This window comes from Bombyx mori, chromosome 11 (assembly GCF_030269925.1).
Source record: "Bombyx mori chromosome 11, ASM3026992v2".
Classification (NCBI taxonomy): domain Eukaryota; kingdom Metazoa; phylum Arthropoda; class Insecta; order Lepidoptera; family Bombycidae; genus Bombyx; species Bombyx mori.
In genome coordinates this window covers 14,728,613-14,872,791 of record NC_085117.1, presented here as the reverse complement: position 1 = coordinate 14,872,791, position 144,179 = coordinate 14,728,613, and the positions used below count along the sequence as shown (strand labels likewise).

The window sequence follows — 144,179 nt, the reverse complement described above, 5'->3', positions numbered from 1 at the left end:
TGACCAAAATATTAGTGGACTGTAACTTAAGTATTTACTGCCCACGACAGCAGACGATCATTTCGCCCACCTGATAATAATAACACTATGGAGAATGAGCGTCGCCAGTGCCATTACCATTAATAATAAAACATCCCGTTAATTTTTGATAATTTATATTAAAATAAAACTTACATCTTGAAAATACGGCTAATTTAACTAGATTTATGAGACTTTTTAATTGTAGCGTTGAATAGAAGAGTGTGGTTTATTAAAACTAATTTAAAGTTAATACAAATGAAACACATTAGAGGCCAAAAGTATAATGGACAAGTCCTAACACTAATTTTTTCCAGGAAACTATCAGCTAAATCAGGGGCTCCCAAACTTATTTTGTCTACTGCCCACTTTGAGAATAAATTATTTTTTAGCGCCCCCATTTTTTCACCTATTAAAAAACCACTTTTTTATATTATCTTTGTAGGCAGACGAGCATACGGCCCACCAGATGGTAAATGGTCACCGTCGCTCATAGGCGTCAGCAATGCCAGGAGCAGAGCCAAGCCGCTGTCTACCATAGCGAGAGCTCAGTCGGTGTCTAAGAGTCCTCCTAGATTCTGCTAAATAGAGAATCGTTTAAAGATAGAAATTAAGTGCGGTGTACTTATCGATTGAAAAAATGATTTTTAAACATATAAGTCATGTAATGATAATATTACCATTTTACATAAATTTCTATTGATTGACGATTTTATTTGTGTTTAATTTTGGTATACATTAACATTGTTTAAAATCAGGAGGTCCTTGCACCTATTCGTATCGTGTTAAGCGATGTGCCACTATGAGGATGTCGGAATCGGCTGTACTGATTCTAAGGAAATACGTCACAATAGCCGTTCTACAATGGGCTTGATACAGAGGTCTCAAGGTGAGTGGCGGAATTCATGCTGTAATGTCAACGAGCTTCAGTTCCAAATTCAACAAGATCCGTCTCCAGAGCAATAGCTAATACGTTACAGAGATAATACGTAAAAACAGTTAATAAGTGTAATAAAAATCAAACCCGCAAAATTATAATTTGCGTAATCACTGGTGGTAGGACCTCTTGTGAGTCCGCACGGGTAGGTACCACCACCCTGCCTATTTCAGCCGTGAAGCAGTAATGCGTTTCGGTTTGAAGGGTGGGGCAATCAACTATACTGAGATTTTCGAACTCATATCTCAAGGTGGGTGGCGGCATTTACGTTATAGATGTCTATGGGCTCCGGTAACCACTTAACACCAGGTCACAGCCCACCTCGTGAGCTCGTTTACCCATCTATGCAATAAAAAATTTAAAAATAGAAGTTAAATTTTCGCCCTACTAAACTACTTTCCCCGGAGTAGTCGCGCGTCCCCATCAGGGTGTACGACAACCAGACGACAACCCTTTCAAGTGTGAGTTAGAAGGATCACAAGCTTGTGAAATATTTCGCAAGTTCCCAGAGATTGCAACAACACGTGTAAGTACCTCGGCAATGCTAACCCTAAGAATCAGCCGTTGTTGGTTGAAACGCAATAACACACGGTGTAGTTGTTACATACGCAATCGAAGCACAAACAATATCACGTAATTCTCTTAACACATTTTAGTACTTTGTTAGTAGTACTCGCTAGTTAATTCTTGAGCGTCGGATTACTGAACTACGCTACTTATTAGTTCACAGCATTTTGTACGTACGTATAAAGAAAGTATTTGTTGAAACACTGTTTAATATTTACTAGAGGTCCCGCGGTAGTCGAAATTCGACTATAATTAATTGGAATTGTAAGTTTGTACACTATTATGATTGTATTTTATACTTCTATAATCACAAATTTCGCCAAGACTACAGTATAAAAAATAATAACAAAGACAAACAATATTTAATCTCTTCTCAATTTGACAACAAACGTCAAGAACAAAAGTTTGACAATAAAAAATAGTATGCATGTGTGTGTGCGTCAAATACATGGTATTTTTATTTATTTTTATTTATTTATTTATTTATGTACACACAGAAAACAAGACACAGTACAGGGTAATAGGAAAATTATGTATGGTATGTGTGTGTGTAATGTTTTCTTTATTGATTTAATGTATTTTTATGCATTATTTAAAAAAAATATTAGCATTGTGCACTTCTTCTCTAATTCTCTATAAGTGTGGAAAATTTCGTACTCCTCCGTCCGCGCAATTTTCGTAAAAAGGGATACAAAGTTTTTACTTCACGTATTAATATATAGATACGTTATCTTCTAGGGAAACTGAATGTATTAATGAATATTACTGTTTGATTTAATGTTTGTCTTAGCTTTTCAAAATTAATATATTTGGATTGTGGAGTGAATAAAATTTTAAATCAGATGACGCACGACTCACGGTTATGTGTAGGTGACAGCCGACTGTCTTGTTTTGCATTGAAAGTTCAATAAATCCTAACGGACTAAAATGACAAGTACTTCTGAACGAATGAACTTCATAGAATTTTTATTTTTTTTATTGCATAGATGAGTGGACGAGCTCACAGCCCACCTGGTGTTAAGTGGTTACGGGAGCCCATAGACATATATAACGTAAATGCCGCCACCCACCTTGAGATATGAGCTCTAAGATCTCAGTATAGTTACAACGGCTGCCCCCACCCTTCAAACCGAAAGGCTTTACTGCTTCAACAATGAAATAAGCAAAGTTGTGGTACCAACCCGTGCGGACTCACAAGAGGTCCTACCACCAGTAAATTTAACTCTGATCGCACATACAATACTGGTATTACGACTGAGAATTTCATATTGTACACTAAAGAAATATATTAAAAATATTATAAAATACAAAATAAAATAAAATCAAGAAACCAAAATTGAAAATGGAAGTCGAGGGCAGAACTTGTTAACCTTTCACGCGACACAAAACATTCATTATTCATAAGATAATTGATATACACAGGCGAACCCTTCCTTCAAAACAAAATTAACATCTCGGGATTGTACCTAGAAAGTCAAAAACACAGGTGCAAGTTTTAGGAACGTTGACCGTGTATAAATCTAAAAATTTTGTAATAAATTTTAATCTACTTAAAGTAACATCTGGAGTCTATAAATGAATAGTAATTGGGAGTATGCCACGTGTACTCCAATCCTTCAAATCAAATCTTTACAAACCATAATTTGAATTTAATGTTTGTTTTTAAGTCTATTTACGCTACAAAACATCTCCATTTTGATCTTGTTACATTATTATATCAGAGTTTTAGTGAACGAGGTAGGCAGCGGCTTGGCTCTGCACCTGGCTTTGCTGACGTCCATTAGCGACTGTAACCACTCACCATCAGGTGTGCCGTATGCTTGTCTACCTATAAAGGCAAAAAAAACATTAATTAGCCCAGCGTTACTTCTCAATATATATATTTTTAAATATATCTTTCAATTTAACAGTAGCGCAACTCTTTAAATAATATCACTTTATCTCTATAAAGTTTTATTCGCTGAAAGTAATATTTATTAGTCCATTAGTATAGTATAATAATTTTCCTTATAAATAAATTCATTATCTACAATAGACAGCGTAACTAGTGGCTTATTTAACTTATAATATTAAAATATATTTGAATTAAATACATTTTAATACTATTAAAGTTTAAGTGCAAAATTATAAGTCATCTACAAGTCGAAAACAAGTTTAATGACAATAAAAAAATCTAAAAACAGCGACCAGACAAAATATAAATATACAAATAAGGTTCTATTAAATAAATATACAAATAAGGTTCTATTAAATAGATTTACAACTATACTACGAGTATGTGGATTATCAGTTTTCCTAGAACACTCTACGAAGAAAAACGAATTCCAATGTACTTTATAAATAAATCATACTTTCTAATAGTATATTCTGTAGGAGTTTGTGAGTGAATCTAACAGAAGGCTTTAAATATTCAAAGGGTGGAAAGGGCAGCGTGGAGTATATTTCCCTTGGGTTGTCTGTTAACCCCTCAGCATTCAAGTTTTAGAAATGTTCGTATTTGTTATGACTACACCTTAGTTCATAAATATGGATGTCAATTTTTGTATTGCCTTGGTAGACAAGCAAGCATACGACCCAACTGATGCTGAGTGAATTGCATGTGGACGTCAACATTGCCAGAGACACAGCCAAGCCGTTTTTTCTTGCTTAGACGGGTGAAAGAGTTTAAGGCCCACCTGGTGTTAAGTGCTTACCGGAGCCGATAAACATTGACAACGTAAATGCCGTCACCCACCTTGAGACATAAATTCTGAGTTTCAGTTGTTTAGTACAACGGTCGCCCGCCCTTCAAACCGAAACGTAATAATGCTTCGCGGCAGAAATAGGCGGATACGTACTCATGTGGACTCACAAGCGGCAACGACAAGCTATAGCGTTCAGGTAATATGGTAGAGGGAAGTTTATTCCAAAACCAGATGGTGCGTGGTAAATAATACCTGCAGAGGCACTGTGGATGAACGCTGTGAGGGCGATGCGAATGGTAAATAGAAGATGGGACTATCACAGTTCCTCAGAACACTGTCCATACAACATACGGCTAAACCCCTCCATAATCCTTAAATGATCCGCAAGACTATAATGCTAAGTCTTCAAAAAGATAATTAACACTACAACATTTCTCGTTTTACAAACCAAACCATAAAATAGACGAAACTCATTAACCGCCTTAATTTAGAGACCCTGTTCTTTTTATTACTCCTATTTAACGAATATAATGAATAAGAATCAATTTTCTACGTCTAATATTATTTACATTCATAAATTAAGTGTAATTTAGTGCAATAGTTACAGCGGAAGTGACGCCCAGACTCGTGTGCTGTGTACAAAACAAACACCAGTTATACCTGACACATATCTATTTTTAGCGTTCCTATGATAACTACATTGTACATACTTGTAAATTCTATGCAACGCTCAAGGAGCTTGAATGAATACAGACCCGGTCCAGTGCGTGAGGAATGCGAGCGATACACTATTTTGGAAATGACGTATGTTTGGCTATTTCCATTATTCCATTTATATAATAAATGTACAAACAACTGTGAAATTGTGTCCTGAAAAGTATTAAATATTATTTAAACAAATTTAATTGACCTAAACGAACACTGCGATATAGATTGCTTTTGATCTAAGCAGTCGGGCCGTTCTACAAGCTATGATGCATCATTTTTTTTTTTTTTTTGGTCAGGAGGAAATCGCCGGACTTCCGCCCTTCTCTGGGGATACTGGGCGGGGTATGTCAGAGTCGAACTGACTAAAACCTCCTGTCGCTCAACAACCAACGTCCAAACCTCGCATGAGACAGAACTCATGACAAGGCAAAGGGGGGAAAGTGAAGCGTTTAGTGCGGAGCACATCTCTCCCATCACCCTCCCCCTCGGGACGCCGAACTGGCGGTCGTCGGCGCCACGACCACCAGCCCTTTCGGTCGGCAGACTGTCCGAAGCCCGCCTAGATGGCGCCGCGCCGGTTAGAGTGGGTTACCCTACGGAATACCCCGCTGGGCCAGAACCAGCGTGGGTCGAGGATAGCCGGCCTTCCATCACCCGGATGCTCTTGCGTAAAATGCGTGCAGAGCAGCTTGCACGTCGTCTTCTTAGACCCCCCTCGCCGGTCCCCAGACCGACATGTGAGGGGGACCCGAAACACTTAGAGGGCCAGATGATGCATCATACCGCTTTACTATTAATGCAATTATTATTCCGTTTAAAATAGGATAACATTAAATTGAACTGTAATATCTATATATTAATACGTGAAGCAAAAACTTTGTATCCCTTTTTACGAAATTTTCTACATTTAGAGAGAATATAGAGAAGAAGTGTGTGCACTTCTTCTCTATATTCTCTCTGCTAATTTTTTTTTTTAAATAATGCATTAAAGATACATTAAATCAATAAAGAAAACATTACATACACTACATACCATGTATTTGAGGCACACACGCATGCATACTATTTATTGTCAAACTTTTGTTCTTGACGTCTGTGGTCAGATTGAGAATTGATTACCTATTGCTTGTCTTTATTAATATTTTTTTATAGTGTAGCCTTGCCGAAATTTGTGATTATAAATATATGTGAGTATAAAATACAATCATAATAGTGTACAAACTTACAATTCCAATTAATTATAGTCGAATTTCGACTACTGCGGAACCACTAGTTATTATTATTTTTCGTGATCTGTGGGTCGTTAAAACGATTATTTGCATTATATTAGGATGCAATGTAAAGAGCTATGCCGTCGTTTAGTTTCGATTCCAATCGCCACTAAGGTGTTTAACGAAGCGGAACCTATGACTGCTTTGCAATAGAACAGACAGAAACCTGTACTTTTTCGTACCTTGAAAACGTGTAAACATTGAAAAAACTTTATTAGTCTCATTTAGCCAATTTAACGACCGAAACGAAAATCATTTCTGACACTGATTTCTGAATACTAGTGGCCCGCAGTAGTCGAAATTCGACTATAATTAAATGAAATTATAAGTTTAAACATTATTATGGTTCTATTGTCAAACACTATTATAATTTGATAATATAATCACAGTATTCGCCAAAACTGCACTATAGATCGATAATATTAAAGACAAACAATATTAATCTATTTTCAATTTGACCACAGACTTTAAACAATAACAAAAATTTCCCAATTGACAGTAAACAAAGAGTATATTCTTATATATGTCTTGTGTCAAATACATGGTAGTGTGTGTAATGTTTTCTTAATTGATTTAAAGTATTTTCGATGCATTATTTAAAAAAAATATTAGCATTATGCACTCCTTCTATAAGTGTGGAAAATTTTATACTCCTCCGTCCGCGCAATTTTCATAAACAGGGGTACAAAGTTTTTGCTTCACGTATTATTTCTGAATATTACGGTTGATGTTAATGACGTGAGTCTGAACACATGAACTGTCACGTTGTCACCGTAACATACTGCGATTCGTTCAATAAAAGTCACATCAATACGCAATACGTTTCATAGACTGTCGTGTGTGTATCATGAAAGTTACAGCTGCGCATGTGCGACTCGTAGTCGTAAAACCGCACTTGAGCGATCGGGGATTTCGCGCTCCACTTACTCAATTTTACTACGCGACTGTACAGCCAAGTATTCGCGTAGGTATATAAATACGGACGCGCTCGGTGAAAAACAAGTCTCGTAATGAAAAACATCGCCGAATGATCGTTCCGAACAAGTGTCCAAACTACGTAACTCGTGACCGAAGTAAACAATATCAGTGACAATTAATAGACTAAAATTCGATTACACTTATTTTTTTGTTATGAAAACGCTTTCCCGTCTTCCTTTAGCAGAAGTGATTTATTCAAATGAAAGAAACAAAACAGTTTCAACAAATAACAATACACGCAGATAACAACCGCTCAATATCAGATGGAATGTGAGCTTGTTCACAGTTATATCGTAGTTGTGTACTCGTATCGAATGATTTCGCTCATAACCTAATCAAACCAAAGAAATAACAAACAACCTTCACAATCTTAAAATACCACCGTATAAAGAAATTAAATTCAATTGCCAAATATAAGCAAACGCGTAATTAGTACTACACACATACATAGCTCTGCCTATTTCTGCCGCAAATCAGTCATGCCTCGACTTTGATAATAAAATTGAGACTACGACCTCAAATCTCTAGGTGCGGCATGCATTCTGATCCCTATGGATTCCAGTAATCACTGAACGCCAAGCGAACAGTAAGCTCGTCTGCCCACATAAAGACATAAAAAAACCCATTATGAATAACGGAATCTGTTGACAAACTTTTGATGAGTCATCAACACTATATGGTCAGTACGTGGGCAACAACAGTTATCTAGTAGTACACAGCCCACCTAGATTTAAGCAAACAGCAAACGAATACCCTAATGTACGTGTATTTCACATATATAATAGTAGACTCATAATTAAAGACAGTAAACAAAAAAAAAAAAATATTTTTCAACATCATCATTCTCCTGCCCTTCTCCCAGTCACCTGGGGTTGGCGCAACATGTTTTCTCCTTCCATACTCCTCTATCATATTATATTATTTCTTCGTTAACTCAACTCTTACAAATATCGTTTTTCCAGCAATCCATCCATTTCTTATTAAATTTACCTCTTCCTCTAAAGGTATTCCACTTCCAATAAAATATTTATATCGTTTAAAAAAAAAGACGCGATTTAAGGCTGGTCTGGTATGCTGATCTGGTATGCTGGTCTGGTATGCTGATCTGGTATGCTGGTCTGGTATGCTGGATATTAAACCAAAGTATTAGAATTTAAATATTTAATTTTCAAGTTTACAGAACGTATAGAAGTTTTTTAATAATTAATTTAAATGATTCCGTTATATAGATAGATGTAGGTCAAGCTGTAATATACATAACGCGCTATTCAACATTAAAACCGAATAGATACTAACAAAGCATAGAAGGCAATCTTATTTTGCAAATAACATGTTAAATTTCAACAATTTCAAACAAGCAGTCGTGGCCGAGCGGTTAAGGCGTCTGACTAGAAATCAGATTCCCTCTGGGAGCGTAGGTTCGAATCCTACCGACTGCGAATTTTTTTTATAGGTTATAAATTATTTTTCAATCGTATACAAAAATATGATAATAAATTCATGTATTCTTCCATTTTTGTAAACAACTATTAATTTATTCATTTATTATCTATTAAGAGATTGAACAACTGTTCCTATTAATTTTAAAATTATCTCATCTTGATAATAAACATCCAAATATGATATCGAACTTGTTTTCTTCTCATTATAATAATAAATATTTATTACACATCGTCCGTGTTATATCTACCGAATTCTTATTGGAGTCCTACCACATCTATGGGGACGCTGTTGGTAGCAACGCGTTGTCTATTTTTTACAATAAAGATGTCACTGTATCTATTGGTTTCCTTTATCTATTATTATTATTATTAAGCTCTATTATTATTAAGTAACAGAAATATTCGACACGAGCTTCTACCATCATTAAGGATGCGCTATGAAAACAATACGCAATCAGCGTTTTTAAAACATCGCTGCTCTAAAAAATAATCGCTACTGTTATGTTATACCTATAAATTAAATGAATTTTATGCGGAGCAAAACATGTTTTTCATACGCGTAGCTTATCAGAGTTGCGGTTTTACGCGGCTTGTTCGTCAGCGAGTATATAAATAAAACACACTAAACAACAGAATGAAACAACAAACTTACCAAACATTGATCGGGAGACGCCGTAGTCTCATTATGGGCAGTGCACGTGCTTCGCCGTCAGCGCTGCGGGTCTTAACCAAGCTAGGGTTACGTACATAGATAATTTACCAAAGACTGCAAATTAAATTATATTTGGGATCGCGGTGTACAATGAAATAAGCGAATTTGTTAAATGTTATTTAATCGTCAGCTCACAAAATTTTACGTTTTTTCTTATTATTTCGTGTTTTATTTCTTACCTAAGCTGATAACCTTGAGAGACTATTTCAGCGTAACCTTAACTAGTAGGTGGGCTCACTGGGCTCAATCCTGACGACGTTGCTAACACGAACCCTAGCAAGAGCCGTGCTTCGCAGAATCTACCGCCGAATCGGAAACGCGACCCACTGAGAAGATCCGGCGAGAAACTCAGTGGGATTTCGTCTTATTAAGTCTGCCTTATACTTCATGCACCATCTGTCATCTGTCAGGTCAGTGCGGCCAATGGTTACACCTAATTATTCCCACATATATAAATCCTGCCTAAACAGGAACCTACTATAAAGTATTATTTCGTTTCAGTTTGATGGATAGAATATACCGTTATACTGTTTCAGTAAGTCTTGACTTCACTCTCAAGTTGAATGCCACTCATGCCACCCAGCTTTCAACCGACTTCTACAAACTTTGGTAACGTCTTAACACCAGGGGAACCGTGAACTCATTTAATCCTATGCATTATTATTATTTTTATGAAAAGCACCCTCGCATCACATAAAAATTGTATAGAATCAAGAATTTCGTGCAATCATTAGGTTCACATGAATTAAAAGGACTAAGTATAATGAGCAGGATAATTCGGACTCAAAGTAATTGCGACTTAGATTTGACTGTCTACGATAGTCTTACAGTAAGCTCATCCCTCCGACTTTTGTTTTAATGAAGGAATTGTTGGATGCCCTCAGGCCTTTCCAGCTTCACCAAGATGGGTGGGGTCTCTCCACCAACCCACGTAAATATAAAACAGAGGATTCCATTATATTCTTTCAAAAATTACAGATCATATTGAAGTTTTATCTAAAATTTAGTTATTTATAACACTAAATCATCATTAATACTTAGATCGAGATTTCATTCTGATATAAACAGCAAAACCATTAGATAAAGACACGTTTTGCGATAGAAACGAAACAGCATATCGTATTAGATTCGGCCAACTGGCACCCCTGTACCGAACATTTCGTCATGGGATTACGAGTCCATACCAGGGATTTAAGGTTTCATTACTTTGTTGTCGTTGCTCCCTCGTCTCGCAGATCCCCTAACTACGAGTTTTCGATCCAAGGATTCGATTCGACTGGATATTTTTTATAGTTACGATTTCATATTAAGCTGCAAACTATCATGTTAACGTTAATTATTATGTAAATATTAACTATATTCTTGTTTCAGATTAGTATTTTTTTTTTAGTGTGGTTATAATTTTAGTCATAGTTACAATAATTTCATTACTTAACTTCTCAACAATCCAATATACTTAGGTTACGTCCGTAGAATCCACACGTATGCTCCCAAAAAGTGCATTTATAAATTTTCGTAATAAATACTGTAATACTAGTGGTAAAAATCAAAGTCCCCTCAGCCACCTCAAACTACAGAGTCAAATTCGAGAGTTAGGGGGGTGTAGTGGAGCGAGACCTCTAATGTACAAATATTGCGGACGGAATGAATATATTCGGCCCTAACGCACCCTTCCGAGGACCGACAAGTGCAAGCGGACAATTTGATTAAGTCGCTGATATGAATTTATGAACGCCTTATAGAGACTGGGCGGTTGTGTATCAGTCGTATATTACGACTATACTATATAGATACATTGAATGATATTTTGAGGATAACAAATTAGTTTGATTAAGAAATACCTTCAACACATATTGTATAAACATATTTTATATACCTATTACTGTTTAGTTTCATCAAATAACTATGTTAGGGATTAGATCCGTAAAGTTTAGATATGTATGTATTTATTAAGATTTTATAGAGCCAAATTGAATCATTTTGTTTTTTGAGTAGCGTAATTTAAATCACTGTGTATTTTCCATAAGATACCAGGTAAACCATGTGAAACGGAGGTTACACTACCCATCTACAGCAAGAAAAGAAACGTCTTCCAATCATCAGATATGTACTTTTAAATGTGTCACGCACAACGTCAAAGATACATAAATTCAATACCAATTTTATTAATGTTTGGTGTAAAATAAAGCCAGTTGGTGCCATTCTAACATAACCGGCCCTCAGGTCCCAAGTGTCCCGCTAATACTCCATATGGCACAGCAGACTGCACAATATATGTATGAACTACCATTTTTCGTTGGCCCTACCTATTGTTAGCCATATTTGAAATTTGTAGCCAGCGAAGAGCTCAAAGTAGCCCGGTGTAATATTCACAGGACTGAAGGGCGGAAAAACTGATGCGACGACATATGCATGCATTAGGGATGATGAGACAATCCGCTGTTTGTAGTCCAAACTCTTAATTTGCGCAACTGGTCACGGCAAATGATTCGAACAATACATAAAATAGAAGTCATGTTTTTTAAGCCTTTATTGTATGATTCTAATAAAACCAATATAATATCGAAATATTTTAGTTAAATACTTATAGTTCACTACACGAGATAACATTTTAGTTATGAGCACAGTCTAAATAGTTATAGACAATTTTCTTAGGATCGATTATTATTTAATTAGAGTCGAGCATATTACGAAATATCGAGACGTTAGGCTGAGTTGAATATTAAATTATGAATTATAATTAGGTTCTAAAGGTATTCCGAGCCAGGTTTGTTGAATTTTCGAACCGCTTGTCTCAGAGTCACATGATCTTGCTTATTACAGTTGCTCACCGCCTAGAGTCAGGTCCCAGATACGAGAAATTACCGTTCGTCCCTGCTAAGTTAAATTAATTTACCTACACTTCCGGCCAAAAGTTTCGACGAGTAAATAAATAAATAAACAATTTTAAAATCTTAAAAATATGTCAAAATTACTGATAAAAGAGAAATCCACTATAATAATTTAAGTTGTCTAAATGTCATTATTGTGTTTATTTTGAAATTGTCACATTAAACGTGTGCTGTTACAACACATCAGTGAGTACTGCGCAAGGATCACATGATAAAGTTATTGTAATATTTTTATTACCTCCTCATTAATAATTATTTATTTTACTTTTATTGCGCGTTGACCAAAGTTCAAGACCATTTTAGCTTCTTATATAGTCTGAACTCAGTATTGGTACAATAAAATCAAAAAGGTCTTAAGTACATCACAACAATATTGTTCATAAAGCATTAATTTCCTATAAAACAATTTTTTTATAAGAATTCCTTCACGTATTTTTAGAAGGCTTTATTTTTCTCAAAAGGAACACTTCAATTAAGCATCCAATAATAATGCTCGTATTTAATTTAATGTAAATAATCATGGATTCTCGCAACTGGCTGCGGCCGTGTCTTGTTCGCATTATATTTTCTCACAATCTGATTGTATGATACGATGACAGCGTATCGCATGGCACTCGTAACTTCTAAGAACGCCGTCATTAAGGCGCCAGTCAGGTGACACCTCATCAACATATCGTTCTCGGAGGCGGCTAATTTCACCGATTGCACTTAAACGAATGATTATGTAAGTTAATATAACCGGTTTTCTTCACATTACTACCAGACTTGTTTAAGTTTATGAAAATGTTATACGGAAATTCATTTGTAGGTACTTAGTTGGCTGAGACGTTGGTTAACAGATTTTATTTTGAAACATTACTTACTTGGATTTTGTACTGGTAAACACTAGTTTGGATTACTGAAGATCGTAGTTTTAACTACAAAGACTCGCCCACATTTAAAACTGGCTTAAATATTTGTTTCGCGATAGGAATGTAAATTAAAAATGAAAATCTTCGTACGATCTAGAACATTCTAAAAAAACTGGTACTGAATATCGACAGTCACACTATGGTATACATGTGGGTTCCGAAAACTACTTAACACCAAGTTAGGCCAAACGCCTAACACTTCAGCACAATAAGAAAAAAATTAGTTTTATAAGTGTACTAGCGGACCCGGCAGACTTCGGAGTGCCTCAATCGATAAATATAAAGTCCTAAATTTTTGTCTATACTAATATTATAAAGAGGAAAGATTTGTTTGTTTGTTTGTTTCGAATAGGCTCCGAAACTACTGGACCGATTTAAAAAATTCTTTTTCCATTAGAAGCCGACATTGTCCCTGATGAACATAGGCTATTTTTTTTATTTATTTTTTTGGTTTCATGTGTGTTTTAATGTTTCCGAAGCGAAGCGAGGGCGGGTCGCTAGTATAAAATAAACTTAAAACAAACAATAGGGAATCCGTCCGACAGGGGACACATCAAAGGAAAAACAAAACTGTTATTTTTATTTAATTCCGAGCATTTTCAAGTTTATTAAAAGGTTTACCTTTTAAACCTTCTCTGGACTTCCACAAATAATTCAAGACCAAAACTAGCCAAATCGATCCAGCCGTTCTCGAGTTTTAGCGAGACTAACGAACAGCAGTTCATTTTTATTTAAATAGATGTATTACAAAATTTAGTGGCAAACAACGAACCTATTTTTAAAGTTGTAGTTGCAAGTAATAGAGCGGTAATCATTTCCGTTCAAAATATGTGAATGAGTGTCGAACATGAATTCCATTGTTAGATTCTAGTTTCCTGAATGGAACGCGGGAATGTATGTCGACTGTTTGTTGTTCCCACGAGCGGCCCACGCGTTTAGCACCTTATTCCTCCAGTTCAAACACAGCCTTGTAAGGAACTACGTACTTTAATTAACTTTGTCATTCATGAATTCCGCCATTTTAGCTGTAAGGGTGTTTGTAGTGATAAGTTATTTGGACAAAATTCCGTAAACATTTGTTACAATGCCATTGGTGATTCTCTATACATTAATAAATTCATATTAAAAATATTTACTACTATAACATAAATATAACATTAGTACCTATTATTCGTAAAAATAATTTTAAATACTCACTATTTATACAAAATTATAATTTGCGTAATTACTGGTGGTAGGACCTCTTGTGAGTCCGCGCGGGTTGGTACCACCACCCTGCCTATTTCTGCCGTGAAACAGTAATGCGTTTCGGTTTAAAGGGTGGGGCAGCCGTTGTAACTTACTTGAGACCTTAGAACTTATATCTCAAGGTGGGTGGCGCATTTATGTTGTGGATGTCTATGGGCTCCAGTAACCACTTAACACCAGGTGGGCTGTGAGCTCGTCCAACCATCTAAGCAATAAAAAGAAAAAAACTATCAAAAACTCGCTTTTATTTCTAATGCATTCACTTTTTTTTTTTCGTGCTTCAGTCAACGAAATGAATATTGTAGTATTTCTGTTTATAGCTAACGTTTAGTTTGTATTTTTGGCTATAATGAGAAACAAATGGTTTTCGAAATCATCGTCACAATGTCTGTCATTTGTTTCGCTTTTAAGTAAACGCTAATCGCTCTCTAACTGTGGAATAAAAAAACAGTTAATAGAGTATACTTATTTAATATAATATGCCACTAATACATAGCATACAATCATAAAATAGCAGTAGTATAGTAAACGTACTCACTGGTGGTAGAACCACTTCTGAGTCCGCGCGGGTGGGTACCACCACCCTGTCTATTTCTGCCGTGAAGCAGTAATGCGTTTCGGTTTGAAGGGTGGGGCTGCCGTTGTAACTATACTTGAGACCTTAGAACTTATATCTCAAGGTGGGTGGCGCATTTACGTTGTAGATATCTATGGGCTCCACTTAACACCAGGTGGGTTGTGAGCTCGTTCACTCATCTAAGCAATAAAAAAATAATAAATTACGTACAATAGTTGCTTTTATCGTTTACTGGGGATAGGGCATCTTGTAAGCCCACAAAGATAGGTACCACCCTATCTATTTCTATAGCGAAGCAGAAATGCGTTTCATTTTGAAAGGTGCAGTAGTCGTCGTACTATAGAATTAAAAATTAGAAGTTATACCTTTTTTGGAGAAGGAACGGTTACTGGTGGCCCGGAGACTTTTTAGTTTCACCAAGACAGGAAGAAGAGTAACGGCTCAGCCTTGAGGGTTGGGAATTGCTAACGGCTGCCCGAGCGCCTCCGAAGTAGACCAAACAGCTCAAGGGCAGCTGCTTCGCGAATACTTCCACTACCGGATCGGAATCGCCCTTATCCTGCCCATAGTGCTAGAGCTCCAAGCGTCTAATAATAGTGTTAGTGAATCGGATGAATCCGTAAAAATATGTCTAGGGCGTTAGGCTAAGGTCACCATGGTCAGAACTGCAACCAGACGCGCAGCTCACCCCAAGGACGTCTGGGCGCCAGAACCTCTCGTCAGAAGCGTCTCGAAGGCTCTGAACTTTGACCGTGTTGGTACGGCGGCCCGTCAGGCAGCCCAGGCGGTGCCGTCAGTGTTTCGGAATACCTCGCTAGGCCTGAGCCTGCCAGGCAGGAACGCGATACACCGTCAACCGGTCGCTCTTACGATGAAAACATAAAACCTTACATTCAACTGTTTCTTTTGTTTCTGAAATGCAAAATATTTAAAGGCAACTTTTATATTGGCAAAACGAACTCAAAACGTCGCGAGTTAATTCATAGATTAAATAAACAAACATTAAAACCGCATTTTTATGAGGTAAATGGACACAGCGTGATTGCGACAGCCGCTACCGCTGACGCGTTGATGGCCCCACCACCTTGCGTACTAATTTATGCACATAATGTTCCTCTTGAAATGTTTTATAGTAGGAAAAATAGAGCGGCGACTTCATTACACTTTGAAATGACAAGTCGAATCGTAAAATGAAACGTATCGCGTTGGATATTCTAGATTTTGTTCGCGTTACTTTGATGTTGAAATTGTAATTTGAATTTAATTTTTTTTTAAAGTAAATTTAAAGATTATAATTAAGAATTTCTTAGATGCAGGCTTCCTCTCCTTCTTTCCATATTTAATTTTACATTAGAAATTTGGTGCCATATAATTAATAATCTAATTGTGTTTGTTTCTTCTTTCATGTCTTTGTGCAAAGCAATTGTTTATGAGCAGAATAACATATCTTTTAATACCGGAACAATGACGTGTTTCATCCTTACAAACCTTATATTTGCAATTCAGCAGTTTTTCCTCATTGTGCAAGATTTCAGTGAACACCTTGCTTAATTACATATTCTAATTTGCGTAAATTTTCTTTTTTTTATAATAAAATTAAATTATTTTTTTATAATAAAATAAAATAATTAAAAACATAAACACAGTAATCAGTAGTAGTAATCAATAGTAAGAAGTAAACACTTCGTTAATAAATTTAGACACATAGGATTTTCTTCGTTTTTCCTGAGCTGTAGACATATTTAAAACTATCACGGTTTAATCTCGCTTTTTTATTGTCATATTTTATTTCGGACGTTCCAAGTACTTAACAGTTTTCTTGGTCCCGGGCGACTAAACACATTGTGACATTTGACTATTGCCCTAACTGCCGTATATACTTTTCGATGAATTTATTTCTAGAGTTTGACATTTCATACGTATACTTGGATTTAAATATGATAATTAAATAAATTAGGTGGAATTGAACACAATTAAAATTATACGTGAATATTGATTGTCGCATTATTAGGAAGCACAGTGACGCCGCGTGTGGCCTGCAGTTCACTAACGAGGCCACGTGACCGGCACACGGCTACCGCATCGTCATGTACATATATTATATATTAAGTATTCCAGAGTTCACAATAATTAGTAAAATACTCGTGATTGAACAATGTGTACTTCACTAATATATTCCGTAATAATTTTTTTGTCTTTTATTGCTTAATTGGATGGACGAGCTCACGGCCTACCTGTTATGTAGTTGCCGCTGCCTAATGACATCAGTAACGTAAATGTCACCGCCCAACATGTGACATGTGTTCTAAGTCTCAATTTTATAGTGCAACGGCTGCTCCAACTTTCAAACCGAAACGCATTAATGCTTCACAGAAATAGACACGGTGGTGGTACCTACCGGTTCGGACTCACAACAAGACCAGTAATACTACCTACTACGAATTTTATTTAACCAAAACTATAAAAGTAGTAAGTAAAGCCATTTGCTGCTAATAAACTTTCAGTAGAGGTAAACAAAATTAAAGAACAAAATCAAAATAAAGCTACTTTTCTATATATTTTTTTGCTGGCCTTTATTTGGATGGTCAATATAAGATATGAAGTATATAAATAATATATTGGTTATGTTTGCAAAAATAAATAAAAGAAAAAGTGTTAGTTAATTTTCATTGAACTCGTCGTAGGCCCTGTGGCGCAACGGATAACGCGTCTGACTACGGATCAGAAGATTCCAGGTTCGAATCCTGGCAGGGTCGCTTAGAGATAGCTTTTTCTTTTTTTAGTAAATTATCAATTTATATCGCAATATTATCCACGTATTATGTGTAGGCATTCAATATAGCATAACTGGTCCGATTTTCTTCTGCGGTAATTTTTAGAGCTAGTAGTAGAATTTAATTTAATATTCAACAATAATTGTGTAACACGAAAATTTGCCCGGAGTCGAAAAAAATCATTAAACGTTCTCAAGAAATAACAATCTTCGCATCTAGATTATCTCTGTGGTTTTTTGGAATTTCAATTCACCTAAAGGGCCCAGACAATGTTTTATTTTAGTTAGAGAACTAAAATAAAACATTGTCTGGGCCCTTAATAAGGCAGAGGCCTTATTAGGCATTACCTTTAGGCTATTAGGTTATTCCCTTATTTGAAACATCGTTCTAAAAAAAGTTCTAACATAGCTTATGGCCCTATAGATAACAAAATAGACATGCTTTAACAAAAACCGACTTCAAATAGAAAAAAAAAGATATTCCAAAACAAATTAATATACACTAAAAACAATACTCATCGAAATCGGTTGGCGCGATATTGAGGTATTGAGTTATTCATCTATTTATCGCATCTATCAGCTTTCAAATAAAAAAAGAATCATCAAAATCGATTCACCCAGTCAGAAGTTATGAGGTAACAAACGTAAAAAACAGTCGAATTGAGAACCTCCTCCTTTTTTGAAGCCGGTTAAAAATACAGAGTATTCGGCTCCGGAAATAATGATAATATTAACAAAATAAATTACAAAAGAAAAACAAAACTATATCTTATTGGTGTCCATGAATATTACACGATACCTAAAAATGAAGCTGTTTGACAAATTCTCATGTTAACACATCCCGAATTTATCGCGTAAAATATTTAGGTTACAAAAAACCACTCAAAGCAAAAAGTGGTAAAGTGTGATAAAACTCTGTTATAGAGTCGACGATGATTTTACAGCGACATTTCTTATCGTTACCACTTCCAAGTGTCAAAATATTTCTAGTGTTCTCTACAGCAATAGTTTTTCAGTGAAAACATTAAAATGCTTTATGATCAAAATAAATACAGTTTAATTTGAAATAGAAATGTTCAGGTAGAGGTGTGAACAGACTAAATATCTTGCTCGGAACTCGGATCCAATGCTGCTAGTATTTAAAAATGATTCTGAAATAGAATCTAATGATTTGAACTAATGATTATTTGTATTTACAAATACTCACAGTAATTATCTGTAATAAAAAAAAGCAATTAATTGTTTCTCAAGAAAATAGCTTCAGTTATTTTTTTTTAGATAAATTACTTTTAGGTGTGATAACTGTTTGAAAATTTAGCTTTTTTTTTCGCAATACATGACAGAATTTTCAGAAGAAGACGAAAGCTAGAATTCCATTCTAAATTCACATTTATTATTAATATTGACAGTAAAATCGGCAGGGCACTGAGCACGTCTCTCATTAAAAGACTTAACGTTTAGTACTTGCGAGTTTTTTTTATGTATTAATGTAAATTTCGACAGAGCAGACAACACCATCATCCGTTATCGGGACCAGAGCTATTTCGGTGCAAGCCTTATCAATAAGGGTCAAGAGTATATTTTCCGTCAGATAACGAACCCACGATAAGCCAGAACGATACAGCATCCCGTCGCTTATTTATTACGAGTACAAAAAAAATATGGAAGACAGTTTTTGTTTGACAACATGATAAGTAGGCATTCGATATTCACGATCGGTTATTCGATGTTCAGGATAAGTTTTTGTTCGCAGTTTGCGTTATGTTGCGTTATGTTCGAATCTAAATATTTTGTAAGCTCTCAGTCCGTCCGTGTGATGGCTACAGCAAACATCCTGTCAGCCAACAAATATTGGGACGCTCTGTCACTTGTCAGTGTGTCCACAGCGGACGTGGCAGACCCGTGCTAAGTAACCCACTATCTCTTAATCCAACATAAAAACCATGTCGGACAACATGCATTTGTTTCAGTTGTTTAAAACATAACGTCATTACTGAAATTATTGGGTAAAATTGCTGACATATACAACTTAAAAGACACGAAATGCCCACTTATGAATTTCAGTATCAGAATTAGACGTAGACGGTACAAAAAAGTTTGCGGTGCTTTAACAACGTTGGAATGTTATAGATATAATACAAATGGTTTAAGTTAAGGAAACTATAACCAGTTAAGATAGGTAGCTAGACAGTAAGATGACTAGACGACCTTGGATGACAAAATAATTTCAGATTACCGTCATATTCAAAAATATCACGAATAATGTATTAGGCAGCGGCTTTTGTGGTAGGCAGCGGCTTGGCTCTGCCCTTGGCATAGCTGTCGTCCATGAACGATAGTAACCATTCATCTAGTGAGCCATATACTCGTCTGCGTACAAGGGCAAGAAAAAGAAAAGAATAGAACAGAAAGAAAAAAAAAGTCAATAATGTTAGCTCCGGTATGCTTACGTTTACGTAAGCACTCAATATACGTCTTATTTTTTTCACCCATTAGGCAACCAAAATTACTTTAACACATTAAACACCAGATTAGAAACCATGTTTGGCGCGGCGGAAACCCTGTGACCGCCAATAAGTCGACGGACACTGTGTGTCTGCCATTTGTCATGTCTTAGTAAATAATGAGTAGTCACTATTACCTAAGTCGCCTATTATTTTTTAAATTATTTCATGACAATATTTGCAAAAAAGCTCCTCAACGTTTTTTGAACGATTCTTGATGTATTAGGGCGGCCCTAGTTGAAAGTATGTCGTGAACACATTATGGCCGTCATGGCGTTCAACGTGTTAAAATTTGTGAGAGTAGGAATCCGTCTATACCTCTCGGTTTATACCTATGTATCAAAAAAGACTAACAAAGATATGTACATTGAACTCTGCTGGAAAGTGCAAATCATTCGATTACCGTTCATTAGCGTTTCACATCATGCTTATGTCCGTGTCAAATCTTTGAATTAACAAAAAAGGACACAAAAAACGTTTTCTTTTTGTAGCAGTTGTTCATCTCATCTTATAACGCTGTATTTGTTTTGAAAATAGTACGTACATTGGTATAGTTACGTTATTACAAAATATTCTCAATGACACAGACATATCGCAACGACACATTTATGTACATGTTGCGTTGGTTTTTATTATTTTTATTTTCAACATACATATTTCGTTTCTCATTGGTTTTTGATAAAATTCATTGAACAGCACTCAGCCGTAGTACTCTATCTGCATAGCAGGTATTCATCTCATCTAATAAAGTTGTATCTGTTTCGTTTATCTTTTTTATTGCATAGATGGGTGGACGAGTTCACAGCCCGCTTGGTGCTAAGTGGTTACACGAGCTCATAGAGATCTACAACGTAAATGCCGTCACCCACCTTGAGATATGCGTTCTAAGTTCTCAGTATAGTTAGAACGGCTGCCCCACCCTTCAAGCCGAAACGCATTACTGCTTCACGACAGAAATAGGCAGGGCGGTGGTACCTACCCGTGCGGACTCACAAGAGGTCCTACCACCAGTAGTAAATTGTAGAATTAAGTGAACAGCACTTAGCCGAAGTACTCTCTCTATCTGCATTATTTCTACGAAAACCATTATTCAATGAAATCTCGTTCTAATTCGCTCTGCCCGATGTTATTTTAAAGGAGAGAAAAGCGGGGTTGATCATAACCGTCTATAATAATATTTATTGTCTGTACAACTTTGGAAATATATAAATCACTTAAATATTCATTGTTATATATTGTAAAACAACTAATTTATTACCAATAGACCATTCTATAAAGACAATTTTTATAAGGACAATGCTTTGTTGAACAAAACGGTAGCAGTTTTAAAATGTTTACCGTAACTTCTTAAAGCACCGACTACAATTTAACCCCTCACGGAACTAAAAGCTACAGTGTTTTATGGTGTAAACACAACTCCCATGTCCATTTCGCGACACGTGGCCCGTACACGCTAGCTGATATGTAGCCACGTGCCGTTTGGGGTGGTTCAGGGAAATAGCTTTTATGATATATGTGATATCGATAAATGTACTCATGTTTTATGCAAAGTCAAACGTTCGATCCGGATTTTAAATGTCTAAACACACAAGACAATATAATTCTGAATATAAAATGTTTTTTTTTGTTTTTCCGTTACGTCATTTTACTTTTTGTCACGATTGGCCTACTTTAAAATGGAATATAATTTATTTGTTCAACAGAAATCTACAGTTACACAATTTTAAAATTGTCAGACATTGCTTCGAAATTCCAAAAGAGAGTCATTTTCGGATTAGACTTTGTAATCACATCCGGCTTTGGAATGAGCTCTCCTCCACGGTGTTTCCCGAGCGCTATGACATATCCTTCTTCAAACGAGGCTTGTGGAGAGTACTTAACCTTAGATAGCGGCTTGGCTCTGCCCCTGGCATTGCTGAAGCTCATGGGCGATGGTAACCACTCACCATCAGGAGGGCCGTATGCTCGTCTGCCCACAAGAGCAATAAAAAAAATACATTGGTTAACTAGAATACGGAATACGGAATGGAGTAATTAAAATTTTAGACTCTTAATCTAAATGTCTATGTTATGTATATGCACTGGGAACTGTGAAAAAATACAGAAATAGTATCTACGACCTGATTACAAAAGAACGGAAATTTTTCTGAGTTTCCGGCTCGGCACGCGTACTCATTTCCGGCACTATACGCAATCTTGGGGTGCCCTGCACTGTGGGAAGGTCTTATTGATTTTTTCATGACTACCAATATCTCACGAAACATTCAAATATGGAATGTTCTTAGTACACATAAAGAATCACAACGAAATATCTAAGTTGTATCTGTCTATGGCAGAAACTAGTTTTACTCGTGTCAGTCACACCCACAGAGCAGTCAAGCAAAAATCGATATTTTTTACCTTACCCAACGAAAAAACCGGCTACAGCCAACTATCGCCAACACTACAAATATGTATAAAATTTATAATAAACACATTAGCACTTCATTCACCTTGTTTTTAGTCCGATGGAAGAAAACTCATATCGGGGTTTAACTCACCTACATACTATTTTTAAACAGTGCCTTGTTATGTGCAATAAATAGATGAACAAAAAAAAGCAATAAATTACCTCTGAGAGGTCGTGAACACGAAATGAAAATCAAGCGCGTGCTTTCCTTGCTTACCAAAACAGACCATTAATGATGTTTCTTTTCCCTACCTATTTGCTGGTAGCCTAAGAGGTTACTCCAGTTACGACCGGATGGGTAGACGAGCTCACGGGCTCAACCTGAGAAAATTTGCTAACACTAGCCCTAGCATAAATAGTGCTTCGCAGAATCTACCACCGGACCGGAATCGCTACCCACTCAGAAGATCCGGCGAGAAACTCAGTGGCCTAACGCTGTAATATTAAGATCATAATCATGAAAAATTAAAAAAGTAAAATTAACCGTACAAAACGTACCTTTTCTAGAAAACATGATACAGTCACAAACCTAAACTGAATTTGCAACTCTTCCTGGTTCACCGCATGTACAAGTCAGCTCATATTTTATAGATAATCATTAGTTCGTGCCGTGAAAGGCGTTGTGTTAGTCTCAATTCAACCCTTATTTGGTAGGTTTTCAATGCGGAACATTTCTCGACCCCGGCGTCGCGAAGTCAATGGCGCTTGCGATGAGCAGGGCGGAGTACTGTACCCCCACGGGATAGAATATAAACATGCCAGTAATGCGTTTTACTAAAGAACAAATGTTATAAAATGTGTTTTACACACGCTACTGTTTTCTTTTCGAAATTATACATATGTATATATTATTTATATAGTATTATTTCCAAACAGGCATCGTTGTTACATTTAAGCTAATAAAGTATTTAAATAGTTACATGCTTTCTTAATGTAAGCATTTATAATTTACCTTCAAGAAGTAAGTAAGGTAGTAAGTATGTAAGGCGAGGCGCTTACGACATTTTCGTTCTAAGCTTCACGCACGCCTACAGTTCCCCGGATCGTGCTCGGAATACACATAACATCCCTATTGTGCTAAAGAAATACGTTTATAGCAGCAGACATGTAAAATTCAAACTCACAATTGAATATAGTTGTCCGTATCGCCATTTTGACTTCTTCAAGTATCAGTTTATTTTATCAATCTGTTTCAAATACAGACAAATAGGAATAAGTAAAAAAACAAGTAAGAGCGCTGCCTTATTAATTCCATCTAACTTTTGTAATTCAAACACTAAAACACGACAACATTCTACATACAATCTTCGGTCAATCGGTCACGCAAAACCGGGGACTTATAAAAAGTAAAAGTGATGATTACAACCCGCTAAATACTATTGTTTATAAAACAAAAACTATTTAAATATATGTGTTGAAGTTAATCTATTTTAATACACATAATGTTACCTTCGTTCACGAACAATCAATAATAACCTAACACAATTAGACGAATTGATCCAATTTACGAGCGTTGTTAATTGTATAAATCATACGGGCGAGCCCATACAAGGCGGCCAACTGTCCACCCGCTGAATCAATTTAATAAAAAGGTTTCCCCCGCCAACTGCTAGACAATATTCATGCACTAAGTAATTACTGTTATTTTATGGTTGTAGATATTATAAGGCCATTTAATTTTGTTTTACTACTTTTCATTGTGAGAGTGTGCAATCTTGAATGAATGTAAAAACACGCATTGTAAAGCAAAAAAACACCTTTTACATTACAGCTTAGGCTAACAACGTTTGAATATTACGTATGTAGTTTCAATATTATGTATTCTATGTATTAATACGTGAAGCAAAAACTTTATATCCCTTTTTACGAAAATTGCGCGGACGGAGGAGTAAGAAATTTTCCATACTTATAGAGAAAATAGAGAAGAAGTGCACAACGCTAATATTTTTTTAAAATAATGCATAAAAGATACATTAAATCAATAAAGAAAAACTTACACACACTACATACCATTTATTTGACGCACACACTCATGCATACTATTTATTGTCAAACTTTTGTTCTTGGCGTCTGTTGTCAAATTGAGAATAGATTAAATATTGTTTGCCTTTGTTAATATTTTTTATAGTGTAGTCTTAGCGAAATTTGTGATTATAGAAGTATAAAATACAATCATAATAGTGTACAAACTTACAATTCCAATTAATTATAGTCGAATTTCGACTACTGCGGGACCTCTAGTAATACCAAATGTGTGAACACAATTATGTCAGGCGCTTTTTTTTTAAACTACAGAAAATACACAAAACACATATTTATGTTTTACATTCTACATACTTTAATTGATAGGGTATGATATTATTTAACAGCCATCGTTTATGAGATCGTTTCTCTTATGAAAAGCAACATACACGAATTACACATTGTCTACAACATCATAATGAAATGAATCTATCCAAACAAGGGTAAAAATGTATATTTGCTTACGTATCCAGGGTGTGGAGCGGGGGCCCTTATTGAGTTACGTGACATGTACCCACCAATTTGTACGACAGTCTTCGAAGCCCTTCCATCAACGAAATTACATTAGTACAACTAATTAAACAGAGTTTTATTGAAAAGCTTGACTGGTGTGTTTGAATCTTGCTTACGGAGGGTACGTTTAATCATTTTAGTATCGATATTTTTTGGTACTGTATATAAATAAAATAAGCGCGTCTGTAATAGTCTGCATACTTACTTCATTTCTATCATTTTCATACATCCAATCACTTTCATCCTTTTGTATTCTAATACTGTTTCTAATCAAAATATAAATTTCCTTTTTTTTTTTATTAAAATAAATTATTTTTAAGCTTTTATTGTTATCTAGTTATGTCGTATTCTTTTCCAATTTTAAAACCTAATTTACAAGTGAAATTAAATTATCTGTAAATCATATCATTTTAATATAGCTTCTTAGTGTTCTTAGAAGAAACGGTTAAAAAAAAAATTGAAAACGAAACGTTTTTTTTTTTTTAAAACGAACGAAAATATTTTTTAAACTCTATCGAACACATTTATTTTGAAAAGTCAGTAGTACAAACTGGATAATGTAAATAATTGAATCAAACGATCGATCCCACATCATAACACTCTCCATCATTCCCACTAAAAGCATCTTTCATCGAGGTAACGCTATAAACAAGATTATCGAAAACTTTTTAACGCATAGAGTGTATTCTCTTTATAACATTACATTAAAGCGAATTCGACCGGTTGTGAAAATACACAACGCACGTGCGTGCGTTCGACCCGTGTGGCGCAAGTGGAAACTTAATTCATTTTGCTTTTTTTAATTAACAACATGTGCTCGAACCGCCGCTGCTTTTCATTTTGGTAACGAAACGAAAGGAGTGTGTGTAGTTATTCTTAGTTTGAAATCCGTCTCGTAACTATGTGTGTCACTTCCAAATTTGAATATTTGATTTATTAAATTTCATTATTTAAATATTTACTAAATTCAAATACATCTCGTTGCGTATTTTTATACACCTTAATATTAATTACGTTCTTAGAATGAATATTAATAACAAAAAAATATGTACGATAGATAATTGTTGTAATCGTAGTCTAATTAATAAAAGACAGAAATTCCTATAGCAGATCGAAAACACGAATTTGTCGTTTCGTGACATTAAATTATTCGAATTAAATAAAAGCGAACCTTGAGGATATAACATTAACATAACAAAGCTTAATAATACTGAGAATATATAATAAATATACGGCAATAAATTAAAAAGTTGTCTTTTTGACAGAAGTAAATTAATTAGATAAATATTTACATACAAATAAAATTCTTATTGGTGGCTGCGAAAACCGTAAAGCATTCAAAGCGCCGGAAGTAAAAGTAATTTTAATTAAACGTATAATCACGTGGGAGCTTAATAATAATAAAAAAAAAAACATTTATTAAATTAGTCTTGTACCACGCGTCTAAACAAACAGCGAGGGCGGGCGGCGCCGAGACGCCGTCGAGATTATGATCGTTTGTAGATCGTGATTAATGCGAACTAGCGCCTTGCGCATGCGCACGTTGTGTTCACTATCGATACTAAATTCGATAGCAAAATCTAAAGACTAGCGCATACAATAAGCTTAAAACAACAATGGATCGTTTTCAGATCAGATTTGAAATCATGACGCCTTTTACATTAAAATAGCTTTTTGAACGTAACAAAAATATTTTATTATTCCATCTATAAATATGTATGAAGTAGTTCTTAGTTGTATACTAATAACAAAACACAAGAATGTACAGCATATCACATATTCAATTTATCAAGCGTTCAAGACTTCAAATCGAACGCAAAACAAAAACAACAATACAACTTGTTGCAACAAGTGTTTAATTTCCACACATCGTGGAACAGACACTTAGATATGCGTGATTCATCTGTAATTGCCTCTAGTAAAGAGCAACAAATCTGTACACGTTGTTCAGATCGCGAGCTTATAAATCAGTGTGGAGGCGCAGGCGTCCGATTTGGCTGGCGTCTGAATGGCACACGTCGAAATGACTCACTTGTTGAGACATTTACTGCTAGCAATGAAATGAAATTAAGCAAAACTTAACCGGCTTTTGATACTTTAAAAATCATACAGTACATAACAATAATAGGACATTAAGAAAGACGCTGCTTCGAGACATTGTTATTCTTAAAGTTATAATAACTTTAAAAATACACATTGATCTCGACAGCGAAATTATTTTTATTATACCACAAATAGGTACGTAAAGTATCGTATAAAATAATAATAATAATAAATATTTACTAACAGTCACGCCACGTTAACTGGTCCCGTGGTAAGTTCGTAAAGAACTTGTGTTACGGGTACCATAAACGGAAATAAATGTAAGATTTTTATTATACACATACATATATTTAATATACATCCATAACCCTGGAAAAGACATTTCATATTTATTATACAAATATCCTCCCTTGGCGGGATTCGAACCCGCGACCCCCTTGTGTAGTGACTATGTCACTTACCACTACACCAGACGGCCGTTAATTAATGAAATTAAACTTAAAAAAATCGTGTCTGCGGTACGTACATTTTCAGCTGCAAGTGGAACACAGCTGTCCAGACGAGTAGACAACAGTTGTCTTCATGTGAACAGACAGTTTTTCCTTGAATTGAATATAAACAGTAATTAATAGCACTATGCTTGTTACGAAAGCATATAAGATTTCTTGCACGACCATCTGTACGACGTAAATCAACATTAGGAAAATATGTGAATACTTTCCGTTTCTTACTGTACACAGCGTATGTCATTGAATGTTTAACATTTGATATTTATTCCAACGCCTCGACAGTGGAGTGCTGCTAAATTTGTATATTTTACTATTGTGAAAAACAAAACATCATTACACGGTTGTAAGTGTACAATACATTTCAATTTTTAATAAAAAATATGTATTTCAACAACTAATTTCAATGTGGTTTTCTTTAATGTAGACGATGCTATCTATGATAATGATGTTCCGTGGATCCTTATAACTGTAAAAATTAACTTACGTAAAATAAATTATTACAGTTTTCAATGCGAACAAATGAATCAAACTGTCACTTAGATGTATCAAACTTTTATCTTTTTTTTTGTGAAGAAAACTCGTTAAAATCACACAGGAGATATTTACGACCGTCGAAATCGTTATTCTGTCAGGAACGTATAATTTTATCTAACTATAATTGTTTTCAGAATAAACGAATTTTGTTAAAATAATATTAATAATTAATTTAAAACAATATTTAAAAAATATTTCAATGAAAATCAAATTTAAAATCTGATGACAATCATAACGCATATTTAATTAGAAAAACAGAAACAATAACTAATAATTAAAACCTATTTGTCTCGTGACCATGCTTTATGGAATTAATTTTTATTAAAATAAATAGTATACGTCTACCAAAATTAAATATAGTTAAATACGTAATTCGCATCACGAAAAAACATCTCTGCCGATAATACGTACATATGTAAATGCTCAGAAGTTCAAAACTTAAGTAATTTACATAAAGACAAGTTTCACATTAATATTATTATAATTAATGAATTCACATTTCATCTTTGAAGTTAACAGCGCGGTGAAAAGTCACTATTATTAGGTCGTAGAGGCAATAAAAAGGATTGTGTTAAATCGTATATCATGAAGAACTATTATCTGGCATCCGAAAAATAACAGCCGCGATCTTTTGAGATTTATTGATGTGCATGCGGTACTTTAACAAGACTATAAATAAAGTAGTGATAAAACAAAGTGATTGCATCTAAAAGAGACGAGACACACTCAAATCTATTACGTTAATTAATTACAATCGCCTTCTTTGTAATCCTAAGCACTGTCCACGAGGCAATATGGACATAAAATATAGTTCAAAACAAAAAAAGTGATCAGCTCACTACATACGAATTAGATTTAATTTTTTTTTTTGTTAACATTTTCATTAGTAACCTAGGTACTTATCAAAAAGTATTATAATATTGAAATTCCATTCGTCAAAGTCCTCATAGAATCAAATCAACTGTTTTACCAATTACATATCTGGACAAATAAATGTACAGACACGAATAACACTTCAATTTTAATAATTTGTGCCCATATAATTATAATAATTATGCGGCTACGTATGTTCATATGTAATTTTATTTTTTATTTTCTTTATAAATGTATTTAAACCCATCGAGCAACATCGAGCATCGAACATCTTATTCAACACTCAAAAACGGCTTCCAAAAATATGAAAATGCATACAAATGTAAGCTTTAAAATAAACTTTTTTATTAAAGTTAATTCCGCGTTTTTATTTTTTTTGCGAAATGTTGAATTTAATATCAAATTCAGAGTTTTAATACGATCAATTTCGTTACAATTTAAGTTAAATAAAAAAATGTATAATATTAAAATACAAATCAATTAGTCAATGCCTAATCATGAAATGTGACACAGATGCGTTTGGTTAGACCTTAATGAAGTTAAATTTCGAAATAAATTACGTATTATGTAATAGTATAAACAAAGATTAAGTTTCAATTCCAAGCTCTTAAAAATCTTAATAGGATTAAACAGAGCGCTTTATTGAGACTTTCATAAATATATTTAATAAGCTTAATGCTAGATTGTTAGTCTATCAGTGCAGCGCAATTTTAATTATTTTATAGCTCCATAATTTTCGTATGCAGCTTGTGCGACCACTTAAATGGCAGTATCAACAAATGACTATAGCACTGTTAAATTTATTATTTTAAACATACGAAATACGAGGGGAGCGTTTTTAATTTTAATACTTAGGATTCATCTTGACAATGATCTTCACCGGATGCTCTTCATGCACGTAACCGCATTAAACTAACAAATGGCGTGATTTTTAAAAGGAAAACCGTCCAGATGAGCAGTGTATCTTGTGACATGAACGAAAATAATTTGACGCAGCCGTTCGTCGGTCGACATACGGCGACACGTGGCTACGATATATTACACGCGAGCCGCGCACTAAAAATATTGTGTTGGCAAATTAATGGGCATTCCCGACTGTAGGTGGTGGGATGAAAGGAAGTGCCTTTTATATCTGAAACGTTGGTTTTGTATGAAAATGCGCAGCAGCCGGTCACACCTGTCCGCACGCATTGAAGCAGCGACGACGCTGGGACACATCGCTACCCGCACCACTAGGGTTGCTAACGAATACTTTAAATTTTTTTTTTGTATACAATTCTATGATTTTATATCAAAAATAATAAACGAGTACTGATTTAGGCTCTAGGTAGCGCCTGCACGCAACTGCATGGTTGGAAATCAAACAGAATACAAAAAAGTAGAAAATTATGGAGTGCATTATACTTACTTAGTTCGATGTTGATTACATATTTTTTTTACATTAACACATAGCAATTAACATTTCAAGCCAATAAATATAGAAAACTTATAAAAAGAAAGTGCAAAACAGAATATTTGTCTTTAATTTTTTAATTCTATTTTTTTTATGAACAGTTACAAGATATTCCAATAGAACAAACATTATGTTAATTATAATCAACAAAATGAACAACCGTATAACCCTACGTCTAACGGATGCGACAAAGACGTCGTCCGTCCAGCTATGCGTCAGTTTCATAATAATTGAGTAGATTAATAACCGCGCAGGGTGTTCATATTTCGCAGCGCGGCCGGCTGTTCATCTCCTTCTGTCCACTGGCGACACCTACGCACTAATCCTTAAATACTATCACCAATCTTTCCATTAAACTAATTCATCCACGCACGTAAAACGTACTTCACCTGTTGTAACTAGTCTGGCCATAAATACTGTTACGTAAAGACTTCTTTCTCCTGTTCTGTTTTTTGGAGTTTACTCCTTTAGAATCGATTTACATATATAGGCCCGGGGTATGAAAATTATGGGGACCAAAATCGTACTAGCATGTCACACGAAATGCGTTATGCGCCTGATTGGCTCCTGATTGCGTGATGCGTGCGCGCGCCAATCAGGAGCCAACGCGCGGCCGCGTTATCGCAGGTGACGCCGGGCTGCTGCGCCGGCAGTCCGCCACAAAGCCTCGTACTGATCGCGCGTTTCTCTCATTATTGTATTTTCATATATTTGTTAGTCGTTTGTTTTGTGTCTCGTTAATTTGTTAATAATCTGTAGTGTATCGTGTTGTCGTAATATAGAACTATTTCTCGTATTGTTTCGTTTAATTTTTTATATCCAGTAAACTCCAGTCGTGCGTCGGAGCGGACACACACACTTTTTTTTTTTTCATCTTTTTAATTATTTTGAATTTGGAACACGTATATTATTTTAAAAAGTTCTTTCGATTTTGCTCCATTCCATATACAATATGGAACGGGGTGTTAAAGAAAATAGGATTGCGGTGATCGCCTTGCACAAAGTGGATATGGACCCGTCAGTCATATTCCAGACACTTCAGAAGCTTAGTATCAGCCGTATGTTCGTAAATCGTACTATTAACAGATACAACACTTCATCTGTCGAAGACCAGAAAAGATCGGGGCGGTCACGTGCTGTTAGAACTACAAAGACTGTTAATGCTGTTAGAGCCAGGATTCGCCAAAACCCCATTAGGAAGCAAACAATCTTATCGCGAGAAATGAAGATTCCAGCTAGGAATCTGTCGCATATTATAAAACAAGACCTCAAGCTCGGTGCTTATTGTCGATATACAGGACATGCCCTAAATCTATCTTTACAATTAAAGAGAGTGAATCGATTAAAACGCCTTCTGTCGCGATACGTAGGTGAAAGGCACAGAAATATCCTCTTTACCGATGAAAAATTTTTCACAATTGAAGAACACTACAATAAGCAAAATCATAGTGTGAAACCTCTCAGCAATACACTTTTTAAAAATATAACATGGACTTTCCAGCAGGCCTCTGCACCTGGTCACAAGGCACGAACTACCCAAGCCTGGCTTGAAACCAATTTTCCGGACTTTATAGGAGCCGAAGACTGGCCCTCATTTAGCCCAGACCTCAATCCTTTAGACTCAAAAAAGTCCGAAAGCTCGTAGTCTACGCATCTAATACAACTAAAGATCCCGCAGTAGTCGAAATTCGACTACATATAATTAATTGGAATTGTAAGTTTGTACACTATTAGGATTGTATTTTATACTTCTATAATCACTATTTTCGCCAAGACTACACTATAAAAAATATTAACAAAGACAAACAATATTTCTTTTTATTGCTTAAATGGGTGGACGAGCTCACAACCCACCTGGTGTTAAGTGGTTACTGGAGCCCATAAACATCTACAACGTAAATGCGCCACCCACCTTGAGATATAAGTTGTAAGGTCTCAGTATAGTTACAACGGCTGCCCCACCCTTCAAACCGAAACGCATTACTGCTTCACGGCAGAAATAGGCAGGGCGGTGGTACCTACCCGCGCAGACTCACAATAGGTCCTACCACCAGTAATTACGCAAATTATAATTTTGTGGGTTTCACTTTTATTACACGATGTTATTCCTTCACCGTGGAAGTCAATCGTGAACATTTGTTGAGTACGTATTTCATTAGAAAAATTGGTACCCGCCTGCGGGATTCGAACACCGGTGCATTGCTTCAACACGAATTCACCGGACGTCTTATCTTTTAGGCCACGACGATTTCGATTTAATCTATTCTCAATTTGACCACAGACGTCAAGAACAAAAGTTTGACAATAAATAGTATGCATGCGTGTGTGTGTCAAATACATGGTATGTAGTGTGTGTGATGTTTTATTTATTGATTTAATGTATCTTTTATGCATTATTTAAAAAAAATTAGCATTGTGCACTTCTTCTCTATATTCTCTATAAGTGAGGAAAATTTCATACTCCTCCGTCGGCGCAATTTTCGTAAAAAGGGATATAAAGTTTTTGCTTCACGTATTAATGTATAGATAACAAATAATACTGATGTTTTTTTTTGAAGGTTGGATTTTGGCTCAATATATAATACTTAATATATATATATATTTATTTACATGTAAACATTATATTATAAGTTTAATATAATACAAGCGAGATTTGTATTTAAATCATCTATTAGGTACGCATTACCGTCATAAAGGAGACTAGGAAAGAATGCCTTGAATTCGCCTATTATATTTACCTTTATGTTTTGTAGGGAACAAATACTTCAATGATATATTAATACTTAAAATACAGTTTTTTTTTGCATCTAATTGTACACTATCTTCTGATTTAATAAAAGCCTTTCGATTTATCTAAGAAGATGAAAGTAGATACTGAGCGTAAGTACAGTTCATAATGCATTGGTGAAAAACAGTTTTCATTTTGTTTTCAAAATGAATTCAGTTTTATAAAATTTAAAAGCAAAACTTTATGGCCTTAGATCGTCAGTACTTCCTGTATCATATAACGTAAGTACCTGGGAGCGAGTGTTGTACTTGACGCGCGACAAAAGCACAAGATATTCGTCTCCGTTTAAGTGGTACGTCAGAAATAAGCGGCGTCCTGAAAGAGGGTCGACAGCGTCGCGAACACAGTCGACGTCAAGGTATAAATACGCAGCACGTGCGCGAGCGCAGCTGCCCAACACGTGGCCGCCTCTTTACGTGCTCCACGTAAAAATAGATCATTGTCTTGCCGCGGACACGCCCACAGAACAGATAAAACACCACATCAGACGTTATATTGACAGTAAAATCGCTTGTTTATTTGCTGAGCTGCGGCACCGCAACATGTGCCAGAACAAATGTTCGGTACGATGGATTTGTTGTTTGTTTTTGATTCTTTTTTTTTGTCTACAATTAAGCCAAATGAGCTCATTATACTTCGAACATAAAAGGAGGTACATCGCGAATTACTTATACTAGTAACTATACGCTTACGACCATAGACTGAATTAGAGACAAATTAAACAACTTTTAAGTAAATGTTACTCGGATTGTGAGATTTTTCCTCTATTTTCGTACTCATATTACTAGATAACTTACGGTAGGTAGCGGCTTGGCTCTGCCCCTGGCATTGCTGAAGTCCATGGACGACCTTTGACCATCAGATGGGCCGTATGCTCGTCTGCTTACAACGGCAATTAAAATATCATCGGTATAATAAGTAACCATTCTTTTGTGATTGGATTTATTGTTTTACGGCTGACTAAGAAGCATAATTGACACGATTCGCAAGATCGAAATTAGTGGTAGAAGGGTTCAATTATAAAGAAGTGTGACGATACTACCAATACGAACGAAATTTATGAAACTAGAAACCGTAACCCGAAAAAGCCAATATTTTAAAATATCCGGCTATACTTACCATGTAATAAATACCCTTTGACTCTATACGTAACACATTTTATTTTATCTGTAATGTTTAAATATACTACTAATCAATTCCCCTCGCCAGAAAAGAAGCAATCGCTGTCACTTCCGCTGCGAAGCTGTTCCGGGTCCGATAAGTTCCTTCCTCCCTCGTCCTTATCTGTAACTGGCTGACCAAACAGATTGCACATGTATCCAGTAGCTTCGTTTGTGAACACGATGACATGCAATGACTAGGTAGTGCAGTAGCTAACACTCGCGACTGTTAGGCCGAGGGTCGTGGGCTCAATTCCTAAACCGTTAAACCGGCCAACATTCGAATGATGAATAGTTTTCTTCGCTCTTTTTGTCTGGAAGATTAATATCTATATATGTATATATTTAAACGTATAAAATGATGTACATCAGTTTTTGCTTCCCGCAGTACAACAAATCGTAGGTTAAGGTAAAACCATGTATGAATAGTCCCCTGTTATTATTATTATTATGAGGTTCGATATTGGAAAATTATTATTGCCATTGAAGGCAGACAAGCAGACATTCCTAGTTGACGTACAATCATTGCTCAGTCGTCAGCAATAGACACGTGTACGGTCAGAACTGTAATATTAAAAAAATATCAAACCTCATTAGTTTTTTTTTTAATTTATTTATTTATTGCTTAGTAAGAAATTAGTAAGAAAGACCCATTACAAGGCTCAAACAAAACCATGAAAAGGAGTTCATTACAGAGCCGAGTGACCATATGCAATATTAGCGTCTATAACCGATAAGTATATTTTGTCGCGGTAGTAGTGGTCATTTAGTTATTTAGATAACTATTCAAAAAAGTTGTTTAGAGTATCCCTGACCCTGACAAACTTCGGTCAGCCTTCCATAGCCATGAAAACGGGAATCATTTAAGACTGTAGATAAATTACAAACTGTACAGCACTATGAGACTTTTTACTGGTGGTAGGGCCTCTTGTGAGTCCACGCGGGTAGGTACCACCACCCTGCCTATTTCTGTCGTGAAGCAGTAACGCGTTTCGGTTTGAAGGGTGGGGCAGCTGTTGTAACTATACTGAGACCTTAGAACTCATATCTCAAGGTGGGTGGTGGCATTTACGTTGTGGATGTCTATGGGCTCCGGTAACCACTTAACACCAGGTGGGCTGTAAGCTCGTCCAACCATCTATGCAATAAAATAAAATAAAAATAAAACTGCAATGTAACTTTTACAACAATATCAACGCTCTATGGCAAGCTACTCAAACTTAAATAACAACCCGTATTTCAATACTTTGAACCCTTCAGAGCCATTTACAATTAATTTCAAAAATACTTCACATACCCAAGTCTCTACGCTCCCCTGTTCCTCCTAAATTATAGTCAGTGCAATTATTTAGCATAGCTCACCCAAAGCCACCCTTCGCCCCCTTTACGATCGATACCGTCGGCCATTTTGAATTTTCCGACCAATGCTCGTAGTCAGGGAAAGCCGTTTCTATGGCAACAAATCGTCTGTGTGAAGGGGAAAGTGGCGCAGGGAAACCTTTATGTTTTCGAATGTACTGTGGTATGTATAGGCTATATGTAACTATAAGAAAAGTATATATATGTACTTCTGATTCTGGTTAGTAGCAGCTACTCCTCACAATCGGCTCCATCAGGAACCTGTCACCGTCGCCGCACAAGAATTATCCTTACGGATTCACCAGATCCACTAGCATTGTTGCTAGACGCTTGCAACTCCAACACTAGAAACTTTGGCGAGTTCGACATGAAAGCCTAGCCCATAACATTAGCCTGCAAAATTTCGCTGGATTTTCTCGGACATGTGTTAGAAAATCATAAGCCTCCTGGCCTAAGCCCGTAATCGCCTACCTATCCCAGTGAAACTGGAAAAGCATACGGGCAAACAGTAAACTGTCCTGCCAACAAAAAAGTTGTGGCTAATTTGAGTTATAGCTAGGTGAGCCTGCAGTTCTTACTACAACCTACGTACATACATTTGCCCGTATAATATTGTTTGCACTAGGCATCAGTTTGGCTTCGGCCCTGGCATTACTGATTTACATATACAATAACAAGTCATCATAATATTGACTGAAGGACTATCTGCCTACATTGGCAATAAAAATAATATTTCAGGCAGGAATTCTATGTACCTATAGTTATATCTTTTATTAATAAAAATAGACATCATCCAACTGTCAATGAAAGTATTGTCAAAATGGGTTCAATCATTTCATATAACAAACATACGGACATATGAGTTTAAAAAGCCTTTATTTCAATATCAAAAACTCTTCAAAATTTATTAACTTGAATTTTAATATTGTGAATACATTAAATACGACCGCTAGGGCTAAACAGAGATAAATTTGTGAAATACACCAATCAGTTAAAACTACACGCGCTATGTATGTTGATTGTATTATGTCAGAAACTTTGAAGCTTTAACGAATTTGCAATCAGATAAATGATGAGCTAAATGATGAGCATAAAAATACACCACTGGGCTTTTCCCTCTGTCGAATTCTGCTACAATAAATGCATACAACCGCCGTTTCATTTTTGTCAATTACAATTCACAACACCGGGTACAAAATTCTCAGGTGCTGACACACTTCAAAAGAAATTAAATCCAAACAGCTCTTTACAACCGCCCGATGTTGCAGTAACAACTGTTATCAGTACACAATACGTTTTAGTACAAAATAATTGTTATATTACGCACTTGACAAAAGCGTTCGACTTCCTTTCTTTTCATGTTGGTAAATTTAAAAACCGCGTCGAGATCTCTTTCAACATTGTTTATGAACTTGTTTGTAGCTAGAACTCTCGAATGGATGGACACCTGCGACCTACCTGTCGGAACGATATCTACTTGAGCAGTGTCTACACATAAGTCAACTGAATATTTTAAATTAAACAATCCACATTTATGATCTTAGTCGATATCTTCATGTAATTCAAGTTTAAAAATTGTTATAATTAAATCAATTTAAAACGATTCTTCTAAGTTATGTGCAAAAAAAAAAAAACCCGATATTTCCTCTAGTTATTTAATTTCGTGTTTATTATTTTCATTTTATTATTTCCGATTATTTTGGAATACATTACAGTTTTCGAGGTTACGGACGATTGATTAAGTCATAAAAATAGTTTAAATTATGTTTACGACTCGCAAAGACCGAGAATTCGTCGAAAAAATATCGATAAGTAAACATGGTTCGTATTATTTTGATCCGCATCATTTATAATTTTGAACAATTTTGATCTTCTGACAACAAATTGAGACAACAAACAGAGAAAAAAAAACAATCCATTGATCTTGAACAACTATTAATAAAAAAGCCAAACCATTTTGAACACGCATCGTGTTCTCAGATGTGTAGGAGCGTCTCAAAAGGTGGACTTTCGACTTTACAGTTTCCTGCGTTTGTTAACGAACAATAGGCCATAAGCTGCGCAGACACAGCCTGCCGCTGACAACGTTAGGATGCGCCATTCAAACCAGCAACGAGCACACGATCAGTCACGCACTTAATAACTTAAGTTTTGAAAATAAGATTTTTTTTATTTATTGCTTAGATGGGTGGACGAGCTCACAACCCACCTAGTGTAAAGTGGTCACTGGAGCCCATAGACATCTACAACGTAAATGCGCCACCCACCTTGTGATATAAGTTCTAAGATCTCAGTATTGTTACAACGGCTAATTTCTAATCTAATTGCATAAAACTGTGTTTTAAGGTTTTTCCTTCATAATATTTTATTTTGAAATACGTACATACAAACACGGAAATATTACCCGATATACGTATCATGGATGTCTCTCATGTGAGAGTGGACTCGAAAGGCTTTGAGAGTGTTCTAATACCATTGTTATAAGAATTGTCATTGTACATAAAGTCAAATGTAGTCCTGGGGCTCAGTGATAGCGGCATGTGTCCTCATCCTTAGCGATATACTAACTTTTCTCTTTTGTGATATGACCGAGACAATGCTTACTTACGAATAAACTGCTTGAAAATCTGCAAGAAAGAATATTTGTCGGTCTGTAAGTACGTTCTCTTTGCGTTCACGATTCGTTAATTTGTAAATTTGTTTATAATTAAGAAAGATTTCTAACATAATGTTTATATGCACACAGAACGCGCGAATCGTTTTCCAAACCCATGTCTATATAACATACTTAGCGAAAGTCACAGTGAAACCCGATAGGAGTTTTCTTGTTCGTTTTTATTTATTTATTTATTGCTTAGACGGGTAGACGAGCTCACAGCCCACCTGGTGTGAATTGGTTACTGGAGCCCATAGACATCTATGACGTAAATGCGCCACCCACCTTGAGATATAAGTTCTAAGGTCTCAGTATAGTTACAACGGCTGCCCCACCCTTCAAACCGAAACGCGTTACTGTTTCACGGCAGAAATAGGCAGGGTGCCATGGTTCCATGGTTCCATGTATTAAATCGTTTTTAAGTCACAAATCGAAATTAATCTGCTTATCCAAACTTTGTATAATATGGTATATATAACGTCCACGTGTGCTGCTCATAACACAGCACATATTTACAGACGGCCAGTCGATTGTGACGTAACACCTCGATTCAGAACACGGCTAAAAATTATGAAAACACGTAAAATTTAGACGCATATGATTTTCTTGTAAAAACTATTCAACTCTCTCAAATGAATTGACCATACTTAATAGTTACTTTTTTACAAGTCTTCACTATGTTCTACCACATAAATACCATACACATACAAAAATATGAGAATAACAAAAATACGATTTTTACTGGTGGTAGGACCTCTTGTGAGTCCGCGCGGGTAGGTACCAACACCCTGCCTGTTTCTGCCGTGAAGCAGTAATGCGTTTCGGTTTGAAGGGTGGGGCAGCCGTTGTAACTATACTCAACTATACTGAGACCTTAGAACTTATATCTCAAGGTGGGTGGCGCATTTGCGTGGTAGATGTCTATAGGCTCCAGTAACCACTTAACACCAGGTGGACGGTGAGCTCGTCCACCCATCTAAGCAACAAAAGAACATAAAAATAAAAATACGAGCGAGACATATTTTAGTTAACTGAAACCGTTATTCCGATAGAATTCGATCTATAATGGGAATTGCCTTATGCTTATAGAGCGAAGGTCTAATTTCGTATCTATGGACATATGCAGCCCCTAACATCAGATAGACTGGGAACTTTTCTCCGAGCTCACTCACATTGATTCTATCTACAAAATCCTTATTTGAGAACATTTTAATACAAAATTTCTTGCATTCATTTTTTATCCTAATAAAATCATTGACGCATATCTTATTTGTGTCCCGTGTACTTTCTACAATGGCTGCACCGTTTTATGCGGCATTCGGCTATATTTTATAATGGGCTTGTTGTAAATTTTTTTTTTACAGACGAACTAACCCCTATCTTAGTTGGTTACTGGAGCCCAAAGACAGCAAGCACAATGCGAAATCTCAAGTTATGATGGATTTCAATTGACATCTAATGGGATGAGTTTTAGTGCTTTCAGACGCAGAGTAGCGTACGCTTCTATCGATGGTGGCAAATCTCTTGTAATTAATAATAATAACTAATAAACTGGGAACAAATCACGCCCGGTCATCTGGCCGCAAATTAGAATTTCCTGTGTTATGGGTATTAGAGACTGACATACATACTTATATACGTTTAAATAAATACATATATCCATAATAAACACCCAGAGAGAGCAAACAAGCCTGTGGGAATCGAACCCACCACCCTCGGCCCAACAGTCGGAGACGCTAACTATTGCACTACCGAGTCAGTCAATCAGTAATTCAACAGACACTGATAATTTAAGACTAGCTATTTGACTAAAGAAGACAAATGCGAACGATATGCTAGACCTACACCGTATCGTGTCAAAGCTCACAAATCACGGTGATAAATATAAAAAAACTCAAAGAAAAACTCTCTTTAGTTAAGAAAAAGAAAAAGCCTTTGATCTTTACCCACCATAGGCTTGTCGTTGAAATTATGGAAGCTCGTTCGGAGGCTTGTTCGTAAACTTCAAAGAACTCAAGCAATTACATAAACGTTTTTGACGTAGCAGTGTATGCAAATTCAGTACGGCAACAAGTTTCTATTCGTTCGCACACGTGCATTGTACCTACGATGCGACGAGAGAGCATTGACTCCGATTTGCAGGTGTCGAGTACGCGACATGATCGCAGTGGCACCAGTCGAGACAGAAACAGAAGAGTAACTGTCGACACACCGAGAGTTTTGTCGAAACACCCCTTTTATGCCTACACAATTAGTGCTTAAACTAAATTGAACTTCAACTACTGTAGTATGTGTGACATAATGTTACCAGGCGCTCCTAACAGATGATCGCCTTGATTGTCTTTTTTTATTTTTATTGCTTAGATATGTGGACGAGCTGGTGTTAAGTGGTTACTGGAGCCCATAGAGATATGAGTTCTAAGGTCTCAGTATAGTTACAATGTCTGTCTTTCAGATCAGATGAGACTACGAATTCAGGATCCAAATGAACCGCTGCCTCTGCTGAGAGTTGTCCAAATTATTATTTTCTTTCGTTTCTAGGCAAACGAGCGTACAGTCCACCTGAAGGCGAGTGGTTACGACCACTCACGTCAACAATGCAGCCAAGTCATGGCCCACCGCAAGGAGCGTAAACCCCGTTTGAAGTAGTGCTCAGGAAACACTGTTGGGAATTAAATCCAGAGCCAGACGGTACGTGACTAAAAATTATCTCTGGAAACGCACCGTAAAATATGCCATAGATACCATAAAATTTTTTGCTCACGCAACGAACTCAACACATTACTAACCAAAAATTCATACATTTCAAATTACAACTTCTTTACGATAACAACAATCTACTGTGAGTAAACTGCGCTTTTCGCTAGCGTGACCAACTATGACGTCAGCGCACTAAGCACTGACTTGACATGGAGTGCGGCGCCTGCGCATCCATTTAACAAAAGAGACAGCATGAATTGCCGCAATGCGGTCGCTTGTGTTATTCAATACAAAGAAAATAACTATTCCAAGTTTCACGTTTTGTTCCGAGCTGTAACCCGAGACGGACTGCGCTAAGCAAGTAATACGTATCTACGTAAATTTTAAGTACCTTATAAAAGCACGGATTTATGACAGTCTCCGTAATGTTGTATTAAAATGGGATTCATAAAGATACGAGCTAAGCGTTGTAATGTAAAGTATCAATTTTATCATGCAGCTGTACAAAAAGCTGGCTTCGTGAAATTCCTTTTTCGATACTTGACATTCGTGATCTCCTTTTTAGACCCAATATGAGAGAGCTACGTAAGTTTTTTTTTTTATACCTGACTACGCAAGGAAGCTTGTCTTTGCCTTACACTGAGGAACTCAGTACTAAAAGAAATCACTGTCGGACATCAGTCATTCCTCACTCCATATTTGGTTTGCAAACGTGAATTTTTATGAGCCTTACAAAACGGGCAACAATCACACAGGTGTAGTGAAATACGTAAGCTACAATAATTTAGCGTATCGTAATGGAAAACATACCAAAACAGGCGGTAAAGTTAATCAAGATGATCCTGATTGTTTAACGTGAATCCAAAATAATCCTAGCTTAATTTTAAAGCAATCATAGTGTTATTCTTTTTAATACGATTTCTATCGCCAAAAAAGGCAGGTGAGTTTAACTTATTACCAATCTAAAGGTATGGGATTACTGTGGCTCATGGACATCAGCAAAGCCAGGACTATGCCACTGTCCACTGCTGACGATTTTTCTGGATTTTTTTTCCGTATCTATGAAATACTTTTTTATATTTCCAATGTTAAAAAATCTTCTCTCTTGCCCATTGTTCAATTGAATTGATAAATTCAAACAAAGCTATGTAGATATTTCAATTACAACCTCTTTTCCGTTAAACAACATTTGTACTCCGACAAACTTTCTTACCGTATTTAATTTGACAAACAGAACTAATGGATATCGCAAAACGTCGGGGAAGTAGACGGTCAGAGTTTATCAGTAGCCGTCGGCGCCGTCTTATCAACCTGCCGGACAAATAACTGCCCTTCTTAGCCAGAACTACTTAATGCGTAGTTATAAAGAATGATTTATAATGTGACCTATTTATAAACAAAAATATCTTTACAAATAATTACTCGCTTTAAAATGCTATGTGATTTTTTTCAGCTCGTGGTCCTACTTAATTTTAATATCATTTAGGTATTAACAATTATTGTAAACTAAGTGTCTAAACAGAATAAACTTACAAGAAAGTTATTAAACGACAACACTCATGATCAACGTTGGAATAAACATTGTAGAATAGTGTTGCATAGTGTTGCAATAGCGTTAAAATAACACTTTTTAATTAAGAAATTAATAAATTTAATAAATAGGTTTCTTGGAAAATATAATGTTATTATTCTTAAAAGCAGACGAAAGCTCTTGTATAATTTTGCGATTAATTTTATTTTAACAGCCGGCTTCATGGTCTAGGTGGCTTTGTAAATATGTCTTATTTTCAAATTGAAATATTCTCTGAAATTAAGCACACTCTTAGCCACGAAAATCCTTTCGATCCGCAATAACGGAATTGATATAATAGACAGAATAGACGGATTAAGCATATTATTGTTTTGGCTTCGTTAAATCACGAGAATCCAGATTTAGCTAAATAAAAAAGTTATATTTGATGATTATCCATTGACTTGATATATATTTATCATTAGAACAGAGTTCTTCATGAATAATTTAAGCTGACCCCACTCTACAAACCCCTAATAAAAATATGATTCTTCCCTTTTTTTATTTTTCATTTCTGCAGCTTCCCGAAAATATACTAAGTAATATAATTTATACATTTTTTAAGAATTGCAGTATGGTTTTATGTCATTAAAATTATTGAGTAACATTCAAAAATAGCAGTGATATTCGTTCAACAAACATAATTTTCTTTATACCCTGTATGTGTGTATTCAAAACATTGCTTGACAAAACTCTTGTTTCAAAATAAACGAGGCTTAAATTGAACAAAAACTATTTGGTGGGGACTCGAATCCTGTTGGAATTCATATTAGTCTAATTTATAGTCATAAATGTTTCCGTAAAATTATTTCGGTGTTCAATGACCAAACAAAATTTTAACGTAGAAACAAAAACAAAACGAGAGGGTTCCTTATCTTTTAATATCTTAAATAACGTCTGTTATATCTTAAATTATCATAATAATTCTGCATTTTCTTAGAAAACAATATGTTTTTTATACGGCCAAAATAAAAACATTACGAATGAAAATAATTTTAAGTTCCGAATAAAATTATTTATTTTATAGAAGTGAAGTGAAGGTTATACTATACATATTTTTTAATACAAACTTATTCATTTTGTCATCAGCGTAACAGTGTTTTCAACCTTTAATAAATAATATAATCTTAATCGCTTTAAAGTAGTAAAAACTCCTTTGTTGATGCTTTTTAGATCACACGGATCGCTAAAATCCATCGTATTAACAAATCTCAGGAAACTATTTCATGTTTGAAACAGTTTAAAACAAAAAAAAAGAAGCCCAAAACGTTTCTTCAATTCAAAAAGCACCTGAGAATGAAGGCGGGTCCACCTGACTAATATTACGATTAATACAAATCAACGTGAAACGTGTACAAATCATCATTTCATCATTCATTGCCGTTCTAAAATCGAACATTTACACAAGATGACATATGAAACAAGCCATGGTCTGATGTGTGTTTGTTAGCATAGGATTTAAAATGTATTTATGGACAAGTAATTCGTTTAGTCCAGAGGTTGCGCCCATGTTTTTTTTGGTCGGTAGGCCACACAGGTGCACTCGGCTCCTAATTTACTATTCCTGATACCGACACTACGGGACAGGGACGCGTTGAATAGTCTATTGTTGTTCAGATTTAGCGTCAGAATTACAAATGGGCTATATAAATCGGACATCAATCAATTAAAGTAGAATTGATATAAATACAAACTACGTAAAATTAACATAAAATCACATTTATTTTGCATAAAAATAAATGCAATTCGAGCACATAATTTACATGGTATATAATTAAGATGGTTTTCACTGAATGTTAGGGCTGAGACATAGAAAAGTTCATTATTAACATGCCACCTGTGCCGTCTCTAAATATTATTTCAAATCTTTAATTCATTTTTAATTGATAGATAAGAGCCATTGAATTTTATGAGGATCGACCCGATTATGGCTTGAACAGCAGGAATTAATTAATTGATAAATAACACCATTTGTATTCAATTGACTTAAATCACGAACTTTAATAATTAAAACGTTCATAAATACTTTTTAAATGAAACTCAATTCTTTCTGACTAGAGTTATGAATGCGTAACGTCTTTTTTCTCCATTTATCTATACATGTAAATAAAATTGGAGTGTCTGTTTGTAATATTGAAATAACCGCTTCTTAGTACATGCATATGAAAATATATATGGCACATACACCAAAATATATTTTTTTACAATTTTTGTCTATCTGTCTGTCTGTCTGTCTGTTTGTTCCGGCTAATCTCTGGAACGGCTGGACCGATTCTGATGAAACTTTCACTGATAGGTAGCTGATGATATAAGGAGTAACTTAGGCTACTTTTTTTAGACTAGCTTCGCCCCGCCTCGTCACCCACGGTACAACAATAACCGACGACAGTAAGATCGCGGGACTCATTTATCAATAATAAAATTTAATGTTTCCGAAGCGAAGCGAGGGCGTGTCGCTAGTATAAAATAATTTTCTACGCGGAAACACATAATACTACGAATCAGGACTGAGTCTTTATTATTATTGCATAGATGGATGAATGAGTTCACGGCTCACCCAGTGTTTAGTGGTTATCGAAGCCCAGACATCACAACGCGAACGCTGCTACACATCTTTACATTTATGAGCTCGAACTCTCAATTGCGTCATAACGGTTTCCCTACCTTTCAATCCAGAACACATGACTGTTTCGCGGGAAAAATAGGCAGGAAGATGGTTCCTACACGTGTGGTTTACAGTACGCTCTACCACCAATACCGTTCATTATTTTAATGAATTAAATTCACTTAACAACAATCGTACTGAACTTTTTTTGCAAGTTTGTTTTCAATTATCTTTACTTAGATTTTCTTGCAAAATGAACATAATATTCAAAAGAATGGAATATCGAATGGAAATGTTTAAATGCTGAAATTCAACAAAGGCAAAAAAAATCTTCTTTTTATAGACGACGAATGAGAATACAGTAATAGTCTAAATATTTTTATTATAGTGTTTTGTCAACTCACATTAAAGAAACACAAATAATAATAAAACAGTGTCTTCTATGTTTTAATTTGCGTAATTACCGGTGATAGGACCTCTTGTGAGTCCGCACGGGTAGGTAACACCACCCTGCCTCTTTCTGCCGAGAGGCAGTAATGCGTTTCGGTTTGAAGGGCCCACCCTTCAGCCACCACCCAGCAGCCGCTGTAACTGTACTGAGACTTTAGAACTCATATTTCAAGGTGGGTGGCGTTTTACGTTGTAGATGTTTATGGGCTCCGGTAACCACTTAACACCAGGTGGGCCGTGAGATCGTCCATACACCTATTCAAGAAAATAAAAAAAAACACGGAAAATATTCACTACAAATACTTCGCTGTTTCTGGTTGATAATTAATTTGATAATTATGCACATTCTTGTACAGCCTATAAAAATTTAACACTATTTTCCTCTATAGATTTATAGAATGTATCGGCAGTCTATAAAATTTATAGTATAATCAAAATGTAAATGCCACGTAACGGGCGGAAGTGTTTATTTGAGGCCTTGAAATTGTCGGCTGGCGATAAACCAGCGAGGCGCCATTTTGAATTCGTTTTGTCGCCGATGCAATGCCGTTTGTCAATGGGAGGTCTGCATCCGGCGCCGGCCATTTGCATCGAACGAGACCCGAATCGATTATTATTTAAAAATGACAATTTATTTCAATAGTTTCATTTCTGGTCACGTTGCATAAAGAAAGCCACAGTGAGCGCGTCGTTCAACCATACACTTATCTTCGTTAACTGTTCTCGAATTAATTTTAATATTCATTGTCTTTTGAAACTTAGTCCGCATATTATCATTATAAATTAATTCTATCGTGTTTTTTTCCCCACTAATTTATACAGTTTACCGTTGGACAACCAACAAACTACCATTGTTGAATACGTGAATATTCAACGTTTTTTTTATTTATATTTTACTTCTTCATAAATTATGAAATCAAAACGTAAGGACTGACTGTGGGCTTTTCTTTCCCTACCTATGCTGATAGCCTCGAGATGGTATTTCAGCTTTACCCTAGCGTGTAGGTGAATTCTCGGGGCTCAAAACGTAAGGGTTGCTAACACTGACCCTGCAGTGCTTTGCAGAATCTACCACCGGATCGGAAACGCGACCCACTGAGAAGATCCGGCGAGAAACTCAGTCGGCTGTGTCTATGGTTTAATTTACTCGTTGAGCCCTTCGTCGCAAGCTACGGGTTCGGCGAGGACGGTGCCCGGTACTTGAGGTACCTAAAAGCACCGTGAATGGATCGGGAGGAAAAGTGGTCTGTGAGTGCTCTTATCATTTGTCTGATTGAATTAAAGTATTATTATTTATTTTGCCTGCCTGTCACTGCTAGCATTCAATACTACGGGGAGCTCACGGGACCCAGCCTTAGTGGATTTGCTAAAATCTACGTACCAAGAGCAATGCTTCTCTGAATCTACCCTCGTATCGGAATCGCGACCCACTGAAAAGATCCGGCGATATAGCTTGAATCTATCACAAATATCAATAATGCTAAGCCATTAATTATATTATTTCCAACATTTCGAGTACCTACTTTATAGTTTTCTTAGTCAGCGAGCGACTGAGTAAAAAAGATTTCATTGTTATTAATGTAATATCAATATTAATTATTAATTAACTAGCTGACCCGGCAGACTTCGTAGTGCCTCAGTCGATAAATAAAAGACCTAAGCTTTTGTGTAAAATAAACTTAAAACAAACAAAAGTAATCCGTCCGACGGGGAGGGGACATCAAAGGAAGAACAAAATTTTCATATTTATCTACCTTTTAAACCTTCTCTGGACTCTCCACAAATAATTCAAGACCAAAATTAGCTGATTCGGTCCAGCCGTCCTCGAGTTTTAGCGAGACTAACGAACAACATTTCATTTTTCTATACTATATATTATATATAATAAAGATTATAAAGAGGAAAGATTTGTTTGTTTGTTTGTTTCGAATAGGCTCCGAAACTACTGGACCGATTTGAAAACTTCTTTTTCCATTAGAAGCCGACATTGTCCCTTATGAACATAGGCTACTTTTTTTAATTTTTTTTTAATTTTTTTTTTTTGGTTTCATGTGTGTTTTAATGTTTCCAAAGCGAAACGAGGGCGGGTCGCTAGTATATACATATATAGATTTCGAATCGCGAAAACCGATGAAAATACTAAATGACAAAAACAGAGGCTAACAAACAATCAAACCGATCCGAATATGTACATCTGATTTCCATTTATAATCTGCAAACGTTCTTAAAGCAATTTTATTTGCGTACATTAATTAGAAACTCTATACATGAGTAGAACAAGTGCAGATTCAACGACAGGTGGCCGTGCACGTGCCCTATCGAATAAAACGCAATGAATGTCAAATGTCGTCTTCTTAACTGAACTGAAACCACCCCCACGTCATAAACAACTTTATCAAAAAAACCTTAAAACATATTTACGTATTACCGAAGCGGGGACTTACGCCTTTTATTCTTTCGAAAATTCAAAGATACTTTCTGATTCCATATCATTAAGATATTATTGCGCGAACCGTAGACTGAGCTGTGTATACGATTTTGATATTTACGTGAACCGCATACAGTCTACGTTAGTTCGTTTCAATTGAAATCTCTTATGAAGGGTAATTCGCCACCCTCTATGACCGTCTGACTTTTCATTATCGAGATGTTTTATTAAAGTGGGGTTTCATGTTCATTTATAAGGGGAGATATAGGGCTATCGACTTACATGGTTTCTTCAGCGGACCATATTTTTAACTGCTTTTGAATGACACTCTAACTAATTCATACCTGGGCTTCATAAACATTACTAAGTTAAGGTTTGGCGGGTCATGACCTCGTCGGCTCATCTACAGCAATAAAAAAATGATACTTTAGAAATCTATGGTTTTCATAAAATAAGCACAGCAGAGCTTGACCGGATTTCACTAGTAATAAATACAAAATAAAATTAAATTGTATTTTAACGTAATTTAATTTTTTTACATAAAGGTGCACTGGACTGACAGGGACCTAATATTTTTTTATGGACAACCCTATTACTCCTCAAACGCTGTATTGTATTTTGTGTGCGCCCGTCGTCGGTGGTGGAGAGAGTCTATACAAGGCTTTAGGGTTGTAAAGGCATTATTGCATACCGTTACATGTTCGGAGCATTTAACTGCTATAATGTAAATTAAGATCGACAGCTACGTCCTTACGAAGGATAAATTAGAGTCGAAAAAAGCGTACAAGAATTCCGAAAAACAATATTTATTCATTTGAACATTAAAACCGTAAATATTGTTGACTTGTGTAAATATTGTACACATAATTATGTAAAAATTTTACGTTTACATTAATTGCTCTTTGAGTACCGGTTTTTGTTTTAACAATGAATAAAAGAAACCATAATATCAGAAATAAATTCGTATTCATGCAATATAAAAACGCAGTGATACATTATTTATCTTATACATTTAAACGAGCAATTCTTGTATATTAATATATATATATATATAATCAGAATCTCGGAAACGGCTCCAACGATTTTCATAAAATTTAGTATACAGGGGATTTCGGGGGCGATAAATCGATCTAGCTACGATTTATTTTCAGAAAATATTGTTTTATTCGTGTTTTCAATAATCAACTCTTCCCGACATCTATTGGCGAATAATAATACTATTTTTGCAACTAACCGCTTTAATTAAAGACAACAAGATGGCGTTATCAAAAAAAAAACGAGCAAAGCTCGGTCATCGTCTATATTATTAATTCAACAATCAAACAATTCAACAATAATTATAATTCATATAGGACGTCTATCAACAACAGGGAAGTTAAATAAACATTGGCTCTGTCATACGTTTTCCTCGAAACTTCACTTGTCAAAACATCGGTCACAAAGACAATGCACGCCACGCGCCGTAACCAAACATTACTGTTGACGTTCTAGAACACAAACGCGACTCTGACTAACCCATGACAACACATACAGACTATGAGCTGAAGCCGTTCCTAGTCTAAGCATCTACATATATAAGCACTTCTTCTAAGCTTCTTCGAAAAAGTGACGCGACACGATTACAATCTTATCTTAGGACGCGATAAAAATCTTATCGTGACCACCTCTTAATATATATTATGTACATATACTCTCAATGTATATATACCCAGGCGAGGAAGCAACGCAAAGCGGCCGTCGTCCAAGACATTTGCTATTGGATCCTTCTTTTTTTTCCCCTGCCTATGCTGATAGCCTTAACAGGCTATTTCAGCTTCTCCTTGATATGTAGGTGAGCTCACGGAGCTCAAACCGAGAGTGTTGCTCACACTGGCCCTAGCAAGAGCAGTGCTTCGCAGAATCTACCACTGGATCGGAAACGCGACCCACTGAGAATATCCGGCGAGAAACCCAGTGGGCTGTGTCTATCCTATATGGGTTAATTTACTCGTCGGCCCTTCGTCGCAAGCGCCGGGTTCGGCGAGGACGGTGACCGGTGCTTGAGGTACCTAAAAGCACTGTTAATTGATCGGGAGGATCCGTAATGGCGTCTTTTGGGCGACGTCGACCGGATCCTTCTGATCCACTATCTGTGCTTTTAAGCTCACCATGGACCGATCGCCGTTCTCGTCGAACTCGTCAAATGCGACGTGAAGAACACACCCACTGAATTTCCCGCCGGATCTTCTCAGTGGGTCGCACTGCTCTGCTCTTGCTAGGGCTAATTCTCTCAATTAGAGCCCCGTGAGGTCACCTACCCGTCCTCGCGAAGTTGGAATAGCCTCTTAGGCTATCAAAGATTACGTAGGACAAACATTTTTTTTCTAAAGTAGCATGAGTTTACCACTTTACTGGTGCTAATACTAAGACATCGTGTCTAAAGGGTCGGTGACAGCATTCACAGTGTGAGCTGCGAGAACCATTTAAAACAGGTGGGCTGAATTCATTGGACCGGCTATGCAATAAAATTCAGATAGAAACAAATTTTGCCAATGAGAAAACATATTGAATGCGTCACATGCAAAAACCCATATGTGCTCTATTTATGCTCTCTGACTACCCTCAAGATTAAAAAATTCAACTCAGTACTAACAAAACTTAATAATTGCACAAAATAAACACTGAGTGATCTAATATGGTGTTCTTTTCTTCTTTAGTATAGTGAATTGTGACCGCACGACCATCATCGTCATAAGGTATCCGTTATTCCAATGCACTATTTTTTAAATATTATGTCTCAAAACAGACGACACAGACTATGAAATCATTTAAAAAATAATTACTATTGCAACAGTAATGTAAAAATAATGACAATGATTAAATCGACAACGTTTATTTATTGCCTGTGCATTCTTAAGCCGATTATGACGTATGTCATTTTATAGTTGTTATTGGTATTTCGGGGAAAAAGATGGAACAAAAGAACGACAACAACAAGAAACAAAAGATGGCGCCCGAGGAATTTTAATAATGTGATGTTTTTATACAATTAATTATTAATCAAAACTTAACGAGACCGATCTTCACTAATCTTTGATAATACATACAAATAATGTCATCCCGATCTAAAATCAATAATAAAATCATTTTATATTATAGTACATCCTAACTTCCACGAGCTGCTAGGCCCGATATGTACACGAAACCCAATAAATAATTTATCGGAAAGGTTTATAGAGTCCACAGAACTTTTAATTGGAGTACGCTTCGTTTGGTGTGAAGCCAAACCTTTGATTTATAGTTTCGTAATAAAATAACGACATTAACATGCAAACCGTGTCTTGTTTGCGTGTTTTAAACTCCTTACTCAAGCAATTAAAAAAACACTCTGAATTATTTTCTTTTTCTGACACCTACTTAATTAAAACGACAAAATGTATCACCAGAGATATAAGATTTAATGTACACGCAACTTTTTCAGATTAAAATACACATTTAAAATTGGATATACCTACATACATGTAATCCTACATTTTTAATGCAAGCAAATTTGGTTCAGCGTCCTTGTTCTATTGAATTAACAGATTTACGTACAGTGTGGAACAATAAAATGAAAATATGTAGTTAGTATTCCAATATCCAACACTATTATATAAGCTCTGAAAAATAATATATCTAAGATCTAGAAAAAAGTGACTTAAAAAAAACATTGGGTTTCCCGCCACAAATTACACGCTATATGTACATAGATTCTCATTAACGAAAACTAAATTGATAGTATTTAGTATTTATGAATCGATAAACACAAAACAATTATTTAAATATAATCAGTACGCTTTTGTCATTGACAGCAATAAATTTAAAATATTTCATACAGAATACACATAACCAATTCATAATATATTCTATTTCCAAAATAACGAGTATAAACCTAAAATATTTCATCTTAAGAACACCTTTTAACACGTATTTTATCATCATGATAAAATTGCGTGCAAGACGTTCGTATAAAGCGAAATATTTTTTATTTGTATTTTTTTCTTTCCTGCGAACGATCGAACCGGCACACGTGCACATCATCCGCTGAGATCGTGACCTGAAACTAAGCGAGCCTTATACCTGTAATGTAAAATAAATAAATTACGTATCCGCCTAACGCATACCAAGCTTAACAATTTTACCAGACGATGACTGTTTTTTTTTTTGATAACGCCATCTTGTTGTCTTTAAAGCGGTCAGTTGCCCTCAATTAAAAAAAATTATTATTATTCGCCAATAGATGTCGGGAAGAGTTGATTATTGAAAACACGAATAAAACAACATTTTCTGAAAATAAATCGTAGCTAGATCGATTTATCGCCCCCGAAATCCCCTGTATACTAAATTTTATGAAAATCGTTGGAGCCGTTTCCGAGATTCAGATTATATACGTATATATTAATATACAAGAATTGCTCGTTAAAAGGTATTAAAGGTATAAGATAAGCTATTTTGTTTCTTGAGATATTAAAAATAATGTTCAAGTCTAAGATTCGTGACCGATACTTAAGAAAACTGTTCAAAAATGTCGATTACGTTTACCGATCGCAATATCGATATCACCGAAATAACAGTTCAATTGAAGGGCAGTCAAAGACATATTGTTTTGCAAAGAAATAAAAATACACAAATTTATTTATGAAACGTCGTACAAACATTATCAGTGACGGTGAGTAAGCGCTGCTTCGTAAAGGCAGGTACTAATTTTTCGACCCGAACCAATCCCACGATGAAAGATCCCAATATTTAGTACTAATATCTGCCAACATTATAAATTCACGTTACTTGTAATAATTACGATACATATTAAAAGGCTGTACCAATATTATTACATACTGTAAAAAAATTATCACAAACCAACCGCATGTACATGGGTGTGCGACAGATATTATGCGATTGGGTGATCAGCTTATAATGTTCATGTGGATGACGGGATCTAGGTTGAGATGTCTGCTCGGTAATTCCTCAACAGCAGGTAGAGTTTTGAGCTCGTCTGCCAAACGGCATTAATAAAATAAAAGATACAAAACATAATGCAGGGACAACACATAGCACAATTATGGCCTTGCAAACCATTATGCACGCAGCGATTCTACTTGTTTTTTTTTTTAAAATAGATTGATCATCGGAGTAACGGACCACTTGGTGTTAAGATAAATCGATTCCCTCGCCCACCTTCGTACATGATGTACAAATCACAATAAAATCTATCCTTAATTCCGTTCAGAAAACGCTCTGGCGGTACCTAAATAAATACATAATTATATATTTATATGACCAAAGGTACAGAAAAGGTACAGTTACAGTTACAGAAAAACAATACAATTTTCCATTAGGCTTAAGGACTCTAGAAGATGTACAGCCTATTCGCCAATTCTCAAGAAGACAGCAGGGTGCCTCACCTTTGGACTGACAGGCGCTCACTGGGCAGACAGAAAAAAATAATTGCGTATTCGCTCAGCTATCAAAAAGCAGAACGGATAGGGAGATTTGTCTACTGCCGCCCTACCGAGGAACTCTACCGAGATTACTGAACCGAGGCCTTAGTCAGGACATTGTATATCTCCGACGACCTTTCAAAATCAGTCGGAAATAATTACGTTGGAAGCACGTTGCATTGCATTCACTTTATGATTTGGCCCTTTTTTCACGTAACAATTTAACACAAAGTGAGCGGTGAGCTCGATGTCTGTAACTAGGAAGAATTTGAGAGAGAGATCCTTATCAAATCTCTAGTGAGATTAGATGTGTCTTAATACGTGTAATTCCGAATAATTTAAGTAAATACATTTAATATAACTGTATTTTAACTAAATTAATTTTGATTTTATTATTAATAAAACTTTTGTTATTAATGAACTAACATTGAAGCTTTATTATCTATTAAGGTAAATTAAAGTTATTTTTATTGTCTATTTAAATATCTCATTGCATGTTATGTGGACTGCAATGGACATCTATTGACAAAAAATAGCCGTTGCTCATTCGTTGAAAGCCTGTGCTACAAGTTTCACTACCCAACAACAGATGGCAGAAAACAGCTACTAAAATATTTCTTATATGGCAACATTCCTCTATAAAACTCGACGCCATGATGCAAAATCCTCTCATTTGATTGGTCCGTGAAAACGAAGCTCAATGGCGTGCTCTGAATCCGCCATTTTACCGGCAACTGCTTGTGCCGGTTCACCCGTGAAAATTAAATACTGCATCGAGCCGCATTGCGGCCATCAATTGCTAATATTTAAAGGTAATCTTTTAATTCTCTCGTTTTGCTAGACTATGATGCATTTCAATTTGTATTTGCACTAGGTATCTCCACGATAAATTATATATTAATCGTGGTCGTTTTTTCGGTGCTATAACAGAAAGCTCACCCATTCGAAAGCACAAAATCCTTTCTGCTTTCGTCAGTTACGAGCCCTACATTTTAATTCCACACCTCTGTTTCAGTTGCTTAATTATTTGAAAAGATAAATTAACTAACCTAACCCGATTTATTTTCAGGGATAGGTTAAAATAAGATCACGATGTATCTCTACAATTTAACACTGCAAGGTTCATCTGCCATAACACATGCCGTACATGGAAATTTCTCTGGAACTAAGCAACAGGAGATTATTATATCACGTGGCAAAACACTTGAATTGTTACGGCCAGATCCGAACACGGGAAAGGTCCACACATTAATGAAAATTGAAATATTTGGTGTAGTTCGGTCTATTATGGCTTTTCGTCTAACCGGAGGAACAAAAGGTAAGTAAACTTTGGCCATGTGACCATGTGGTCCATTGAACTGTGTAGCTTATCTCTTTTAAATTATCTTAATCCCAGAATTTCCTCTCAAATCCAATATTTTTACATTATATAAGATCGAAAATAACACTGCATCATCTTGCTCCATGTTTTTTATAACACAAAGAACATGGGATAACTAGATGCACAAAATATGGCCAAAGCGTCGCTCCTTGCATTTTCTCAATGTTGGGATGTACCGCAATGGAACAAACTAATCCTAACAGATAATGTGAACTTTTATGACTCTTGACTTTGTAGCATGCTTAACATGATAGATTATTGCACACATTATAAACGCAAAAATAACCTAAATCTCCAAAGTTATACCTAACCCTGAACTTACGAACAATAGAACACAACATTAAAATATAGAATTTTCTGCAGATTACATTGTGGTTGGTTCTGATTCTGGACGTATCATCATTTTGGAGTACATCCCAACTAAGAACATTTTGGAGAAAGTCCATCAAGAAACATTTGGTAAATCTGGCTGTAGGAGAATAGTTCCTGGTCAATATCTATCAATTGATCCTAAAGGAAGAGCTGTTATGATTGGTATGGACTTTTTCATAATACCTACCTCTTGAATCAATTTTAGTTTTGGGTTCCAAAAGAGTAGTTTTGGAATGCTGCAACTAAAAATTACAATTAACCTTTAGCACTGCTACAAAGCCATAAGACTTTCTTCTCGTCTCGAAAATCTGCCAGAGTTGCTGATATTCAGTGGTACAAAACGTGGAGTATTAAATTCTAATGCCCGTATCTTTAGACGTTTCGTCAAATAGTCCTCTTAACTCATCCGATGATGCTCGAGCATTCCTCCCAAACTTACTCGAGTTTGGTATTTTTAGTCGACCATTACAATATTCATCAACTGTCCTCGAGTGAGGTAATAATGATTAAAATTTGATCAAGCTTGACTTTATTTATTAGGTAGTAAGCAAAATATGACTCTTATGTAGGTAAATAAGGAGTTTCAAATATCTAACCACTAGTCTAAACAAGAGTCTAACCTCGAACTATTTACTTTATTAATAAAAATTATCAAAATATGTGCGAATCATGCACAGATCCAGGCCATTGCACAACAATATCATATATTTCCATTTGCGGTCCACATACTATTTGGAAATTGATAGAAAACCAGTCTTGAGGAACGTTCATGGTACGTCGCGACGTACCTTGACTTGACAGTTCGCTTACTTCACTCCGATTAGGAAAATTTTCCAAGGACGTTTGAGTGGAGTTTATTTTTACGACTAAGCATACCAAAACGCGCGTTGGAGGTTGAGTCGAGTCAAGCTCGTGTAAACGACTAAAGATACGGGTGTAAGATTTGTTTTCTCTGATTTTGGTTTATTGAAGGGAAACTAGTATAAGTTTACTTAAGCACTGTTTGTGCATACAATTTCAATTGGACCTTTTGTAATTTAATTTGTTTGTACCTTTTAATGTATACTGTAAATTTTTATTGGCATTTATGGTGATGTGAACCAATAAACTGGAAAATATAATTATTAAGATAAGTAATAATGGGACTCTAGTTATGCCACACATGTGATGCATTGATTTGAGACCAAAAATCGCACATGTCTTTTTTTAAGGTGATTATCTCACTCTAAAATCGAAAAACAGGTTTACTGTTTTGAAAACATCAGTAAAAAGATATAAATATCTTAATTCCAATGATGCTTGGTCAATCACTAACTTTTGGTTATCTCTGAAATACTGTCATTTACAATACCATACAATAAAAAAAAAAAAACAATTTTCACTGTCTGATCTTATAAAACTGCTTTTTGTACTTTGAATGGTACAATATTAAATTCATTACATTCCAATTTATTTGCTCAAATGAAATTTACAAAATCAGTACTCAAAGTTTATTTAAATTTTAGGTGCAATTGAAAAACAGAAATTGGTATACATTTTGAATAGAGATGCAGAAGCTCGACTAACAATATCTTCACCACTTGAAGCTCACAAGTCAAACACACTAGTTTATCACATGGTTGGTGTTGATGTTGGATTTGAAAATCCCATGTTTGCATGTTTGGAAATTGATTATGAAGAAGCTGATTCAGATCCTACCGGTTAGTAGTAATTTGTTAATTGAATGTCTTGTCATGTTTTGCTTAGAATTTCATATACTTTTTGTGATAATTTAAACATACTATCTAATTACAAAACATACTATGATTATTCTGAGGTCCGTGTTTCTGATTGACAGTGACGTCAAATCCTCTCTGTATGATTTTTAAATTAACACACAAATAAGTCTTATCTTTACTTTTGAAAATCAATCATGACTATCTTCCACAGGCGAAGCTGCACAAAAAACTCAACAGACTTTAACATTTTACGAATTAGATCTTGGTTTGAATCATGTTGTTAGAAAGTACTCTGAACCTTTAGAAGAGCATGCAAACTTTCTCATAACTGTGCCTGGAGGAAATGATGGTCCTTCTGGTGTCCTTATATGCTCTGAAAATTATCTCACATACAAAAATTTGGGTGATCAACATGATATTAGGTGTCCTATACCTCGCAGAAGAAATGATTTAGATGATCCAGAAAGAGGAATGATCTTTGTTTGTTCTGCCACGCATAAAACTAAGTCCATGTTTTTCTTTTTGGCACAAACTGAACAGGGTGATATTTTCAAAATAACTATAGAAACTGATGAAGATATGGTCACTGAAATAAAGCTGAAATACTTTGACACTGTACCAGTGGCAACATCAATGTGTGTTCTTAAAACTGGATTTTTGTTTGTGGCTTGTGAATTTGGCAACCAGTGAGTATACTTTTGTAAATATATTTGCGTTGCATAAGTGCTAGTGAGTATAAACTCATTTTGTACTCTTAAGAATTACTTCATGCTATAGAAATTTATCCTTGAACCAAGGTCCTCCCTTGTTATGGGGTGAGTGCACACTGATATAGGATGTACATACTAAGTTTATGATGTGTGCTGTACATCTATTTAGGAATGATAAATTACTAAAATACACATAAATTTCAGCTACTTATATCAGATAGCACATTTGGGTGATGAAGATGATGAACCAGAATTTAGCTCTGCTATGCCTCTAGAAGAGGGCGACACATTCTTTTTTGCACCAAGACCTTTGAGGAATTTAGTACTGGTAGATGAAATGGATTCTTTGTCACCAATATTAGGTAAGTAGTAGCAATTGAACGCATCACTGGTGCGCCTTATCTTACTGACCGTTCGGGCCACGAGGGTCACCCGTGAGCCGCGGGAGGCTTTCCTACAAGCCACTCATTGCAGCTATCAAACAAAACTCTTATTAAGCCGAACCCAAACGCTTTGGTTTTCAAATCAATAGAAATTTGCAGTTTAAAGTCCTATGTTCCGTGCAAATTATTGCATTATATAAATTTTATAATGAAAATCTCAAGTTGATAAAAGTTAGATTCTCTAATTTTGCCTTGGCTCAAATAGTATAGTAAGCTAGGCCCACCAGTGGGCCGCATGGCGTTCAATGTTTTAATGAGGAGTCCTCAAAATAAAAAATAGTATATATATATAATTGATTAATAAAAATTCCAGCTTGCCATGTGGCAGATTTAGCTGGGGAAGATACTCCGCAAGTTTACTTGGCATGTGGGAGAGGCCCACGATCCTCCCTTAGAGCACTAAGACATGGTCTTGAAGTTGCTGAAATGGCTGTATCAGAGCTTCCAGGATCACCGAATGCTGTTTGGACAGTTCGACGAAATAAAGATGGTGAGTATTAATTTACTCTGTTTCATTATTTCAGGGAGCTCTAAAATTAAATAATTAAACTGTCGAGATTGAAGTACAGGAGCATAATGATTATAATTTTGGTCCGTGTTACTGATAAACTGTGACGCCACTCTACTACTACCACTTATGAATGCTCCCTTTTATCAACAAGTTACTAATAAAACCCTGGTTGTTTGTCAAACATAAACACCAGTGGTTTTTCTTTTCAGAATCTACTAACGGCAGGTGAACAGACATGGTTCAGCATGACGAACAGGTAGGCAGAGCAAGTTATCTACACTGAAGATCAACATCGCCATCAACAAAATTTTCTTAGTTACTTATTGAACATAATAATAGCTTTCAATTTTCTTTGGTTACAGAGGAATACGATTCTTACATCATTGTGTCATTCGTTAATGCCACACTTGTTCTTTCCATCGGTGAGACTGTTGAAGAAGTCACTGACTCAGGATTTTTGGGAACTACACCTACACTTAGTTGTCATGCAATGGGTAATGACGCTCTAGTACAAGTATATCCTGATGGTATAAGACATATTCGTGCTGACAAACGTGTAAATGAATGGAAGGCTCCTGGAAAAAAATCTATAGTCAGATGTGCAGTCAATCAAAGACAAGTCGTCATTGCCCTAACTGGAGGGGAGTTGGTATATTTCGAAATGGACCCTGTAAGTAAATACAAAACATCGAAAAACCCTTTTTCGACGTATTTGCGTGGCGTTGCCTTCGGGTGAAGCCGCGTGAGAGTGATGCGTAGCTGTCTTTCATACAGTGATGAGCACACAACGTCGTAAAACATGTTACCTTCCCCTTGTGGTAGAGGGTGGCGCTCGGCATATTCCATAGCCAAGCTGGAGTCATTTTGACTATGAACGCGGCAAAACCATGCTGTGGACATTCTTAAAAGTACTAATCTTAAATGTTTGTTAGTAAAACACATATTTCAAATAAAATTTGTTTTTCAGACTGGACAGCTCAATGAATACACAGAAAGAAAGAAATTATCTTCAGATGTTTGTTGTATGGCATTAGGTTCAGTTGCAGCAGGGGAACAGAGAGCATGGTTTTTAGCAGTTGGTCTCAATGATAACACTGTCAGAATTATCTCTTTGGACCCAGCAGTAAGTATTTCTGGTGACCATAATAACCACATACAATAGCAATAATTGGAATGATGACACCAGGACACCACTGATTTTTGTGATTACAACATCCCAAAAAAGCGTTATTCTCAAATTACTGAATGTTTAAAAAATTATACAGTTAACTCTTAAGCATAAAAAATTCAAAAAATATAGATTTTTTTTTCTTTCAGGACTGTCTTTCACCACGTTCTATGCAAGCTCTTCCTGCTGGTGCAGAATCATTATGCATTATTGAGCAACCATTTGAATCTGGTGCAAAATCTGCCCTGCATTTAAACATTGGCTTAAGCAACGGGGTGCTGTTAAGAACTACCTTAGATTCTGTAAGCGGTGATCTTGCAGACACTAGAACTAGGTAATTAATTAATCAAATCACTATTACTAACTTCTTTTATTGTAAAAGCCAATGATGTTAACAATTGTAATCGCTCCGTGTTTCATCTGAAAATTTTGATGAGTAATTAACCAGATCTGAGAGCCCTTACTACTATGAAAACATAATTTTGAAAATGATCATATTTTAAGTTGGTTTTTTTTTTTGCAGATACTTGGGGTCAAGACCTGTGAAGTTATTTAAAGTAAGGGTACAAGCTGCTGAAGCAGTACTAGCTGTGTCGTCTAGAACATGGCTAGGATATCACTATCAAAATCGTTTTCACCTTACACCTCTATCTTATGAATGTTTGGAATATGCAGCAGGATTTAGTTCAGGTAAGAAATAAAAATTACTGTTTAAAATATCGACGTGTTTGCCTGGCCTTACCTTTGCAGGTGAAGCCAAGCAAGAGTGGTGTGTAGCTGTCTCATACAGTGATGAGCCCACAACGTCGTAGAGCATGTCGCCTTCCCCTTGTGGTAGAGGGTGGCACTCGGCATATTCCATAGCCAAGCTGGAGTCACTTCGACTGTGAAGGCGGCAAAACCATGCCGTGGACATATAAATATTAAATAAGTAAATATTATATTTTAATAAATAAAATTTAAATTAAAAACAAACTGCATTTGTGTTTCAGAACAATGTACTGAAGGCATTGTAGCCATATCTTCCAACACTCTGAGAATTTTGGCTTTAGAAAAATTGGGAGCTGTATTCAATCAAACATTTGTCCCTTTAGAATACACACCAAGAAAGTTTATAATAAATTCTGACAACAATCACATTATAGTTTTAGAAACTGATCACAATGCCTACACAGAGGAAATGAAAAAACACAGAAGGTATTTTTTTCTTGACAGATTTTAATTTTAATTTACACTTGACAATTTAAATGATGAAACAAAGACACACAAACCTGAAATTAATGTGGAAATCTCCTGCAGTACTGAATTAACTATTAATTATAAAAAATAAATAAGACTTTATTTGGTTATATATTATAATACATTTAATATATTGTAGAATTCAAATGGCCCAAGAAATGCGTGAAGCTGCTGCTGGAGGTGCTCCTGAAGAACAGCAACTAGCAAATGAAATGGCAGATGCTTTTCTATCTGATACTTTGCCTGAATACATTTTTTCTTCACCTAAAGCTGGAGCAGGTAACTTTCTTTTGTTTCTCTGATATATTATGGTTAAATTTACACTACACAATAAACAAACCAGAAAATAATTATCTTGCTAAATTATGCATTAAAAATTTGGCCCTTGCAAGTTTTTTATACAAAGAACCATGCATGCTTTCATATATAGCCACATTCTCTGGGCAAGAGTAGTCTACATAAAAGTAGTCTGTCTCTAATCGGATGTGGCTACATAAAATTCCCTACATTAATCCCAAATGATCTAACATTAATCATTTGATTCAAGTATGGGAAACATTAAGAAAATAATAATTGATCATTGTTAAAATGATTAAAAGGTTAACCACAAAATAGTAAAAAAAAACATTATTTCAGGCATGTGGGCATCTCTAATTCGTGTTGTTGACATGGGTATTGGTGGGGGTCAACCCAATACATTATTTAGACTTCCACTGGAGCAAAACGAAGCAGCTGTTTCTTTGTGCATAGTAAGATGGGCTGCACATGCTGAACATGCACAACCACATCTTGTGGTTGGTGTTGCAAAGGATTTGATACTGTCTCCTCGTTCTTGCACTGAAGGCAGTCTACATGTTTATAAGGTAACTTAAAAACGAATAATGAAATTTACACAATACAAAAGATTTTCCAATGATGTAAAATTATATCGCTCCGTGTTTCATCTGAAGATTTTTGACGAACACTTAACCAGATCTGAGGTTATAGAAAAAAATTAAAAGCTAGCTATCATATATTACAAAATGTAAACCTTTGAATTCTGTTTTTCAGATATATGGCAACACTGGAAAATTAGAACTTGTTCACAAAACTCCAGTAGATGAATATCCTGGTGCTATAGCAGCATTTAATGGTAGACTACTAGCTGGTGTTGGACGCATGTTAAGATTATATGATATTGGACGACGAAAACTCCTACGTAAATGTGAAAATAGACATATTCCAAATTTAATAGCAGATATAAAAACGATTGGACAGAGAATTTTTGTTTCTGATGTCCAAGAATCTGTATTTTGTGTCAAGCATAAGAAAAGAGAGAATCAATTAATTATTTTTGCTGATGATACCAATCCTAGATGGATAACAAATAGCTGTATTCTTGATTATGACACTATAGCAGTATCTGACAAATTTGGTAATGTGGCTATAATGCGGTTACCACAATCTGTAAGTGATGATGTTGATGAAGATCCTACTGGAAACAAAGCACTTTGGGACAGAGGTTAGTTCTGTGAATTAATATGCAGACTATTTAACTTTTTTTAATGCCAAAGCTAACATTTAATGTAAAAACTACACCTATTTACTCATTGATGCTAGGAAAATCCACCATTTATCTTGAAGTTGTGGATGTCTCGATCAATGGTTTTCTTACCAGAATACATCATTCCTATAATATGCAAGATAGTATTCTTATTCTACCTTACTTCCATTTAATGGAAGTAAGGTAGAATAAGAAGTATTCTGAAGTAAATTCTGGCCATAAAATATATTCTAATTTCAAATGATGATACAGAAATATTCACATGCTAGACTAATGAATTTTTATGATTCTACTTAAAATCTGAGTACATTTTAAAGTTCTTTATTCATAAATAAAATTAATTTAGAAGTAATGTTTAGATAAACTTTATTGGTTTCAGGTTTACTTAATGGTGCTTCACAAAAGGGAGATGTTGTGGTCAATTTTCATGTTGGTGAAACTGTAACCTCTCTACAGAGAGCAACATTAATTCCTGGTGGTTCTGAAGCACTACTATATGCAACAATTAGTGGGTCTCTTGGCGTTCTACTACCGTTTACATCAAGAGAAGATCATGACTTCTTTCAACATCTAGAGATGCATATGAGAAGTGAAAATTCACCATTATGTGGGCGTGACCATTTATCTTTTAGAAGTTATTACTACCCAGTAAAGGTATGTACTCACTTGTTGCATTATTGGAAAATATTGACGTTTTTATAAATTTAGTAAATTTTAAATTACATTCCGACAGTCAGTCAGCAGATGTCTTCATTCTGAAGACATTTGTGTTACACTGTTGGTATAGCAAGGCTGACGAGTTATGCACGACGTGCGATCTGCCGTTATGGTGACGCCGCCTTGCGATCGGATGCTGCATTCTTGAGAGTCGGGTTCGCTGTTATCAGCTTATCTGTAGTTTTTAGAATGAACAGTTCAACTTTATCTAATACTAGCGACCCGCCCTCGCTTCGCTTCGGAAACATTAAAACACACATGAAACCAAAAAAATAAAAAAAATAAAAATTAAAAAAGTAGCCTATGTTCATCAGGGACAATGTCGGCTTCTAATGGAAAAAGATTTTTTCAAATCGGTCCAGTAGTTTCGGAGCCTATTCGAAACAAACAAACAAACAAATCTTTCCTCTTTATAATATTAGTATAGATTCAGATTAGAAAGGAAAACAAACCCACGCATAAGATATTTCGCATAACAGGTGGTAGGACCTCTTGTGAGTCCGCACGGGTAGGTACCACCACCTTGCCTTATTCCTGCCGTGAAGCAGTAATGCGTTTCGGTTTGAAGGGTGGGGCAGCCGTTGCAACTATACTGAGACCTTAGAACTCATAAATCAGTGGGTGGCGGCATTCACGTTGTAATGTCTGGGCTCCAGTAACCACTTAATACTACGTGGGCTGTGAGCTCGACCACCCATCTAAGCACAATTTTTTATTCTTGCCCTGGAAAGGAATAAGCTCAAAAATAAACTGTTTCAACACTTTATTACTGCATTCATTTACTTACAGTCCAATTTCTGATATGCCAATTAAAAATCGCGATATTTGTTTTGTTGCAGAATGTGATTGACGGAGATCTATGTGAACAGTTTAACTCCCTAGACCCTGGAAAACAAAAAGCCATCGCAGGTGATTTGGAACGTACTCCCGCTGAAGTATCAAAAAAACTTGAAGACATTCGAACTAGATATGCGTTCTAATTAATTATAAATTAGTTAATAAGTTTTTCTATTAATATAAAAATAAAATATTGCGATAAGGTTCAACACAAGCATTTCATTACTAAAACCTTTTTTGTCCAGAAAGTATCGACTTTTATGGTCTGGTGTAAACCAAAACGGAAAAAATATATTTTTTTTTAATTTAAATGATTTAATCATCAATGTTGTTACAATGTTGATTTCTTCAATTTAAGAGTTCACTATGTTAAGTAGGAATTATCGAAGCCCATAGATATCAACATAAAATCTCGCTACCCAACCTTGAAGTCTCCGTTTTGTAATACAACTGCTGCACCACGGCAGAGATACGCATAGTGATAGTGTAATACCTATCCTTGTGAGAGCTCCCAATATCATCGGTAATTAGGTCGCAAATTAGGTAGGTGGTGCCTACCTACCTATGATTTTTGCGAGTGTCTATATTCATTACCGACCTACGCGATGTTTTTGATATCTTTATGGAAGTCATTCGCCCGCATCCTACATCATCTACTTCGATCAAAATGAATGCAGCAAGAGACGTCACGACGACTTATTTACTAAGCGTTAGGTACGTACTCGAAAACTAGATATTAGGTAGCAGCGGCCTGGCTCTGCCCTTGGCATTGCTGAGGTCCATGGGCGACGGTAACCACTCACCATCAGGTGGGCCGTATGCTCGTCTGCCTACAAGGACAATAAAAAAAAGGTCTGGCCAGATATTGATAAAATTTAAACGGTACGAGAACGAGATTCACTATCTTAAAAAAAAGAATTTTCAAAATCTGTTCATCTAGAAATAAGTTCTGAGGTAGGTACCTTAGATTGGGGGGAATCGGGACCCTTTCCAAATCCAACACCTCAATGGTTTTCTTAGGGTAATAGGTACCAATAAAATTGAGATTAAAATGGTTCCGGAGGCTTAAAATTTTATATACATTAACTTATACATAGTTCATTACAAAATATACAAAAAACTAGGTTGACCTGATTCACCTTGGCTATGGGGTGAATCTGAAATTTTTGTACATCGATTGATCATACTTTAATTGGGATCGATTTAAAGATTAATCTTCAACGGAAAGAATCACCATACCATGCAAAAGCAACAGTCCATGATAGCTGGAATAACGATGAGAGTTGTTCGTTTTTAGAAAACGTATGTAGATAACCGAGTGGCACCTGTTCTTTGTATTATTATATCCGGTTCTTTGTATTGCTGAAGTCCATGGGCGATGGTAACCACTCACCATCAGGTGGGCCGTATGATCATCTGCCTACAAGGGCAATAAAAAAAAGTACTATTCGAGTAGTTCTTCTATCCGATGATTTGCAAGCAAAGTAAATTGTCCGTTCGTAACAAGGTGACAATACAAAATTATACACTTGCATAAGTGCGGTAATGATTTAAGCAAGCTTAGTGTTCGCTCACGGGACCCGCACTGATTTGGAACCCTCTGTCATTCAATCCCGTTTTTGCAGGATAGCCGTCGGAGCACCGCGGTTCGTGATGAACGTGGATCTTCATGACGATCTGGAGTCAAACTCCATCACTAAGTCTTCAGTCGGCATCAGTGCCCCATTTCGAGAAAAAGGCGACATGAAAACCCTCTTGTCGTGGCCGCCGGAAACTACATACCCGATTCTGCGGACCGAATGGAAAACCGTCGCCGTCGCCCAAATCACGTCATTTCGGATCCTCCCGATCTACTAACGATGCTTTTAGGCTAATTACAAACACCGGTCATCGTTCTCGTCGAACCCACACGCGACTAAGGGTTTGGCGAATAAATTAACCCACAGAACCCACTGAGTTTCTCGCCGGATCTTTTCAGTGGGTCGCGTTTTCGATCCAGTGGTAGATTCTGCGAAGCACTGCTCTTGTTAGTATTAGCACATGTCCTCAGGTTAGAACCTCGTGAGCTCATCTACTCATTCGGTTTGGCTGGCATAGCCCTCTAAGGTTACTAGCTAAGGTAGGAAAAAAAATAGTGGTACTAGTTGCTATTAATCTTCTCTACTATTCTGAACGTTTCGTGGCCGAATAAAAATGGGGTAGACAGTTCATGTAGTAGAAGGGACATATTTACCTAGATCGAAATATTTTGAATTCTAATACCAGATAACATGAGAAAACGCGAAATGAGAGTGAATGAGACCATATTACTCTGGATTTCCACTGTGAACGGCCATACTGAAAACTGTCGAATTAGAGAAGCAATAGCGTTGTAAGTTATTTACATATAAGTACTTTCAAATAAAAAATGTAGAAATTATGGAAATTATATTTCATATCTTTATATCAATCTATGTCAGCTTAGTGTAAAATTCTCTCCACGTCATTAAACATAGTCTAGTCTAATCATGACTCCTGATTGATATGATTGATAAATACAATCAAATTTTTATATACATTGCAATTAATTTATTTCAACTTAAATGTCCCCAAAACATGAACTGAATGTTACATGTATCAACGATTTCAAAAAAGTAATAAGATTGTAATTTCGTTTAATTTAGCCCTCAATAATTCCCTTGTGTCCGTGCTATACATTCTAAGACTATCCCTCTACAACAGAATGACAATCGAACCAAGAAATAATACAGCATCTTAGATTTAGCTTCATGAAGGATATCCGTTTTTAACATTAGGGGCTTTTAGAAACTAGATCAATTAAGGTAATGATTAAAGCATGGTATGATAACCATTACAAACCCTTTCCTCGACTTCGTGATGTGAATATGAAGCAACTTTCCATTAAGTTCAAATGGAGACTGCGTGGACTGAGTAATCCATTTGAGAGTAATACTGTTACGGTACCTACATAATAATTAGATAATAGATTTTCTCTTTCTACATTTACATAAATAAATCTACACGTAGACTTGTCGGTCTAAAAATTTAAAAGAGGCCAATTCTCATTCAAAACACAACCAGTGTTTGTAAAATGTGTTTAATCCATTAATTTGTTAGTATAAACATAACAAATTAGTATTGATTGTACTGGAATCTATATATTAATACGCGAAGCAAAAACTTTGTATCCCTTTTTACGAAATTTGCGCGGACGGAGGAGTATGAAATTTTCCACACTTATAGAGAATATAGAGAAGAAGTGCACAATGCTAATATTTTTTTAAAATAATGCATAAAAGATACATTAAATCAATAAAGAAAACATTACACACACTACATACCATGTATTTGACGCACACACGCATGCATACTATTTATTGTCAAACTTTTGTTCTTGACGTCTGTGGTCAAATTGAAAATAGATTAAATATTGTTTGTCTTTGTTAATATTTTTTATAGTGTAGCCTTGGCGAAATTTGTGATTATAGAAGTATAAAATACAATCATAATAGTGTACAAACTTACAATTCCAATTAATTATAGTCGAATTTCGACTACTGCGGGACTAATTAAAATACATATATCGTAATGCAATGGGCAAGCCTAAGATGTTCAAGTGGATTGTTTCGGTTGTATAATAAAATCGATAGTTTGGTTTTATGATTGAACATAGCAATTTAATCAGGCGGCGGCTCAAATATGGCCTCTGACATCGTTGATCACATTTTCGACTACACCATCAGGTGTGACAAATAATCATCTGCTTTCGAAGGCAACCAAAAAAGTGACAAACCATGGCTACAAGATCTTGCATCGAGACTCTGGTCAATTGTGGAGGTTCCAACATACTTAAACAATCTAACTTGTGTTACGATGAGCTAGTGGATAAGCAATTATTGAGTAGGTATTAGCAGTAGATAATCATGCACACGATTACAATTTTGAATGAAATTATTTCCAGTTAAAAAAAACTACTGGTCGGAATTGTTTGACATAAAAACAGTTTTAGAAGAAAGAAAATACAGAAAAAGACTAATTTTATTTTAACGGTGATACATAAACTATTTTCTCCAAATAGGCTTAATTTAAAGAAATAATCAAAATAATTTTCCGTTATTACATGTTAATTGATGTAGAAACATAGTTTATATATAGAAAAATCGATGCTATGAACTGATACACCATTTTTTCCCTACCTAAGCTGATGGTCTTGAGAGACAATTTCAGAGCTGATACTCCATTCGTAAAGACCATAATTCCGTAACGTATTATTTTCGTATAATTCTTATCTGTTGGTTGATAACAGTTCGGTAGCTTTTGTCTATATGGCGTTCAGAGAGATAACCGTGATTGAGAATTATGATATTTAGTGATAAAATGTACTTACCTATTATTTAATTCACTAACTAACGTCCTTAATTTTATATAATTACTTATAAGCTCCCTTGATGGTACCAACAGCATTAACTTGCAGGGTATTAATGGTATCACGTGAGAATTTTGACGTTACCCAGTGCCCTAAAATGCAAATAGTCACAAAATAAAAAATACACGCTTCGTTGTAAAAGAAGCAGAGACGCAGTACGGTCTTTTGTTTGTCGGTAACACGTTGTCTTCACCATTTTGCAAGCCAAACCAAACTTCATTGTGAATATAGCTAAAAAATCAATAACTTCTCTAATTTATGTAACCGTTGATTACCTACAAAAACTTCAAAGAATGTGGGATATCTGAAATAACAGTAATTTCGATCACTCCTTACGACGCCTCTGCTTTCTTGCAAACATGTGAAACAAACGTTACTATGACTACAGTATCGACCGGCGGCTTTTCCGGCGCTTTCCCCTGAAATATTCGCGTGACGTTGACTGAAACGGACCACCGAAGAAGTCTAGACCACTGTTGCAATTGTTGGACTATTCGCCTCTGAGTTACGTTGCGCGTCAAAGTGTGTGATTACACGACTTACTGATATGCTTGAATTCCGTTAGTTTGAATACATAATCGATTGTTATTGTGGTAATAGAGTCGCGGAGGTGATGGTCCAGCAATCGTGGACAATGAGTGCACATGCGAAGCGAACCGAAACGGGTAGCCGGTAGCGCGCAAACGTCCATTTTTAAAAGCACTACGAAGTACTCATTAGCCGGTGCACCGTGACTGAACTGCGCTTGGAAGAAACGCAATGTGTGTGCAATACGAGACGTTAGAAAGTGTAATGTATAGTGCTGTGCGATGCTGTCAGTAAGCAAACCGACGTCGTTAGTCGAACAGAAGAAGCAACAGTGGGCGCGGGAAAAAGGTGTGTACCTTCTGCGTGTTGCGTGTAGTCCGTGATCGTGTTAGTAGCAGGGTTCTAGGGACGCAAACTGACGGACAATAACTTGGCTTCAAATATTTTGTCCAAAAACCCTTTTTTGTTTCGTCGAGAAATAAATCACACTTCTGCACATCTCGCATACTTCCAAGGACATTGAAAATTTTAAATTAGAAAAACGGTATGTACGATTTTAGCTGCTTTTTTTTTAAAATAGTGTTATTAATTTTTTAATGAGACAAATGTGAAACAAACAAATAAAAAACGAACGATCGACAACCAACCGCCTTCGACTATGATTTTATAATGTATGTATACTTAGAGTACCAAATATCAAAATAAAATAAATGTGTGTTATAATAAAATAAAAGTGTAAAAACCAAAACAAAGTTAATTAGATGAACGTGATGAATTTCGTGAAAAATTACGTTTAAGATTCCATTACAGAAATAGATAAAAGTCAAACTAATAAAAGCGTATTAATATACTGATTACAACCGGTAATTGAATCCACATTCAGTTGTACAGTGTTAGGGTCACTAACCACTAATCCAATGAAGCGTTCAACGATCTGATTCCAATAATATTTGTCTCAATCCCACTTTCGGAGATAAGTTCGTTAAATAGCTTAGTGTCATGCAAGTGGAACCAACACGGTCTCTAATGCGTGAGTAATCATTAAAACTAGTACGAATTTGGTTACATTTATGTACCATCAGCACGCCATGTAATTAAAAAACGCGGTCAGTAAGTATGGGTCACCTTAATCTTAAAGGCCTTAATGTTTTCTATTCTAAATGGTTTAAAGTAAAAAAAAATATTAACTAATTAATGCTCGTCATCTACGACTGTACTCAGAAGTGACCGAAAAAGGGTTGCGTTCCAAAATGTAATAATAGCTTTTAATAGCGTTCATTTAATTCATAATACAAAATTAGATAGTGTAGGGACTAAACTACTAAAGTCGCAACAAGAATATGCTAGTAGCCCAAAAAACATTTATGCTTATTTGTCCTTTTAATAAGTTCATTTTCCGTGAACCGTAATATAACCCTGGCAGCCTAGCCGGCCCACGTTACGTCGAGGTCGTAGGTTCCGCACATCAGTTGTTTTTTAATTATGTTACATTTAAATAAACATTCCTAAGTAAAATAGTTTATTTTTCATTATGTCTTTTTTTTCTGGTATCGTGTTGAGAATGACTGACACCAACATTCTGTTGTCGTTTTCGATGCCAACCAAACCTATGTATGCGCATTAAAATATTTTATATTAGTCTATTGTATCCATAACATACGAAAATTCGAAAAAAAGTTTCTCTGTTCATCAAAAATGCCGAAAACGCGTGTGACGTACTCTTGCCCGGTGTAAGCCTTTTCTTTCCATTGGGTTTTCACGAAATATAAACGTACCTAGCGTATTTTCTTTTCGCTTACCTATTACTAGTGCAATATCGGAGGGCTATGCTAGCGATTCCGAACGCATAGGCGAGCTCACGAGGCTCAGCCTAGGAGACTCTGCTAGCATCTGCCCTGACAACGGCAAATGTGAATAACCTAGTAAATTAATTTTATTTTTACTTTAACTTAACGCAGTACCTTATATTTCTTTCGGTTTCAGTAACTGTCCCCTCCCTTTATTCGTCTACAATAAAAAAACGTAATATATATTTTAGTACTTGGTTTTCAGGGCCAAAATTTATCAATAAACACTTATTCCATAGTACGTTCTTGTTTTAAATATAAATTTTTCAATCTCCAAATTCAAGTTCACCTAGCATGAAATACAACTCAAAGCGGGTATTTTCTAATTCGAAGAAACACACAAACTTGACTTGGACTCATTATGACTAATGTCTTAATGAGCTATTATTTCAGAAATCGATATCCACAATTAACTGTCAAACGTTCGACAATCAAACTGTCCGCTTAAAATGAACTCTCCTACGTTTTATTTAAAATCGGTTAATAAATGAATTATACATAACAATGGTATAAGTACTTAATGATAAAATGTTTTAAGTAGGGACACAATTTCACTTTCTTGATTTATTCGTAATTTAATTTAAAAAATCTTCACATACCTTTAAACGTAATTACCAACCGCTCGCAATTGTGAAAACTAATTAAAACTTATACTTTCACTGCTTACTGGACATTAGAACAGAACAGGGATTAAGAGATTTTTCGATCATGAACCGTGACATCGATAGCCAGAGAATATTAAGCCACGGAAATATACACAAAACTGTCTTATGTTTTGCATTCCGGTGAACCGACGCTAATAAGAAGATACGGGAATGCAACCCTAACCACCACAAGCTACCACTTGCCCACCATCCATTCGTACCTAAAAATCATAATAATACCATATTAATTAACTTAACCCTCCCGTTACTTCCTATCCTGATTTGCAAATGCAATTCGCGAGGAGGGCTGACATTAGCCTGCAAAGCCTGCAAATTACAACATTGATACTTATCTTATTATTCTTGAACATCACCAGAGCGGCCGCAGTCATTCTGTTATCTTTCCGGACTGCGTGTTGATTTTCGACACGAGTCTCTCGTAGAATACTTAAGCTAAGTAATATCCATTCTTGTAGAGAAGAAGAAAAAATTGCAATACAGAAAAGAAGAATATTATTATATAAAATGCTGTAGAAATCTATCTAGCACTAATTTTTTTTTAGTTTTGTAGATTTCTATGTAATTGACGCGATTAAAAAAAACAGTCCCGTCACAATTCAAAGACAAATGAAATCTAACAAATCAACCGTTACAGTTTCCTCTTTCACTTTTATCGATAATAAACAAAAGAACAATAAATAATTGTTAGTTAGAAGCCTTACAAAGCCTTTCGGAACTAACAAATGTAAATGTCTATGAATGGTCAAAAAACTCTCAAGGGCGTGAAAAGAATATAACGACCCTTGTCCTTAATGGATTTCCAAATAACATTCATGGGTATGACCGGCAGACAGGCATATGTTGTCATGACGACATTACATTAACGCTCCGAACTTTTATTGGAATTCCAATTTGTTTATTGATTGCCTATACAAAACAGGTAGCACGAATATTTTTAGTAGTACGCCAAGTGCTAAATCTTTTATCAAATTTTCACAATATTCATGGTATAATATCAACTTTATGATATTTGAGGACGCAGCGACTGTAAGCTGTAACTATTAACTACTTTTATATATTATATTCACTATGTCAACCGATTTTTCTTATTTATTACATAGCTCCTAAAAGCAAGGCAAGAAAGTACCTAAAATGAATTTAAATCTTGAGGGATCTGTGATTATGGTCGAATTTCACGTGTATGTATGTGATTGAATTATTACCAACAGATAAGTACATGAAACTTGAGTAGGTATTTAAGTTCTAAAATACCTTCGTGATTCAGATTTTACTTCGCTTACTTCTCGAAGTATAAGAGAGCTATCTACATTTGTACATTATATGCAGTTTTTGCGGTACGCAGCGGCTTGGCACTGCCCCTGGCATTGCTGAAGTCCATGGGCGACGGTAACCACTCACCATCAGGTGGGCCGTATACTCGTCTGCCTAAAAGGGCAATTTGTTTTTTTTTATTGGTATGCTTTAGATTAGAGGAACTTAACAAGAGTCCGTCCGACAGTTAATCGGCAGATACGGGTAAGTAAGACTTGGCCTCCTCTAGCTTCTATAACAGACGGTGACAATACATCTTAGTAACCCGCTCGAGTGCAAACGTACAGCCATTTATTCTGCCGCGAAGCAGTTGCACGTTCCGATTCGAAAATTAGTTTTTTTATCCCTACCTATGCTGATAGCCTTGAGAGGCTATATCAGCTTCTCCTTGGCGTGTAGGCGAGCTCACGGGGCTCAAACCGGGTGTGTTGCTAACACTGGCCCTAGCAAGAGCAGAGCTGCGCACAATCTACCACCGGATCGGAACCGCGAGAATTAGGATTATCGTAGCAGCTATGACTTCAATTTCATGTCTCAAAATGGGCGATCACGCGTTTATATATCTGCAGGGTCTTGTTATTGTCTGTCTATATCTTCTATATATCAATTCTCATTCTCGAATCCATGTCTGTTGATAATTAAACCCCATAATTACAGGTTACGTTACGCATTAAATAGGTAAGTTATCGCAACATTAAATAATACAGCTACTACGTTCACTCGTTATTTTAGAGCTGTGTGATTGCGCGCACGAGAGCGTAACCAAACTAACCACTGCTGCTGCTTACTTTACGCGATGATATTTCTAATTCATAATTAAACTAGATGTGCCCGGTGGAAATTTGTTATAAAAATAAATGTAAAACATACAATTTTTTTTTATTGCTTAGATCTATGGGTGGACGAGCTCACAGCCCACCTGGTGCTAAGCGGCTACGGGAGCCCACAGACATCTACAACGTAAATGCGCCACCCACCTTGAGATATAAGTTCTAAGGTCTCAAGTATAGTTACAACGGCTGCCCCACTTTTCAATCCGAAACGCACTACTGCTTCACGGCTGAAATAGGCGGGGTAGTGGTACCTACCCGCGCGGACTCACAAGAGGTCCTGCCACCAGTAAAAGTTACTAGTTGAACATTAACTTTTTTTTCCTACCTAAGCTGATGGTCTAGAGAGACCATGTCAACGTTACCGGGCTAGTAGGTGAGCTCACGTGGCTCAAACCTGACGATGTTGCTATCACGAACGCTAGCAAGAGCCGTGCTTCACAGAATTTACCACCGGATCGGAAACGCGACCCACTGAGAGGAGGGTTTTTCCGGCAAGAAACTCAGTGGGCAAACATTATCATCTGCGTTTTGTCAGAATGAAATAGTCTGTATTGATCTAAAAAAAAATTACCAACGTATGATTGATAAGCTGTCAAGGCTTTAATAAACAAGAATTCCAGATGACCGCGACTGTTCTGCCAAGAGAAACCGACTATGATGATGATGATTGATAAGTGTCGCAATTAGCTTGTAATATATGCGAGTTATCCCTTTGTGCAGTTTTCATTTTGTTTCGGTTCGAGAAAAGGTAGTCGACAACAGAAGTTATCTCCCTTCAAACATACCATCTGAATCGGTTGTCATGTCATTTTGGACCTAAGCTTGAACAAACAAACAGAGAGATAAAATAAAAAAATGCGTGTTCGATTTAGCAAATATTCTTGGGACATTAAAAAAAAATAAAAATAAAAAAAATCAAGACGGACACTTCCATTGAAGTTATTTGTTTAGAATTGTTTTCAACTGTGTAACAACCGGACAATCTCTTTATTTGAAACATATCCGTTACAGTCCGAGTTGCATTTTTATTTCGCAATAACTTAAATTACTTTTATTTATTTATATTATATTAAGTATACAAACATGTCAACTCTTCAGGTTTCTGACACTTAAAAGGAAAAAAAAGAAACCCTTTGTCACTTTGTTATCGGTTTGTGTCTGTCTGTCCGAATTATAATTTGCACTAAATTATAATTACTGGTGGTAGGGGGTCTTGTGAGCCCGCACGGCTACATACCACCAACTGCCTTTTCTGCCGCGATATAAAACATGTTATAAGGCAGATCTCGGCACACTAGGCTCCGGTAACCACTTAACACCAGGTCCCGTTTAAGTATTAAAAAAGACTTCCGACCGTTTTTTCTCAACGACGGGTACAGGAATTTGTACTAAATACTGGTTTATGGCGAAAAAAAGGCAGACTTATAAATTTTCTCACTCAACTCAATAAAGATGAATAAAATCATGATATTCGGCAAGAAGCATGTCAGGAGGACATATATTTAACTCAGATATACATATGTACACATATCATTAAACTAGGAGGCCGCCCCGCACTCGTTTTTTTATCATGTGAAAACCCCTACCTATGTTGAGAGGTGCAGGCGTCTAATAATTGTGTGAGTGTATTAGTAGCACCTACTAGTAACTTGCACAGACAGTGAATCTTGTGGATAAGGACGTGACCCGGGTCAAGGGTTTAGTTGGCGGCGGGCACGATAAGAAAGTTATCGTGTCGCGTCATTCTAGTAGCTTTCCGATTCTGATTTCGTACACAAATGAGTACAAACTCTTTTTTTGGGTCTCATTTGTGGATGAAACCAGGATTATAAAATTTTACTAATGTAGGGTGCATTCTATTTATATTGTGTATAACATTTAGATAGACAGACAAGCTGACTGCAAACTATTTGGGGTATAGACACTACAAACTACTACTTTCCGATCTACGGATCGGTTTTAAGTTCACCAAGCACCGGTAACAGTTAGACAAACAACCTAGCTTATAGACACAACCCTCCGAGTTTCTCGCTGGATCTTCTCAGCGGGGCGCGATTCCGATCCGAAGGTAGATTCAACTAGGTACTGCTCCTGCTAGCATTGTTAGTAAATTCTCTCAGGTTGAACTCATGAGCTCACCTACTCGTCCCGTGTAGCTGAAGAAGCCCTTTAGGCTACCAGCAATGAAGTAAAAACATAAAAAAACTTATTTATTGAATACTTAAAACTTATTACGCAAATTTTATACAGTACTCTGAGTTAAAACATCAGTATCCTTAATCAGGTTTGAGCCCCGTGAGCTCACCTGGTCGAGGCTACGCTGAAATGGTCACTCAAGACCATCAGATAAGTTAGAAAAAAAATGTCCTTAAAGAACTTACATTATTCAACCTTGCTCCACAGTCCACATGACATATATTAGACTAGCCGTACACGCCCGCTTCGCTGCGCATTTAAAATTAACATTATTATTTATTGTCATTATTATTAGGGAGTCCAACACCCATATAAATATTAGCCTATCCATTAAGTACGTGTATTTTCTACATGGATACCAAGTTTCAAGTCAATCGGATGTATGATTCAGTAGTTGTAACGGAACATCCGTAAAAACCACTGTAGATTTATATATGTATAAGTATATAGATGAGACCAGCGCCGCGACCCAAATGACCCGAAGGGTACCATTACAAGCTGGTAGTTTCTAGATAGACTAGAATAATGATGAAACAAAAAATGTTTCCCTTTCAATGCTGAAAAGTTGTAGTATTTCACTCTGCTAGAAATTCAATATAGTCATGTTCAACGGCCTAATAGTTCAGTCATTGTCAACAATGACAACCAAGTACACAACTTCTAGCAAACAATATAAACGATAAAACGCCGAATTGCGACACATTCAGTTATTTTAAAATTTTGCTTACTTCCCTACCTACTTGTTATAATACATACTTCTTACTGAAATGACAATAAAGTACCTACCTACTATCCCAACATAAACTGAAACACACTCCTCTATAGATATATAACTTCACTGGCTTTATCATCTATTTGCGTTATCAGAAACCATTTCAATACACCCTGTAGAGGGCTCAAGATGGATTAGTAAAGAAACTTAAAGTACGTTCAGAGTATTTACTAGATGCTAACAATGGGCTTTCAGTTAACAGTGTCCCCAAATATGTTTGTTTATTAGTAGATGACGGTTGAAAAGTCCCGATACCAAATCATGTCAGTAGGAAATCGCCGGACTTCCGCCCTCCACTGGGAATAGAGGGCGGAGCATGTCAGAGTCGAACTGACTAAAGCCCCCTGTCGCTCAACAACCAACGTCCAAACCTCGCATGAGACAGCCCATCTAGATGGCGCCGGTTAGAGTGAGCTATCCTACGGAATACCCCGCTGGACCAGAACCAGCGTGGGTCGAGGATAGCCGGCCTTCCATCACCCGGATGCTCTTGCGTAAAACGCGTGCAGAGCAACCAAATCATGCTCAGGATAAAAATGAGATGAAAAGTGTAATTCAGAAATTAAATGCACTAAGGACGTAAGTACTCTTTATCTGTGTTAGAGAAATACTAAAACTAATATGACGTGGCCGAAATCGTGCATACCAACGTGAACCCGAACGGCTTGTTTAATGCCTTGTGCACGTGAAGTTCTGACAATTTTTGCTTGTTGGATACGAACAAGAATAACATAAAAGACTATTTTTATTCTGAACAGGGCAAAAAACAACGTAAAAAAGAATTCATAAAGAGTAAAAGCACATAATATAGTTGTTTTATTAGCACCGCTTCGCAATATTATAAAAACAAAAAAGGAATTTATTCTGAGTAACATAAAAATAAAACAGTAAAATACACAATGACGTGTATCGCGTTCTTAAAACATTTCCCCGCAAGAATTATTGATATAACTTAAAAAAAAGCCCTTGCCTACAAAGGAAGCATATGATTTTATTGTACGGGACATATTGATTAAGATCAATCTGTCTACGACCGTTGTTATGGAAGGTACTTGTCGTCTAACGTCGTCCTATATTCCAAATCAATTCTTTTCTGAGATAGCAAAATTATTTTGTGTATTTTGTTTTTATTTCAGAGGAAATGTCACATCTTTACCTGCCCTGGGGCTCAGGTGAAAGATATACGAATCGATTGCAAGTCCGTAATCAATTCGCAAGCACATTAGAATTACACAAACAATCTTCATACGAATATCCTGAACCAGTTCAACGACAAAGAAGTCCAAGTCTACCTCCAATACATCACATCGACGATGAGAAAAAATTGAAAGATGAAAAAAAAATAAACATTCTTAATCGCAACATTCCGAGTGCTAAGAGATTTTCGTTTTATGACGAAGATGGCGAAGGAGATACTTCAGGATATGGGAGCGAAACTATAAACCACATGAATAGGAATAATAACGATGCGGTACATGATATAAACCGAAATCCTGTTGTAGCCTGGCAACAAACGACTAACGACGACAGGTAGGTATCCTAGTAACTGTTAACAATATGAAACTTTTGGCTATATACTATGTATTCACATTTGTTTTATTAACTACCTTCATAACTTAGTAAATAGACGATTAATTTCCACCCTCCTCCGTGATTTTATAATTTCAATACGGCTTAGATAGATTAAGTACTAAAATTATTTTAATAAATCGAAGTAACGAACTGGGGCCCAAACATTAATACTTTGTGTAGTAAGTGTTATAATATCCCGAAATAAGCTGCAATAAAAACATTCAATTTTAGGAAGAAAACATCAAATACCGGACCAGGTACAAATGAGACACCGTGGTCAGCTCGTAGTCCGAGGACTGCAGAAGAAGGCCGTCTGCGATGGGGAGACCGCGGTGTCGCCACAGGACGACTTTGGGAACCAACTGCACCAAACGCTCGGTTACCACAAGTTAGAACGGCTAAGATTTTCTGACATTCTTTGTTATTTCTATATGCAATTTATTTAAAGACACCTATTTTGTATAAAGAGCCTTATCATAAGATTTAAAAAGAAAAGCAACATGCGAAGAATATTATTTTGCATTTTAATTTAACTATATTTTTTACATTTGAAACAATACATAGCTAACAGGTTAGTTCATAAATTTTTTTATTCACGCAGATGCCCAATCAAAAGAAAGGAACTCCATCATGGGTCGAACGAGGTTTGAACATGATTGAAAATTCGTCTGAAGTACTTATTATAGATCAAAGAAGTTCAAGTAATAGCACAGGACTTGACTGTGATAGATCATCATGTCATGGCAGCGATGAGGGAAGGTAGATATTTTTTCAATAGGTAACAAAGCACAGCGTTCGTATTTTGTGTGTATGTTCTATCTACATATGTATATATAATATAATATATCGTTAATTTCAGAACTTTTTTGAGAGGACAAAACGTTCCTTTAGAACCTGAAGTTAAAGCTCAGCGTGAAAGCAAACGCATCAAAGCTTTAGAACTACAAACAGCTATTTTGAACCAGTTAGAAGAAAGAGAAAAATGTCGCCAAGAAGAAAAAGAGAGGAAACTTAAAGAAGAAAAATTAGAGGAGTTGCGAATGCTCAGGCAGCAAGAACAAGATCGAAATAGACTAGAGGAAGAAAAAAGGAGACACGAAGAAAAACAATTAATGGAGCAAAAAAAGCTTGAAGCTTTAAAGAAAGCTCTCGATGACGCCGAAAAGAAGGCTAAGCAAGAAAAAGAAAAAAGGTTTACTAATATAAGGAAAATGTTTAGTATAAATGCCGATAGTGAAAAAAAAGATAACTGTATAGAGGCAACAACTGCTGAAACACCATCTCAATGTACAGCTGAGCCAATAAGCCCTTCTAGAACTAATAGAACATACGACGCGCAATCAACCAAAAGCCCAAAAAGAGATTGTGCTTCTCATCAAGCCTCGGGATTCAACTCTCCAAGGTCGGCTGCTCCAGGAAACTTCAACTTATTCATACATAATATGCCTCCTCCTCTAGCTTTATCCGAAAATCAATTCAATATAGTGCCGATAGCCATTAATAGCTGTTCGGACCTAATTGGAACACAAACAAATGGTATACAATTAGCTGTTTTAGTGCCACACAACTTAGCTCAAAATATTTACGGTATGCCAATAACAAATATAAATGATTTATCTGAGGCTCATAAAGTCTTAACACCAAATAAATATCGCTTAATCAAAAAAGATGCATGCACCCAAACCGAAGCGAGTGTATTTCGATGTACATCAGAGACGATGGTGACACTGGATGATCTTGAAAGAAATATAGATAAAGACTATGCTAACATTGACGAAAACGCACCACAAGACAGTCACCAAAGTACATTGAAAAAAGATCGAAGATTTCGTTCAGAAGAAAGATACAAAAAAGAATTAGATAGTCGCCCAAAGTGGGGCGTGAATAGGCCCGCGGCTCAGTACAAAAAACAAAGCGAAAAGGATCCATTTTACAGCCAAAAGAGAAAGGTTCGCCAGAAATACAGGCCTCAACTACGGCAATATTTATCACAATCCAGTGAAGATAGCCGTTCACCGAGTCCCCCAAACAGATCTGATAAAAACTTAATAAATAGTAACAAGCGATTCTCTTTAAGTCAATCATATTGGAGAAACAAGAGAACACAAGAATCAACAAAAAGCAACACGATGGAGTCAATGAGCAATTTGCAATTAGAATACAATCAAATAGATCAAATAACTGCAAATGAATTATCTGAGAGTAAAAAATCTCCTAAAATATCACCAACAAAAAGATTAACTTTATCACAAAAATTTATAAATGACAAGTATGGTAATAGAAAATTGTGGGTTGAGGATATTGACGATAGAAATGCGAAGTCTAACCTATTTAATACCGAAAACAGAAAAAGAATTATAGACCAAATAAATAATGCAAAACGACATTTCTTAGAAAGGAACGAAGAACAAGAAAACTATGTCGTAAATGCAAAATTTTAAATCATCGACTAAGTATAAAATAGCATAATTTAATACTAGTGGTGTAGTTTAAAATTAACTTATTGAGTTATCCATGCATTCCATGCAATCATAAATATATATCTTTATTTATATCGCTATCGATTCAACCGTTTCTAAGAAACAAACTGGAATGTTGGATCAATAATGAAATATTAGCGTTTGGAGTGATTGTTTTCTTTCCTAATATTAAAAACAAAAACTTGTTTTAAAAGTAAGTTTAAGATAATTACGAGTATACATGATGTCAAAATTAATAGACGATTTGTTTGATAAGAAGAAGGATGAAGCACCGATGCTGGACTTGTCGAAAACTGTCATAAATACAGCTGAAGAATACAGAGCCGTTCTTGATAAAGTTCCGGATTTCAAAACTAGACCAGAAAAGGTATTCTATATTGATATATTATCCACTAACAATTAGGCTTAGTAAAACATTTTATATAAGTAATTTGATAAAGTGTGTTGTGAAATAAATAGGTAAAAGCTGAGGACATAAAAATTAAAGATAAAGTTGAGGATCAAAAAACGAAAACGCCAAGAAAAGAAATAAGGGCGTACGAAAAATTAGGAACAAGAGGTTATGAAGAAAAACATTTCACATTTATGGATCCCATACCGGTAGAAATGAAGGGATTGAAATTTGAGGAGCTGTGTGCTGTGCCAATTGAATGGAGAATGTTAACCTCTACAAGACCTAAATCTAAATTAGATGAAGAGTATTTTAATAGGTGGGTTTTTGTTCACTAGATGGATGGACGAGTGCAAAGCCGACGTGCTGCTTAGCAGTTAACAAAGCCCTTAGACATCACAACCTGAATGTCTCCCAACTGCCATCAGCCACGAGGTCGAAATCTGAACTTAATTGAAGACATGAGTGGATGGGACATGATACAATTTGTTAATTTTCAGAAAACGGGCAACAAACTTTTGTTACTTGTACTTTTTCTTCGTACAAAACTCCCTTATCACATGCAATTTCTAAAAATAGCCTTTAAACCCAGAGTTTTGAGGTCTAATACAGTTTATAGGCACATAACACCTTCAATCACTGTAAAAACTCAAAAATCTTAAAAATTGTTCTTAACCCTTCATACACTCGTGTGTTCAATTATATTACAGATTTCCAACCCTTCAAAGAGAAGGCATGGCTACTTTATGGCAGACATTAATGATAGACATGGCCCCAAATCATGCGGGCGTACAAATCGCCCTACCACCAGTAATTCTCGATTTTTATCAAGTAAATGTTATTATTCCTAACATCCTGGAAGTCGTTCGTGAGCATGTAATTCCGCTATTTCGTTTATTAGTATTGTCATTACATTTCATATACATGTAATGTTACATAGGTAAATGTACCTAACTGCCTATATACTGTTGTTTAATAAAAATTTGAAAATAATTCTATTATTTTAGACTGATTGAATTAGGCAAGTCTGAATTAAGGACAAAAACAAGAGATAAAAGAGAGTATGCTAAAAACACTATGATCAGAAAAACAAAAAATCGTTCTGGAGTGACTGAAACCAGAATCCCGTCCTGTCCTGAATGTGGTGAAGAGTATTGCAACGGTGAGGCTTTCTTCACTAGCTGTCAACATCAAGTTTGTTGTCAAATATGTTGTAATATCAAACTTGTGCGATCATCCTTTTTATTTTATTAGTTTTATTTGTATGACAACACTTTTCTTAATAATTAGTTAATAGCTTAAAATTAGCCGTTATTTAACAAATAGATGGACGAACCGACGAACTAGTGATGGATTTAGGCTTGATGCCGCCCTAGGCCCTGTTTATCACGCCGCCCTTTATATTAGAATGCATTTCATTAATACATATTAATTCAATATTTTTACTTTTTATATAAAAAAAATTTATAAAAATTCATTTTCACGCATTTTCAAAGGAGACTGACTGTCTTTACTTTTTCCGTCTATAAAATTTTGGCACCCCTCAAAATATGCCGCCCTAGGCCCAGGCCTCACGGGCCTAGACGTAAATCCATAACTAGGCTCACCTAAATAAGTCGTTACCGGATCCTATATACACAACGTGAATTTCAATTTTAGAAACTAATATATTGCCCTATTTCTGCCGGAAATAAGTAGTGACGATCCATTAACGGTGCTTTTAAGCACCGGCCACCGCCCTTACCGAACCCGTCGCTTGCGACGAAGGGCTCGGCTATTAAATTAATCCATAGACACAGCCCACTGAGTTTCTCGCCGGATTTTCTCAGTGGGTCACGTTTCCGATCCTGTGGTAGATTCTGCGAAGCACTCCTATTGCTAAGGCCAATGTTAGCAACACCTCTGATTTGAGCCCCAGCTCACCTACACGCTAGGGTAGCACTGATATAGCTTCTCAACGCTCAAGGCTTCTTTACTGGTGGTAGGACCTCTTGTGAGTCCGCGCGGGTAGGTACCACCACCCTGCCTATTTCTGCCGTGAAGCAGTAATCTTTGTTTCGGTCTGAAAGGTAGGGCAGTCGTTGAAATCTTAGAACTTATATATTATATAGGTGACGCATTTACGTTGTAGATGTCTATGGGCTCCAGTAACCACTTAACACCAGGTGGGCTGTGAGCTCGTCCACCCATCTAAGCAATAAAAAAAAAACAAATGGATAGGTAGGAAAAAATGGTAATGTTTTCTAATTTAAATTGTGGAACAACCGTTATACAATATAATTGCGACTTCGTCTAGCGTCCCAACCACTTGCTCGCATTGATATTGTAGAAATCATATTACTAATCCTTTTAATACCCGATTTTTGATATATGTATATATTTTTTTAGGGAAAATGTGCGCTATAACCAACTACGATATGTTTGCACGTTTAAAAGTGGAAGTTGAAACGAAAACATCAAGAGTACAGGTCGCACCAACACAGGGCGCGGGTAAGCTGCGCCGGTTACGACGCCGCGCGAAACGTAAGCCTCGAAGCAAAAGTGCCGCACCGGTACTGACGAAATCTAAACTCGTAAACAAATCTGGAGCTAGAAGCGATTCTGAACTTTAACGTGCTCTAATATATATTCAATCTAAGCATGATATTTGATCAATCTTAAATCCGCATATGCTGCTTTAAAACAATACGTTTAAAACAAAACTTCTCATATCAGCTTTTAGAGATAAAATTATTTATAACTGATCAACCTACTCATTTTTCAATTGTTGTACTTCGCTTACCTACTACTAGTCAAGTAATTTATTATAGCTAGGTACGTAAATAAACTACTTTATTAATTATGATACTTATAAGAATCTCAATTTTTATACTCTTTCACATTCTTAATTTTTTTTACAATCAAATAAAAAATATATGAAACGTGTTTTTTGTATTTTAATTTTTACGAACCAAATCCTTAGTGGCTGTGAAAACAATCCCCATAACGTATATTTTACCCGAATTTAGGCCGGTGACACTGATATGGTCTCTCTAGAGTGTAAACATCAGTGTGCTTAGTGCATAGGTACTACATTGTGTTAACTTTTACGCTATCGAGAACGTTAAAAAGCTCGCACTAAGCACACTGCTTAGGTCGGGGAAAAAACGAATTGATTCCGCTAACCTTGTGAGTATAACATAGAAACATGACATTACTACTAGTTTAGTATTTCGATAATAATCAATACTCGATTAATTTATAATCAAACCAGTAAGAAGACAAAATGTGGGAAAACTGGAACGCTAGCTAACAGGCGGAGTATATGGTTGTCAACAATTAGATTGACATACGTCGATCTAAAACTACTGCTTAAAGGAAAAAGTTGAAATAAGAAAGATAAAAACGCCAACGGTTTTTAAATTGTTGTTAAAATCGATTACCTAAAAACTCTCATGTCACGTCAGATAAACAGATAGATCAATATCACTCATTTATTTTTAAAAAAATATTCATGTTATACAATTTTCGAGCCTATAACAACAACAATTTTAAGAGTTTCGCAATTTCGTTACATCCACAGGACTTAGTGCATACTAGGCCGACCAGTGTACTTAGTGCGAGTTTTTGAGTTCTCGATAGCGTAAAAGTTAGCTCATATTTGTATGGAATGCGATCGTTTGCCTACGTTTGCCGCTAGGGGCGCTGTTCCAACTGCATACAAAATTGGGTTAACTTTTACGCTATCGAGAACGTTAAGAAACTCGCACTAAGCACACTCAACCATTCATTATTGTAATTACTTAATGTACATTAAGCAATAATATCTTTGTAATCTAAATACATTAAGTTCGTCTGTAAGGATTCATATCAAAATGTTTGCATTTAGTACCGAAATATAAGACTTGTAACTTGAATAGTTTTATTCTTTATACTCAAAAATATAAATATATTTACAATTTGCTCTCACTAGACTGAATTTACAATATGGAAACTGGGCACTAGAAACCGTCGAATATTTTTTTAAATCAAGGTATGTATGTTAGATGTAGCGTTATTAACTTAATAGTAGAATTTAACTATCAAGAAACTCCTATTCTATAGCTACACTTGTGATTTAAGGCATCCAATTGTAGACAAACAAAGCAATATCTGCTTAATTCTGTACGACAATGATATTTTTTTAAGATAAAGATCTTGAGGTATTTTTAATCAAAATTAGATATGGTTACAGACTAAATGACTGGAATAAAATTTTAATTTACATTGTTTCTGGCTCCACTTAGATGTCAGTGCAATTCAACAATTAAAGCCATAAAAATATGTTTATTTGAATAAGATAAGTAGTAAAAATATGTTTATTCTCTATGTATCTATAGCAGTCAGCTTTAGTTACAGGTAAAAGTAGTAAAATTACAACATTGAACTCCAACATACATAATATTCATAGTCATATAATATTATTAATTACCTACTTCATTTATGCATTATTTAGAATGTTTTTCTCACTACTTAATGCTACATTTGATGCTTAAACCTATGTCACAAAATAGGAATCTGCAATAAAAATCTAATTTAGCAGTTTAAATTCGTTGAAATTTATTTCTCTAATAATGATATACCTATTGATTATGCACTTTCTTTACTTTTTTGTAAGATAAAAACAAGACCCTAGATTATTATTTTCTAATATCATTCTGTAATAAATAGAAGTCTACATGATGCTTTCGGACGGAAAATGAACAATTTTTAATCTTTTGCAAGAAATGCTACTGGCTATTTCAATTAATGATGAAAATTAAATGATCCCTAGTTTTAAAAAGATTGTTAGTGTTGACGTAACCACATTCATTTGGTCCAAATCAGGTCTCATCACAATTTTTATATTTGTCATGGAAATCACAAAAATATAATAAATAATCTCCCACTTTTCATACTAATAAAACAGGTAGGAAATAATTTTCTACAGAGGTACAAGTTATTTACTGGAATGGCATTCCGCTTTTCTAAGTAACATTTATTTTATTGTATGCTCGCTACTTAGAGTAAGGTGAAAGTAAAAGATTTACTTTATGAAACTAAGGTTTGGCAGCAGTAACTTAATTTTTAATAAGATTAGTCATAATGAGAATATTGATATTAAAGAGGACATCCACTTATCTCTACAAGCACCAGAAAATTTACTATGTAAACGTTATGGATTTATGTTCCTCAAAACATTTATGTAAAAAGGAAAACAGTATCGATTTCAGTATTATTAAGATTCAGAACAATCTAATATTTTAAATGACAACACAACATATTGCAGATTCCCAATATTCAACTTTTTAAGTTATGCAAAACAGCATTTATGACCCATACAAAATTATATTATGCACAATAGAAAGAAAAAAAAACAATAGCTAAATTATTATGAAAACAAGTCAACAAACTAATGGTAAAATAAAATATGAAACTTAAAACATGGACGAACTTTACCATATATGTAAAAATTTAAGATAATAAAATATTATTTATAAATAAATTTCACACCCTGTAAAACTACAACCCTTAATTTAAATAATAACACTTCTTCCGTCATTAAAAATAAATTGACAAAGATCATAACTTAACATCTAATAGACCATCATCATTCATTCTTGTATTTCAAAACTTTAATCTTTTTATGGAATAATAAAAAAGATCATAATTTTATCAGGTGTGTGAGTGGCATTGAGCTAGCAATGTGATGCAGCTGTTTGGGCTGCACTCCTTCAAACAACTCACATTTCACTGGTCTTTGCGAGCTTTCTTTTTTCCTTTTTTGGATGTTTTTGATTCTGTCCAGGTATCTGTAAAAAAATGCCACATCTCAAAGCACATCAACTTATTTATAAGACATCATGCTGATTGCAGAAAACACAAATAATAGAAGGTATCTATTGGAACAGAATCTTTGGTATGATAAATTTAGAAAAACATTTTTTGGAACTGTTTTCTAACGTCAAACATTTAGTAAAACTTTGTCTTCTTTTTTGTAGGAGAATACACACTAATAGTTAAATGGTTCGAGTGGTTTATTGGTATTTGAAAATCAGTTAAAATAGGATATGTTACAAATAATTTAAGAAATACTTACCACCAAGCTCATCAAAAGCTGGTGCATTCTGATTTTCCTCCTGTTTCTCAGGCTCCAAGTTTTCCTTCTCTACAGAATCTGCTTTGATCTGAATTAAAATTAAAATAACTAAATTAACCAGACCAAATATTTCATTCTTATTTGTTGATATTTATGTATAAAGAATTACAACCAAAATCCATACCTCACCAGCCTTTTTCTTTATTTGTTTCTCTTTATTTTCCTTTTTTTTATTGCTTCTGAGATCTTTAACGTCAGTCAGCTCCTCAATTTCATTGGATCCTTCATCATTCACAATTCCCTGGTCTCGGCGTTGAGCCTATTTTTTAATCAATTTTATAATGTAATTTATTTTCACAATTATGTGGGATAATGACATTGAATGTATAATCATTGGGAGCATTTTACAGATCTACTGTGATAATCAAAATATATTAAATTTTATTTGTACATTTGGATAAAGTATAACACATATGAGTCGTCTATTATCAAAGGTGGCAATCTGTGCATTTGGACAAAAAAATGTTATTGATATGTCAATACAGATTGATTTGAATATAATCGTCTCCTTCAAAGAATACGGTTCAAAACCTGCATTAAATAAAGGTTAATACTTAACCTGTTATTTATCTAAGATGTCATTCAGAAGAGTTTTGTGACTGCCAATGGAATACAAAGTCAATAATTCGTTTTTCTGATTTGCCAATAATTGTCCAAAAGTCACATTGCCGGCTTTGATAATAGTCGACTCATATATACTACAAAATTAGAGTTTTTGAAGATAATCAATAAGAATCCAAAGAACTCAATTCAAATTTTCCAATGTTCCTACCTCTTTCATTGCACGTTCAAATTCTTTCACTTGTTCTTGAAGTGCTTTTGTTACATTCGCATCTAAGTTAGGGCCTTTCACACTAACAATTTTAACTTTCTCACTTGAATCTTCATTAGGTCTAGCAGCTTCAACATCTGTATCCTTTGCTTTTTTAACCTTCTTGATGGGACTTTCTTTTTTCTTTTCTTTTTCCTTCTGTTTTTCCTCTGGAGCCTTTACTTTCTTTTTTTCTCCTTTCTTATCATTCTTTTTAGGTACCTCTTCCCAATTACCATCATCAAAGTCAGCAGGTTTTTCAACTTCTGCACCAGCCTTATTCTTTCTATTTTTCTTTTCAATAACTGCTTCTTTTTTAGCTAACTTGGGTTCAACAGATTTTTCCTTAGGCTTAGGCTTGTCAGCTTCCTTTACTTTTTCCTCCTTTTTCTCCTTAGATGGAGATTTCTTGGAGGAATCAGCCTTGGTCTTCACATCATCAGATGTAGATCGGTTGGGTGAAGACTTCTGTAATATTTAAACAATAATCCATATACTTATACTCATATCACTACAACTAATTAGTCAAGGTCAAGGCTGGACTAGCTTATTATATACATCACAACTTTAAATGGAATTTACAAAATACGCACTGAGAACAAAAAAACTAAATGACAGACAACGTCCTCATGATAATGAAGCATATGGTTACGGGTTAAAAATAAAATGAGCTGTTATTGACATGAATCAGTGACCATCAAACAATACCTTCTCCTTTTTTTTATTCTTGGCTTTGGCAGATTTCTTGTCGTCCAATACTAGCGGCAACTTGTCGAATTGCGGCGGTTCAGCAGAACGGAACCCAAAAACAAATACCAACGCCGCACAAACTAAAACAACGGATACCACCGCAGCAGTGAACACGACCTGTGCGTTAGCCACTTGTTTCAGGATCTCCATTTTCCCTATTTAGTACTAAGACTACAACTTTTTTATTGTTCACATACAAATGTGTCGATATGGTATGATAACAGCCAACAAATTAAACACTAAATGATAAAATGAGACACGGAGACATGATGACGCGGCTGTGACGTGCCAAAAAATTGCGATAGTTGTATTTTAGGTTACCACTGTTACCAGCAGTGAAAATTAAACTTACAAGAGTTACAAAATTACTCGATTTTCTGGTTTTTATTACCTGGTCTACTTTAGATGCACTCTAACATGTTGAATGGTATAGTAGTGATGGTAGTAAATGGTGATCTATAAATGTGGGCTTGCTTCCCTTTTAAAATACCTTATAACTACTACAATTCTCAAATGCTTTAAACTTGCGAATCATTAAGTTATGCAAATATTACTTAAACATGTAGACTTTTATTTTCATTGGATTTAAGAAGGAAAGAAATAAATATATTGGCCTTAACGCACGAACAAAAATGTATTCATTGCAAATCCCAAAAATTTATTTTTGGGTTTTCTGATAAATTACCTTGATCTCTCTCAATCACATCAGATTTCTTACCAAACCGAATGTTGGCTAAAAAACCAAGTAACTAATGTCCGTAAAAAACTCCATGGATGGATTCCGAAGTACGAATCTCTAATGCCGGTCACTCACATGCGCGCAAATATTCGTACATTGTACGAATGATTGCGCGCATGTGAAAGGCTGTCAAACATTCATTCGGAAAATTAGCGGCTGTGCAAATGGGTTCGGTACTCAATTTGCCAACCCGTTTGCGCTTCCTCCTACACTTGTTTACGAATGTCTCACGAATTTCTCCTCCTTTTCAATTCGTCAATAGAACATTGAAGAGAAAAAGAGTTTTGAATTCTTTCCCAGACATCATTAACAGCCATGCTGTTTTTATGAGATTTCTTTTGATGAAGATACGCTACACAGTAGACGGCACGATCTATGAAAATAGCGAAACGTCCGTTGCCTTCACAATCCTGGGCGCAACTGGTCACACGAATGTGTGGGAGACTACGCGAAGGATCGCGGTTCGCGCAATTTGATGTCTGTTAAAAAACCGACACAGCTTGGAAAACCACGAATGTAGCGAAAACTTTGCATAATCATTTGCAAATGTCGTCCTACACTTGCGGGTTTGCGTATTCGTGCGAATGTGAGTGACCGGTATTAGGGTAAGGATTCCTGATGTTTCGGAGGTCTTTTTAGTTTCACAAGTTTGACTAATACGGTTACTAGGGTCCTTATGCCTGCTTCTAGTCCTAGAGGTGCAGACCTCTAATGACAGTTTTAGTGAATCCATAGTAATAGAGTTTATCCATACAAACTGGAGCCACTGCGTTCATCCGCAGTATTCCGCAGGGCGTTTCCTTTTTTGCCACGTACCATCTGGCTTTAAAATGAGCTCCCTTCCACGGTGTTTTCCGAGCGCTATGACATATCCTCCTTCAAACGAGGCTTGTGGAGATTAATATTATTATTGTTTTTTATTGCCCGTGTAGGCAGACGAGCATATGGCCCACCTGATGGTGAGTTTTTACCATCGCTCATGAACATCATCAATGCCAGGGGCAGAGCCAAGCCGCTGCCTACCGCTTAATACGGTATTAAATTTATTTAATTAAATTAATAGTATTAAATGGTAAGCGGTTAGCGGACGGTTACTTCTGACTATATGAGCGAAATCCCGGGCAATTTTTTTATAAAATTACTGATATATTTTTAAATCACAATCAAATCTACAGACGTTGGGAGCAGACCGCGGGCCCAAGGACATTTTTACCGCACTAAGTGACTCCTCTGCTCTCTTACACCCGAAGTCCGATCTCCTGCCGGAGTCAGAGCCGGGTCAGAGTAAGAAAGTTCCCGCGATCAACATTGCAACTAGACTCGCAGCACCACGCCCGGCCGATGGGTCGTCGAGACAATAGTCGACGACCAACGACTCCAGTTTCCACGGTACGGCGGCCCCACCAGCCCGCCCGGACGATGCCGCTGGTTTTCCGGGATACCCCACTGGGACACCGCAGACACCTCCGAACACGAGCTGGGCCCCCAGAGGTGGCGTTCACCAGGCCCCGTGAAACAACAGGGCCTAGGATTTATCGAACGCCACCTCCAAACCTAGCCTTCGGATCCTGCCGATGACGAAAGTCACTCCGCGCAGGAAAGACGGGTGGACTTGCGTAAATCCTTCCCCCGGGCCACGACCAAAGCCGTCCGTGTAACAAACATCGCTCAGACCCGGCAGAGGAGCGCGAGAGGTGCCCCGAATCCGTAGAGAAGGCAAAGGACTGACTCTGGAACAACGCGCTCGACGGGGAAGCCGAGTCCCACCGTGCCCAGTTCACACGACTGACCTGTCTTCGAGGTTTTTTTTATTGCTTAGATGGGTGGCTCACAGCCCATCTGGTGTTAAGTGCTTCATAGAGATCTTCAGCGTAAATGCGCCGCCCACCTTAAGATATAAGTTCTAAGGTCTCAAATATAGTTACAACGGCTGCCCCACCCTTTAAACCGAAACGCATTACTGCATCACGGCAGAAATAGGCAGGGCGGTGGTACCCATCCACACGGATTCACAAGAAGTCCTACCACCAGTAATTACACAAATTATAATTTTGCGGGTTTCATTTTTATTACACGATGTTATTCCTTCTTCTTCTTCTTCTATATCGTTCCCTCACTACTGAGGATCGCGCCTACATGTGACGTTCTTCCACTGTGCTCGATCATGGGTGGCATGGACTGCATGGTACAGACTACTACCAAGTGCTTCTCTTGCTAGATCTGACCATCTGGCTGGTGTTGAGTATTGAATCGTGAACATTTGTTGAGTACGTATTTCATTCGAAAAATTGGAACCCGCCTGAGATTCGAACACCAGTGCATCACTCAACACGACCCGGTCAGCCGACGGAGATACGTAGGGACGCCGCGATACTCTAACGCCTCCGCGTTCACAGACTGGGGCTGAGAGTTGAACGCGTTGGCGATGTCTAGGGACACCGCCGGTGCTACCCCGCCCCGGCCGACAGCCGGCCATCACCGCGTCGATGATCGAGCGGTCCTCCCGGAATCCGAACAGCTTAGCTAACAGATCGGGACCCACCCCCGTGAGGTGCTGGATGATATGGGCCCACCACCCGCTCGAGCTGTTTTCCCACTTCGTCCAGCAACACGATGGGATGGTACCCCGCAGTTGAGTCCCTCCTTCCTCAGCAGTTGTTCTGCCCGTCTTCCACTGCTTCGCAAGCTGTCACGACTCGAGGCAGGCTTCGAAGAGCCGCATGAGCCGGTAACCATTTGTGTACCCTAAGTGTACGATGCGCAGACGGCCCTCCAGTCTTTTGAGCTCACGACTCGTGCTGATTACGGTAGTTTTCCAATTACAGAGCATAATGCGACTCAGTGACGCATAATGCCGAATTATGCTGAAGCATAATTGGAACGTGAATTAGTTTTCAAATGCATAAGCAGAGTGCGCTAAGTTAGCACAGTTTTAATTAACATTGATTATTTCTAAAAAACTACGACGAAACGAAAGCCTTACAATTTTTTTCAACATTCAATAATATTACTAACGATAATATAAACAAAATTTCGATCAATGCCAACTTAAAGAAAAAACCCTTGTCAATTTTCTGTCACTGAGTCGGTATCGATTGCGAGTATCACGCGAGAGCAGTACTTTTGAGAGTGCTCGATTGTGCGAAGCGTTGCTGTACTTGGAACATTCAATGTTGAGCATTATGCCGCATAATGCGCTCTTGTGCTGGAATTGGAAAACTACCTACTTTAACAGTCTATATTTTTTCGTCTAATATTGATTCAGTGAATCGATTCATATTTTAACATCGATGAAAAATCCATTCGTCCTAACCGAACTTAGAGCCAAATATTAAGATTACTAAGTGTATTGTCTATGCTCAGTCAGAGCATCATCCCTAAAAGGACTTTTTGGCGGGAACGCAAGAAGTGAAGTTGTGTGATTTGTTTTATTTTGTCTATTTAGTGTTTCTTCAGGTTTAAATGTGTAATAATGGTGGTTTATTAATTGCTTAATATCTGTGAAAGTGCACAAATGTGGGAAAATGAAACAAAGCTGCTGGACGTAACTTCTCAGGTTCCTCCAAAAAGTCCACTGAAAAAATCTCAGTAAATGACCACCATTTTACTGCGATTATATTTCATCCCATATCATTTCATTTCATTAAATTTCATCCCAGTTGATTAATGTCTCAAATTAATCATCTTCATTTCATTTCACTCCATATTATCATTTTTCATAAAATTAAGAATATAAAGTAAAATAAAACATGACTTAAAGGTATTAGTTACCAGGTCATAAAATCTCTTAAAAAAAAATCATCCCTAAAATAACCTACAATTGTTACACGCTCTTTCAGTTGTAGTAAAAATTTTTATTCAACCAATATCAATTAAGTTATGTTATGTGATTTATGTAAAAGAAGTAACAATATAATTAAATTTTAATAAACTATAATTGAACTTTTACTAAAGCTACCCTTACAGGGTATTTTGTATAAAGTATATAAATAAGCCGCTATGGTTAAAAGGAAAGGAAAAAAAAACAAACATAACAATAAAAAAAATAAGACAAAGCTGAATCTATCAGTATCTTCCGAAGTACTAAACGATCGCAAACAGGAAGCAGAAGGAAACGAGGAGGACGATGAAATTGAATCGAAACCTGCGGCAGTTAAGCGACAACACGTTGATGACTCCGATGCAGAAGAAACACCGCGTAAAAAGAAAAAGAAAAAGCCCGTTATTACCGAAACAACTGATAAAAAAGGTAAAAAGTCGATACGACAAACAAAGAGAGAAAACTATCTTAAACGTCAAGCCCAAGCTGCAGAACTTTCAAAAAATCAACTCAAATCTCAGTGTCTCAGCTATCTTTCTCAGTGGAAACATGACAAACAAAACTGGAAGTTCATGAAAGTTAAACAGTTATGGCTACTTAAAAATAAGTTTTCCACTAATTTAGTACCTGATGAATCTTGGCAGACCCTAATTGAGTATTTTGAATCTGCAAAAGGGAATGTACGCACATTATTGCTTGAAGATGCAAAAAAAGTCATTAAACAAATGGATGAATGGACAGAAAAACATGGTCAAAGTAATACACAAGAAATAGATGAAGAAAACAGTGAAGAGAATACAACAGAAGAGACTAACAAACCTGATGAAGTTACATATAAGAGAGCTCGAGATTTAATACAATGTCTTGAAGAATAAATTAATTTTTTGAATAAAACATTTATTAAATTAAGAATCTACATTGGTAACAAAGAAAAATATATCATTTCATTTTATTAAATTAAGCTTTTATTTCTGCTTTAGTTTCTTCAGAAGCAAACTGTTCAATCCACTTGCGTAGTTTATCAGTATCTTGCAGTCCAACTAAACGGTTTTGTACTTTCCCATTCTTTATCGCTACTAAGACTGGTACAGAGCTTACTTCATAATCTAATGCTAAATCAGTTTGTTCATCAATGTCTACTTTTGCCAAAACCACCTTGCCTTTACTTTCTGCTATTATAGACTCAAGGCGAGGAGTAAGTAGTCTACATGGGTTGCACCACCTGTAAAAATATTACACATATTTTGGGATTACCTTATTAAGTGCAGTAGGCACAACTTGCATATAAGTAGCAATTACATTATCCAAGATAAGGCTATGCATATGTGGATGGTCTCAACATACAAAGGAGGGTATCAAAGGAGGTATACTATACAGAAAATGTGATGTCATAACACAATTATTCTAAACCCATATACTTGTTCTCTTATACAGTATTTAGAAAACCACAAGGTATTTAAAAAAAAACTTAACATTCATATCAGAGTACATAGATATAGATAAGATAAATGTAATAAAAGAAAACCAGAATTTTGATGTTGTTTTAATATGTTTCTGACACCAACCCTCCTTAAGATTAGAAAATCAGGAGAGTATTTTGGAAATTAGGTTATCACATTTAAAATACAAATACTGAAATGGTAGTAAGTAATGACTAAAAACACAAGAGTTATATATCTGTATATGTATATCTTTTAGTTAATATCATAACAGATACAAGTTCCTTTGTGGTTAGTAGTACTTAATCAACAAATTATCAATAAGTAACAACAATGTGCATTTTTTTAAATTTTTACTGATAGATTTATGACAAATGTAAACATAGATATTTATTATTACACAACTGTAGTGTCAGCCTACTAATAGAACCACTGCATTTCTTCCCTTGGGTACTGTAAAAGGCAAAAATTGTAAAACTGAAACAGTTGGAGTATTCTACCAGCATAATGATCATAGTGAGCTGGAGTAGGAGATATCTTAAACCCTTTTAGTTGGGTACCTCTTTCTGCCGCAAAGTACTTATGTGTTCTAATTGACAGGGTTTCAACTTTTAAGCAATATAACTTTGACCTCAAGTTTTGAGATGAAGACATTGCTATTGTAAAGTCTATAAGCTCAAGCTTTCTGAGTTAAGCCTACTGAATATACACACCAACCATTATTTTACCATATTTCTTTTGTACATGTTTATTGAGGGTATATTTTTAACCATAATTAGCATACAACATTAATTGACATTAGGTCATTTCATTGATATTAATTTGCAGACAATTAATGACTACTTATCCCACGTTTACTGTACCTATTTACGAGGTACACATAAAAAACGATAGCCAATTAAAACTTACGTTGCAAAGAAATCGACAACGACGGGAACTTTACTATTAATTACTTTTTCTTTGAAGTCATCAGTACTCTGGATTTTCACAATGTCGTTTTTCGACGCAGTTAGAGAGAAATTTCTCAAAAACCCATAATTTTTTTTTAATGTACAATTTCGAATGAATAAGTTAGTAATATTTTTGGTAAGCATTTTGTAAAAACAATGCACTATGCAATATTGCAAATTATTTGGTAATAGAAAATGGGATCAATTTCCAGTATATATAATCTATGATAACTACCATAGATTATTTTTTTTGGTAGTTTTTCCTTATTAGGAAAGGCAAGGGGATCTAAGCCCATACAGCTTTTGAAAAGCATAGACATTAAACATAGATTTGAGAGTGAAAAGTCATAAATTATTTGTATTACCTATGGTACCAAGTTGTTCTCTATGGAAGATGGATTAAAGGTCTCCCAAGTCATAAAATGTTAAAAAATTTTTGGAAGCGACCATCTATATTAGACTTAGTTACTTTGGCATAACGTTAGATTTTACCCGCTTCTTCGTTTATATAGAAAGTGAAAATATTTTTGAATAATAGAATGTTAAGGAGGTATTAATGAAGGTACCAAAATCACGCTTTTTAACCGACTTCAAAAGAGGAAGTTATCAATTCGACCACAATTTTTTATCTATGATATATATGTTCACAAATTTTTGGAGAATGCTTGAACCATGGAGTCAATAATATCTACAATAATACTAAGTATATGGTTTGAACCAATTCCGATAATTATTTTTTCTTTTTTTTGTTCGAAAGAGTAGACTTCCCGAATGATCATGTAATCATTAAGATCTGATGATGGGAACCTAGAGAAATCCAGAAAAATCTATAATTTTCAAAGTCTACCTTGAAGTGATTTGGGTGTTTCTTGTTATTCTTCTCTGTGCCGCAGCACGCCGGCCGGTCGGCGTCTCGTACCTCAATATTACGCGCTTGGTAATTATTATGCTGCGATGTTATTTTAAAACTGCGATATCTTCTCATACTCATTAAAATCAAATGAGGGGAAATTTCTTTAAAATTAATTGTAATGAATAACGTAATTGTTTGGACAGGGATTAATATCATCTTCATAAAATTTGGTTAGTATAAAAAACGTTATAGTGAGCAAACATAAAAATATAGATCCGTCGTAGTAGAAAAGGTTTTTTAGAACTTTATAGGAGAACAATTTGGTCATACATTGTTTTAGCGAAACTTTAACCGTTTCCACAGCGCACGCAGCAGAAGCTTTCAAAACAGAAAAATACCCTCATTTTGAAATGTTTCAAATTTTCTTTATTGGTGCTCCGCTTGTAGTGGTCTTAGCATGATGTTATATAGCCTCTATATAGTATTTCTGAATGAATGAGCTATATAAAACTAAAATATTTTTTCAAATCGGACCAGTAGTTCCTGAGATTAACGCGTTCAATCAAATAAACAAACAATCTATTGTTCTTAATTTTCACGTCATTTCAGATCCTCCCAATCCACTAACGGTGCTTTTAGGTATCCCAAGCACCAGTCATCGTTCTCGTCGAATGACGGATGGCTCGGCTAGTAAATTAACCTAAAGACACAGCCCACTGAGTTTCTCGCTGGATATTTTCAGTGGATCGCGTTTCCGATCCGGTGATAGATTCTGCGAAGCACGGTTCTTACTGGGGTTCGTGTTAGCAACAACGTCAAATTTGAGCCCCGTGCGCTCACCCTGATATGGTATCTCAAGACCATCAGCTTAGGTAGGAAAACAAAAAAAAACAATCTTAAGTTTTATCGATGTTGTTCATAATATGGACGATAAAGTGCTCTTTATGTGTTTGAAAAAGTGTCCGTCTAAAACCGACTAATTTGTGTGCAATCATAGCAAGTGGCTTAACTTCGAAAATAGCGTTAAAGCTATTGATACATTTTTCAAGTCAGCACACTTCACTTCGTTTGCAACTGCGAAATTCATATCATACCACTGGCTACGCGTACGCACTTTTTTTACTGGGTTTTTAAGTTGTGATTTGCTGCTTATGGCTGAAATTTTTTTGAACTTGTCCTCCATGTCCTTGGGTCTTCCTATGATTGTTCGCAAGCATAGAACCCAACCGATTAATTAAATACTTAAATTAACCAACTTCAGATCATTCACTATAATTAAACAGTGTAAAAAAAGAAATAACACTTTGCTTAAAGATCTTGCTAACATGCCATAAATCTTCAAAAAAAAAAAAGCTGTGCACATTGAACATAATGTGTATTGTCTATGGTTGGCTTCGGCCTTATTGAAATTTTTATTTCAGGAAGAAATTATAAAGGACTTGGCTTCGACCTTAATGAAATTTTTATTTCAGGATATAATATAAAACACACAAGACCTGCCTTCGGCTTTTTTGAAAATTTATTTCAGAAATTATATAGAGCAGATGAGGCTGTATGACCTTAGATCTCCTTGTCTTTCCTAATAAGGAAAAACTGTACCAAAAAAAAATGTCTATGATTGGATAGGAGAACGTATACGAAATTGCGAATGGCTGAATAGGTTATTCTCAAATTAAATACTCGTTCAGACGCATAAACTCTAACGTATGAATACTGTTAGATTCTATTAACAACCATGTATTCCAGCGACGATTATAATGAGGTATCTATATTTTTCAATATTAAAATATACAGTAAAAATTCAACCTATGGCCAACATTGGACGTCTGTGGAATGCTGATATTGATGGCTCACCAACATTACCACATATCCTGGTAAATATGTAAATAAGTATATACACAATATTATAAATATATATTTGTGTTATTCCAGGGAGGTTACGAATCCTATGGCGACTATGAAGCACAGTCCACAGAACACTACGAGCCGGAATATGACAGGTCTTCTTATTATAAAATGCCTGACATGGTAAGTTCTCATCTCATATTTAAGTACTATATCATAACATAACGTTATAAAAATACCATATTTTGATGCTATGGTTTGCAAACATGGAATAGTTTATGAATGCATCATATTATAGAATGGTTTTTAAACGATATAGAGATTCATTGATGATTACTACTGACATTTTATAAAACAGAAACCTAGTCATGTAACAGTCATAATACACAAAATATCTAAATTTTTACATAATTTGAACTGTACCTACGTTTTATTTTGATGGTAATATTTCATAAGCTATCTGTGAAATAGTAACAAATTATGTATCAAGTTTCCATCTAGTTATTTCATAAGGTAAAAGGAGAATGACCAAAAGTCGTCTAGCAAAGTTGCATGTTGCAGAATCAAAATAACATCGAAATAGTTTTCTCATTTTTTACAACCATTTTCACTACAGAAATGTTTTGTACAGGACTGGAATTATGATTTTAAGATTAATAGTAAATGAACAATTGTTCGCATCATTTCCGTATTAAAGTCATGAGATGACGTTTCGTTCTCTCTATTTAGACAGATTACTCATGCATGAGTTTTTAGACTCAATTATCACAAAAATGATATCAAAGTCTTGGACAGTTAAATAACTGGGTATATTATATTCTTATATTATATTTTACAACACATTGAATTATGATTTTATCATTAAGTGAAAATAATAATTTTTTTGTGTTCCGTTTCACGCAGACCCAACTGTCAAGCTTATGATATTGTCGATAGACGAGCCGGCGCGGCGGCTGCAACCCAGCAAGTGGCCATACGTTTTTATGTACCTAAACCTAAAAGTGTTTTATTACGCCAGGACGTTTATATGTTTTGTTTATGAACTCTTGAGTCTTCTGTAATTCTATAATCATGTTGATGCTTGAGCCTCTGATAATGAGGAGAAGTCGGTGTGTGAAAACTATGATTAATATGTTTTGTTTGTGGGCCTAACATTATTTATAGGTTATGTCCGTTTTGGTCTAATTACTTGAAAACCCGGTTAATTATGATTATGGGGAAGCGAACACTTTTATTCCATAATAAACTACTCAAAACAAAATAGGGCCCACCATGTTTTTTAAATGAATTTTACAGATTATTTTTCTTTTTTCAGTTTTTATGATTAGGAATGAATAAATTAAGTTTTTTGAAAGTGTGTAAACATTAACAACAGTAAGTTTAGCCAATTTTATGGAATTTAGTCAAAATTTACAGTTTTTAGAAAAGTTGACAGAAATTTTTGATTTAAGTAAAGTTTGATTTTGATTTTTATTATTGACTTAATCAATGAGTTTGATGGTGCTTAATAGCGAGTAGGTCCTCCTCTGTTCCGTATGCACTCTCTGACCCTATCTGGGACGCTTTCAATCAAGTGGGTGATGTTTTCCTCGGGTATTCGCCCCCAACACAATTTTAGGGCGTTTATGAGCTCTTGTCGATTAGTCACATTACTGAAGTTCGATTTGAGACTTCTTTTCAGTTGGTCCCATAAATGTTCAATGGAGTTAAGATCGGAACTCATGGCCGGCCACGGTAAAACCGTAATATTGGCCTCAGAGAAAGCTCTCTGGGTTGTTCGCGCTTTATGTGAGCGAGCATTGTCTTGCATAAAGACGAAGTTTTCACCTACTCTTGGTGAAAATGGGATGACATGGGGCCGAATTATTCGATCGACATGCCGGGAGGCAGCTATGGGGCCTTCTTCCAGAATTACCAGCTCAGCTTTACCGAGCAAGCTTATTCCAGCCCACACCATAACATTTGGACCTCCAAAACGATCCCTTTCACGTATGCAAGGTTCTGAAAAACGTTCTCCTTCTCTTCTCCACACGCGCACTCGACGATCATCGCAGAAAAACTTCACTTTACTTTCGTCCGTAAAGAGTACATTTCTCCAGTTGTCCGTTGTCCACTCCGCGTGCTCGCGAGCAAACCTCAAACGCGCTGCACGATGCGCTCTTGTCAATATTAGACGAATAACATGAGATCTGGAATGTTGTCCGTCTTCATGGAGCTGATTTCGAACGGTTTGATCACCAATTCGTGTACCAGTCGATTGCCGCAGTCGATTTTGTAAGACGCGGGCGAAAATCGTACGCTCTCGACGTGCAGTCAATCCGATATACCGGTCTTCCTGAACGGTTGTAGCTCGGGCTCTTCCTGATCCAGATCTCCTCGTGACACTACCTGTCTCTAGAAAGCGTTCCCACGCGTTTCGAATAGCTCGTCGCGACACACCACGACGTCTTGCCACTGATCTCTGAGATTCTCCCTCCTGAAGCATAAACACTGCTCTTGTTGCTGTTTCCACATCCATATGACGCCGAGAGCCAGGCATAATGATCGCGAGTAACACCGAAATCAAGTCAAAATGAAAAAAGTAGACGTGCGACTGTAACATTCAGAACGTGACTGAGGGTACAAATGACTGAGAATTTGAGTAATAAACGTTTTTTGGAGTACTTCACTTTTTTTGTCTACACACCATTGAATTCCTGACTTGAAACATTGATAACGTTAGATAAACATGTCAACAATACTTCGAAATGTTTAATTTCACTATTTACTACCAAACAATTTTTTTTAGACGAAATTCGAGATTAACTTAGAGTGGGCCCTATTTTGTTTTGAGTAGTTTATATAAAGCGTAGTCTATAATACATAAAGATTTATTGCGCAACAACTTAAGACGGAATTCCATACATATGTGGTCATTGTCCTTTGTACTGTTTAACATCGTTTATTTCATTATTTTGCAGGTCAAGAAATTCCTTGTTTACTTTCGCAACATGATTAATGAAGGTGTAACATATGAGATCCTGAACCTCTATGAGAATACCTTCCCCACACTCACTGAGAAATACTTTGAAAATACACCTTGGCCAGATGAAGATGAGGTCTCACCTATTGTGGACAATGATAATGTAAAGCCCTTTCCTATATGGTACTACATAATATTTAAAAGTATGGACACATTGACAAACTTTCCTACTTACCTTAAAACAATATTGTGACATTGCCTAATGTACTGTAGGATCTGTGTTAGCTGACCTTTGGAACTAGTGCCTCTTTATTACTTTGTATAGATGCATAAAGGAGTTTGCATATGACCTGATGTTACCAGAGCTCATGAGGTCACAATGTGAATACTGCCACCCACTCTGTGACAAGAGGTTAAAGTCCCAATTAAATTGTAATATAATTGCTACAGCCTTCAAACTGGAGCACACAAAATCAATGTTGTAGAAATAAACTGGACAGTTATATGCAGTCCAACTATTCAACTCAATTGAACAATCATATTGATTTCAGGTATTCATGATCCTATACAAAGAACTATACTACCGTGACATCTATGCAAGAGTCCCTGGAGGACCAAAACCAGAGCAGCGCTTCCACTCATTTTACAACTACTGTGACTTATTTAATTACATCCTCTCTGTAACTCCTGTACCTCTCGAGTTGCCTGACCAGTGGTTGTGGGAGCTTATTGATGAATTTGTTTATCAATTCCAATCTTTTGCCCAGTACAGGTAATATAAAAGAAAAAAAAAACTGAGGTTACAGTTGGCTTGGTTTGACTAAACGTTTTTGTATTGGAAACCTTGTTGATGTACAAAATCATACTGCCTGTTAGGCCTATATTCTGTCACAAGGATGTTTTAGAAATTACTTTCCCAAATAAGATCAAGATTCGTGTAAAAATGCAGGTTTAAAAAATTACTCTAGAAAAAATTTTAAAGTACTTTTTTAAAAATATTAAATCAAGTTTTACTATTAGATGACATATTTACAAGAAAAGATATTTATTAGATAATTAATTTCAGAACTTGTAAATACTATAAAGAGAAATTGATAATTTTCCCAGGTCTCGTACCACAAAGTTGAGTCCAGCTGAAATTGAAGCTCTTAATACTGAGAATAAGGCTTGGAACGTACTGTGCATCCTCAATGTTCTGCACTCTCTCGTAGACAAGTCTAATATTAAACGTCAGCTTGAGGTATGTTTTCTAATTTTTTTTTCCTACTAGAAGGTTCGTTGAAGGGTCATGTTAGATACACCTAACAAGTAGAATTTAGAGCGACGTCAACTGTTTACCATTCCAAAACAAAATTCATAAAAAAAACGAAACGAATAGCTACGTAAAACAAATCCTGTGTGTGTAAAATACCTTACTTTCTTCAGGTATATGCATCTGGTGGTGATCCTGATTCTGTGGCTGGCGAGTTTGGTCGTCATTCTTTGTACAAAATGCTGGGATACTTCTCCCTAGTTGGTCTCCTGCGTCTGCACTCATTACTTGGTGATTATTACCAAGCCATTAAGGTACGAAACAATATTAATTTTGTAATAGAATAGTAATAACGCATTTTTGTAGTGAGGATGGACAAACAAGTGCATAAATCTCTTCATATTACGTAGGTGCTAGAACTTATATACAACTCTTATCTCTCTGAGAAATGCACATCTTTTTTTTTTCCCTACCTATACTGATAGCATTGAGAGGCTATATCAGCTTCGCCCTAACTCAAACCAGAGTGTTACTAACACTGGCCCTAGCAAGAGCAGTGCTTTGCAGAATACCACCGGATCGGAAACGCGACCCACTGAGAAGATCCGGCGAGAAACTCAGTGGGCTGTGTCTATGGGCTACAAATCATTGTTTAATTATAATAGTAGTTATCATACTCTGTTTTGTCTTCTTGACTGTTAAGTTAGAACTGTGGTAGGCAACTTGCAAACAAGAGCGACAATAGCTATTCAAGATATGAATTAGTGTCAGTAGTGTAAATGAAATAACAGTAATACAACTCAATTTTTCATACTGAATTTTTATTTTAATAAAATCAAATAATAATAAATGTACAATTTTTCAATGTACCTACGGAATGACTAACACCAATTCCAAAAAGAATCAAAGCTCCCAGAAACATGCAATATAATGATTTCAGGTACTTGAAAACATTGAACTTCATAAGAAGTCTCAATACTCTCACGTGCCGGCGTGTCAGATCTCCACGTCATACTATGTCGGATTCGCGTACATGATGATGCGTCGGTACGCCGACGCCATCCGCACCCTCTCTTCTGCGCTGCTATACATGCAACGCACTAAACAATTGTTCTCCTCCCGTTCCTACCAGAATGATCAGATCAACAAACAGACCGAGCAAATGTACCATTTACTGGCCATTTGTTTGGTCTTGCATCCGCAGTGCGTTGATGAATCCATCCAGCAGGTTAGTAACCTATCATACCAGCTTTATCTAGATGACTTAAAATATAGTGTATGTACTAATTATATTATATTCATACAAATACAAATTCTATATCCAGGTGCTTCGAGAAAAGAACTACCATGAGAAGATGTTTAAAATGCAATATGGAGACCTAGGTGAATTCGAGAGCTGCTTTACTTTCGCGTGCCCCAAATTCTTATCGGCGTGTCCCCCGCCCATTGAACCCGGTGCCAACTATGGCCGTGATGCTGTCAAACACCAGACCCAAGTCTTTATGGACGAGGTAATATTAGTGATAGTATTGTGACATTATCTATCTATCAATTTAAACAAGACTAGTTTGGTTTATTATACCTCTTCTTCATTTGACTCCAACAATCTCTATTCATAGGATGAGAGTCAAGCTTAATTAAACCTGGTTGAACGATACCCAACTATGGTTTCATCTCATGTTGATTTTTTTTTTTCGGTCCTGGGGCCTAACCTACGAGGTCCCCACGCCTAGGGGGCGCGCGAGGTATGTGGGACTTGACGGTCTGCAGGTGTTGGGAGCAGACCGCGGGCCCAAGGAATTTTAGGGCCCTACCGCACTAAACGACTGCCCTGCACTCACTGTTACACCCGACGTCCGATCTCCATCCGGGGTCAGAGTAGGGGGTTCCCACGGTCAACAATACAACTAGACACGCGGCGCCACCCCAAGGACGCCCGACCAACGGGTCGTCGAGGCGTTAGTCGACAACCAACGACGCCGGTCTCCGCGGTACGGCGGCGCTACTAGGCCGCCCGGGCGATGCCACTGGTGTTCCGGGATCCGCTGGGACAGAACCAGCCTGCCGGGTCAGAACGCCATACACCGCCGACCGGGTTCCTCTTTTCCACAGTATGTTCGGCGACGACAGCGACGACGACAATGCGGACTGTTCATATTGATACTTTAACTTTAGCCAACTTAGAGTCTCTTTTTCTCATATCTCTAACGAGTAACCTTCACTTATTATATTGTAGGTCCGTCAACAAAAAATGCTTCCGACCATACGTTCCTATTTGAAACTATACACCACCCTCCCGATGGCGAAACTAGCTGCATTCATGTCTGCTGCTCGCGGCAGTGAGCGTGACGCGGCACGTGAACATGCGGCTCTCGCCATTCACTTGCTCTGCTTCAAGCACAAAATGAAGAACGTAGTTTGGACTAAAGGCCCCAGTGGTCTTGATGGAAAATTCCAAAGTGGTTCTGAGGTAAACAAACCTGTTATACTGCCTATAATTATTATTTATCTTAAGCTGGAATTCAAGTCGTCGTGACCTAAAGGATAAGACGTCCAGTGCGTTCGTATCTAGCGATGCAACGATATACGAATCCCGCAGGCATGTAGCAATTTTTCTAATGAAATACATATTTAACAAACGTTCACGATTAACTTCCACGGTGAAGGAAGTGTAATAAAAATCAAACCTGCAAAATTATAGTTTGCGTAATTACTGGTGGTAGGACGTCTTGGTACCACCACCTTGCCTATATCTGCCCTGAAGCTGTAATGAGTTTGTTTGAAGGGTGGTGCAAAAGTTGTAATATACTGAGACCTTAGAAATAATATCTCAAGGCGGGTGGCGGCATTTACTGCATAGATGTCTATGGGCTTCAGTTAACTACTTAACACCAGGTGGGCCGTGAGCTCGTCCACACATTTAAGCAAAGAAATAAAATAATAATTCAATACTACTTTTCTTTTTCAGTTGGATTTCTACATCGACAACGATATGATTCATATCGCAGATACGAAAGTGGCTCATCGCTATGGTGACTTTTTCATCCGCAAGCTGTTGAAGTTTGAAGAACTAAATAGAAAACTACACCATATTAAAATTTAAAATGGCCATTGTATCAAAACATTTACAAATAAATGATTTATACTAAAATGTCTTTAAAAACTCACAAATTACAAATTTGCATAATTACTTATGGTGTCTTGTCATTTTCTACTACAAAGCAGTCGTACGTCCGGTTTAAAAGGATAGTCATAATAAAATACAATTAGGAATTCAATATCATAAGGATAGTGGCTTTCAAATTGTGATGTCTGTGTTCTAGTAATGACTTAACAACGCACCATCGGCTCTTGGTGAGATAAAAAAATGGGGTGGCCCACAACCTTTCAAATAAATTACGTGAGAGGTGATGATCACTCATGATAAAAAATGTTTTTTTTTTTTACCTACCTAAGCTGAGAGCCTTGAAAAGCTTTATCAGCGTAACCTTAACGGTAGTAGGTGAGCTCACGGGGCTCGAACCTGACGACGTTGCTAGCACGAACCCTAGCAAGAGCCGTGCTTCGCAGAATCTACCACCGGATCGGAAACGCGACCCACTGAGAAGATCCGGCGAGAAACTCAGTGGGCTGTGTCTGAGGGTTAATTTACTCGTCGAGCCCTTCGTCGCAAGCGACGGGTTCGACGAGAACGATGACCGGTGCTTGAGATACCTAAAAGCACCGTTAGTGGATCGGGAGGAATGAATTTTCTCTTACTCGAATTAGGAATACTTTTCGTGTTCCGTCTAACTGTAGAAATTAATTTCCTGGTGTTAAATATGCCACATTAACATCATCAACAACAGTGCTGCTATGCTATGCTAATAATTATTTTTATCAAATCTCGTAGGGGCAACTGTGACTAGGTAGAAATAAGGATGAAGTCGAAATAAAGAAGTTTTATTTATATCTTAGGAACATATGGTACATATTTACGATTTCTTTTGTTAAATCTCTTTGGTTCGATGATTTTAATATTTTGCCTTTGCACTGTTTCTGGGCTGGAAGTCTTAAATTGTTCCCAAGGATGTTCTTGCTTCAAAGCTTCATGAATGTTTACTTCTCTTAACCAATTAGTATAAATCTTCGAGAATTTATTGTAAGCTGTTTCGAAAGAATTGGAATATTTGCGATGACTGTTTTCATTCTGAAAATTTAAGGAGAAAGTCATTGTTATGATATTAATTCGTATATTACGTTAATATCAGTATTTGTAGTCTATGGCTTGTCTGTGCCCCATTGGAGTGTATTCCTAATCTCCAGAAGCGGTAGTGACCAATCACCATTAAATATGTTCGTCGTATCTATCTAGAAAGGAAATAATAAAAAGGTTTGTTATTACTACAAATTTATTTTAGAATAATTTAATTTGAAATTCAGTTATGCAGTGATATTTATAATATGGTGTGTATGAGCTCCAGTAACCACGCAGCACTAGAATGTCGTGGAGTCGTCTACACATTTATAATTTTTTTTTGTTTGTAATGCAATCAAAATGGTAAATCAATCAAACAAGACAAAATTATTTTTTTCCAATTTTTGCCATTTTGAGTTTGGTTTAAAAAAATTATGTTTACCAACCTGCTGTATAATTTTCATACATTTTTCATTGAAGTCCTCTAAATTCTTTAAAAACAAATCACTAACAGGAACCTTTTCGTCTTTTACAATATTCAATACGTACAGAACGTAGTCGAATCGATAATTTACGATGCCATGTTTCAATAGAGCTCCAAGAATTTCTATATTCACCCTAAAATTAAGTTCAATTAAATTTCCATATGTTCTTAGCAATTAGATTATCTACAATGTTTCAAGACACAATAGAGACGCCTTTCTTTAACACAATTATTTAAAGATATCCTAAGAAATACTTGTAATTTATTTGTTGGGGTTAACCAGCAGCACGAGTAACAAGTGACCATTGTCTTGTGTAAATTTGCCCATTTTAGTTTGTGTGCGTGTATTTTTTCTTTTTTATTATTCATTGTGAACATGAACTAATTAAATACCTATTTTTTTAATCAAATCCAATTTATTCCTGGCCAACTACTTTTAGTTTGATGACAATGGTATTGTTATGCCGGTAACAGCAAATCTATCGTCGAATAGCAGAAACGAATATCGAAAGAACTAGTAAAATCGAGAAAGACCGAGAAGTACAACGCCATCTATTATAAAATAGCGGAAACACACATCGAAACTACTCGATCTGTCAGGAATCTTCTCGATAATTGTAGGGATGTCGTATCGACTATAAAAGCTTTGCAGAGATGACACGAAGGCAGTTAGCAATCGAATCCACTCGAAGCGAAACAACGAACGGATCACCTGAAGCGAAGCGGAAGGAGTAAATTACGAAGTGTAAGGTGTTTTAAGTGTTAAATAGAATTTTAATTTGTACTTTGGTGGAAGTTTTATTTATTCCGAACCCTAGCACGTAACAGTATTGTAATAATAAAAATAATTTTACTGACTTAAGTTGTTCTTGTCTCATATCAGCTAGGAGGATTTCTGCATCTTCTTTAGTTTTACAAGCCATTGCCAAGACGCCATAAGACATTATATTAAGATTTAGTCTCTTCTTTTTATTATCTGGATACAAACGTTTCCGAATTTCACTTTCCTTTTTTATTATCTTTTTAACAGCCTGAAAAAACCAAACAATATTGTTTTTTTTTCTAAATTGATTCAACACACAAAAGTTTTCCCTATGTATACTACAAAGTAATTATTCTAGATTTTAGGCTTTTTATTTTCAATTAAATTAACAGGGAAGGGACTCAACTTATGGCAATCAAGAAATGGTGTTTCCTGAATTCCATGACATGTCCTTCTTCCAATGAAGTTTGCAGTCTTCAGCAGCAGGCAGTGGCTTGGCTATACCTTTGGTTTTGCTGATGTTGATGAGCGACAGTGACTACTTACCTAGTGGCTAGGTGAGCTATATATTAGTCTGCCCACAGTAAATTTTTTAAATAATCAGCATTTATGGTTATTACGATCTGCAGTACAGATTAGCACTGGGATCACTCATAATCAGCCCATCTACGCTATGGATATAAAGCTGTCAATAAAAAAAGACTTGATCATACTTTAGCAGCATCATAATCCAGCCTTAAACACCTTTTCTTTATTAACATGTTGTAGAAGTCAATATCTGCTCGTATCTTCATATTGTGCATAGTATGAAGTAGTTTATTTTCAGCCTCTGTTGTATTATCCAATAATGGGAGCATTTGTGTAAACGTTTTAATGTCTGGTTTAACTGAATAAGCACTCATTTCTTCAAGGAAATCTTCTTGTCCACCTATTACAGTAAACTTATCTTGTAATGAATGCACTTCTTGTAAAGCTAATATATGGTGCATATTAATTTCCTTTGACAATAAATTAGGTACATTTCTTTGTTCTTTGCTGGTATTTTTTAAATTATCTACTAATTGTATTGTTATCTTTGCTTTGTTTTCTGTAATCATTAAATCTGTTGTTTCTACTGCATCTGAATTTTGCATATTCATTTTGTTACTACCATTAATACTTTTTTGAGAATCAATATGGTCTTTTCTAATTTTTTCAGGAGGACTTTTAGGATCTTGCAATAATTTTAACTCTTGCGAGTCAATATTTTGCGTCTCTAGCATATCATTTTTGCTTCCTTTTAATGTTTTTCCTTTGACAGCACCAACTAATTCTTCAATGTCCTCTTTAGTTCCCAAATTGCAGTCTTTCACACATTTAAGCATTAAATTGAAAGAGTAAATATTAGGTTTCTCTCTAACATTCAACATTTTTCTCCATACAATCAGAGCATGCCTCAGTCCATTATTTTTATCTGATATACAAGCTTGTAGCAGATGGTTAAAAGTATGAACTCTAATTTTTATTTTCTTAGTTACCATTTCATCAACTATTCTGAAAGCCGTAACCAAATCACCACAACATCCAAATGCCTTTATCATTGCATTATAATTCGTCAGATTTGGTTCTATTCCTTTTAAAATCATATGTTCTCGAAGATGTTTAGCGTTTTTTAAACCATCCGATGCCCATGGACTTTTGCTACATGCATGAAACAAACAGGTATAAGTATCACCTGTAGGTTTTAGTCCTCGTGCTTTCATTTCATTGAACAAACGAAATGCTTTTTTTGTGTAACCTACATCAGCACACGCACCAATTAATATGTTGAATATATAATTTTCCGGTTTCACTTTATCTTCCTGTAGCATTCTCACCTCCAATACATCAATAGCTTCTTTTAATCTTTTATGCTTTATGTATTGTTTAATTAAATCAGCATACTGTCTAGTGGTTAATTTTTTACCAGGTAAGGGTTTATTTTGTGTATATTCTTCTTCTTTTATATCTCCAGCATCTACAAGTTTTTCGTCCTGTATTTTGAAACCGGACAATGTCCCAAACTTATCAGGATCATCTAAATACACCAATTGATTGTGTTCTGTTCGGAATTCTGTATGTTTGGGATATTTAGATTGATTATTTTGTATAATCGAAGTTGAGAAAAAGCTACGTCGAATAAAATGTATTGTTTTAATATTTCTCAGCAGATTAGTACATGCCATTTTGAATTGTCGATTACAAAATATTTAATGTAATGTGTGAGAAATTTCAAAGACCTTCAGATTCTGTTTTATGTAGGTACAATAAAGTACATATCTTAGAAATATTATTTATTAGCTTAATCTTCTTCAGTGTTCACCTTGTTTTTATAATTTTTAGAAAACGTCACATGGGAAAGGGCATTAATTGAAATAGTTCTATTTTTTCAAATGGAAATGCAAATGGATCATACCATACAGCCTAGTATTTTATATTTTTTTTTTATAAAAAGGAAATGAAGTTGATTAATTTGGAACAATAGTCAAATGGCATGAAATAAAATGAATGGCAAGAATGAATAAGATGAGATGATATGGGACGAAATTCTCAGTACAATGTTGGTAATTTACTGAGACTTTTTCAGTGGACTTTTCTAAGGATCCCGAGAAGCTACATCCAGCGGCTTTGTTTCATTTTCCCACATTTGTACATTTTCACAGATACTAAACAGTTAATAAACCACCGTTATCACACATTTAAACCTAAGAAACACTAAACAGACAAAGTAAAACGATTCACAAAACTTCGCTCCTCGTGTTCCCGCCAAAATGTCCTTTTTCTTTAATAAATTTATGTCAATAACTTTCTTTTTGCTGTATTCGGTACGCAAAGAGTTAATAGTCTATATATCCAAATTTGTAGTAAGACCAAAGCCATATCTGTTGTATGAAAGTGAAATGGATCTATAATGTAATTTAATAATATTAAATGAAACGAGGTGCGATAAGACAACTTCGCTGTTCGATGAAAACACAATACCTATATAATTCTAGTTTGGGACCTTTGAATGTCGGACATCGGAACCGGTCACAACACAAGTACTCAAATACTTAGATAGAAGATTTTCTTATTAATGCACAATAAATTCGTGAGTTTGACAGAGAGAGATTTAGTTTTATTTTTGGATATTTTATACATTGTATACATGACACTCTGACAATGCTGTCTAATCATTACAGTAGTCGGTATATATTCATGTAGTGATATTTTGCTTTTTTTATCTTGCATAAAATGTGGTTTATAGCATAGATAATACACCTAGTTTCGTGTAGTAGTTAATAATCTGTAATTTGTTGTGAGGTTTCCATGTGAATTAGAGAGGTGAATGAAGTTAGCCCCTCAAAAAATTTTTTTTTTCCTATTTTATACTTATTTTCTATTAATTCGTTTGTTCATCATTTGTTCATGATTGTTCACTGTTAATAATTGTTTGTTCTGCATTTATTTATTTAAAAAATTATTTAAAAATATACCTACAAGTTAGCCCCTCTAATGCAATTTTTAATATTTTTTCATCCTTAATGACTCGTAAATATTCATTTTCGATTGTTCTTATACAAAACACGTTTGTTCTCTTTCGAAATTACTCGTTTTTTGTTTTATTTACTATTTTTATTAGTTGAATAAATGTATGCAAAATATGTGTACTGCGCATGCGTCAACTATAATGCCTAAACTTTCCACGCGGTTTTAATCGTGAAAAAAAAAAACAAATATAAATCCTGAAGGAGCAATTAATTGAAATACAGTTTAATTAAAAAAATTAAAAAATAAATAAATGAAATAATGTGCATTGGCGTTAAGTTAGACCAAATACATTTTTTCCATCCTCCTACTTATCGTTATGTAGGTATAAAAAAGATAGGGATTTCACATAAGTAATATAAACATATAAGTAAATATGTTCATTATTTATCTTTCAAGAGATAATATAGATATACATTATAATAACTTTTTTACACAGTCGAAATTATATTCCTAACATTAGTAAAATAACATTTTAATACGATAGGTAAGAGGATGAAAAAATGTATTTGGTCTAACTTAACGCCAATGCACATTATTTCATTTATTTATTTTTTATTTTTTTTAATTACTCTGTATTTCAATTAATTGCTCCTTCAGGATTTATATTTGTTTTTTTTTTCACGATTAAAACCGCGTAGAAAGTTTAGGCATTATAGTTGACGCATGCGCAGTACACATATTTTGCATACATTTATTCAACTAATAAAAATAGTAAATTAAACAAAAAACGAGTAATTTCGAAAGAGAACAAACGTGTTTTGTATAAGAACAATCGAAAATGAATATTTACGAGTCATTAAGGATGAAAAAATATTAAAAATTGCATTAGCGGGGCTAACTTGTAGGTATATTTTTAAATATTTTTTTAAAATAAATAAATGCAGAACAAACAATTATTAACAATGAACAATCATGAACAAATGATGAACAAACGAATTAATAGAAAATAAGTATAAAATAGGAAAAAAAAAATTTTTTGAGGGGCTAAATTCATTCACCTGAATTAGAGTGATGAAGAAACAGAATTATTGATTTGGCTTAAATTACTTTGTTTCTAAGCCACTAAAATTTATTTAAAAAAAAAAATATGAAGGAAAACTAGACATTAATCTAACCTCAATTTACACGTAATTTCCAATACCTGCTAGTAAAGTAATTTGTAGAATTCCATTACATATTTCTCATACGTTTACTTTTTATTTAAACATAACTTCAAATCAGCCTCATTGATTATGTCCAACGAAGCAGATGAACGTATGGACTCAAGTTCAGAGAATGAAGACGACGAAATGAATGAAGAAGCGGAGAGTGACCAGAACGATGATCGCCCGAAAACTTATTTACCAGACCAGCCTTTAAAGGAAGATGAACAATTGGTCTGTGATCATTCTGCTTATGTGATGCTGCATCAGGCTCAAACTGGAGCCCCATGTCTTAGCTTTGACATAGTTACAGACAATCTTGGAAATGATCGAAATGAATTTCCTATGACTGCTTATTTGGTCGCCGGAACACAAGCGTCAAGTGCACATTTAAATAAGTAAGTAAAACAAAAAATGTGAATATTATAAAAGTAGAAGCTAGTTAGTACCATGATATGTTTTTTGCAGTCTTTTGGTAATAAAAATGTCAAACCTACACCCTATATCTAAACCAGAGGAAGATGAAGAATCTGAAGATGATGATTCTGATGATGAAGATGAAGAGCAGAAACCACAGATGACATTCTCATTCATAAAACATCAAGGATGTGTAAACAGAATAAGGGTAAACATAAAACTAACTAACTTCACAAACTAACAAACTAAGTAACTTTGAGAAACAATGAACCAGCCAAGTACATTTTTTTAAATTTAATCATGTCATTTTAAATATTCAATCATATTTAGTATTAAATTTTTAGTATGTTAATCGTAAAGTTTGTATTGAAATAAACGTAACAAGAAAGACCTGTTTAAAAACTATTAAATCTTCTAGTGACAATTTTTTCTTGTAATTCAAAAAACATGTATTTTAGAGACATATATGAGATCACCATTATTTAGATGTAAATTCAGGAATGATGACAAGATGTTCCCACTCATCTAGGAGCATGTGGTCAGGGTAGATTTCTAGACACTTAAGTTGTATGCCCTTGGTGATGGTATGATTAAGTTGTATGCCCTTGGTGATGCTACTTCTGTGATTGAGACAGTAACGAGACTTCTAGCTTGGGGAACCAAGCTGAAGGCTTAGTCCGAAGGTTTCACCTGAATTTGACCACCGGTATACAGATTACCGATATGAGGTTCAACATTCAATTGTTTTGCACAACAGCTGTTTTGCCCTTTAAATCACTATACATCACTGCTTCATGGGAGAAATAGAATGGTGTTAACTACTTCTGTGGGCTTAAATATGCTTTGCCAACAGCTTTAACCAAAATTTACATATTTTCTAATTCTTTTTTTTACAGCAGAAACAACCCTAAAGGAGACCCTTAGCTTGCACCTGGGACTTTCAGTACTTAACTATTACTCACATTTGTTTAGTTTATTCTATAATTTTAACTGTTTACTTCTGTTAACCTTTTCACTGTTATATAAATTAAAAGTAGTACAATTGATTGAGTACAGCTTGTATTGATACAGTAGTATTGATTGAGCAGCTGCAGCAAAATAATCATATATATTTTTGCAAATTAATGTTCATTTTTAAGTTCTCTGTTTTAGGCATCCTGTAGTGACCTCATTCACAATAGGTTTGAAGATTCATTGAAAACCACTTCTGTGCACTTGAATAGCACATGCTGTCTTTTCTGTGTTTCAGTACCTCCAATACACAGTACCTACTACCAATTATAATCTCTATAGACCCTGTGACTTATGATTCAGTGCCAATTCTGGTATCACCTGTTTGTGTTTGTTGGGACCACTAAATTTGCTGTTCATTATAAATACATAATCTTAGTAGTGCTCTTATTTGTTTAATGGGGAAGGTTACAATGGTTTCAGATCCTATACCAGTTGCATTTGAGTCTTAATTAGCTAGTGCATCAGTCTAATCAATAAATACCTCTTGGCTCACTATGTGCTATAAACCACCGAAAGTTTTCGATTCTGATTTGTTTTGTACAGTTAAGTTTAAATCATTTATTAATATGACATTTCACATGAAACATATGTAATTTATGAATTTTTATGGCTGGTTGCTGATTCTGAGAGTATTATGCAAACATAATAATAATTTTTGGGAATTTTGTATATTTTCAATTTTGAATAATTAATTAATTTTCAGGCTACAAATTTTAAAAACTCTGTATTGGCAGCAAGTTGGTCAGAACTAGGCCGAGTTGACATTTGGAATATCACACAACAGCTGCAAGCCGTGGATGACCCAGTCGTGTTAGAAAGATACAACTTGGAGACAGTTTCAAATCCCGTCAAACCTATATACTCATTTAACGGGCATCAGCAAGAGGGTTTCGCTCTCGATTGGTGTCCTACTGAATCAGGTGTGGGTATTACATTAGTTTATTATTTAATTCTAAAATACATTTAACTACTGCTTGTTTTTTAGATGATTAGTTTTTTAGAAGTTGTTAGATTACTTTGAGATTTCATGGCCTGGTAATGATATCTTTAACCCAGACTTATATTTTCTTCTTACTTTTTATTGTAATGTGAAGTGAAATGAGATGAAGTTCATTAATTTGAGACTAGTCAACTGAGATGAGATTAATAGCAATGAGAAGAGATGGGATGAGTTAAAGTTTAATGATGATTATTTACTGAGCCTTTTTCAGTGGACTTTTTGAAAGAACTTGAGAAGCTATGTCCAGCGGCTTTGTTTTATTTCCCTCATTCATGCACTTTCACAGATGCGAAGCATTTAATAAATCGGCATCATTTAAAGCTGAAAAAACACTAAATGACCAAAATTAAATAGTTCACACAACTTTGCTCCTCACGATCTGATCAAAACCCCTATTAACTACTTACTACATTGATACAAAAAAAATGTTTAAAACTATTTTATTTTTGGAACGAAGTTCCTTACGGCAGGCTTGGAGGGGATAGGGATTTTGCTGCGCGACCGAACTGAAAAAAATGTGATAGTAAAACCGTAAGAAAAAATCCGTGGAAAAAAGTGCGTGGAATAAATCCGTGGAAAAAAGTGCGTGGAATAAAACCGTTAAATGAAACGTGCGCAGGCGCGACAGTCGCATACACAAGCGAGTAGTGTATAATACCTTTCTCTTTCTCCTTCTTTCTTTTCGTTCTCTAATCCCTTCTCTCTCTATTTAGTAATTATTTCTATTTCTATGTAATTTTATGTTGTCAACCAAAAATAAAGAGATATATTTTGTTATTTTAATTGATAATTTGAATTACTTTTTTTTTTATTTTACGTAATTTATTATTTCCTAAAATACTGAATTTCCTAAATACTTTCCCGTACTTAAATAAAAACTAATCAGCAAAATTTAAGAGAAAAACCAAGAAAACCTACATAAAATTGAGCACCATTTCTTTTTTTGCAAATTGTGTCGATTCTACATTAGCCGAAGGAACTTCGTTCCTACCTGGTGTCCCACGACACCACATCTTTAATTTTTATTTTAGATGCTGGCAACTGGAGACTGCAGAAGAGACATTCATATATGGAGACCAAATGAAGGTGGCACTTGGACTGTAGACCAACGACCCCTTGTAGGGCATACCAGTTCTGTTGAAGACATACAATGGTCTCCAAATGAAAGGTAAGAAAAGTATTTGAAAAAATTGTGAGGTGCCATTGTTATACAAGAGGTAAAAGAATCATTTCCAAAGTCAAAATTGTAAAGGGAAGATTCAAATGTAGTTTTGAATCTTTAAAGACTGGAAATTCTCCGCAGCTATATGGTGTGTGTCACCCATAAATGCAAGAATATATATTTTTTTAAAACGTGTTACGTTAGATACTTTAATTTTTTTTTGGCCTATCTATCCTAGTAGTCTTGAGGTGTTAGCTAGCTTCACTGAACGTGTAGGCGAGCTCACGGGGCAGTAGTACTTAGCCTGGGCAGTGCTTCGCTCAATCTACCACCGGATCTGAATCGCGACCCACTGAGAAGATCCGGTGACAAGATCATTGCACTGTGTTTGTGTGTTAATTTTCTGTAATATTTTCTTTAATAATTTAAATGTACGAGGGGCGTCTGATAAGCGGCGTACGCTACGTGTACACTGTACAATGAATAGGCCCTCCCTCTTGCACGTGATTTAAGACAAAAGAATTTATGGCGGCTATATGAACTATGAATCAGTGTTAGGGATGCACGATTTTTATTTTTGAATCGATTTTTTGGATCGTAGGCCTCTGAATCGATTGTTGGATCTCTTAAAAATCGATTCAAATTTTGAATTTTTCGTTTCATTACTTTGGGAAAACAAAGGTTGATGTGTTTTCATATGGTTAGAAAGGTTTATGGTGTTACCTTTTGTTTTTACGATACAATGACATATTTTGCATTTTGCTCCAATATCAGTCTACGAAATTGGGCCACACATTGCATTTAATAATAGGAGCCATCGGTAAAATCACAATAGGCACAATGATCAAAACACGGTGATACGTACGGCACAAACGACCAAAGCAAATAAAATCAACGAGGACTTTTTAGAACTATGTACTTGCAACATGTTTCATTATTTTTGCCTATCGACTTGACTTGCTTCGCTTTGTACCGTCATAAACATTATAATAATAATGTAAATAATTATAGTGACAGCATTCGTTTGTAATCTATCTTTCTTCACATAATTACTACGATCTGAAGGATTCGATTCACTTAACTTATAGAGCAAGAGCCCGCGACGGCCAGACCTTCGTAATTTTATAAAAGCTGAAAGTCTCTCTGTGTATGTCTCTAACACAGGTAAGAACGACCCGCGACTATAGAGTTTCGATTGTGGTTACTTGGGCAGGTAGCTGGCAGTAAAGGTAAATAAAATAGTACCTTAAATTCGTTAAAGTATAAAGTTAACTTTTTTTATTATTTACTCCAGAATATCTTTAGAAATCACGATATCCATTGCCGGACACTTTTTACAGTTGCTACATCCTGCCAGATACCCCTAAACTTTAATAAATTTTAATTATACTTTCGTTATACTATAACAGCTGAATTTTATATATGTTACTTAGGGACTTATAAAAATATGTTAACTCAATAGCCAGACAGTTTTAATGGTTTTTACATCTTGCCAGACACATTGAGAGCCCGCTGTAGGTGCGAGCGCGAGGTAGCCACTGTTCATGCGGGTGTAAGTGAGATAGAGTGCCTAGTCTATTGCGATCTTTTACTGCACATCAGCTGTCATTTATGGGATTTATCCTGCGTTCTTCAGGAAAAAATAAATTAAAACCATACAAAACATTAAAAAATCGCTCTAAATTTTGAATAAATTAGTATATTATTGACTGTTCGTCGTAGTTCCCTTAAGTTAAGCGACTAAACGATCAATAAAATTCCTTCGCAATCCCAGAAAACAGTTGCCCCTTTCGGCCCCGTCTTCTCCTTAATCTTCTTTAGCGGCCTTTCTCCTTTTTTAAACTATTGTATGGATTCTTGTTTTCAATTTGGGTCATTTTGACAAATCCACGTTTTATTTACGGTGACAATTCGATCACAAATTTCTTCAGGCTACTTTAAAGAAATCCTTGCAGCTCCCGAGTCGGGTTTCCTAACCCTTGCTGAAACATTAAAAAAACACAGTCGTACACGGTGCAGAATCCCGAAGAACCGATGAGATGTCTTCAAATTTCCTATCTATTTTCTTTTTTAAAGGTACATAATCACAACGCGGTTTTCGAAATAGGATTTCAGGATTCGGCGGACATGGTGATTTTTATCGCTCCACAGATTCAATTGCTTGTAACTTAATTTTTGTATTTATATTGTCGCTGAAACCGACAATTAGTGCTATCTATTCCGAATTGATGCGTTATTGATAAGATAACGTAGACCGCAGACTTATGAGCCGTCCCTTGTAATGTGCCACAATGATAATTTAAAATACTTTTTTTTTAATATCCAGGAACGTATTAGCTACATGCTCTGTAGATAAGACCATAAGAATATGGGATACTAGAGCAGCACCACAAAAGGCTTGCATGCTCACAGCTGAAAATGCACATCAAAGTGACATTAATGTTATATCATGGAATGGAAAAGAGCCATTTATTGCAAGCGGTAAGTCTTTAAGTGTAACTGTTAAGTTTAAAAATTTATAAAACTGGTTCTAAAATTAAAGATAATTTTGATTAATACTATAATTATCATAACTGGTGGATAGGTCCTCTTGTGAGTCCGCACGGGTAGGTACCACCACCCCGCCTATTTCTGCCATGAAGCATTTACCTGATTATTTAATTTTTAACTGATTTTCTTTTAATATTAATAATTAATTGATATAAGTCAACTGTAAGAGAGAGATAAAGAGACAGAGAAGTCAATATATCCTAATACTGCCCTCGCGCTCTTACCCACAGAAGTATTAAATTGAATTTAGAGGATGATTGGCACCTTGGATCGGTCTGTCTTTTTGTAAGAGGTTTTAAAATAGTTGTCTGGTGGACATATATAAAAATCATATTTCAGAAAATACGTGAAGTAGGTCATGATTTTATGTACCTTGAGTACCTGATACCTGAAAATTGGTCGTCTAAGCAAGGTAGCAGGTAGGCATGCGTTCTTAGTACATACTAACACTACGCAATCGGCCACATTTCGTTCGTCAGAAAATACGTGACGCCTGGGAGCCCTGGGATCTTACTCTATAAGCGTTATGTATGAAAATATTGTATAGTTGTGTGAGTGACCAATCTGTATACGCGTCAGTGTAGGCTAAATGTGGCAAAAGTTATAATAGCTACTGACCGCTCCGTCGGGTGCACACACTAACGGAAATGTGTATTTACGATTACAACTACAAATAAAGACCACGGCTCGTACTTTGCAACAATTATATTATTATCTGTTTTCATAACATATTCTGTTTTTTAATTTGAAAACAGTTAAAAAAAACATCTTCCCTTTTATAGTTACGATATAAATTTTTCTCTGAATATAATAAACGTTTTCTGATTATTTCAAGGCGGTGATGATGGTTTTCTACATATCTGGGACTTGAGACAGTTTACAAATAGTACTCCAGTGGGTACATTCAAACATCACACTGCACCAGTTACATCAGTGGAATGGCATTGGACCGAGCCCAGCGTGTTAGCATCAGCAGGAGAAGATAATCAAGTAGCTCTTTGGGACTTAGCGGTTGAAAAAGACGATGATGAAGTTGAAGATGATGATGAATTAAAGGTTTGTCTATTTATTAACGTAATCAATTAATAACTTAAAATCACATTTCTTTTTTGCTTTAATCGCACAAAATATAAGCCATCATCTATAAAGCCTTCGTCAAACAGAACGCGTACTTAACGTCGCGCTCTTTTCATGTCACAGAAAATAGTATAGATGAGTCTAACGCACCTTGACGCAACGCATTCGCCAAATCATAGTGCCTTTCGATAGCAGTGTGAAAATTTAAAAGTATTAAGAAATCGAGTGATTCAGATGTGGCATTGTATAAGCATGGGTATTTTATAACTATTTATATCATTTTTTCGGGCATTATCTAGTATTTTAATACACATTCACTCGGACGCTAAAATAAAATTTGTAAAAAATTACAACCCCTGACGTCAAAGCGTCCTAACGCCGCGACAGAGCGCTGCGTACTTATAGCGCTGGGGCTCTGTTTGACGGTATGTTACCATAGTAGTACAACACATCTCGGCGTCAGTTTAGCGCTCTGACTCGCGCTAATTACGCGTTCTGTTTGACGAAGCCTTAAGAATTGTCTACATTTGTTTTGATAATTTATAATTTTGTACCATCTTTTTTAGATACTTTGTAATATTTTTATTTTATTTCAGAACCTTCCGCCTCAGTTACTATTTATTCATCAAGGACAGACTGATATTAAAGAGTTACACTGGCACAAGCAACTACCTGGCGTTATTGTAACAACAGCACATACAGGATTTAATATATTTAAAACTATTAGTGTTTAAATAAATCATACAAAATTTAAGTCTTTATTTCTTAAAAAAAAATCTTTATCAAAACGATCTTCCATGATTTTTGATAGAAATAATACTAAAATAAAACTGAAGTTCTCAAAATTTATATCCACTGCTGTACTCAGTTTGGACCATAGCTAAGTTGACCAAATGCCTTATGGTGGGGCGTCCATGTGGACAGTTCTAAAAAAATGAAAATGTGGATTAATGTTATAAATAATGTCATTTGAGTATTTTGAGTACTTATACATAATATAATATTGAGATACTGCTAAGTCAATCTTCAAACGTAGATATTTTTTTTGTTTTTGTATTGGAGGTATTACTGGTGGCGCAGAGGTCTTTTGAGCTTCACCACGACAGGTGGGTGAGCATGTGTTCAGCTGGGTGATGTGGGATTCAATAACTGCTGCCCGAGCGCCTCCGAAGGAGACCTAACAGCTCAAGGGCAACTGCTTTGCGAATGAATCTGCTGCCAGATCAGATTCGCGACTCGCTGATAAGATCGAGAAATTCAGTGGGCGATGCTATGGCCTAGTTTTAATGTAGAACTCTTCAACAATAATGGTGAAAGCACATAGTGGATTAGGTAGATTCTTAGGTCCTTAGGCGGCGGTGGTGGATGGAGGAAAACTAGCTAATCTTTTAAAGTAACCATTTTTGATATTTTATGAAAACCTTTCTGATAAATTCCAGTTTGGCATATTTTTAGTTAAAAGATTTCAATGATTTCATGATGACTATCTCACTAGACATTACGTGACATTACGTTACTTACCCACGGCTTATCAATTTCTGCCATATGGTCGACCAGCGTTCTCATGTCGGATTTTTTCAAAGCTGTGCCAATCATGACAGACTTTCTGCAAGCTCTCGATGCGAACATTGCTCTTACTCTACTCGGCCTGCAATGTTCGGTCGGAGCTTCCTATTGTAACACATTGTAAATGATAATACAAAATGGGATATTTTTCTCAATATGCATTATGTACAAGAATAGTTCCTAACTTAAAATTTAGTAACGTAATGCAATTGATCGACTCTTAAAGCCGTCACGGTACTCCAAGTTTACTCATCATCCATCCTATCCTACCTTATTTTCTAACTAAATCGGATTGCCGATTCCTGTCCAAAGTCTATCTATGATAAATCAAGGAGTGCGGCGTCAGCAAATATTTAGTAAATAGTTTTATTTTAATTACCCTTAACATAAAGAGCATTTCTTCGATATCTTCCTTTCCAAATAACCAATTTTTCGACATTGGTATAGTCAAAAGTTTTACACGTTTCGTTGGCAATGCCTCCTTATTTACTTCAAATGTAAAACCGTTCTTTTTGAAAATATCTATGTTGTCCATTAGTATTTCTTCGTTTACACCTGTTAACTCTAGTTGTTGTGGGCTGAAAATATGAAAATTTGCCTGTGTAATAAAAAAGAAATATATTCAAAATCCAATACATTGTTCCACTTCTTAGCATTATGTTAAATGGCTGTGATAATGATGTTGTCATTGTTATAAGTGCCGCGAAGTGTATTTCATTACTCATTAACAGATTGCACAAAAGATGAGAATGTAAAAATGAGTAGACTATATTAAAAAGAAAATGGAACGATTTAGAAAAATATGTACATTTTGAGCCCTATAGTGGAAATTATATTAATCGTTCAACTGTAACAAATGGGTGTGAATAAATATATTCGCCAAAAAAGTATAGTCAAGTATGTTCAATGATGGTATGATGTACTCTTTTATTCTTGAGGAAAGTTTCTCTATGAATAATTCCTAGACATGCAGGAATTGTGCTGTCATACTTATGGACATTAGTAATGCCAGGAAAACATAGAAATTTTTATTCATTACAATAATTTTATGAACTATCAGAAAAACAACAACGGAACTTTTATTTTAAATTCGAATACACACAACACTTACATCACCAATTTTTGACTGGTTAGTTCTGTTGTACGCTGTAAGGTTTCAAAATTATAAATCTCATCAGTAGCATGTTGGTCTATTACAAAAAGATCATCTTCTAGTTGTGTTATTATGAAACCCAAATTAAATTGCCCCACAATATGCATCTTCTTAAATGAATCCTTAGATATTTCTCGTATCAATTCTTCTTCACATTTTTTATTGAATACTGGATTAATGGCGCTTTTAAATTTCACTTTAGTAGGTAATATCCTTTCATTATTTCTATTATAAATTTCTGTTAAAGCCTGGACATGCTGCAAAGAAGTTTTTAAAATTACTGATCTCCTGTGGTTCTTACCTAAGTCTTCTTTGTCTGTCACCGTTAAAACTTTATTGTAGCTTTCGGAGGTTTTTTTAGATCCCGGTGGTAAATGTATCTTAGGTTTTGTTTTTGTTTTGCAGTTAATGGTATAAGTTTGCTCTACAACTTGTTCTGATAACTGTTTTATCTGTGTATTTGGCATTTCGTTGCAATAGTCTAAATATATAATCTCTTTTTCCTCTGTGATTTCAGTTTCTTCAGATTTAATTTGGTCAGATATAATTATCGGCGTTTCTATATTTGTTGGTCGAGGTATTAATTCTGTAACATTTTTGTCATCACTGCGCCCCTCAGATTTCATAGGGACTTGAGGGATCTCTTCTGAATCAAGCAATTCATTGGTATTAATATCACTGGACATCAATTTTGATTCATTAATACTTGAACAGGGTTGTTCTAGTCTTTTACTTTTCATAGTAATGTAGTCAGTAATTGCTGTAGATTTTCTTTTTAAATCAACTTTATTTAAATCTTCCCTTTTTGAAATAGGATCACAAAGCTTTGATTTTTTATCGAATTGTTGCAGGAAAGACGTAAAAATTCTCGGTTGATCTAATTCTGGTTTATGATCTTTCGAAATAGAAACATTTTGGGAAGAGTCTACTTTCAATGTCCGCGGTATACTTTCAAATAACTTAAGTAAAGAAACTTTTAAAACGTCCAATATATTTTTCTCTTTGGTTAAAAATAATTTTCTTTTATCCGGCGTTAGATTTATGTCTACAGACGATCTTTCAACATTAACATTCAGAAAAACAAAAGGATATTGGTTTGGATTGTATTGTCTGTAAACTTCATTTATGAGTTTAGTTATTTTAATTGGTTCACAAGGCCTGTTATTTACGAAGAAGAACTGTCTGTCTGTACTAGATCTACCACGCCCATGTTCACACGAAGATACAAAACCTATAAATTCAAACGGTTTAACAATGTTTTTATATCCTTGTGATTTAATTTCATCTTTTGCAATAGCTTCAGACTCGTTGTCGTTGGAATCTTCTGATAGGTTAATGTCCACATCTTCGATGACAAAACTTTGTTGATCATGAGCTACTTCACTAGATAGACCTTTAAAAATATTATCTTTTATGTTTTGAGTGTATTCGGGTTTTATTTCGATTATTGTCTGTAGTTGTTTAAGACCAAATATACTGGCAATGTTGTCTTTATACGAGGAGCCATGCGTTTCAACTACTACAGATTTTGTATTGGAAGATGCCTGATTCGTACACGTAATTCTGCAATCATAAAAGTTTAACCTTGATCTCGCATATTTTTATTGTCCTTCAACTGTACTTCATATAGGTACCTACTCCTAAGACAAGAGAATAAACTCGTGTATATAAAAAAATAAACCCGCAAAATGATTACGCAAGTAATAGCTGGTGGTAAGGGGGTGTGCGGCGACAGAGTGCTAAGTTTCAACTGAATAGCTGTTAAACCATAATACTGAGACTTCTGTGTGCGGTGGTATTCACGTGGTGATGTCGATTGGCTCCGGTAATCTTTTAACACCGATAGGCCTTAAGCTAGTTCACTTAACTATGCAAATAAAAAAATATATTGAATGGATATTTTGACTTACTTAACACCTATTGAAATTAAACAGTATGCATATAGTAAATGCGTCATTTTGTTGAATTCTCTTTTTACATTGTTATGAAATTCCTTTTGTCTCACTGGCAAGGAATGAAACAGATTTGTACAAGTAACGGTTGTTCCAATTTGCCTAGAACATGGTGTTGTCTTTACAATGTTACCTTTAAGATCGTATTCTATTTTAATTGCTGTAATAATACAATTAAATTATAGTTAACAAGTAAAAAATATAGGTATATCAGATTTTACATTAAAAAAAACTAATTAAAATCGATGCCAAGATTTCTTAGCTATTGTATACGACCCCAAACACCATATTAAGTGTAAGGGAATTGCCTACCAAAAAGAAAGGTGGTCACACACTCACACACTCACACACACACAACACACACGCAAAAACAGTTAATTAGTTTCTGATACCCATAACACAGGGAATCCTATATTGGGGCCGGATGACCAAGCGTGATTTGTTCCCAGTCACTTTCCTATATAATTGTACTGTGCGTGTGTATGTCACTGAACTCCTCCTAAACGGCTGGATCGACTTGAATGAATTTTTGTCTATGCATTCATTTCATTCATTTTGTGTATGCAGGACAACGTCTATCGGATCCGCTAGTTAAAACATAAAAAACAAACTACCTTGAACCTTTCGAGCCCTTGAATTATATACTCAATGACACCCCGCCGCCGGCCGGTCGCCGGGGATCCACTAAGCCCTCTTATATATATCTTAGCCGATAATACGGCTATCTAATACTACTAACAGTAAACTCCAGATCGCGGCCTTCGATTTAAAACAGTGCGGTCGACCCTACCTCATAATTTGCAAGCGAAGTAAATTGTCCCTTCGTAACAAGGCGACACTCTACAAGACGTCCAATCCCCTTTTTGCAGGATAGCCGACTGAGCACCATGGTATTTGAGGAATGTAGATCTTCACGACGACCTTCAATTACCGAAACCTATACGTAAGTAACTAAATAACGCGTTAAACGCTTCTTTGAAAAAGCGGTGCCTATGATAACCGTCTTAAAGTGGCCGTCGCTAACTACACATCCGGCCCAGGCGACCGGGCAACGCAAAGCCGCCGTCGCACAAAACGTGTCGGGTCTCATGTAATCGCTGGTAGTAGGCTAGGTCCCTTGGGGGGGCTACTCCAGGTTTGTGTGGACGGGTAGGTGAGTTTACGGGCTCAACCTGAGAGAATTTGCTAACACTAGCCTTAGCAAGAGCAGTGCTTCACAGAATCTACCACTCGGATCGGAATCGCGACCTACTAAACAGATCCGGTGAGAAACTCTGACAAGAAACATTTCTATTTTATTTGTCTGTATATACAGCATGAATGAGAATATTCAATGTAATCATAAAGATGATCCTAATTCTACATATAATAATAATAATATTAATAATAATAAATGGTTTTTGACAAAAAAATCTTACCATAATTGGAATTTTTATGCCTGGTAGTTACAGTCAGATTTGCCAAAGCACAAAGTGAACTAAGAGCTTCACCTCTAAAACCAAAACTTGATACTCCAAGCAAATCTGAGTAGTCACTCAATTTTGATGTATGATATTTTAAGGCTGAAAATAAAGAGAAAGATAATTGTCTAATTCTATTTTTTTCTACATATTCGATGGTAGCCTAAAGGGCTAATCCAGCTACGCGTGGGTAGCCACCTACTGGGTACTCATCTACCCACTACAGGTAGGTGAGCTCACGGGCTCAACATGAGATAATCTGATAGCACCAGCCCTAGCAAAAGCAGTTATTCGTAGAACCTACCACCAGATCGAAATCGTGACCCACTCACAAGAAACTCCGTGGGCTTATTGTATGAGATTGTGGTTTATTCTTCGATCAACAATAGTAACTAGATTTCGGGTCGGTGCATAAAATCCGTCTCGTCAAATAACAGCGCACTTGAAATGTGAGCTCTTATTTTGTTTAGTTCACTTCAAACACAGCCAATGTCAACCCGTCTCACAATACCGCAGTGTGTATTCAAAAGTTGCAAAAATAAGGCCCGAAAAAGCAATTTAACGGCCGGAGTATCTTACTTTCGGTAAGTACATGAAGTATAAACTATATTGTAAGCTTTAAACTTATAAATAATATTAAATTTTGAACAAAATTACCGATTTTTAACCACCGCTACAAATGTTGGCCAAGGCTCAGCCAACACATGGACAAACTTTTGCTTAACAGAACAGTAAATGCATGGAGTAGATTTGTGTTGTAATAATTTTTTAAAATTTGTTAGCAGCACTTCAAAATTAGTTGGTTAAAATTGGTTAATGCTGCTTTTGTGTCTGTTTGTTGGACTCTCATTAGATACTTAGCTTTCCATTTTTATTTTAGCTTTCCTAGCAATCACGTGTGCAGAATGGATCTCGATTGTCGCCAGAGAAACAAGAGATGACGTGCTCCGTGCTCACGGCTACTGAAATGTGGCCGAAACATTGTAATAAAAATACCACGCTTGAAACCGTTTAAACGTTGTTTTATTATGTGCACTGGTCGCGAAAACTTAAAAATATATATTACACAAAAACGTAACGCTAATAAAATAATAAGTAATGTATAGATACTAACAAACATACATTTCCAAAACATAAAAAGTGTTCGCGCGACAGCGCGACGTTCGTAAATGTTCGGCTCAACTCGGGTGCCGTCGCCCGTACACACCCCGCACCTCTTATAACAGTGCGGTACATGACGGCACGCGGAGATACGCTCGTTCGATATTGAGTAAATTTGTGCGCGCGCGCCTTTCGTTATATACTAAGTAAAAGGTTGAGTGTGAACCGGTGAAAAGGTGTATGTGCCACCCATCGCAGAGGAACACCACTACGACCGTGATAGTGCCAGCATCAGCCTCCAAGTAAGTCCCGTTTTCCTACCTCCCCTTTCGTGTCCGCTCATTCTCCGCAGAGTTCATATGCTCCCTTTCAGCTCATCAGCTCACGTTTAAGGTGACGCTCACCTGCGTCACCAAAAAGTAAACAACTAAACTTTTACTTTAATTCATTAATAAATTATTTTAGTGTTAAGCGCGACTCCCTTACCTCCTGTAGTAAATAGAAATCGGCATTTCAAGAAGCAAAAATAAATAAAGCAAAACGATGTTAGTTCTCAGAGCAATTAAGGGAAAAGTTACTTTATTTATTGCACCTTAAGATTGATTTAACATTAAAAGTTGTTTAAAATATGTCTTTTTATTGGTAAGTGACAGGAGTAATTTATTGCTTTGCTCGTTTTATGTGACGAATGATCGTAAGTATTAGATAATGTTTTGGAGATTTGTGACTTTATTACTAGGTGCCATAGTTGTTATTAGTTTGAAAGTAAAAGTGTTTCAAAACTTTTTTCTCCGTTTGTTAGTAAACGAATGTAGCTATAGGTGTATATTCACGCGGACAGTTTTTGCTTTAATTTTGTACGTTCCTTTATCTAGTTACTATTGTTGATCGAAGGGTTTATTTCAAATAAAATTTGGTTAATTACAATCACTGCATGTTGTATCAAGTGACAAAGAGCATTTCAATACAATTCATTGTCTTTCCCTTTCTAAGTTTATACAATAAAATTAACATGCAAAATCATAATCTTCATTCTGTTGACATATGATATTACAGAAGACCATGCACAAAATTAATGCTTATAAATTTAATATAACAATAAATAAAGTACATGTAATATTTGCTTACTCAATGCTGCAAAATTATCTTCATTAACTCCTGAACCATTGTCTGAAACTTCAATGCTATCCATACCATAATTCTTGCATCTAATATCAATTTTGGTAGCTCCTGCATCCAGTGAATTTTCCACTAATTCCTTAACTGCTACAGCCAAGTTCAAAACTACCTGTTTCAAATAAATGTCATTGTTTATAGGATTATTTCATAACAATAATCAGATTGGAAATAATTATACTCATCTAATTATATCATACACTCACACACAATAATAACTTTTTGTAATTATGGTGTAGATAGATATCGACGCTTGAAAGGCAAAAGTGACTAAGCGACAATAACTACTTTGTACATAAATGATAGGCAATAACCATATTCGATGCGCAAAAAATATATATTTCTAGGTCTATTAAAAGCATTTCAATCCTACAGCTACTAGCTAGATTCTGCTACAGCTGGATTCGTTAAAATAAATTTTGTTTTCAGGTATTTCAAGTTTAGATTAGTCTACTGTAAAGTTCACGCATTGTCGCTTAGTCACGTTTGCCTTTCAAGCATCGATATGTAAATGTAGATTTTAAGGAAGAGTAGATTTGTTGATGTTGAGAGATGTTGGAACATATTTATGATAGATGATATAGAGATGTTATAATATACATTAACAGCATAAGTAATTACTAATACAAGTCATAATAGATCTACAGGTGAATTTAGTTTTCAGAGAATAATAAAATTGTTGTTTTGTATATAATGTACTTTATTATACTATTCCAAATTAAAGCTTGTATTTATTATGATAATTGCAGACTGGGTAGTTTTGTTGTTAATTTTAGAAAACATCTCAATTGCAATTACAATCGAAGATCCATAAATATATATATATTTTTTTAATATCTATAAAGTAAATAATACTCCATCAAGAAAACTGTAAGTAAAGTGTTCAAAATGTTAAAAACAATAAATAGAAAATAATAGAAGATTTAATAGTATATGATTCGTGAAAACCAAAGTTTAAGTAAAATATGATTATTTTCAATACTATTACTATTAGCATATGGAACTTGGGGCCTTTGGGTTGAGTAACAAAAGTATCGAGTAAGTGACAGGTATGTATACGTAAGAGGAAGAAAAATTGAAAAACTAAATCTACTAGCGTTACCGTTTTGTAAGCAATGAAAAATAATAGATTTAATGTATATTCAGAATATGGACGTGTATGGAAATAAAGATAGACCAAGTCACACATAGATCATGTAAATAATTGTTTTTATTAAAGGGGTTAATACTGAGATGACTGGATTTGTTATTTTTATATGTATTGATTGTATATCATGTCCGATCGATCAAAACACGAGGAAGGCGTGGTAAAATAAATGTTCTGGCGACCCCAGTTAATAGAGTAAGGAAAAACAAAGTGGTACAAATTTCAGTTGTTAAAAGTTTATTCTTACCTGTCCCGAACAAATTTTATGAACAGTATTTTCATTTATGGGTTTTATATCACTTGAAGGTGTACCTAAATTGTCCATCTTACAAATGTTTTAAGAAATTGCTTATATACGACTATGACTATTTACATGAGAGGAATTTGGTCTTCGTAACTATGGACTACTATGGAGTGTCTATTATTTCTATTAATTTAACTATGTACTTAAAAGTATACAACGATATAAGCCAGCAAAAAGCAGAATCAAAGACTACATTGAGATATGTATGAGTTATGTTTAAGTATAAAGTATGTAAAGGTCTTTAATTAATTTTCAGTTTTCTAAGTTTTGTTTATTTTTGATTCAAGCAGTAGTAATTTTCTTTGTCCAAATGGAAAGGCAAAGATATCATACCATACAGCCTAATCTTTTATATATATATTTTTTTGAAATGTGATATAATAAAATGAAATAAAGGTGATTAATATGAAACATGGCATGAAATGAAATGAGATGATATGGGATATTTTTATGAAAAATGATAATAATATTATGGAGTGAAATGATTAGTCGTCGTGGCCTAAAAGACAAGACGTCCGGTGCATACGTGTTGAGCGATACACCGGTGTTCAAATCTCAGGCCGGTACCAATTTTTCTAATGAAATATTTGTACTCAACAAATGTTGACGATTGACTTCCACTGACTGACTTGACTTTTTATTATCAAATAGATATATTTATTTTGATAATTTTATAACGATAATGGATTTTGCATAATTTGTTTTCTTTTAGTTTTCCTGCCGATGCAATTCGGCAAGAAAGTGGATAGCTGCAGTTAACTTGGAAAGACAAGAATATGACTGGATGCCTGTGAAAACCAGCAGAGTATGCTCTATTCACTTTATCAAACATGCTGGACGCTAGCATTCAATTGCCAGAAACAGTGGAGCAAATTGTAGGCTATATAGCCGGCTTTGTAAGCCGAAAACTGCAAGCGAAAATCAACTGTCCAGAATGCTTATCATTGCTATAGTAACCGGCAAACATCGTGAGCAAATGACCTTGACTGCGCAGAACCGAATTTTAGATCACTTTGGTGGTGAGGGTGAGGCGCGACGGCAGGGGAAATCGTATCGAGCGCGTTATTGGTAGATCAGTCGAACCTTGCGTCCCGCACCGCGCCTTCGTTCCGCTTGCTCCCAAAAGTACGCTTGCGTACAGTGAAAAGTCTATCGTTATTAATCGTTAAGTTATATTTTGTTATAATTGCTTGTTGACTTTGTTGCCATTGCTATTTGTTGAGTGTTTGTTGATTTTTTATAAAAAATACACTATGCCGCGACAAACTGGTGTAGTATTCAAAAGGGTAGAAAATTTGTGTACGACGTATATTGCTTCATTATAAAACAGGGGAAGAATGATATTATGGAAAAAGTAAAACAGACTTCGGAAGCAACAAAAACATCAGTGAGTACTGTTAGGTGCATTATTAACGAAGCTAAAGGCTCTGGCTTGCTCATCGTGCTTGGGACTCCGGGTAAGAAAAGATCAGGGAAGAAGAAAGTTACCGGAATGGATAGTTTCGTTCAATCTGTAATAAAAATATGTAATCATAATAACTACATAACAAGCAGCGAAACTCCGTACCGTAGAAAGGCTTCGAAAATTTTAAAGAAGATATACATTTTAATGGCTCGGAATGAAGTTTACGACGAATTATGAAAGAGCTAGGCTTCAGATGGAAAAAAAAACAGAAAATAATCGGAAGCTGGTAATTGAAAAAAGTAACATTCGATTACTATGAATCGAATATCTTCAAAAAATAATTAATTATAGACAAAAAAGAAGATCGAACCGACCGAGTCGTAACCTACACCGATGAGCCCTATGTCGACTTATCACGATGATGGCGACTCGGGTGATGAAAACAGTGATGATGATAATGGTCAAGATTATGATAACGAAAAAAAAATTAGAAATACCAGCTTCGCTTCAACTGAACGAAGACCTGGCAACAGCTCTAGTTTTGACTTAATAGAAGGAATATCTATTTTACCCCAAGATTAAATTATTACAATTATTAACCTATATTTTTTGTTGATGTTCTAATAAATATATAAATAAATACATATGTTGATTTTAATAATTTAATTGCATTATGACGCAGAGTAAATAATGTTTTTGCACGTGAGTGTACCATGCGCAAACTTACCCCCACTACGTCAACAAATGCTCAAGAAGTTTGCCGGCTATTATACCTGCTAATGAAAATTTGTATTTCCACAATCTGGTTAATTTGAAAGATTTCGGTGTACTCTCGTACCCATCTGTGGTGTTGTATAAAATATGCACACGCACAGAAACACAAATAAGACAGATAATTAAAATACATGATAACGAAAAATCTGTCAGTAATATCTACACAGTGTTTTTCTAAAATAATTGACAATGAAGATATTCTACGCTTACTAAAAAACAGTCACCAGACAAATAATGACCATTTCTTTTTTTTTATAAAATGTGTAATGGTTGAATTTCTCAGAATTCGTCTTCCCTACATTGGGAAAAAAGATTCTTTTTTAATTTCTTCTAGGCAAAAACTTACTAAATTAATTATATTACGAGGGACATAGAGTTTTTTACAAAAAAAAAAACAAATGTTATATAATTAAATTGTTTTATTAATAACTTTGTCCGGTCCACTTAATACATAACATTGTCTACGCTGTCATGCTGCTGTCATAGCAGACATTAACCAATCTCTGTTTTCGTTTTGAATTCAAACCAATGTCTATTTCCAACCTCGTTTGTGATTGGTTTTTGTTTCTTAAGCCGTTTTGGTTTCAAGTGGGGCCATTTTTTTTTTGAAATTTGTTCCGAGTAATAAATATAGTAATAAATATAATAAAATAATTATTTTATTAATTATTAATTATTATTTATTCGTAGGTAATAACGGTGGTTTATTAACTGTTTAGTATCTGTGAAAGTACACAAATATGGGAAAATGAAACAAAGCCGCTGGACGTAACTTCTCGGGATCCTCCAAAAAGTCCACTGAAAAAATCTTAGTAAATGACCATAATTTTACTGAGATTTTAATTCATCCTATATCATCTCAATTCATTTCATTTAATTTCATCCCAATTGATTAGTGTCTCAAATTAATCATCTTCATTTCATTTCAGTCCTTAATATCATTTTTCATAAAAATATGAATAATATAAATAAAAATAAAACATGACTTAAAGGTCTCAGTTACCAGGTCATAAAAATCTCTTAAAAAAAAAGTTTAACAGAGTCTAGACGTGCGCTAATCATGTTCGGAACTGGATTGAACATGACATCGTTCTTTTGAGTGTCGGAACTAGTTCCAGTAAACATGTTCGCGGAACTGTTTAGTTCCACGAACATGTTAAGGCTAGTAGCTGTTTGTAGTTTGTAGCTGTTTAGTTCCGCGGACATATTAAGTCTAGTAGCTGTTTGAAGCTGTTTAGTGCCGCGGACATGTTAAGTCTAGTAGCTGTTTGTAGTGTAGCGAATCACGTATTAAGTTATTATTTATTACACAATATTTTTCAAAAAAGGTATTAAAAATACAATTTTTTAAAAGCACTATATAAAAATAGATTGCCGCTTATGGTAATTATTATTGTAATTATTATTTTGTAAGGTTTTTAGTTTAAGGTTCATTGTTACAGCTGGTTGCATAATTTATTAATGTACTCTAATTACTTTGTCATAATTTCAACTACTCTACTACTTTCATTATTTTTCAATGTATTGTACGATGCACCGGAAACTATAACCTATCAGTTGTTAATTAAAATACCACGTTATTCTGATATACAACTTAAATTGAGCTCGTTGTAGCCTTACAACCTTTTTCCCATAACCGAGATACCGAATAGCGAAAGTGGTGAATGTTTTAAAATTCTCTAATTTTGAATTATGATTTTCTAAAAAATGGTCTACAAACACTTAAGGTTAAGTGCTCGTAGGAATGATGCATGGTCAAGGTCAAAATCCATAGCAAAACATTTTAATTTATTCAACTATCGACTGTAACACGTAGGTCGTAGAGCATAACTTCAATATTAATAAAAATGTAATATGAAAGAGCTCCACACGCAGTTTCATGCACTCGCTCCATCTCACTCCCTCGTATTCGTGCCATATGTCGCCTTATCTCTTTACGTGGACTCGTGTCGGTTCGAGACTCGTTCGGGTGGACTCGCCGCGCCACGCCTCCGCGCCGCGCGGTACCTATGCTCTAATCATGTCCGCATGTCCGTCATGTTCAACGCGTTCGTAGTTCCTGCATAACAGTACACTTGGAATGGAAATGGAACTGTCTGAACATGTTAATTTTGACAACTCGGATTGAATGATATAGTTCCATATGAGGACATAGTTCCAGGAACTATTTAGGTCCGGAACTACGCATGTCTAACAGAGTCCCTCTGAACATAGATTATACACTTAATGTATGCTTAATACAATTTGGTGATTACGATTGATTACGATCGTAAATAACGTAATAAAGACACTCGACACAGGATTCGATTCAAATTAAGTTTTTTGAACCTTAGTGGTTAAATGTTATATATAATCAGCACAATAATTGCATTATGTCTTTAAATACCGCTCACGCCGATCACGGAGTTTTGATACACGCAGGGGAATGGTGAGTCATCTTGTTTTCATATTTTCAGAATGTTCTACGCTTAACTGTACCATTCTTTAATCGAAGAAATACTTTGTAGGTATTAAAGTATAAACAAATGTTTCATAGTTATATTAGACTATGCCGCCACATCATTAATTATTATTATAAAAATAATAATAATGGTATAATGAAAAATATGAAAAAAATTAATAACTACTAGCATATAAGCTGTTTATGCGTGGCTCCAGTTACGGAGGTAACATGTCTTGTCTGTTTAATTCAGAATTCATCATGCCCAGATGAAATACGTATATTTAGATAGTATATTCTTGTTAATAGAGATTCCACCTTTGTAAAAACGTTGATGTGGAACATTATAATATGTCATACTTGCTTAGAAATTATTAGTCAACTAATTATGCACTGTCTCTGTCCCAATATATGAGATCATGATCTGTTAATTTTGTCCCAACCCTTCCATAAAGTTCTTTTGTTTGTGTTCATTAACCAAATTTTTTAATAATCTCAAAAGACTCCAAAATTGCAATATAAGTAAGTAACTGTTAAGTTTTTATAACTATAATATAAGAAAAAATTAAATTGGTCATTACTACCATTTTCACAAGCGAGTGTGCCTTCTAAATGACAAAAAAAACAAACAAACAAAGAAAAGTTTAATTTTCTTGATGTGAGTCGACTATTATCAAAGGCGGCAATGTGACTTTTGGACAATTATTGGTAAATCAGAAAAACGAATTATTGACTTTGTATTCCATTGGCAGTTACAAAACTCTTCTGAACGACATCCTAGATAAATAACAGGTTAAGTATTAACCTTTATTTAATGCAGGTTTTGAACCATATTCTTTGAAGGAGACGATTATATTCAAATCAATCTGTATTGACATATCAATAACATTTTTTTGTCCAAATGCACAGATTGCCACCTTTGATAATAGATGACTCATGTGTCGTTTTTGAAACTATTTTGCAAAAAATACTTTTCAATAAACTTTCTTGTTTGTACAAATAAGGCCGACTGGCCTCTTGGTGAAAAAAGGGTTGATTCAATGGATACTTCAGATTAATATAACACTAGATATTATCTTTAGTGGCATATGAAATATTGACAATTTTATCTAGAAGATGATAAAGAATGATTATCATTATATTGATATTTTTTTATTTATTTACTTTACTATTTCAGCATCATCTTGTTTTCTGACAATGTGTCAGTTGAATTCTATGGGAATGATACACCAGAGTTTAAGGGGATCAAGGAGGGACGGATGTACCTCACTACTCATAGAATGATTTACAATTCAAAGAAGAATACAGATGCCATGAGATCATTCAGTTTTCCTTTTATTGCATTGCAAGATGTAAGTAATTTATTTGTTAGATGAAGAACAACATAGGATATGATGACTAAATAAACTACTGCTGAATGCAGTTTGGTTTTTCAGAAATCTGTCTCTTGTCTGTCTTGGCTAAAAAGTTATTAAATATATTCATTGACATGAACTGAGCCAATAAAAAGAAATCAGTACTATTAATAAATAATTATATAGATAAATAGCTAATATTTGATTGTTATGAACCCATTTTAAATTGCAAATTCACTGCAAATGAGTCCATAGTAATAACATAAAATTTATATTATATAAAAGCTTGTTGCAATATTATGCACCAGGGGGAATAGTGTGAATAAGTGGAATCTGTGTTCCCTACAGCTGGAGACTTAATAGAAGCCTGTCTTCAGCAGTATTTCGGGCAATGTTGATGATTATGACGATGTGAATTGATATTGTTTTATAGGTAACTGTGGAACAACCTATGTTCTCTGCCAACTGTATAAAAGGTAAAGTTCGTGCCCAACCTAATGGCAACTTTATTGGTGAGGTCAAATTCAAGCTTACCTTCAAATCAGGAGGTGCTATTGAGTATGGACAAGCCATGTTAAAAGCTGCTCATCTTGGTGAGTAAAAGTAATGCCTACCTAATCATAATTGAATGCGACAAGTCTATATCAGTTACTGAATTCGATTGAAGACTACTGAAGAGTATGTTTACATCACAACCTTGAAATGATGTTGGGTTGTTGTTATTGAAGCAAGAGCTTACCTTCCATGCTATATCACTAAAAGTTATTGAAAGGCCCCTTACCTCAATTTTTAATATTGTATTATAGCTACAATACCAAAAAATTTTATAGTAGACAGCGGTTTGGCTCTGCCCCTGGCATTGCTGAAATCCATGAGCGACGCTAACCATTCTATCTATCTATCTCTTAGGTTTATGGCGTTTCATTTTAGATTTCGCCAATGTCAAGTGTATATAATACTCTGCTTATTCACTATCAGGTAGGCCGTATGCTCGTCTGCCTACATGGGCAAGAAAAAAATAAACAATAAAGTGTATAAAAGTAATAAGATTTGTTAGAATTCATTAAAAAAGACTTAATTATCTATTGATTCTACATATGAGCAATTTCTTCTATATAAAGCAATCCTTGATATGATATCAAATTATGTTTAGCAATATATAATAAATAAAATATAATTTTTTTTAGCTTCTCGTCATATGGCAGCTGGTGCTTCGCCACCTCCTTATACCCCACCGACTGGACCGTGGCAAGCCGCACCACCACCAGCATATGCACCTCCTCCACAAGGATATTATGGATGGGTGCCACCTTATTCTGTACGTCATTCAGTACATTTCTTAACATATAATACATATTAGCTTAATGTCTTATGAACAATATTAGATATCGTCTTTTTGCATTAAAAGTGTACAATTTCCAAAAATATTCGAAATTTAGTTAATTTGCGGAATCATTTGATATGACCAGTATTTTTCTCATAAATACTGTCAAAAAGCGTAGTTTCGTTTTAGTTTTTTTTTTTTAGTTTACCTATATTCTGACTACTATTAACAAAATTAATACATAATTTTATCGTACTTTAAAAGACGATTAATATTAAAAATACCCCATGTTAAACCTTTAAAACACTTGTGTAAAATTTGTAAGTTTTGAGATTATACAGTTTTAATGGGAGAAGACGATATATAGAAATAATTAAGAGAGCTGGCACTATTTCACATATTGTAATTCGAAATTATATTTTTATTATTTTTCCAGGCTTTTCCAGACCAACCTCCACCAAACTCAGTATTTGTGTCGAATACCCCACCTCCCTACCCTGGCGTGACTGGAGCTTCTTATCCGACCGGCCCTGGGTTTTCCGGGGGTGGTGGGTTTGTGGTTCCAGGAGGGGCTCCTCCTGGCTACCCGGGAGCATCAGCGCCGCCACCCGGATATCCAGGGGGTTTCGCAGCTTCAGCACCACCAACTGGCATGTCTTCTGCTGGTGAGTTCTGTAAAAGTTTGTTGAGTTAAGTAAAGTAACATAAAAGTTAAATATAACTATCATGTATTGTAAGTCATATTTTAAAAATAAAACTAGGTGTACTTAGTTTTATGCAGATGTAATGCACATATATATATACATTGTAGTAAAATGGAATAAATACTATTAGTCTTGTATTAAGAATTTGAGTAAAATCACTTATGTTTTACAACATATTAAAAGAAATTCATGTGTAAATAAAATCAATTTGTTTTGAATAGTATATTTTGCAGTAGAATAATCGTAATTTTGCAGATGCTAAAGCAGCTGAAGCAGCTCAGAGTGCATACTACGATCCAAACAGGCCACAAACAGCATATGTGCCACCACCTTATAATGTAAGTTATTATTTAGGTCAATCAATCATGTACACTACATACTTTTAGACTTTGGAATGAACTACACTGTATAGTTTTCTCGGAGCGTTGAATTTTACTTGAAGAGATATTTAAGGCGAGTATTGTACGGTGTGCAGCTGTCTAACCATTGGATGCGTTCTTGCATGCAAAGTCACGTAAGTTGTAGAGAATTTTTTTTTGGAATTATCGTAAATTTCGAACAGCGTAGCAGTCAAAATAGGTAGTTATTGGGTTGTGGAATATATCCGGAAACATGCTGTTTCACAGTTAATTCACATTTTGTTTTCATGTATTATTCACTTGAATGTTAACGATACGAATCGATACTCTATACGAATGCTTAGGTGAATAGTCATGCTATTGTATGTGATCCATATGATGCGACTGTGCTGGGGTTCAAATCACGCAGGCGGGTTTTTCTAACGAAATACGTACTTATCATGAACATTTTCCACAGGGAAGAAATAACATCAATAATAATATATAAATCTAGTAGTTTTTATGGATGTTCCGTTATAACTACTGAACCATGCATCCGATCCGACTTGAAACTTAGTATCCATGTAGAAAATACATGTACTTAATGGATAGGCTAATATTTATATGAGTGTTGGACTCCCTAATAATAATGATAAAAAATAATAATGTTAATTTTAAATGCCCAGCGAAGCGGGCGAGTACGGCTAGTCAGGCAATAAAAAGGATAGTAGCGAAAATTACAATTTTATTGTTTTGTGGACGTGCTCACAGCCCATCTGGTGTTTAGTGGTTACTGGAGTCCATAAACATCGACTACGTAAATGCGCCACCCACCTTGAGATATAAGTTCTAAGGTCTCAAGTATAGTTACAACGGCTGCCCCACCCCTCAAACCGCAAGGCATTACTGCTTCACGGCAGAAATAGGCAGGGTGGTGGTACTTACCCGTGCAGACTCACAAGACGTCCTACCACCAGTAATAACGCAAATGATAATTTTGCGGGTTTGATTTTTATTACACGATGTTATTCCTTCACCGTGGAAGTCGATCGTGAACATTTATTTTGTTGAATACCTACGTATTTCATTAGAAAAATTGGTACCCGCCTGGGATTCGAACACCGGTGCATCGCTCAACACGAATGCACCGAACGTCTTATCCTTTAGGCCACAAAGACTAAAGCCGTCTAGCCTGCTAGGGTAGCTACTATGAAGCAATTAGCTTTTTGGTTTGAAGGGTAGGGCAGACTTTGTACTCGATACTTAGTGTCTTAATGTGGGTGGTGGCATTTACATTGTTGATGCTTATAGGTTCCGGTAACCACATAGAACCAAGTAGGTTGTGAAAAATTTAAAATATATATAAGTATAATAAATACTTCAGCATGCGTAAATCGTACACGTATAGCGCGTATTAAAATTTGTCCTATGAACTTACAGGATCAGCCACCGACCTATCAAGAATCTACGTCGAAAAAGCAGAATTAATGCACTGTCCGCATTATCACATGAAACCATGGCTGTCGGATAACCCAAAGAGTATTAGACAATAAAATGTAAAAGTTCATAAAAGCTTTTACGTCTCCTTTGGGTGTTACAAGTGGTAAATTAAATCTAACCACTACAACTGATTTACAACCCAGAGAATATTTGGATTTATAAAATTATAAAAATTAATTATTCTTTGCAAGATGACATTATACCATTTTTATGAATAAAGCAATTGTGGTAAAGAAATGTAAAAAATAATAATTAATGTAATCAATGCATTCCTACTTGAAATATTAATTTAAAATAAGTTTGCATGTTTTGGACAAAAACTGGCATCTAGTATTATCAAACACGATTAGAGGATAATGTGTTACATATATTAATGTGTTGACAATGGCAACAAAATTTATTTAATATAGTTTATAATTAGATTATTCAACGCAATTATTTACAACAGTGTTAAAAATTAAGAAAGATGTGCAACACTTGAATTGAATGAAATTTGCACTTGTTATTTAACTATTTATGAGAATAAAAGCTTAGCTTTTCTTTATTTATAGTTTTTTTTTGTGTTGGTTAAAACCTAATTGTACTGAGTGGTCAGGTAGCTGTCAGTTTCTGACCTTGATGCAGACAGATAAAATCTACTCTATCCGTAGGCAAATGTTAAAAAATGTAATGCAGAATCTTTTCAAACCACTCTGAGAAGAAATTATGGAAACACTATAGCGCTTTAGAAACACCATAGCGTATTTCATGTCAGCGAGAAAGTCTAATAAAAACATCAGTGTGACTTAGTGCGAGTTTTTTAACGTTCTCGATAGCGTAAAAGGTAACCCAATTTTGTATGCAGTTGAAACAGCGCCCCTAACGGCAAACGTAAGCAAATGATCCCATTCCATACTACTACGCTAATCCTAATCCCACTTATGACGTGGTATTGGAGGTAGTTGAGATTGACCTAATCTGGATAAAAACTTCCTTCACATTCGTGGAGAAACCGCCAGATCAGACAGCAGAGTAGCGGGTCTTCAGATCTTCTATTGGCCGTATAGGACAATAAAGCTATTCTCATAGATACGAATAATGAAATTAGAATAAAAACGTTTATAATAAAAGCAACGCTGTATTTTCTCGACGCCGCGTTTACGATGCAATAAATCTCACGTCATTTCGGATCCTCCCAATCCCCTAACAGTGCGTTTAGGTCCCAAGCACCGGTCATCGTTCTCGTCGAACCCGTCGCTTGCGACGAAGGGCTCGGCGAGCAAATTAACCTACAGACACAGCCCACTGAGTTTCTCGCCGGATCTTCTTCCGGGTCGCGTTTCCGATTCGGTGGTAGAATCTGCGAAGCACGGCTCTTGCCAGCTCACCTACTAGTTCGGTGAATCTCGCATAACCCCTCGAGGTTACTAAAATAGGTATGAAAAAAAAAGCATTAAATCGTATATTTATAAAAGCTTAAAACTTTTTATTGATTTTAATTTGTGACGTACACCAAAATCCATGAAAAAACTGAAAGAAGACAGAATAAACGTCATTGTTGAAAATAGAAGATCAGAAATGTAAATTTTAAGTGTCACATAAAAAATATCAGAAAAAATATTTTGAAAAAAAAATGACCGTGGAAAGGAAACTATAGTAACAATTCACGATTTACCTTAAAATTTATACCTATGGGTAAGTTACTACATATATTTATTTTACGAGTTAGAAAGACCGGTACTGATGTCTATGAAAGCTTAGCATTATTTGCCACTCGCAAGATTATGTCAGTACGTACTTAGTTAAATTGCCTTAAAATCTTATTCTCATAAAATTTTGGAAACCAGTTAGCATCAGATAAATCGTGTGAGCTCGAACGCCCATCCATAAAAAATGTTTGCTCAATTTAAAAGTAACTTATTTCTCTAGTGCAAAATTCTGAAGTCAGCGGAATACCTGGGGCCTTTGCGATACGCTAACATAACATGAACAAGTATTGTAAGTATCATTTGATATTTTAAATAGTATAATATTACGCTTAATTTACAGCTGTTAATTTTATTGGCGAAATATACGATTGCGTTGTCGTTTCGGTGGGCTTTATCGAGTGGCAAATCACTGAATTCATTGTGAAGTTAACTTCTGTTTTTGTTTTCGTAAGTTATTTGAAGTGTAAAAATGCAGCATTGTTGCAGATTAAACGCTGCAATAATGTCGCCAATTGCGCATCCACCATGTACGCCGTCTGCATCATGTACTCCCATACGGTGTCACCCTACACCGCCTTCATGCCAAAATCCAGAAAAATGCTTAAAGAAAACAACTTCGAAAGGAGTTCGACCTTGTCGGAGTGCTGTATCCATAATGTCAACAAGGTCAAAAGCCAAATGTTCTAGTTGCGGGAAATCGAAAAGCGCATCGAATCCGAGGAGCGTGGCGGCCGTTGAAAAGTTTTTGAAAAAGAAATCTAAAGAGGCAAAGATGCGAAAAAAAGATAGACTGACTGGCAGCCATTCTTATCTTAATTATACTAGACGACAAGGGAGTACTTTGTCGAAAAGTGAATGCTGTCTTGGAAAAGGACATCGAGGCAGACTAAAGAAAAAAAAGTGTGAAATATTATAAAATTGTATTGACCTTTTCGGGCACTGATTTGCGAATACTGTGAATTAGCAACTTAGCCGAAAGAGAACGAACATTTTTCTTTTATCTGTTAAAATAGACAGAATTTGAAGAACAACTCAGCAGAGCAATAAATATTATACCTATAGTCGAAAACGCAGTAATTTTTAATTGTTAAAATGTTTTATCCATAGTATTAATTAGGTAATGAGCAGTTTTACAGTAATTATTATCAACTATAAAAATGCCAAATTTTCCAATCGTGTCTGTCTTTTCTGTTAAACAAAAATATGTATATAAATAGAAAAATATATGTTTAGTACCTATTCTTTTAAAAAATAGGGAATTTCTGTCCTGTTATTTAGTCTGTACATGGAGGAAAATAGGGGCTTTCACTACGGAAATTGTGTGATTATTAAATGTGTTACTGTCAATCTTTTTCAGCTGTACACTCTACAAACAGCTTAAAACCATGTATATCTGCGCCAACATGCAGTGTGCATCGCCACAGGCCCCGACCCCCGCCCTGTCCAGAACCAGACAAGTGCTATAAAAAGTGTATCAAACGCAAGAGCAAATGTCCCAGCGCCATGGACACAGTTAGTCGCGTGGGGTCTCCTTGCGACTGCGCCAGAATTCAGTCCAAAGACTCGCGACTTAGTAACAAACGTTCCCGAAAAACACATAGAAAACGTATTCGAAAAGCTTACAAACAACGATCTTCAGAATCTAGATGGCGCCCCCATAAAAAATGTTGTGTTATCCTTTAAAAGACAAGTAAAAAAAACATTATGTACCTATCCAATTTAGTACATTTTAATAAACATTTTTTTAAACTGTACCTAAATAATTTTTGTTATAATCCTAGGTAATGGTAAAAAATATGAAGTAAATTTGTGATTGTAAAGTCGTTTGGGGTCTAAAGAATGAGGCGCCTAGTCTACTTTTATCAAGTGATGCGACTATGCCGGTTTTTAAATCCCGCAGACGGCCATCAATTTTTCTGGTTTCTGGTTGCAATACGTAGTTATACCGATGGTAGGGCCTTATATTTATATCTTTCTTACTACCATCAAGTATTTTTACCATCATCACCCTGCTTTCGTGTGAAGCAGGAATACGTTTCGGTTTGAAGGGTGGGGCCGCCGTTGTAAAAATCGAAACTTAGAACTTATCTATCAAGGTGGGTGGCGGTATTTATGTTGTTAATATCTATGGGTTCTGGTTATCACTTAACACCAGGCTTGCAGTAAGTTCGTTCACTCGTTTAAGCAATAAATATAGTCTTATTTTTACTAGGGTAGATGTCACTGATCGAGCGGCCGGGAACTGCCGGTTCAACGTCTTTGTGGCGACAGGGTAACGCGGAGCAATGCGTTCCACGCGAAACGTATTACTTTGTCTCCACTGTATTGGATGAGTTCTGCCTCGCTCCTGAGGCTTGGATGCGGTTTGTTAAGCGACAGAGGGATTAGGTCGGTTCAACACGACATGTACAATCTCCTGTACCTGAACAA

At 35.5% G+C, this 144,179-nt stretch overlaps 10 protein-coding genes, 1 long non-coding RNA gene, 2 other non-coding genes and 1 further gene across 20 annotated transcripts; 10 read left to right on the top strand and 4 right to left on the bottom strand.

The window, feature by feature from the left end:
- The first annotated feature begins 8,520 nt into the window (after nt 1–8,520).
- Nucleotides 8,521–8,602, top strand: TRNAS-AGA (transfer RNA serine (anticodon AGA)). Its single transcript has one exon. It is a non-coding gene; the product is annotated as a tRNA-Ser (tRNA).
- A 9,025-nt stretch (nt 8,603–17,627) lies between these two features.
- On the top strand, nt 17,628–17,700 carry TRNAR-ACG (transfer RNA arginine (anticodon ACG)). Its single transcript has one exon. It is a non-coding gene; the product is annotated as a tRNA-Arg (tRNA).
- Nucleotides 17,701–54,440: 36,740 nt separating this feature from the next.
- Nucleotides 54,441–64,642, top strand: LOC101738508 (splicing factor 3B subunit 3). 2 transcript variants are annotated; one of them, XM_004933578.5, is made up of 17 exons: nt 54,441–54,601; nt 54,859–55,107; nt 55,534–55,704; nt 57,048–57,242; nt 57,472–57,946; nt 58,175–58,332; nt 58,727–58,903; nt 59,287–59,594; nt 59,892–60,047; nt 60,242–60,426; nt 60,616–60,782; nt 61,085–61,289; nt 61,471–61,610; nt 61,968–62,194; nt 62,382–62,832; nt 63,254–63,528; nt 64,431–64,642. In XM_004933578.5, exons 2-17 carry the CDS (start codon nt 54,882–54,884, stop codon nt 64,569–64,571), a joined length of 3,657 nt encoding a protein of 1,218 aa, XP_004933635.2. In that variant the 5' UTR covers nt 54,441–54,601; nt 54,859–54,881; the 3' UTR covers nt 64,572–64,642. The 2 variants fall into 2 exon arrangements, with proteins under 2 accessions (XP_004933635.2, XP_004933636.2); XM_004933579.5 differs by lacking the exons at nt 59,892–60,047; nt 60,242–60,426; nt 60,616–60,782; ... (4 more) ...; nt 63,254–63,528; nt 64,431–64,642 and adding an exon at nt 59,134–59,180 and having other exon boundaries at nt 59,287–59,438.
- A 4,560-nt stretch (nt 64,643–69,202) lies between these two features.
- LOC105842926 (uncharacterized) lies at nt 69,203–81,019 on the top strand. The gene is made up of 5 exons (XM_038013863.2): nt 69,203–69,730; nt 78,143–78,536; nt 78,810–78,966; nt 79,180–79,337; nt 79,438–81,019. Exons 1-5 carry the CDS (start codon nt 69,664–69,666, stop codon nt 81,017–81,019), a joined length of 2,358 nt encoding a protein of 785 aa, XP_037869791.1. The 5' UTR covers nt 69,203–69,663.
- Nucleotides 81,020–81,175: 156 nt separating this feature from the next.
- Nucleotides 81,176–85,457, top strand: LOC101745784 (uncharacterized). Its single transcript, XM_038013866.2, has 4 exons — nt 81,176–81,425; nt 81,518–81,768; nt 82,457–82,611; nt 83,838–85,457. Exons 1-4 carry the CDS (start codon nt 81,279–81,281, stop codon nt 84,059–84,061), a joined length of 777 nt encoding a protein of 258 aa, XP_037869794.1. The 5' UTR covers nt 81,176–81,278; the 3' UTR covers nt 84,062–85,457.
- A 2,322-nt stretch (nt 85,458–87,779) lies between these two features.
- LOC100301978 (putative cold-induced protein) lies at nt 87,780–88,785 on the bottom strand (the record flags this gene model as incomplete). The annotated part of the gene is given in 2 exon segments (NM_001161343.1): nt 87,780–87,865; nt 88,379–88,785. The product of NM_001161343.1 is annotated as a putative cold-induced protein (mRNA).
- Nucleotides 88,786–93,735: 4,950 nt separating this feature from the next.
- Nucleotides 93,736–94,683, top strand: LOC100216501 (uncharacterized). Its single transcript, NM_001142754.1, is given in 1 exon segment — nt 93,736–94,683. A coding segment is annotated over 1 exon segment (696 nt). The 5' UTR covers nt 93,736–93,905; the 3' UTR covers nt 94,602–94,683.
- Nucleotides 94,182–96,327, bottom strand: LOC692981 (mitochondrial thioredoxin 2). Its single transcript, NM_001046818.1, is given in 2 exon segments — nt 94,182–94,948; nt 96,075–96,327. Coding segments are annotated over 2 exon segments (450 nt in total). The 5' UTR covers nt 96,260–96,327; the 3' UTR covers nt 94,182–94,683.
- A 2,188-nt stretch (nt 96,328–98,515) lies between these two features.
- On the top strand, nt 98,516–106,178 carry LOC101745929 (eukaryotic translation initiation factor 3 subunit L). Its single transcript, XM_004932893.5, has 10 exons — nt 98,516–98,730; nt 98,901–98,996; nt 101,774–101,938; nt 102,327–102,547; nt 102,883–103,015; nt 103,201–103,341; nt 103,968–104,255; nt 104,353–104,538; nt 105,264–105,497; nt 105,996–106,178. Exons 1-10 carry the CDS (start codon nt 98,704–98,706, stop codon nt 106,128–106,130), a joined length of 1,626 nt encoding a protein of 541 aa, XP_004932950.1. The 5' UTR covers nt 98,516–98,703; the 3' UTR covers nt 106,131–106,178.
- A 775-nt stretch (nt 106,179–106,953) lies between these two features.
- On the bottom strand, nt 106,954–110,874 carry LOC101741183 (pentatricopeptide repeat-containing protein 1, mitochondrial). Its single transcript, XM_021352404.3, has 4 exons — nt 109,165–110,874; nt 108,547–108,719; nt 107,651–107,822; nt 106,954–107,216 (listed from the first exon to the last, which is right to left on the bottom strand). Exons 1-4 carry the CDS (start codon nt 110,653–110,655, stop codon nt 106,974–106,976), a joined length of 2,079 nt encoding a protein of 692 aa, XP_021208079.2. The 5' UTR covers nt 110,656–110,874; the 3' UTR covers nt 106,954–106,973.
- Nucleotides 110,875–111,698: 824 nt separating this feature from the next.
- On the top strand, nt 111,699–121,116 carry LOC101746075 (glutamate-rich WD repeat-containing protein 1). Of its 2 annotated transcripts, XM_062671230.1 has the most exons (8): nt 111,699–111,793; nt 113,008–113,540; nt 113,611–113,767; nt 115,277–115,495; nt 116,605–116,741; nt 119,062–119,216; nt 120,121–120,341; nt 120,959–121,116. In XM_062671230.1, the coding sequence occupies exons 2-8, from the start codon at nt 113,233–113,235 to the stop codon at nt 121,094–121,096; spliced, it is 1,335 nt and encodes a 444-aa protein (XP_062527214.1). In that variant the 5' UTR covers nt 111,699–111,793; nt 113,008–113,232; the 3' UTR covers nt 121,097–121,116. The 2 variants fall into 2 exon arrangements, with proteins under 2 accessions (XP_062527214.1, XP_004932951.1); XM_004932894.5 differs by lacking the exon at nt 111,699–111,793 and having other exon boundaries at nt 113,000–113,540.
- On the bottom strand, nt 121,092–130,547 carry LOC101741322 (mismatch repair endonuclease PMS2). Of its 3 annotated transcripts, none has more exons than XM_012696127.4 (8): nt 130,165–130,547; nt 128,723–128,882; nt 126,452–126,595; nt 124,992–125,193; nt 123,040–124,644; nt 122,308–122,506; nt 121,884–122,033; nt 121,092–121,288 (listed from the first exon to the last, which is right to left on the bottom strand). In XM_012696127.4, the coding sequence occupies exons 1-8, from the start codon at nt 130,240–130,242 to the stop codon at nt 121,202–121,204; spliced, it is 2,625 nt and encodes an 874-aa protein (XP_012551581.1). In that variant the 5' UTR covers nt 130,243–130,547; the 3' UTR covers nt 121,092–121,201. The 3 variants fall into 3 exon arrangements, with proteins under 3 accessions (XP_012551581.1, XP_062527213.1, XP_062527212.1); XM_062671229.1 differs by lacking the exons at nt 128,723–128,882; nt 130,165–130,547 and adding exons at nt 125,824–125,954; nt 126,798–126,931 and having other exon boundaries at nt 124,992–125,135; XM_062671228.1 differs by lacking the exons at nt 121,092–121,288; nt 121,884–122,033 and having other exon boundaries at nt 122,357–122,526.
- Nucleotides 126,936–127,509, top strand: LOC134199726 (uncharacterized). Its single transcript, XR_009974337.1, has 2 exons — nt 126,936–127,077; nt 127,374–127,509. It is a non-coding gene; the product is annotated as an uncharacterized LOC134199726 (long non-coding RNA).
- A 2,930-nt stretch (nt 130,548–133,477) lies between the features above and the next one.
- LOC101746218 (WW domain-binding protein 2) lies at nt 133,478–143,512 on the top strand. Of its 3 annotated transcripts, XM_062671237.1 has the most exons (10): nt 134,593–134,828; nt 136,018–136,192; nt 136,629–136,788; nt 137,383–137,513; nt 137,956–138,184; nt 138,479–138,561; nt 140,002–141,735; nt 141,970–142,038; nt 142,236–142,866; nt 143,107–143,512. In XM_062671237.1, exons 1-7 carry the CDS (start codon nt 134,773–134,775, stop codon nt 140,047–140,049), a joined length of 882 nt encoding a protein of 293 aa, XP_062527221.1. In that variant the 5' UTR covers nt 134,593–134,772; the 3' UTR covers nt 140,050–141,735; nt 141,970–142,038; nt 142,236–142,866; nt 143,107–143,512. The 3 variants fall into 3 exon arrangements, with proteins under 3 accessions (XP_062527222.1, XP_062527221.1, XP_004932952.1); XM_062671238.1 differs by lacking the exon at nt 138,479–138,561 and having other exon boundaries at nt 133,478–134,828; XM_004932895.5 differs by lacking the exon at nt 142,236–142,866.
- Nucleotides 143,513–144,179: the final 667 nt, after the last annotated feature.

Bases quoted from the DNA above. Each gene is read 5' to 3' on its own strand.
- LOC101745784 (XM_038013866.2), top strand. From the start codon at position 81,279: ATGATGTCAAAATTAATAGACGATTTGTTTGATAAGAAGAAGGATGAA. The intron at 81,769-82,456 runs GTGGGTTTTTGT...CTATTATTTTAG, and splicing joins GATGAAGAGTATTTTAATAG to ACTGATTGAATTAGGCAAGT. The intron at 82,612-83,837 runs GTGAGGCTTTCT...ATATTTTTTTAG, and splicing joins TGGTGAAGAGTATTGCAACG to GGAAAATGTGCGCTATAACC.
- LOC101746218 (XM_004932895.5), top strand. From the start codon at position 134,773: ATGTCTTTAAATACCGCTCACGCCGATCACGGAGTTTTGATACACGCA. The intron at 137,514-137,955 runs GTACGTCATTCA...TTATTTTTCCAG, and splicing joins GATGGGTGCCACCTTATTCT to GCTTTTCCAGACCAACCTCC. The intron at 138,185-138,478 runs GTGAGTTCTGTA...GTAATTTTGCAG, and splicing joins AACTGGCATGTCTTCTGCTG to ATGCTAAAGCAGCTGAAGCA.
- LOC101741183 (XM_021352404.3), bottom strand. From the start codon at position 110,655: ATGGCATGTACTAATCTGCTGAGAAATATTAAAACAATACATTTTATT. The intron at 108,720-109,164 runs GTATGATCAAGT...TGGTTTTTTCAG, and splicing joins TGGATTATGATGCTGCTAAA to GCTGTTAAAAAGATAATAAA. The intron at 107,823-108,546 runs GTCAGTAAAATT...ACTTAATTTTAG, and splicing joins ATGAGACAAGAACAACTTAA to GGTGAATATAGAAATTCTTG.
- LOC101738508 (XM_004933578.5), top strand. From the start codon at position 54,882: ATGTATCTCTACAATTTAACACTGCAAGGTTCATCTGCCATAACACAT. The intron at 57,947-58,174 runs GTGAGTATACTT...CATAAATTTCAG, and splicing joins GCTTGTGAATTTGGCAACCA to CTACTTATATCAGATAGCAC. The intron at 61,611-61,967 runs GTAACTTTCTTT...ACATTATTTCAG, and splicing joins TTCACCTAAAGCTGGAGCAG to GCATGTGGGCATCTCTAATT.
- LOC105842926 (XM_038013863.2), top strand. From the start codon at position 69,664: ATGCTGTCAGTAAGCAAACCGACGTCGTTAGTCGAACAGAAGAAGCAA. The intron at 78,537-78,809 runs GTAGGTATCCTA...ATTCAATTTTAG, and splicing joins CAAACGACTAACGACGACAG to GAAGAAAACATCAAATACCG. The intron at 79,338-79,437 runs GTAGATATTTTT...CGTTAATTTCAG, and splicing joins CATGGCAGCGATGAGGGAAG to AACTTTTTTGAGAGGACAAA.
- LOC101746075 (XM_062671230.1), top strand. From the start codon at position 113,233: ATGTCCAACGAAGCAGATGAACGTATGGACTCAAGTTCAGAGAATGAA. The intron at 116,742-119,061 runs GTAAGAAAAGTA...TTTAATATCCAG, and splicing joins CAATGGTCTCCAAATGAAAG to GAACGTATTAGCTACATGCT. The intron at 119,217-120,120 runs GTAAGTCTTTAA...GATTATTTCAAG, and splicing joins AGAGCCATTTATTGCAAGCG to GCGGTGATGATGGTTTTCTA.
- LOC101741322 (XM_012696127.4), bottom strand. From the start codon at position 130,242: ATGGACAATTTAGGTACACCTTCAAGTGATATAAAACCCATAAATGAA. The intron at 124,645-124,991 runs GTAAGTCAAAAT...TTATGATTGCAG, and splicing joins TTAATTTCAATAGGTGTTAA to AATTACGTGTACGAATCAGG. The intron at 122,034-122,307 runs GTAATTAAAATA...GTGTTACAATAG, and splicing joins AAATGCTCTTTATGTTAAGG to GAAGCTCCGACCGAACATTG.
- LOC101745929 (XM_004932893.5), top strand. From the start codon at position 98,704: ATGTATTCCAGCGACGATTATAATGAG. The intron at 103,016-103,200 runs GTATGTTTTCTA...TACTTTCTTCAG, and splicing joins ATATTAAACGTCAGCTTGAG to GTATATGCATCTGGTGGTGA. The intron at 104,539-105,263 runs GTAATATTAGTG...ATTATATTGTAG, and splicing joins CCCAAGTCTTTATGGACGAG to GTCCGTCAACAAAAAATGCT.